We start from the raw sequence: 144,179 nt of genomic DNA on the forward strand, positions 1-144,179 counted from the left end.
GAGTAGAGCTGTGTGTGTGATGTGTGGGGATCAGGATGGATGGAGTAGAGCTATGTGTGTGTGATGTGTGGGGATCAGGATGGATGGAGTAGAGCTGTGTGTGGGATGTGGGGGATCAGGATGGATGGAGTAGAGCTGTGTGTGTGATGTGTGGGGGATCAGAATGGATGGTGTAGAGCCGTGTGTGTGATGTGTGAGGATCAGGATGGATGGAGTAGAGCTGTGTGTGTGATGTGTGGGGATCAGGATGGATGGAGTAGAGCTGCATGTGTGATGTGTGGGGGATCAGGATGGATGGAGTAGAGCTGTGTGTGGGATGTGTGGGGGATCAGGATGGATGGAGTAGAGCTGTGTGTGATGTGTGGGGGATCAGGAGGGATGGAGTAGAGCTGTGTGTGTGATGTGTGGGGGATCAGGATGGATGGAGTAGAGCTGTGTGTGATGTGTGGGGGATCAGGATGGATGGAGTAGAGCTGTGTGTGTGTGATGTGTGGGGATCAGGATCGATGGAGTAGTGCTGTGTGTGTGATGTGTGGGGATCAGGATAGATGGAGTAGAGCTGTGTGTGTGATGTGTGGGGATCAGCATGGATGGAGTAGAGCTGTGTGTGTGATGTGTGGGGATTAGCATGGATGGAGTAGAGCTGTGTGTGTGATGTGTGGGGATCAGGATGGATAGAGTAGAGCTGTGTGTGAGGTGTGGGGGATCAGAATGGATGGAGTAGAGCTGTGTGTGGGATGTGGGGGATCAGGATGGATGGAGTAGAGCTGTGTGTGTGATGTGTGGGGATCAGGATGGATGGAGTAGAGCTGTGTGTGTGATGTGTGGGGGATCAGAATGAATGGCGTAGACCTGTGTGTGATGTGTGGGGGTCAGGATGGATGGACTAGAGCTGTGTGTGTGATGTGTGGGGGATCAGGATGGATGGAGTAGAGCGGTGTGTGTGATGTGTGGGGATCAGGATGGATGGAGTAGAGCTGTGTGTGTGATGTGTGGGGGATCAGGATGGATGGAGTAGAGCTGTGTGTGTGATGTGTGGGGATCAGGATGGATGGAGTAGAGCTGTGTGTGTGATGTGTATGGGATCAGGATGGATGGAGTAGAGCTGTGTGTGATGTGTGGGGATCAGGATGGATGGAGTAGAGCTGTGTGTGTGATGTGTGGGGGTCAGGATGGATGAAGTAGAGCTGTGTGTGATGTGTGGGGATCAGGATGGATGGAGTAGAGCTGTGTGTGATGTGTGGGGGATCGGGATGGATGGAGTAGAGCTGTGTGTGTGATGTGTATGGGATCAGGATGGATGGAGTAGAGCTGTGTGTGTGATGTGTGGGGGATCAGGATGGATGGAGTAGAGCTGTGTGTGATGTGTGGGGGTCAGGATGGATGGAGTAGAGCTGTGTGTGTGATGTGTGGGGATCAGGCTGGATGGAACTCTATTTTATTATAAAATTAGGAAACATAACAGTAATTGTCAAAACAAAAGTATGACTCTCTCCACAGTTTGGAGCATCAAACACAAATTAACACAACATGTGTATTCCAGTCCGCACAATGTCCGCTCAGGAAGCTTGCTTCTTCTGAACAAAACATGAAAATAAGGACCTCCTCATCCTCTCTTGACCTTTCTTGAGCTTCTCTTTTGTTCTTTGCCTCTTCTCCTGCTTTAGTTTTTCTGTCCGTATCTTTCCCTTACTGCCCATGGATTCCTTGGTGCCAGAAGATCCTCGATGCCAGACAAATCAGCAGTGCCAGCATACGTTCCCCAGAAAAAAAACAAATAAACTGGCTTTAGATTTTTTTTTTATTTTTTATTTTTTTTTCCCATTTGAAATGAAATAACAGTACCACCTAGAACATTCCCCTCATAAACCCCCCTACGCTATGCCGGGCCCTTAAGAGATGAAAAGAAGTTAACATGAAATGTTTACATTATTTATACAATTTTCTGTTTCCCTACGTAGTTATACTATAACCTACTTACAAAATTATTATTTTTATATATATATATATATTTTTTTTTTTTTTTTTTTTTTTTCCCCAACACAATAACTAATCTAATATTTACAGCATATTATATACATATATACACAAAATATAATTTATTTATTTATTTATTTATTTATTTATTTTTTTTTTTTTTTTTTTTTCCCCCCCTCAATATAATTTAATTAAATTTTGTTACACACTTAATTCTCTTCACTATAAAGAAAATGACCTTCACCCTCTTACCATCACCGTCTTACCATTGAGTCCTGGTTCAGTCATTTGCAAGCCCTATTTCTCCTTTTGTACTTAAAACAAAACAAAAAGCTATTAGTGTGAGAAAAACCAGCCCACCACCAGGAATCGGAAAGGGAAACAGGCTAGGGCACCGTAAAAGAAAGGCCCCTCCATAACCGAGATGCCTTTGGCGCTCCCAACCTGCTGCCCTCCCAAGAACGTACCTTCCCCAGGTCATCAAGAATGCCCCTACATACTACTTCCACCGGGAGGATTTTCTGACGCGTCGAAACTAGACACCTTGCGTGCCACGTGAAATATCTAACCACTAGGCTGACTAAATATAACGTGCATTTATCCCGGCCACCCAGAACTTTGAAAGCTCCATATGCCCACTCGGAATAGGAGAGTCCAGCCAGCCGGGGCCAGCCGATGGAAATCCCCACCCTTCTATATACCTCTGTATTGAAGGGACATTGAAGTAGGAAATGCTCCATGGTTTCCACCGTAGAGCCACACTCCTCACGGGGGCAATTTCTTTCCTCCGTGCTCCTATACTTCAGATTGTCCCTCACATACAGCTTTCCGTGGAAAGAGCGCCAGGCCAAATCCCAAAACTTCATAGGGACCCTCACTGAATTTAACAAAACCAACCCACCCTCCAGGTCCTGGCCTGGGCAGTCCTTGAGGGCCAATGGCTTTTGGAAACGGGAGGTCAGGACCCTCCTATCAAGGAACCTCCTCGAGAGAGTCTCAACCTCCACAGCCCCCAAGCCCCATCGACGGATAAGCTTCAGAGCCGGAGTAACGTAAGCCGGGAGATGTCCGTGCGGCGTGCGTAGGTCTTTCACTCGCCCTCCTCTCACCCAATCCTGGAGAAAGGGCCGAAACCATGACTTAGAGGAAACTACCCACCAAGGAGCCCTTTCCTCATTGCGGAAGTTGACTAGATTAATCTTCAAGAAGGTGTTGACTAAAAACACCACAGGATTGACCATACCCAATCCCCCTAGTCTCCTTGGGCGGTATGTAACCTCTCGCTTCACTAGGTTCAGCCTGTTGTCCCATAAGAGCTGGAAGAACAGGCTATAGATCCGTGTCCAAGAAGACTCTGGCAAGATGCACACGCTGCCCAGATAGATAAATAAGGGGAGCAGGAAGGTTTTGATGAGGCTCACCTTTTCCCTCAGGGACAAAGACCATCCCTTCCATTGGTCCACCTTTTGACTGGCATCTTTTAGTCTGCCTTCCCAATTTGTCTCGGGATAATTTCCCTGGCCGAAATGGATGCCCAGAATTTTTAATGACTCCTGGGGTCTTGGGAGGGTGTCCGAGAGACTAAAATCAGGGTCTCCTTCTCCCAACCAGAGACTTCCACACTTATCCCAGTTGAGCTGGGATCCAGTTACCTCTGAATACTGCACAACCTCCGACATCACCCATCCCGCCTCCTCGCGAGAAGAGACGAAAATCGTGACATCATCGGCGTAGGCCACCACCCTTAGTGCCGGCCCAGAGTCCCCCAGGCCCACCCCAACCCCCGCCAACGGCCCACAACCCAACCTCCTTAAAAAGGGGTCGATCGCAAACACGTATAGCAGGGGGCTTAAGGGACAGCCCTGACGAACCCCGGATCCCACAAAAAAGGGGCGCCCAGCCCAACCGTTCACCAGCGGGAAACTCTCAGCCCCTTTGTACAAAGTTTTTAACCAATTGACAAACCCTACCGGCAGACCATATTTCAAAAGCACCGACCAGAGGTACTCATGGTTAACCTTATCAAAAGCCTTTGCCTGATCCAAGGACAGCAAGAACCCTCTCCAGTTCCCAGCCCTGCCCTGCTCCACAACCTCCCGGACACTCAGCACAGCACTAAATGTGCTTCGGCCTGGAACAGAACAGTGCTGATCACCCGAAAGCAACTCCGGTGCAAAACGCACCAAACGATTAAACAGCACCTTAGCCAAAATCTTCCGGTCCGTATTGAGCAGCGCTATGGGACGCCAATTCTCAATCCGGGACGGATCCTTACCCTTTGACAAGATGATCAGGGCTGACCTCCTCATTGACTCTGGCAGAGTACCCGAGGAAAGGCACTCATTATATACCTCAGTCAATAGGGGAACCAACTGTTCCTTAAAGGTTTTGTAGAACTCGGATGATAAGCCATCCGGACCTGGCGTTTTCTTGAGCTTAAGCCCTTCAAAGGCCAGTCTCACTTCCTCTTCTCTGATAGCGTCTGTCAAAACGTCAAGCCCAGAGGTCACTCTCTCTTCAGGAATGGTTTCAGCCAGGAAAGTCGACAGCCTGTCTCGATCTTGATCCTTCCCTGCCAGAAGGCCCGAGTAGTAGGATCTGACTACCTCCAGGATCTCTGAACTGGACCTCTTCAGAGACCCTGTACTATCAATCAGTCCTGTAACCATCTTACTATTTACTGACATCCTACAGTTTCTGTAGGGGTCGGGCGAGCGGAATTTCCCGAAATCCCTCTCAAAAACCAAGGATGTGTACCTATCATACTGGCACCTTTTTAACAGGGATTTCACTCTGGAGACTTCCTCACGGTTGCCCCCCGCCGAGACAAGCCTCTCGAGTTTCCTCCTCAGTCCTTGATATAAACGATAACAAGACAAGGATCTGAGGTTAGAGAGCTCACGGAAATACCTCGCTGCCCTTTTCTTGAAAATCTCCCACCACTCTGACTTACTGTTACATAGGCCCATGAGCGGAATCTGGCTCTGAAGGAACTCCTCAAAGGACTGTCTTATCTCAGCTTCTTCCAGGAGGGCCGAATTCAATTTCCATAAACCTCTACCCATCCGAGGGGTATCTGTAACATTCAAAGTAAACATAATTAAACAGTGGTCGGAGAACTCCACCTCCACCACCAATAAAGGTGAGGAGACAGCTTCCTCCTTTAAATAAAACCTGTCTATCCTAGACCTACTACTACCTCTATGGAAGGTGAACACCGTGTTGCCTGGGGCATGCCTGATGTGGATGTCCTCCAGGCGAGCCTCACTGACTATTCTATTCAAAGCGACGCTATCATAATCCAGTCTGTCTTTGGTACCTCCCCTATCGCAGAGCCTCGTGACGTTATTGAAGTCTCCACCAAAGACTACCAACCGGCTTGAAAAAAGATAGGGCTTGATCCTTGTGAAAAGGTCCTTTCGCTCACATTGACTTTGAGGACCGTAGATGTTAATCAGTCGTAGCTCTTGACCTCCCACAAGGACGTCTAGGACCAAACACCTCCCCATTTCCACCTCAATCACCCGTCGGCATGTGACATCTGCGGTTTTAAAAAGAACCGCCACTCCGCTATACTGCTCGGCCGCAAGAGACCAATAGGAGGGCCCGTGAGTCCACTCCCTCTTTGCCTGATATATACTGGCTAAATCTGTTAGCCTGGTCTCCTGCAAAAATAAAATATCAGCTTCAACACGGCTGAAAAAATCAAAGGCCATAAATCTTGCAGTATTTGACTTAATGCTGGCTACATTAATGGTCGCCAGCGTCAACGGACTGAGTGCCGCCATCTAAGGTGATTAAGGTTGGATGACTCTTATCTTATCCCTTCCCCTTTCTTCACCCGAAAACCCACATTCCTCTCCTCCTCTCTTTAATGACGCAGACATATCCATGCCCTCGATTGTTGCCCCTCCTTCAGGGGACGCCAAACTTTTGTCTGGTGGCTTCGGTACCTCCTCCCTCCCCTGGGACTCAGTCTTCCCAAGGACGGGAGGGGGGGTCACATCCTCCGGCCCCTCCCCACCCCTCTCGGGTTCCCCCGTCACCCCCACTAGCAAGGGAGATTCAGGTTCCCCCTCAAGGGATTGAAAACGGTTTGAAAGAGACACCAGAGGGGAGCCGGTTTGTCCTTCCATTAGTCTCTGACCCGGGGCAGGAGAAGATTTCCTTTTACCTGGTTGTTTTTTCTTTTTCACATCCTTTTTCCGCCTCTTTTCCAGCCATTCTCTGCCATCTTCATTTGATGACAGAGCGGCGCCAGAGGCGGACCCCTCTTCCCTCTGCAGTCTCTCGGTCTCCTCCTCCAACTCGCTCTCCCCTGGAGCCTCAGTAGCAGGAGCTTTCTCAAGGGCAGGGGCGCGGACCGTGCCAATGGTTTTCCCAGATGTTTCACCTGCCCTTGCCGCCTTCCTGGCTTCCAGGCGTCTCATCTGACTTGCTGTCTTACTGCCGTTCTTCACTGGACCCTCAGCCCCAGTACCCCCGTCAACACCCTCCCCCACCGGCAGACCCTCACCCTGCGTCTCCTGAGGCCTACCCGTGGGTTCAGGGGCCGTGTTGGCACTAGAACGAGGGCAGCGGCTGTAGGGGTGTCCTAGAACACCACACAGGTGACAGCGTATGTCCCTACACGATGCGGCTGTATGGCCTACCCCTCCACATGAGGAGCACACCTGCTGAGTACAGTCTGCACTAAAATGGGTGGGGTCGCCGCATCGGTGACACACTTTAGGCTGTCCCCGGTAGAAGACCGAGATCCTGTCCCTACCCAGATAGGCCGAGGAGGGGATGTGGGTCACTGAGTTCCCCGCCCGGCTCAGCTGGACCAGAAAAGTCCATGCCCCGGACCAGATACCATATTCATCCCGGTTTTTCACCGGGGCACCCTTAACTTCTCCAAAACGACTTAACCAGGTCATGATATCAAGCGAAGACAGAGACTCATTACGCGTTAACACAGTCACCGTCTTTACATCGTCCTGGCGGGACAGGGGGGAGACCCTGAAATCCCGCCAGCCGGGCCGATTCTTCACCAGCTCGTAATTGGTCCAGAAGAGTTCCAAACCCTCTGGCCTTACGAAACTGATGTCGAACTCCGGGGTACCGAAGGGATGGATCAGAGCAAAGATGTTATGTGCCCTGAAGCCCATCTTCAGCAGTAGTTCAACCACCTCACTCCTCCTAGGGCATGTTTCATCACTTTCCCACCGAAGACGGACTGCATTCCTTCTGGTCCCCCTTGGCCCGCCTGTTGGGAGTGACCAATTTCCCATATTTTCTCGGAAGGCAGAAAGACCAAAACGTTGAACCCAAAAACTTAAATCCACCTGCTCACCATCTATAAGGGCAAACCTCTCGCCCCGTCTCAGAGCGGCCGTGAGTTGCTGTCTTAAATCCCTATCCGTGCCACCAGACAAAACCCTCCTCGCATCACCCTGAACTGCACCAGCGTAGCTCTTTGCCCCAGGGGCCACCGGGGGGTTACTACTGCGGGGAGGGGAGGGCCTAGATGAAGGGCCCGGCATAGCCCCCCTCTCATCTCCACTCATCTCATTATTGCTCCCGCTCCCTTGCTGGGGAGGCTCAATCCCTTTTCCCCCTTCCATAATTTTTCCACTCCAGCATCCTTCACCTGCATTCTCACCTGCACCCACACTCTTCTCCCTCCCCTCACTCTCCCTACTTTCCTCAACCTCCACACCTTTGTTATTCTGCATTTTATTCTGTTTTGTTCTTTCAACACTCCCCTCCTCCCCTCTATCAGTGTTTAGCCCTTCATTTCCCTTATCTATTACAATCTCCTTCTCTCCCTCTGCTTCTACTTGCTTTATTACTTTCACCCCCTCATGCACTCCACCATTCTTTCTTTTATTTCCCTTTTGTCCCTCCTCAGTTCCCCCTCCCCTCTTGTTTTGGGAAACTGCTTGTATCGTCTTCCCTGCTACTTTCTTTACCTTCGGGCTGGCCTGCACCGAAAGGGTCCCCGACGAGCCACTTTGCAGCATGGCATGGGTCCTCCCCAGCCGGCCATCCCGACCACTCTCACTCATTCTTCTTTTACCCTCCTTTATTTCAGCCACACTCTTACAACTCGCAGCTCTTCTCATTTTAACATCTTCCAAAGAGACTGACTTTGGCGCAGTTTCTCTAGCACTCGGGCCTGATGCTGTCTTACTTGCCCCAACTGATTTCCCGGTGGCACCTTCCCTGGGCGCTACTGCTTTTACTTCTATTTTTTTTCCCTGGACTTTTTTAACCCTCTGAGTGCTGAGAACCCCGGACTGCTTTTTACTTTCATTCATCAGCTGCCCCTTTTTAATCACTCCTGCCTTTCCACTCCCCGCTGCTTCAGCTCCCCGCCCCTCCGTCTCCTGTGCACGATCCGCTGCCTTAACCCCTAACTCCCCGCTGGACACTAGCCCCGTGCCTGTACGAGCCGGGAGAGTTTGGGATTCAGGTTTTACATTGCATGTTGCTGGCACTGCTGATTTTACACTGGCATCGCCTCTGCCCTTTCTTGATACATTTAACCCCTGCCCGGTCCCTTTTGTTTTAGTATCTTTTCCTTTGTCCTGGAGAGGAGAGACCACCGGCTGCTGCTGCGTTGCCGCCTGTGCGTTCTCCCCCCCTCCAGGGCACTGCTCCTCTACTATTGGCAAACAATCCATATCATCAGTCCCCTCACCCGGCTCCTGTACCTCCACCACAGTAGCCTGGTCTGAGGAGACCTGCTTAGCTACATGCTCCAACTGTACTTGCTCCACCGAGCCCGCGAAACCATCATTACTATGCCCCTCCCCCTTGCAGTCTGACCCTGCAGCAAGCACCTTGCCAGACTGGACACGGGGGGCTACCAATGGTTCTATTTTCTCTCCCTTTTGACTGGCTCCCGGTGCCACTTCAGACACCGGGCGACCCCCTGCCGCAGGGATTGCATTATCAGGAAGTGGCACATATCTTGAACTTACCACTTCCACTGTAGCCTTCTTCGCCTGGCCTTTTGCGCGGATACGGGTGTCCTCTTCAGGTGTCTCGTTCCCGAAGCACAGCTTGCTCAAATCCGGGGGGGCCTCCATTTTCTGGATCTCGCTGAGTAGATACCCGCCGCTGTCACTTTCCTCTTCCATGGATGAACCTGAGAGGGGCGGGTCGGCTTGTCTTGCCGGGATGCTAGCGTCAGACTCGTGACCCGTCCTCTGCTTTCCTTGGCCGCCTCTGGGGCTCTGTTCATTAACCCCCTGTGATCTAGCAGTGTTTGAATGCTGCTGCAGGCTTGCAGAAAGCTGGGTTTTTCCTCTGCAGCCTTCCTCTGCACTCTCTTCACTGCTGGTATAGAATGGAATATTCCTATTAAAGCGCTCCTGGTGTCTCCAGTTCTCCGACATGCTGCCTCCGTTGGCCTTTATAGCGTCTTTTCTTGCCGTCAGTTTCTTAATTTCTTCCATTATGTTCTTTATTTCGTCCTGATAGTCTTTCTTTTGGTCTCTTGAGCATGTCTCTAGCAGGGCTTTCAGACCCTGCACTTCATGCTGCAGTTTCTTCAATTTGCCGCTTATTGCCTCAAACTCCCGCTTGTACTTATTAAAGCGGGTGGCTAATTGCTCTGCTGTCTCTCCATCCTTTCTTTCACCCCAGGAGTACAGATCTTCCTCCTGGGGCTTACCTTTAATTTCTGCCGCTTGCACTTTCAGTCTCTGCGACCTCCTTAATTCTGTATTGGCTCCTGGAACCGGCTGCCTCTCGCTGCCCCCCGCCGGTCCATCCCGGGAGGCAGTGGATGCCCCAGGCGAGGGCATACTCGCTGGGGAAAAGCAGACCTTCTCCCCCTGGAAGAGGGAGAGGCTGCCTGCACGTCTTCACTCTCCAACAGCTGAGCACACACTGCTGCACTCTGACACGCCCACCGCAGGCTGGATGGAGTAGAGCTGTGTGTGTGTGATGTGTGGGGATCAGGATGGATGGAGTAGAGCTGTGTGTGTGATGTGTGGGGGTCAGGGTGGATGGAGTAGAGCTGTGTGTGTGATGTGTGGGGGATCAGGATGGATGGAGTAGAGCTGTGTGTGATGTGTGGGGATCAGGATGGATGGAGTAGAGCTGTGTGTGTGATGTGTGGGGGATCAGGATGGATGGAGTAGAGCTGTGTGTGATGTGTGGGGATCAGGATGGATGGAGTAGAGCTGTGTGTGTGATGTGTGGGGATCAGGATGGATGAAGTAGAGCTGTGTGTGGGGGATCAGGATGGATGGAGTAGAGCTGTGTGTGTGATGTGTGGGGATCAGGATGGATGGAGTAGAGCTGTGTGTGTGATGTGTGGGGATCAGGATGGATGGAGTAGAGCTGTGTGTGATGTGTGGGGATCAGGATGGATGGAGTAGAGCTGTGTGTGATGTGTGTGGGATCAGGATGGATGGAGTAGAGCTGTGTGTGATGTGTGGGGGATCGGGATGGATGGAGTAGAGCTGTGTGTGTGATGTGTATGGGATCAGGATGGATGGAGTAGAGCTGTGTGTGTGATGTGTGGGGGATCAGGATGGATGGAGTAGAGCTGTGTGTGATGTGTGGGGGTCAGGATGGATGGAATAGAGCTGTGTGTGTGATGTGTGGGGATCAGGCTGGATGGAGTAGAGCTGTGTGTGTGTGATGTGTGGGGATCAGGATGGATGGAGTAGAGCTGTGTGTGTGATGTGTGGGGGTCAGGGTGGATGGAGTAGAGCTGTGTGTGTGATGTGTGGGGGATCAGGATGGATGGAGTAGAGCTGTGTGTGATGTGTGGGGATCAGGATGGATGGAGTAGAGCTGTGTGTGTGATGTGTGGGGGATCAGGATGGATGGAGTAGAGCTGTGTGTGATGTGTGGGGATCAGGATGGATGGAGTAGAGCTGTGTGTGTGATGTGTGGGGATCAGGATGGATGAAGTAGAGCTGTGTGTGGGGGATCAGGATGGATGGAGTAGAGCTGTGTGTGTGATGTGTGGGGATCAGGATGGATGGAGTAGAGCTGTGTGTGTGATGTGTGGGGATCAGGATGGATGGAGTAGAGCTGTGTGTGATGTGTGGGGGATCAGGATGGATGGAGTAGAGCTGTGTGTGTGATGTGTGGGGGTCAGGATGGATGGAGTAGAGCTGTGTGTGTGATGTGTGGGGATCACGATGGATGAAGTAGAGCTGTGTGTGTGATGTGTGGGGATCAGGATGGATGAAGTAGAGCTGTGTGTGGGGGATCAGGATGGATGGAGTAGAACTGTGTGTGTGATGTGTGGGGATCAGGATGGATGGAGTAGAGCTGTGTGTGTGATGTGTGGGGATCAGGATGGATGGAGTAGAGCTGTGTGTGTGATGTGTGGGGGATCAGAATGGATGGAGTAGAGCTGTGTGTGATGTGTGGGGGTCAGAATGGATGGAGTAGAGCTGTGTGTGTGATGTGTGGGGATCAGGATGGATGGAGTAGAGCTGTGTGTGCGATGTGTGGGGATCAGCATGGATGGAGTAGAGCTGTGTGTGTGATGTGTGGGGGATCAGGATGGATGGAGTAGAGCTGTGTGTGATGTGTGGGGGATCAGGATGGATGGAGTAGAGCTGTGTGTGATGTGTGGGGGATCAGGATGGATGGAGTAGAGCTGTGTTTGTGTGATGTGTGGGGATCAGGATGGATGGAGTAGAGCTGTGTGTGTGATGTGTGGGGATCAGGATGGATGTAGTAGAGTTGTGTGTGTGATGTGTGGGGATCAGGATGGATGGAGTAGAGTTGTGTGTGTGATGTGTGGGGATCAGGATGGATGGAGTAGAGCTGTGTGTGTGATGTGTGGGGATCAGGATGGATGGAGTAGAGCTGTGTGTGTGATGTGTGGGGATCAGGATGGATGGAGTAGAGCTGTGTGTGTGATGTGTATGGGATCAGGATGGATGGAGTAGAGCTGTGTGTGTGATGTGTGGGGGTCAGGATGGATGGAGTAGAGCTGTGTGTGATGTGTGGGGATCAGGATGGATGGAGTAGAGCTGTGTGTGATGTGTGTGGGATCAGGATGGATGGAGTAGAGCTGTGTGTGATGTGTGGGGGATCAGGATGGATGGAGTAGAGCTGTGTGTGTGATGTGTATGGGATCAGGATGGATGGAGTAGAGCTGTGTGTGTGATGTGTGGGGGATCAGGATGGATGGAGTAGAGCTGTGTGTGATGTGTGGGGGTCAGGATGGATGGAGTAGAGCTGTGTGTGTGATGTGTGGGGATCAGGCTGGATGGAGTAGAGCTGTGTGTGTGTGATGTGTGGGGATCAGGATGGATGAACTAGAGCTGTGTGTGATGTGTGGGGATCAGGATGGATGGAGTAGAGCTGTGTGTGTGATGTGTGGGGGTCAGGGTGGATGGAGTAGAGCTGTGTGTGTGATGTGTGGGGGATCAGGATGGATGGAGTAGAGCTGTGTGTGATGTGTGGGGATCAGGATGGATGGAGTAGAGCTGTGTGTGTGATGTGTGGGGGATCAGGATGGATGGAGTAGAGCTGTGTGTGATGTGTGGGGATCAGGATGGATGGAGTAGAGCTGTGTGTGTGATGTGTGGGGATCAGGATGGATGGAGTAGTGCTGTGTGTGTGATGTGTGGGGATCAGGATAGATGGAGTAGAGCTGTGTGTGCGATGTGTGGGGATCAGCATGGATGGAGTAGAGCTGTGTGTGTGATGTGTGGGGGATCAGGATGGATGGAGTAGAGCTGTGTGTGTGATGTGTGGGGATCAGGATGGATAGAGTAGAGCTGTGTGTGATGTGTGGGGGATCAGGATGGATGGAGTAGAGCTGTGTGTGGGATGTGTGGGGATCAGGATGGATGGAGTAGAGCTGTGTGTGTGATGTGTGGGGGATCAGAATGGATGGAGTAGAGCTGTGTGTGTGATGTGTGGGGGATCAGAATGGATGGTGTAGAGCCGTGTGTGTGATGTGTGAGGATCAGGATGGATGCAGTAGAGCTGTGTGTGATGTGTGGGGATCAGGATGGATGGAATAGAGCTGTGTGTGATGTGTGGGGGATTAGGATGGATGGAGTAGAGCTGTGTGTGTGATGTGTGGGGATCAGGATGGATGGAGTAGAGCTGTGTGTGTGATGTGTGGGGATCAGGATGGATGAAGTAGAGCTGTGTGTGGGGGATCAGGATGGATGGAGTAGAGCTGTGTGTGTGATGTGTGGGGATCAGGATGGATGGAGTAGAGCTGTGTGTGTGATGTGTGGGGATCAGGATGGATGGAGTAGAGCTGTGTGTGATGTGTGGGGGATCAGGATGGATGGAGTAGAGCTGTGTGTGTGATGTGTGGGGGTCAGGATGGATGGAGTAGAGCTGTGTGTGTGATGTGTGGGGATCAGGATGGATGAAGTAGAGCTGTGTGTGTGATGTGTGGGGATCAGGATGGATGGAGTAGAGCTGTGTGTGATGTGTGTGGGATCAGGATGGATGGAGTAGAGCTGTGTGTGATGTGTGGGGGATCGGGATGGATGGAGTAGAGCTGTGTGTGTGATGTGTATGGGATCAGGATGGATGGAGTAGAGCTGTGTGTGTGATGTGTGGGGGATCAGGATGGATGGAGTAGAGCTGTGTGTGATGTGTGGGGGTCAGGATGGATGGAATAGAGCTGTGTGTGTGATGTGTGGGGATCAGGCTGGATGGAGTACAGCTGTGTGTGTGTGATGTGTGGGGATCAGGATGGATGGAGTAGAGCTGTGTGTGTGATGTGTGGGGGTCAGGGTGGATGGAGTAGAGCTGTGTGTGTGATGTGTGGGGGATCAGGATGGATGGAGTAGAGCTGTGTGTGATGTGTGGGGATCAGGATGGATGGAGTAGAGCTGTGTGTGTGATGTGTGGGGGATCAGGATGGATGGAGTAGAGCTGTGTGTGATGTGTGGGGATCAGGATGGATGGAGTAGAGCTGTGTGTGTGATGTGTGGGGATCAGGATGGATGAAGTAGAGCTGTGTGTGTGATGTGTGGGGATCAGGATGGATGGAGTAGAGCTGTGTGTGATGTGTGGGGATCAGGATGGATGGAGTAGAGCTGTGTGTGTGATGTGTGGGGGATCAGGATGGATGGAGTAGAGCTGTGTGTGATGTGTGGGGATCAGGATGGATGGAGTAGAGCTGTGTGTGTGATGTGTGGGGATCAGGATGGATGGAGTAGTGCTGTGTGTGTGATGTGTGGGGATCAGGATAGATGGAGTAGAGCTGTGTGTGCGATGTGTGGGGATCAGCATGGATGGAGTAGAGCTGTGTGTGTGATGTGTGGGGGATCAGGATGGATGGAGTAGAGCTGTGTGTGTGATGTGTGGGGATCAGGATGGATAGAGTAGAGCTGTGTGTGATGTGTGGGGGATCAGGATGGATGGAGTAGAGCTGTGTGTGGGATGTGTGGGGATCAGGATGGATGGAGTAGAGCTGTGTGTGTGATGTGTGGGGGATCAGAATGGATGGAGTAGAGCTGTGTGTGTGATGTGTGGGGGATCAGAATGGATGGTGTAGAGCCGTGTGTGTGATGTGTGAGGATCAGGATGGATGCAGTAGAGCTGTGTGTGATGTGTGGGGATCAGGATGGATGGAATAGAGCTGTGTGTGATGTGTGGGGGATTAGGATGGATGGAGTAGAGCTGTGTGTGTGATGTGTGGGGATCAGGATGGATGGAGTAGAGCTGTGTGTGTGATGTGGGGATCAGGATGGATGAAGTAGAGCTGTGTGTGGGGGATCAGGATGGATGGAGTAGAGCTGTGTGTGTGATGTGTGGGGATCAGGATGGATGGAGTAGAGCTGTGTGTGTGATGTGTGGGGATCAGGATGGATGGAGTAGAGCTGTGTGTGATGTGTGGGGGATCAGGATGGATGGAGTAGAGCTGTGTGTGTGATGTGTGGGGGTCAGGATGGATGGAGTAGAGCTGTGTGTGTGATGTGTGGGGATCAGGATGGATGAAGTAGAGCTGTGTGTGTGATGTGTGGGGATCAGGATGGATGGAGTAGAGCTGTGTGTGATGTGTGTGGGATCAGGATGGATGGAGTAGAGCTGTGTGTGATGTGTGGGGGATCGGGATGGATGGAGTAGAGCTGTGTGTGTGATGTGTATGGGATCAGGATGGATGGAGTAGAGCTGTGTGTGTGATGTGTGGGGGATCAGGATGGATGGAGTAGAGCTGTGTGTGATGTGTGGGGGTCAGGATGGATGGAGTAGAGCTGTGTGTGTGATGTGTGGGGATCAGGCTGGATGGAGTAGAGCTGTGTGTGTGTGATGTGTGGGGATCAGGATGGATGAACTAGAGCTGTGTGTGATGTGTGGGGATCAGGATGGATGGAGTAGAGCTGTGTGTGTGATGTGTGGGGGTCAGGGTGGATGGAGTAGAGCTGTGTGTGTGATGTGTGGGGGATCAGGATGGATGGAGTAGAGCTGTGTGTGATGTGTGGGGATCAGGATGGATGGAGTAGAGCTGTGTGTGTGATGTGTGGGGGATCAGGATGGATGGAGTAGAGCTGTGTGTGATGTGTGGGGATCAGGATGGATGGAGTAGAGCTGTGTGTGTGATGTGTGGGGATCAGGATGGATGGAGTAGTGCTGTGTGTGTGATGTGTGGGGATCAGGATAGATGGAGTAGAGCTGTGTGTGCGATGTGTGGGGATCAGCATGGATGGAGTAGAGCTGTGTGTGTGATGTGTGGGGGATCAGGATGGATGGAGTAGAGCTGTGTGTGTGATGTGTGGGGATCAGGATGGATAGAGTAGAGCTGTGTGTGATGTGTGGGGGATCAGGATGGATGGAGTAGAGCTGTGTGTGGGATGTGTGGGGATCAGGATGGATGGAGTAGAGCTGTGTGTGTGATGTGTGGGGGATCAGAATGGATGGAGTAGAGCTGTGTGTGTGATGTGTGGGGGATCAGAATGGATGCTGTAGAGCCGTGTGTGTGATGTGTGAGGATCAGGATGGATGGAGTAGAGCTGTGTGTGATGTGTGGGGATCAGGATGGATGGAATAGAGCTGTGTGTGATGTGTGGGGGATTAGGATGGATGGAGTAGAGCTGTGTGTGTGATGTGTGGGGATCAGGATGGATGGAGTAGAGCTGTGTGTGTGATGAGTGGGGATCAGGATGGATGAAGTAGAGCTGTGTGTGGGGGATCAGGATGGATGGAGTAGAGCTGTGTGTGTGATGTGTGGGGATCAGGATGGATGGAGTAGAGCTGTGTGTGTGATGTGTGGGGATCAGGATGGATGGAGTAGAGCTGTGTGTGATGTGTGGGGGATCAGGATGGATGGAGTAGAGCTGTGTGTGTGATGTGTGGGGGTCAGGATGGATGGAGTAGAGCTGTGTGTGTGATGTGTGGGGATCAGGATGGATGAAGTAGAGCTGTGTGTGTGATGTGTGGGGATCAGGATGGATGAAGTAGAGCTGTGTGTGGGGGATCAGGATGGATGGAGTAGAGATGTGTGGGGATCAGGATGGATGGAGTAGAGCTATGTGTTTGTGATGTGTGGGGATCAGGATGGATGGAGTAGAGCTGTGTGTGTGTGTGATGTGTGGGGATCAGGATGGATGGAGTAGAGCTGTGTGTGATGTGTGGGGGATCAGGAGGGATGGAGTAGAGCTGTGTGTGTGATGTGTGGGGGATCAGGATGGATGGAGTAGAGCTGTGTGTGATGTGTGGGGGATCAAGATGTATGGAGTAGAGCTGTGCGTGTGTGATGTGTGGGGATCAGGATAGATGGAGTAGAGCTGTGTGTGTGATGTGTGGGGATCAGCATGGATGGAGTAGAGCTATGTGTGTGATGTGTGGGGGATCAGGATGGATGGAGTAGAGCTGTGTGTGTGATGTGTGGGGATCAGGATGGATAGAGTAGAGCTGTGTGTGATGTGTGGGGGATCAGGATGGATGGAGTAGAGCTGTGTGTGGGATGTGGGGGATCAGGATGGATGGAGTAGAGCTGTGTGTGTGATGTGGGGGGATCAGGATGGGTGGAGTAGAGCTGTGTGTGTGATGTGTGGGGGATCAGAATGGATGGTGTAGAGCCGTGTGTGTGATGTGTGAGGATCAGGATGGATGGAGTAGAGCTGTGTGTGTGATGTGTGGGGATCAGGATGGATGGAGTAGAGCTGTGTGTGTGATGTGTGGGGATCAGGATGGATGGAGTAGAGCTGTGTGTGATGTGTGGGGGATCAGGATGGATGGAGTAGAGCTGTGTGTGTGATGTGTGGGGGTCAGGATGGATGGAGTAGAGCTGTGTGTGTGATGTGTGGGGATCAGGTTGGATGGAGTAGAGCTATGTGTGTGTGATGTGTGGGGATCAGGATGGATGGAGTAGAGCTGTGTGTGGGATGTGGGGGATCAGGATGGATGGAGTAGAGCTGTGTGTGTGATGTGGGGGGGATCAGGATGGATGGAGTAGAGCTGTGTGTGTGATGTGTGGGGGATCAGAATGGATGGTGTAGAGCCGTGTGTGTGATGTGTGAGGATCAGGATGGATGGAGTAGAGCTGCGTGTGTGATGTGTGGGGATCAGGATGGATGGAGTAGAGCTGCATGTGTGATGTGTGGGGGATCAGGATGGATGGAGTAGAGCTGTGTGTGGGATGTGGGGATCAGGCTGGATGGAGTAGAGCTGTGTGTGTGATGTGTGGGGGATCAGGATGGATGGAGTAGAGCTGTGTGTGATGTGTGGGGGATCAGGAGGGATGGAGTAGAGCTGTGTGTGTGATGTGTGGGGGATCAGGATGGATGGAGTAGAGCTGTGTGTGATGTGTGGGGGATCAGGATGGATGGAGTAGAGCTGTGTGTGTGTGATGTGTGGGGATCAGGATCGATGGAGTAGTGCTGTGTGTGTGTGATGTGTGGGGATCAGGATAGATGGAGTAGAGCTGTGTGTGTGATGTGTGGGGATCAGCATGGATGGAGTAGAGCTGTGTGTGTGATGTGTGGGGATCAGGATGGATAGAGTAGAGCTGTGTGTGAGGTGTGGGGGATCAGAATGGATGGAGTAGAGCTGTGTGTGGGATGTGGGGGATCAGGATGGATGGAGTAGAGCTGTGTGTGTGATGTGGGGGGATCAGGATGGATGGAGTAGAGCTGTGTGTGTGATGTGTGGGGGATCAGAATGAATGGCGTAGACCTGTGTGTGATGTGTGGGGGATCAGGATGGATGGAGTAGAGTGGTGTGTGTGATGTGTGGGGATCAGGATGGATGGAGAAGAGCTGTGTGTGTGATGTGTGGGGGATCAGGATGGATGGAGTAGAACTGCGTGTGATGTGTGGGGGATCAGGAAGGATGGAGTAGAGCTGTGTGTGATGTGTGGGGGATCAGGATGGATGGAGTAGAGCTGTGTGTGTGTGATGTGTGGGGGATCAGGATGGATGGAGTAGAGCTGTGTGTGTGTGATGTGTGGGGATCAGGATGGATGGAGTAGAGCTGTGTGTGTGATGTGTGGGGATCAGGATGGATGGAGTAGAGTTGTGTGTGTGATGTGTGGGGATCAGGATGGATGGAGTATAGCTATGTGTGTGATGTGTGGGGGATCAGGATGGATGGAGTAAAGCTATGTGTGTGATGTGTGGGGGATCAGGATGGATGGAGTAGAGCTGTGTGTGTGATGTGTGGGGATCAGGATGGATAGAGTAGAGCTGTGTGTGATGTGTGGGGGATCAGGATGGATGGAGTAGAGCTGTGTGTGGGATGTGGGGGATCAGGATGGATGGAGTAGAGCTGTGTGTGTGATGTGGGGGGATCAGGATGGGTGGAGTAGAGCTGTGTGTGTGATGTGTGGGGGATCAGAATGGATGGTGTAGAGCCGTGTGTGTGATGTGTGAGGATCAGGATGGATGGAGTAGAGCTGTGTGTGTGATGTGTGGGGATCAGGATGGATGGAGTAGAGCTGTGTGTGTGATGTGTGGGGGATCAGAATGGATGGTGTAGAGCCGTGTGTGTGATGTGTGAGGATCAGGATGGATGGAGTAGAACTGTGTGTGTGATGTGTGGGGATCAAGATGGATGGAGTAGAGCTGTGTGTGTGATGTGTGGGGATCAGGATGGATGGAGTAGAGCTGTGTGTGATGTGTGGGGGATCAGGATGGATGGAGTAGAGCTGTGTGTGTGATGTGTGGGGGTCAGGATGGATGGAGTAGAGCTGTGTGTGTGATGTGTGGGGATCAGGATGGATGGAGTAGAGCTATGTGTGTGTGATGTGTGGGGATCAGGATGGATGGAGTAGAGCTGTGTGTGGGATGTGGGGGATCAGGATGGATGGAGTAGAGCTGTGTGTGTGATGTGGGGGGGATCAGGATGGATGGAGCAGAGCTGTGTGTGTGATGTGTGGGGGATCAGAATGGATGGTGTAGAGCCGTGTGTGTGATGTGTGAGGATCAGGATGGATGGAGTAGAGCTGTGTGTGATGTGTGGGGATCAGGATGGATGGAGTAGAGCTGCATGTGTGATGTGTGGGGGATCAGGATGGATGGAGTAGAGCTGTGTGTGGGATGTGGGGATCAGGCTGGATGGAGTAGAGCTGTGTGTGTGATGTGTGGGGGATCAGGATGGATGGAGTAGAGCTGTGTGTGATGTGTGGGGGATCAGGAGGGATGGAGTAGAGCTGTGTGTGTGATGTGTGGGGGATCAGGATGGATGGAGTAGAGCTGTGTGTGATGTGTGGGGGATCAGGATGGATGGAGTAGAGCTGTGTGTGTGTGATGTGTGGGGATCAGGATCGATGGAGTAGTGCTGTGTGTGTGATGTGTGGGGATCAGGATAGATGGAGTAGAGCTGTGTGTGTGATGTGTGGGGATCAGCATGGATGGAGTAGAGCTGTGTGTGTGATGTGTGGGGATCAGGATGGATAGAGTAGAGCTGTGTGTGAGGTGTGGGGGATCAGAATGGATGGAGTAGAGCTGTGTGTGGGATGTGGGGGATCAGGATGGATGGAGTAGAGCTGTGTGTGTGATGTGGGGGGATCAGGATGGATGGAGTAGAGCTGTGTGTGTGATGTGTGGGGGATCAGAATGAATGGCGTAGACCTGTGTGTGATGTGTGGGGGTCAGGATGGATGGACTAGAGCTGCGTGTGTGATGTGTGGGGGATCAGGATGGATGGAGTAGAGCGCTGTGTGTGATGTGTGGGGGATCAGGATGGATAGAGTAGAGCTGTGTGTGGGATGTGTGGGGATCAGGATGGATGGAGTAGAGCTGTGTGTGTGATGTGTGGGGGATCAGAATGGATGGAGTAGAGCTGTGTGTGTGATGTGTGGGGGATCAGAATGGATGGTGTAGAGCCGTGTGTGTGATGTGTGAGGATCAGGATGGATGGAGTAGAGCTGTGTGTGATGTGTGGGGATCAGGATGGATGGAATAGAGCTGTGTGTGATGTGTGGGGGATTAGGATGGATGGAGTAGAGCTGTGTGTGTGATGTGTGGGGATCAGGATGGATGGAGTAGAGCTGTGTGTGTGATGTGTGGGGATCAGGATGGATGAAGTAGAGCTGTGTGTGGGGGATCAGGATGGATGGAGTAGAGCTGTGTGTGTGTGATGTGTGGGGATCAGGATGGATGGAGTAGAGCTGTGTGTGTGTGATGTGTGGGGATCAGGATGGATGGAGTAGAGCTGTGTGTGTGATGTGTGGGGATCAGGATGGATGGAGTAGAGCTGTGTGTGATGTGTGGGGGATCAGGATGGATGGAGTAGAGCTGTGTGTGTGATGTGTGGGGGTCAGGATGGATGGAGTAGAGCTGTGTGTGTGATGTGTGGGGATCAGGATGGATGAAGTAGAGCTGTGTGTGTGATGTGTGGGGATCAGGATGGATGAAGTAGAGCTGTGTGTGGGGGATCAGGATGGATGGAGTAGAGCTGTGTGTGTGATGTGTGGGGATCAGGATGGATGGAGTAGAGCTATGTGTGTGTGATGTGTGGGGATCAGGATGGATGGAGTAGAGCTGTGTGTGTGTGTGATGTGTGGGGATCAGGATGGATGGAGTAGAGCTGTGTGTGATGTGTGGGGGATCAGGAGGGATGGAGTAGAGCTGTGTGTGATGTGTGGGGGATCAAGATGTATGGAGTAGAGCTGTGCGTGTGTGATGTGTGGGGATCAGGATCGATGGAGTAGTGCTGTGTGTGTGATGTGTGGGGATCAGGATAGATGGAGTAGAGCTGTGTGTGTGATGTGTGGGGATCAGCATGGATGGAGTAGAGCTATGTGTGTGATGTGTGGGGGATCAAGATGGATGGAGTAGAGCTGTGTGTGTGATGTGTGGGGATCAGGATGGATAGAGTAGAGCTTTGTGTGATGTGTGGGGGATCAGGATGGATGGAGTAGAGCTGTGTGTGGGATGTGGGGGATCAGGATGGATGGAGTAGAGCTGTGTGTGTGATGTGGGGGGATCAGGATGGGTGGAGTAGAGCTGTGTGTGTGATGTGTGGGGGATCAGAATGGATGGTGTAGAGCCGTGTGTGTGATGTGTGAGGATCAGGATGGATGGAGTAGAGCTGTGTGTGTGATGTGTGGGGATCAGGATGGATGGAGTAGAGCTGTGTGTGTGATGTGTGGGGATCAGGATGGATGGAGTAGAGCTGTGTGTGATGTGTGGGGGATCAGGATGGATGGAGTAGAGCTGTGTGTGTGATGTGTGGGGGTCAGGATGGATGGAGTAGAGCTGTGTGTGTGATGTGTGGGGATCAGGATGGATGGAGTAGAGCTATGTGTGTGTGATGTGTGGGGATCAGGATGGATGGAGTAGAGCTGTGTGTGGGATGTGGGGGATCAGGATGGATGGAGTAGAGCAGTGTGTGTGATGTGGGGGGGATCAGGATGGATGGAGTAGAGCTGTGTGTGTGATGTGTGGGGGATCAGAATGGATGGTGTAGAGCCGTGTGTGTGATGTGTGAGGATCAGGATGGATGGAGTAGAGCTGTGTGTGTGATGTGTGGGGATCAGGATGGATGGAGTAGAGCTGCATGTGTGATGTGTGGGGGATCAGGATGGATGGAGTAGAGCTGTGTGTGGGATGTGGGGATCAGGCTGGATGGAGTAGAGCTGTGTGTGTGATGTGTGGGGGATCAGGATGGATGGAGTAGAGCTGTGTGTGGGATGTGGGGATCAGGCTGGATGGAGTAGAGCTGTGTGTGTGATGTGTGGGGGATCAGGATGGATGGAGTAGAGCTGTGTGTGATGTGTGGGGGATCAGGAGGGATGGAGTAGAGCTGTGTGTGTGATGTGTGGGGGTCAGGATGGATGGAGTAGAGCTGTGTGTGTGATGTGTGGGGATCAGGATGGATGGAGTAGAGCTATGTGTGTGTGATGTGTGGGGATCAGGATGGATGGAGTAGAGCTGTGTGTGGGATGTGGGGGATCAGGATGGATGGAGTAGAGCTGTGTGTGATGTGTGAGGATCAGGATGGATGGAGTAGAGCTGTGTGTGTGATGTGTGGGGATCAGCATGGATGGAGGAGAGCTGTGTGTGTGATGTGTGGGGATCAGGATGGATAGAGTAGAGCTGTGTGTGAGGTGTGGGGGATCAGAATGGATGGAGTAGAGCTGTGTGTGGGATGTGGGGGATCAGGATGGATGGAGTAGAGCTGTGTGTGTGATGTGGGGGGATCAGGATGGATGGAGTAGAGCTGTGTGTGTGATGTGTGGGGGATCAGAATGAATGGCGTAGACCTGTGTGTGATGTGTGGGGGTCAGGATGGATGGACTAGAGCTGTGTGTGTGATGTGTGGGGGATCAGGATGGATGGAGTAGAACGGTGTGTGTGATGTGTGGGGATCAGGATGGATGGAGTAGAGCTGTGTGTGTGATGTGTGGGGGATCAGGATGGATGGAGTAGAACTGTGTGTGATGTGTGGGGGATCAGGATGGATGGAGTAGAGCTGTGTGTGATGTGTGGGGGATCAGGATGGATGGAGTAGAGCTGTGTGTGTGTGATGTGTGGGGGATCAGGATGGATGGAGTAGAGCTGTGTGTGTGTGATGTGTGGGGATCAGGATGGATGGAGTAGAGCTGTGTGTGTGATGTGTGGGGATCAGGATGGATGGAGTAGAGCTGTGTGTGATGTGTGGGGATCAGGATGGATGGAGTAGAGCTGTGTGTGTGATGTGTGGGGATCAGGATGGATGGAGTAGAGCTGTGTGTGTGATGTGTGGGGATCAGGATGGATGGAGTAGAGCTGTGTGTGTGATGTGTGGGGGATCAGAATGGATGGAGTAGAGCTGTGTGTGATGTGTGGGGGTCAGGATGGATGGAGTAGAGCTGTGTGTGTGATGTGTGGGGATCAGGATAGATGGAGTAGAGCTGTGTGTGCGATGTGTGGGGATCAGCATGGATGGAGTAGAGCTGTGTGTGTGATGTGTGGGGGATCAGGATGGATGGAGTAGAGCTGTGTGTGATGTGTGGGGGATCAGGATGGATGGAGTAGAGCTGTGTGTGATGTGTGGGGGATCAGGATAGATGGAGTAGAGCTGTGTGTGTGTGATGTGTGGGGATCAGGATGGATGGAGTAGAGCTGTGTGTGTGATGTGTGGGGATCAGGATGGATGTAGTAGAGTTGTGTGTGTGATGTGTGGGGATCAGGATGGATGGAGTAGAGTTGTGTGTGTGATGTGTGGGGATCAGGATGGATGGAGTAGAGCTGTGTGTGTGATGTGTGGGGATCAGGATGGATGGAGTAGAGCTGTGTGTGTGATGTGTGGGGATCAGGATGGATGGAGTAGAGCTGTGTGTGTGATGTGTATGGGATCAGGATGGATGGAGTAGAGCTGTGTGTGTGATGTGTGGGGGTCAGGATGGATGGAGTAGAGCTGTGTGTGATGTGTGGGGATCAGGATGGATGGAGTAGAGCTGTGTGTGATGTGTGTGGGATCAGGATGGATGGAGTAGAGCTGTGTGTGATGTGTGGGGGATCGGGATGGATGGAGTAGAGCTGTGTGTGTGATGTGTATGGGATCAGGATGGATGGAGTAGAGCTGTGTGTGTGATGTGTGGGGGATCAGGATGGATGGAGTAGAGCTGTGTGTGATGTGTGGGGGTCAGGATGGATGGAGTAGAGCTGTGTGTGTGATGTGTGGGGGTCACGGTGGATGGAGTAGAGCTGTGTGTGTGATGTGTGGGGGATCAGGATGGATGGAGTAGAGCTGTGTGTGATGTGTGGGGATCAGGATGGATGGAGTAGAGCTGTGTGTGTGATGTGTGGGGGATCAGGATGGATGGAGTAGAGCTGTGTGTGATGTGTGGGGATCAGGCTGGATGGAGTAGAGCTGTGTGTGTGTGATGTGTGGGGATCAGGATGGATGAACTAGAGCTGTGTGTGATGTGTGGGGATCAGGATGGATGGAGTAGAGCTGTGTGTGTGATGTGTGGGGGTCAGGGTGGATGGAGTAGAGCTGTGTGTGATGTGTGGGGGATCGGGATGGATGGAGTAGAGCTGTGTGTGTGATGTGTATGGGATCAGGATGGATGGAGTAGAGCTGTGTGTGTGATGTGTGGGGGTCACGGTGGATGGAGTAGAGCTGTGTGTGTGATGTGTGGGGGATCAGGATGGATGGAGTAGAGCTGTGTGTGATGTGTGGGGATCAGGATGGATGGAGTAGAGCTGTGTGTGTGATGTGTGGGGGATCAGGATGGATGGAGTAGAGCTGTGTGTGATGTGTGGGGATCAGGCTGGATGGAGTAGAGCTGTGTGTGTGTGATGTGTGGGGATCAGGATGGATGAACTAGAGCTGTGTGTGATGTGTGGGGATCAGGATGGATGAAGTAGAGCTGTGTGTGTGATGTGTGGGGGTCAGGGTGGATGGAGTAGAGCTGTGTGTGTGATGTGTGGGGGATCAGGATGGATGGAGTAGAGCTGTGTGTGATGTGTGGGGATCAGGATGGATGGAGTAGTGCTGTGTGTGTGATGTGTGGGGGTCAGGGTGGATGGAGTAGAGCTGTGTGTGTGATGTGTGGGGGATCAGGATGGATGGAGTAGAGCTGTGTGTGATGTGTGGGGATCAGCATGGATGGAGTAGAGCTGTGTGTGTGATGTGTGGGGGATCAGGATGGATGGAGTAGAGCTGTGTGTGTGATGTGTGGGGATCAGGATGGATAGAGTAGAGCTGTGTGTGATGTGTGGGGGATCAGGATGGATGGAGTAGAGCTGTGTGTGGGATGTGTGGGGATCAGGATGGATGAACTAGAGCTGTGTGTGATGTGTGGGGATCAGGATGGATGGAGTAGAGCTGTGTGTGATGTGTGGGGGATCAGGATGGATGGAGTAGTGCTGTGTGTGTGATGTGTGGGGGATCAGGATGGATGGAGTAGAGCTGTGTGTGTGATGTGTGGGGATCAGGATGGATGGAGTAGAGCTATGTGTGTGTGATGTGTGGGGATCAGGATGGATGGAGTAGAGCTGTGTGTGTGATGTGTGGGGATCAGGATGGATGAAGTAGAGCTGTGTGTGGGGGATCAGGATGGATGGAGTAGAGCTGCGTGTGTGATGTGTGGGGATCAGGATGGATGGAGTAGAGCTATGTGTGTGTGATGTGTGGGGATCAGGATGGATGGAGTAGAGCTGTGTGTGTGTGTGATGTGTGGGGATCAGGATGGATGGAGTAGAGCTGTGTGTGATGTGTGGGGGATCAGGAGGGATGGAGTAGAGCTGTGTGTGTGATGTGTGGGGGATCAGGATGGATGGAGTAGAGCTGTGTGTGATGTGTGGGGGATCAGGATGGATGGAGTAGAGCTGTGTGTGTGTGATGTGTGGGGATCAGGATCGATGGAGTAGTGCTGTGTGTGTGATGTGTGGGGATCAGGATAGATGGAGTAGAGCTGTGTGTGTGATGTGTGGGGATCAGCATGGATGGAGTAGAGCTATGTGTGTGATGTGTGGGGGATCAGGATGGATGGAGTAGAGCTGTGTGTGTGATGTGTGGGGATCAGGATGGATTGAGTAGAGTTGTGTGTGATGTGTGGGGGATCAGGATGGATGGAGTAAAGCTGTGTGTGGGATGTGGGGGATCAGGATGGATGGAGTAGAGCTGTGTGTGTGATGTGGGGGGATCAGGATGGATGGAGTAGAGCTGTGTGTGTGATGTGTGGGGGATCAGAATGGATGGTGTAGAGCCGTGTGTTTGATGTGTGAGGATCAGGATGGATGGAATAGAGCTGTGTGTGGGATGTGTGGGGGATCAGGATGGATGGAGTGGAGCTGTGTGTGGGATGTGTGGGGATCAGGATGGATGGAGTAGAGCTGTGTGTGTGATGTGTGGGGGATCAGAATGGATGGAGTAGAGCTGTGTGTGTGATGTGTGGGGGATCAGAATGGATGGTGTAGAGCCGTGTGTGTGATGTGTGAGGATCAGGATGGATGGAGTAGAGCTGTGTGTGATGTGTGGGGATCAGGATGGATGGAATAGAGCTGTGTGTGATGTGTGGGGGATCAGGATGGATGGAGTAGAGCTGTGTGTGTGATGTGTGGGGATCAGGATGGATGGAGTAGAGCTGTGTGTGTGATGTGTGGGGATCAGGATGGATGGAGTAGAGCTGTGTGTGGGGGATCAGGATGGATGGAGTAGAGCTGTGTGTGTGATGTGTGGGGATCAGGATGGATGGAGTAGAGCTCTGTGTGTGATGTGTGGGGATCAGGATGGATGGAGTAGAGCTGTGTGTGATGTGTGGGGGATCAGGATGGATGGAGTAGAGCTGTGTGTGTGTTATGTGTGGGGGTCAGGATGGATGGAGTAGAGCTGTGTGTGTGATGTGTGGGGATCAGGATGGATGGAGTAGAGCTATGTGTGTGTGATGTGTGGGGATCAGGATGGATGGAGTAGAGCTGTGTTTGTGTGATGTGTGGGGGATCAGGATGGATGGAGTAGAGCTGTGTGTGTGATGTGTGGGGGATCAGGATGGATAGAGTAGAGCTGTGTGTGATGTGTGGGGGATCAGGATGGATGGAGTAGAGCTGTGTGTGGGATGTGGGGGATCAGGATGGATGGAGTAGAGCTGTGTGTGTGATGTGGGGGGATCAGGATGGATGGAGTAGAGCTGTGTGTGTGATGTGTGGGGGATCAGAATGGATGGTGTAGAGCCGTGTGTGTGATGTGTGAGGATCAGGATGGATGGAGTATTATGTGCATTGTCAGTCTCAAGAACAGTACAAAGCTTTGTTTCTATTTCACTAGCCAAATGACACTGGTCAGCATGATTTTTTTCACAAAAATATTTAAGAGTGATTCTATTAGTATTTCACCTCCTGAATTCAAATATGTTGTTGAATTTTTTCATCAGGCAGTTTTTTTTCTGACACACATTATAAGTTTTATCAAATTAGTCCTATTTCAGTGAAATCCGGTTTACCAAGAAAGTTTTTGATGATTGACGGGAACATTTTGCTTCTGGGATGTCTCTCCTCATGCCCAGCAATTGTCAGCCAGCATACTGGTACTCCACTTGCCTTGATTTTGATCTGCAGCCACTCCACAGGCGTCAAGTGACCAACCTTCATACAGCACCTGCTAGTGGCATATGGCTTCCTGTACTCCGTGATCGCTCTCTGCTGCTGGCTTAGCTTCTGCCACACGTCAGTGGAATCCCACCATTTGGCACATCACAGATGAGGTGGTTTGGTGGTAGCCCGAACAGTCACTACAAGTCTAAAAGAGGAGAATCAACTGGATGTGAATGCCAAAAAGGGGAAAGAAGAAGAGGAGAAGGGGGGTGGGGGTGAAGAGGAGACATACACAGATGGGAACCATGAAACGAGGGCCACCATAGGCTTCATGAAATGAGTGCTTCATGCCCCCCTCCAGGACATTGACACAGTGTTGTCGGGGATATGTAAGTCCCCTAGCCATGCTTGCTGGACCACCTATCTGTGGTCAGGTGCCCCCTGCCTCTGACCACATGTCCCTGGCATTGCAGAATGCTATCACTCATACAGTGTTGCAGGGCAGGGATCACTTTTTAAGCAAAAAAAAAAAACTGCAGCTGGGCATCTAGTATTGTGCGTTAGTATGGAGCAGCACGTTGTGAAAGGCATCTTTATTGACTAGCCTGAAGGGCAACATGTCCATCACCAGCAGCTGTGCAGAGGGGTCAAACAATCCCTACTCTGACCCTATGACTCATGACGTCCTAGCAAAAAAAATGGCAGAGCATTCTGATGAGGGCAATCCCAACAGTAACCTACTAATGTCCACCTGTTGTACCTTATTGTCAAGACCTGGATGAAAAATCTACTTTTTATTTAGGGCCACAATTGTATATATGCCTGTCAGGTGTCTGGCGGTGGGGGTGTTGGGGAGAGTTTCACACTATATATGATATTCCCTAAACACCTGCTAAACAATTTTAGCCCTGGTAGGGGAAGAGGTAACCCATGTCAGTCACCTTTCTTAAACTGTCACCAATAGTGTTCAGCGATTAGTGGAATAAACCAATACAGTTAATAACAAACTCCTGACACATTTTCTAGACTGGAAAGCTCGATGTAACATCATGTTTTCTTGTTGGCCATTAGAAGGTCTCATATCTACAAGATTACTTAGTTTCTCGATGAGAATAATCACTTTTTTCATCCCCTTATGTCTAGACCATTGGGGAAAGGGATTATTAACTTCTTCAGGACCGCTGGTGTAGGAAAACATTAACCTCTTTAGGACGGCTGAGGGAGGGACTTCTATACCGGGAATGATCTTTGAACAAATTATTAAACAGCATGTATGCAAGTACTTGGATGAAAATGGAGTAATTTCCTTCTATAACAGAATCACCGACTGGGTTGATCAGGGAAATGCTGTGGATATAGTATATCTTGACTTTAGTAAAGCATTTGACAAAGTATCTCATACCATACTTATTGAAAAAATGACCAAAATATGGGATTGACAAGACAACTGTTAGGTGGATTCACAACCGGCCGAGTGATCGTACTCAAGGAGTGGTCATAAATGGCTGCACATCCAAGTGGAAGAATGTATCAAGTGGGGTACCACAAGGCTCTGTCCTAGACCTAGTGTTCAACATTTTTATAAATGATCTGGTGGAGGGAATTGATGGGAAACTGATAAAATTTGCAGACGCTATGAGGGATAGGTAACACTAGAGAAGAGAGAGAGGATTCAAAAAGATCTAAAAAAGTTTGCACAGTGGGCAACGACTAACAGAATGGTATTTAACAAGGAGAAATGCAAAGTCCTATATATAGGCAAGGAAAATGAAAAAAGCACATACAGAATGGGAGGAATTGGGCTAAGCAGCAGCACATGTGAAAAAGACATGGGTATACTAATAGATCATAGACTGAACATGAGTCAACAATGTGATGCTGCAGCCAAAAAGGCAAACACAATTCTGGGATGTATTAAGAGAAGCATAGTGTCTAGGTACGTGAGGTAATTATCTCTCTCTACTCTTCTTTGGGGTTCATGCCCACGGCCGTGACAGGCTCCGCAAGCAGAATACTGCAGCATATTTTGTCACGGCACCCCCCCCCCCCAAAGACCCCATACTCACCTCTGAATCCGCTGGTAGGTCCCGCATGACACTGCCAGCGCGCATGCGCAATACAGCGCATGATGCGCCGGCAGTGTCACATGATGCGTCGGCAGTGTCATATGACACATCGGTCGCATCATATGACGTGGCTGGCGAGGGCGAGTATTCACGCTATACTTCCGCTGTGCTACAGCAGAAGTATGGCGTGATGGGTGGCTTCCATTGACTACAATTTGCTGTGCGTTTCCCTGCAGCAAATAGGACATGCCGCGGGTAATTTCACGCAGTTCAATAGAACCTAATAGAATAGAACCTAATAGCTGCGGTGAAACACTGCGGATTTCCACCGCGTTTCACGTGACGGAAATCTGGCCGAGGGCATTAGCCCTTAGTCAGACCTCATCTGGAATGGGCACCTCACTTTAAGAAAAACATAGACAAACTGGAGCAAGTTCAGAGAAGAGTTACCAAGATGGTGAGCAGTCTGCAAATCTTGTCCTATGAGGAACGGTTAAAGGATCTGGGAATATGTAGCTTGCAGAAGAGAAGGCTGAGAGGAGACTTAATAGCGGTCTACAAATATCTGAAGGGCTGTCACAGTGCAGAGGGATCAGCCCTATTCTCATTTGTACAAGGAAAGACTAGAAGCAATGGGATGAAACTGAAAGGGAGGAGACACAAATTAGATATTAGAATAAACTTTCTGACAGTGAGGGTGATCAATGGATGGAACAGGTTACCATGGGAGGTGGTGAGTTCTCCTTCAATGAAAGTGTTCAAACAAAGGCTAGACAAATATCTGTCTGAGATGATTTAGTGAATCCTGCACTGAGCAGGGGGTTGGACCCGATGACCCTGGAGGTCCCTTCCAACTCTACCATTCTATGATTCTATGACTTATTAACGCTTTGAGGACTGGCAGGGTTTGGGCTTAAATATACTAATAGCCAAGTAATATGTACTTTAGTATTCTGGCCTTATTTCTCTGTGAGATGGGGGCTTAGAGAGAGGGACAATCCTATTACACATGGACAAACCCTACTGTAGGAGAAACTAAACCCCCTGGCAGGAGGGTCTGGGACCGGTAGAAAGTGGAATGGCAGATGGAGGTGAGGTCCCTGCAGCATCTCATATGGCTTCATCTATGATAACCAATACTGCTGGATTGTCCTCCTTCCATCGTTATCTCTGCCATCTTCTTCACAAACCTCTTCGTTAGTTCAGGTCTATCCCAGCACTTATCTTCTGTGAGGCTGAGTAGCTCTGGGGGTGCTACTCCCCTTCGTCCCTAAACTACGGCTGCGGGGAAGAAAATGCAGTGTGATGGATGTTCTGCATTGTCATTTGTTGCTACCTGTGAAGTCTGGCAGAAAAGATGGTGGTTTGTCAAGTTTGTGACACCAGTCCGTCTGTAGGCCTACTCCGGACAAAATTATTATAAAAATGGGAAACACAAAATATAAAGGGTTACTATCCCTGACTTCCTGAAGGTTAGTGTGGTACCTCAGTGCAGATGCTGTAGGTGGTGGGAAGGGACTGCAGGATACAGGATTAAATGGTGAAACAATTGGACGTTTTATTGGAATAGAGAGAGATATTTACTTTGAGGCAACAATACAAATTGCATTACATTGGCTTGAGACAGATTATCACAATTGAATATAGGGATTACTTTATCTTAGATTTTAGGAGTTACAGATTAAGATGCACCTTTGTCCACTTTGCTTTACACTCTAGCTTTGCTTTCTGGTGCAGACTATATGGATTGCCTTCACTTTTCCTCTTCTGATTTCTCTACTTTCCTGCTTGTAATTTCCTCTCTTTTACTTTATTTCTCTCTCTTCTGGTGACTTTCTGTCCATTACACATTAACTGGCTTTAGTACTCACACTTTCCACTTCCCATCACACTGGCTTTGCTCCTAATGTTCCTCCTTGCTCTCCTTTCTCCACAACTCTTTTAAGACTTTTCTAGACTCTCACTCTACTAGACTCCTCCCCCTCTCTTTTATCCCATCACTTTAGCCCAACCCACGCGGAGGATTTATCTCCCTATTACAGGCCCTCTTTCTTCCTGCTTCCTGCCTTGTCACTCCCCAGGCTATTGCTAGGTGACCTAAAACCCAATGAAGATGAGGAAGCCTGTCAGTGGTGAATGGAAAAACAGAACATAAATAACACTTTTTATCACTTCATATAATACACACAGTTAACCACAGAAGTGCTGTAGTGACGCTAATCCAGGTCATTGCAATATCACGCTTGTCAGTGCGCATTTTTCACAGCAATGCAAAGCGTTTTTGATTAATAATCGCATCACATGACTTCTGTAAAAAATTGTGATCCTCAGGTGCGCATGCGAGGGCTTTTAATATAGCCCTTATAAAGGGCTTAATATATGACCTAAAAACCTTGCGTTTTTATTCATGTATTATAAACAGTAGTGCAGTTCTTTTCAGTTATTAAATGTGTATGAGTTTTGTGGCATGTGTCAGAGCTTGAATTCAGGTGCTCCAAGCAGCAGCTCTGCCTGCTGCAATATCCAGCCTTCTGGATAGCTCCCCTGCTTTACCTTAGTCTTGTTCCCAGCTACTGCAATTCAGTTCCTGGCTCCATCATGATTGCTAATTGGACATGCTATAAAAACCTATCCATGTCCCTCCCTCAGGGCATGGTTATTGAACTCCCAGTCTGCCATCAATTGCCTCTCTTTCCTGATCCTACATCTTCAAACAATCACTCTGTGTACCAACCCCTGGCTTCTCCCGATGCAACTACCTGCATGCTCCTCTTGTTCTGCACCTGATACTACCTGGATACCCACTACTGGCTTCACTCAGACTCCAGTAGATGCCAGCTCCTCTTGTACTGCGACTGATACTACTTGACTACTGGCTTCACCCGGACTATGCTACCTGCCTACTTCTTTTGTACTGTAGTACTGTAACTGATACAACCTGGATACCGATTCCTGACTTACACTGAGACTCCAACCTAGAACCAGATCATTACAGAATAACCACATCTGAATATGGATTCCATTGTGGCTACTTTGGGGAAACAGATTTCGAAGCTCCAAGAATTTTGTACCACTTACCAGGGAAAGGTTGCTGACCTTCAAAGAGAGATACCGTGTTTCCCCCAAAAATAAGACACCCCCTGAAAATAAGGCACCCCTGAAATTTGTAGAAGTCCCAAATATAAGGCACCCCCGATAGTAAGGCATAGTAAAGTGTGCAGGCAGGTCAAGAGGCCTATCCCCTGCTGCCATCCCTGTTGTCTCCTACCTCCAGATGTATAGGTAGAGCTGCAGACAGTCTGCTGTTTTCCTGTCCCTGCTGTGCTGTACGAGTGTGCTGTTGTGAGCTCCCCTTGCTGGCTGGAAAAGTCCATACTGTACGTTCTGTTCCTGCTGTACATGTCTGCTGTGATGAGCTTCCCCTGGTGGCCGGAAGCTGCAATACCATCCCTGCTTACAAGTGGTACAGGAACTTCTGTCTGCAGACAGGTATGTTACTTTACAGCCCTTATTTTTTTATGGGTCTGTGTGTGAGTCAGGCAACCTGTGTGTGATTCTTAAGGCTGGGTTCTCACAGAGCGTATTTCCAGTGGAAATCTTGCAGTTTGGCCACAGCGATAAAGAGCGAGATTTCCGCCGGGAAAGCGCTGCTTCAAAACCCACGGCACTCAGCCACTTATTTTGAAGCAACCTGGCCGCACGCTTTTCTGTTTCTGTGGCCGGTGAATCCGCACCACAACATTGGCTTCTCCCAGATTTGCCATGACAGATTCGCTGTTCCATGTGGACGAGATTTCTGAGAAATTTCGTCCACAAAGCTGGCCAATTGAGGGATTAGCGGCCACAGACGGATTTGCCGCGGCGAAATAAGACACCCCCTGAAAATAAAACGTAGCGCATATTTGGGAGCAAAAATTAATATAAGACGCGTCTTATTTTCGGCGAAACAGGGTAGATGGTTTACAGGGATAACTTCTGGAGTTACACAATTCAGGTTCTAATGTCCGCATTCCACTACCAGCAAAGTTGGGTGAAGATTGTTGCCAGTAGCGAGGGTTCCTTAACCAGTGCTGTATCCACTTCTAGATGCAACCTACTCCATTTACTAATGACAGAAAGAAGATATTAATTGTCATCACCTTCTCACTGACGAGATGCTTGCATGGACCATGGCACATGTGGAAACAAATTGAAACCTCTTCGACAATGTCCAAGCCTCCACTACCGCTATCAATCAACTCTTTGATGACCTGAATCACTGTGCCACAGCAGAGGGTAGGTTACATAACCTACGACAAGGGCAACACTCTGTTGTCTCAGCAGGGGCACAATCAGCACATACAAGGTTCAGAATAGTGTGGTCAAGGGTGGTTACAACCTGGTCAGAGTTATTATAGTGTCACGAGGGGGTCCTAAATGAATTTATTTTTACTGCATCTTGGGGGACTTATATATAGCCAAGTGTCAGGTGTATATCAATGTGTGTCTTTAACATTGGTGTCTCACTGCCGCTCAATTTGTGATTTCAAGTTCAGGGCTTCTGTAGCGGAAATGCAATACAGGGTGTTGTTACAACAAATGATTACTAGATGGTGATAGGATACAGCAGAGTCCTGTTTATAGAAACTTGCTGTTATGTCTCCACTTCCTCCTCCGCCAGCAGGATCGTGCAGCGCCCTCTCTCTGGGCCACTGGTTGGACTTTAATCAAGTTGGTGAGCAGGAAAAGCAAGATTAAGAGAGGGCGGGAATGGGCAGCTTCATCCATACGTACTGGGGTAATTGTACAGTTAGAAGCACTCTACTGTAGTCATCACTCTTCTTTTTCCCTCTCCTCCATCTTGTCCCTCCATGTTTCCCCTCTCTTATCTTCAGCTTTCCTCAGTTGAGGGGGTGCAGTAGAGGATAAATCTTTCCCAAGATTGCGGCTTCCCGGCAGGTGGAATGTGACAGTGAGTCTCAGGAACAGCCTCAGCTGCTCAGGCTCTTGGGGAGTGTCGGCTCCACTGCACAGGAGTTGCAGAGTAGCAGGGAGCTCGCAGGTTGTAAGGCAAGTGTCTTCTGGAGCTGCCGCCAGCAGGTCTGGTGTCACTCACGTAGCCATGGGTTAATGGGAGCCTGCAGCAGCTTCACCCCCGCAGCAGTCTCTGGTTTGGTCCCCAGTCAAGACCGCTGAGCAGAGATTCTTCAGCCGGGTTCTTCCCGAGCACCAGCACCTGGTACTCAAGCCCAAGAATATCCAGGCACCAGGCCCTAGTGGATCTCTGTCTCCTATGAGACCTTAAAAGGTCTCTAAATGTTCCCCTAGGCTGAGGAGACTTATGCAGGCTGTCCTACAGGGGCAGTATGGTTGTAGATTTCACTTGGTGAGGACGGAGCTCTGCGAAGAAAACCAAGTCACTTGGCTGGTTGCAATTACCATTTATCAATCAAGTTGTGACCCCTTTCCTTTTCCTATATAGGAGCTAAAGAATACTTCTGCCAAATTTCATGTTTCTACGACACCAGGAAGTTAGAGAATTAATGAGGGCTTTCGTCTTGAGTGAGTGCCACCCCTCCCACTCTCCTTACTTTTAACCCTTAAAAAAAATACCCCTTTTATTCAAATTTTACCCCATACTGCAGATTGCAGCCCTTTCTTAGCCTTGAAGGCATGCTTAATCCCTGCAGTCCATGGCCGCTTCCTTATGTACTTTATAGCCTTTCAGAATATGCATATAGAGGTCAAGTTAGATTGTTCTCAGTATATATACACAGAGGTGAGGTAGATTCTCCTTAGTATCTACACAGAAAGGTCTGTTAGATTGTTGTACTAAATTTCATGCTCAAAAAGGTGTGGGAATCCAGACACATGGATAAAATTTTTCCTTTGCTTTATTTCCATATCAGGCTTGCATAGTCAGGTACATGGTTTTACAAGTTACTAAATTTCATGCTTGTATAACACCAGGCAGTTTCATTACATATGGGTTCACTTACTTTTGCACTTAGCATTGACTAATCAAGTTGTGACCCTTTACTTTTCCTATTAAGGACCTAAAGAATGGTCGTGCCAAATTTCACGTTCGTATGACACCGGGAAGTTAGAAAATTAGCGGTGAGTCTACTATATATATAGTAGCACCGCGGGGGTTAAAGAGCACTCCAAACCGTCACTTGTCTTTTCTTTAGGTTTATTTACACAGTCTTTAACAGGCAACAAAAAGTAACTGGGTCTCCAGATCAATAGTAAATGATAGCAACAACACAAAGTCTCTGTTCAGGATTAACCCTCCTTAGGGCTCATGTCCATGGGCAAAATAAGAATTAAAATCCGCAGCGGATTTTAACTCTTCTCCTGCCCGCGGATCCGCACCCCATAGGGATGCATTGACCACCCACGGGGTAGATAAATACCCGCGGATCGTCAATAAAAGGGATTTAAAAAAAAAATGGAGCATGAAAAAATCTGGACCATGCTCCATTTTCGTGCGGGTCTCCCGCGGGGACGGCTCCCGCGGGCTTCTATTGAAGCCTATGGAAGTCGTCCTGATCCGCGGGAGACCTAAAATAGGAATTTAAAAGAATTTACCCATCCGGAGCGGACCGGGAAGGTCTTCTCTTCCTCACGGCCGGATCTTTCTTGCTTCGGCTCGGCGGATGTGCCCGGCGCATGCGCGCGGCACGCCGGCGACGTGCCGAGTTCATCCGCCGGCCGAAAAAGAAGATCCGGCCGTGAGGAAGAGAAGACTTTCCCGAACCGCTCCGGATGGGTAAATTCTTTTAAATTCCTATTTTCGGCGCTCATGTCCGCGGGGCAGGAGGGACCCGCTGCAGATTCTCCATGGAGAATCCGTAGCGGGCCTGATTTTCCCCGTGGACATGAGGCCTTAGTCCGGAGGTAACGCAGGTAAATACCTCAGCTGAGGAAACCATACAAGTCCTTGGAGGTGCACAGACCTGTGGATGTCCAGGGCGCCGCTGGTCCGTATGCCCTCGCTCTCTGTGGCTCTAGCCCAAGGGCAGACGTATCCCCCTCCAGGGGTCCTGCTGCAATCAGGTAGCGCCTCGCCCACAGCGCCACTCTTTGTTCACAGTGGAGGTTACACCAAGCAACTGTAGCCTGTATTTCCCAGACACACACACCTCCTTCTACCTTCCACCTGTCTCCGTAAATGGCCGGCTGGACAGGTGGTAAGATCTGGCCTGGAGTGGAAGAGGACCGGACTACCTCACAGAGGCTAATAACCTCTGTGACACATACCTTCCACTCCAGACAATTCCTCTTACCCTGTTACAATATATATATATGACTGACTTATTTATATTAAGGGAGCAAGAGAGAGAAGGAAAGAGAGAGAACAGATGGTGTTATATATATCTCTCTGTGTATAGTGCTATGGAGCATGCTGGTATAACCTGGGTATCTCCAGTATATATATGTACAGCTAGTATAATTTTTCTTGTTATACATATATAATTATCTACAGCACATATCAAATTACACCACATGGTCCGCTAACAACACAGCCTTCCTCTGCTATTAGTCAGCACCAGCCAAACCAATCAGGCGTCAGTTTACTGATAGCCTGGAGTTGTGACGAAACACAACTGCGAGCTCTCAGTGAGAAGCTTGCATGTCGGGGGAGTCTGCAGCATGCAGAAACCTAATAGTTACACTATGTAATGGGTTTCCCTGCTCTTACTGAGTACTACTCACAGCCAGCCCATACAGTATATGGAGAGTTCACAAGATGTCGGATTGCAATTTTGACCCCTAGCGACATGGTGGTGATCCTGATCCCATACACATCACACACAGCTCTACTCCATCCATCCTGATCCCCACACATCACACACACAGCTCTACTCCATCCATCCTGATCCCCACACACATCACACACAGCTCTACTCCATCCATCCTGATCCCCACACATCACACACAGCTCTACTCCATCTATCCTGATCCCCACATATCACACACACAGCTCTACTCCATCCATCCTGATCCCCCACACATCACACACAGCTCTACTCCATCCATCCTGATCCCCACACATCACACACAGCTCTACTCCATCCATCCTGATCCCCACACACATCACACACAGCTCTACTCCATCCATCCTGATCCCCCACACATCACACACACAGCTCTACTCCATCCATCCTGATCCCCACACATCACACACACAGCTCTACTCCATCCATCCTGATCCCCACACATCACACACACAGCTCTACTCCATCCATCCTGATCCCCACACATCACACACAGCTCTACTCCATCTATCCTGATCCCCACACATCACACACACAGCTCTACTCCATCTATCTTGATCCCCCACACATCACACACACAGCTCTACTCCATCCATCCTGATCCCCACACATCACACACAGCTCTACTCCATCCATCCTGATCCCCACACACATCACACACAGCTCTACTCCATCCATCCTGATCCCCACACATCACACACAGCTCTACTCCATCTATCCTGATCCCCCACACATCACACACACAGCTCTACTCCATCCATCCTGATACCCCACACATCACACACAGCTCTACTCCATCCATCCTGATCCCCCCACACATCACACAAGCTCTACTCCATCCATCCTGATCCCCCACACATCACACACAGCTCTACTCCATCCATCCTGATCCCCCACACATCACACACAGAGCTCTACTCCATCCATCCTGATCCCCACCCATCACACACACAGCTCTACTCCATCCATCCTGATCCCCACACACATCACACACACAGCTCTACTCCATCCATCCTGATCCCCACACACATCACACACACAGCTCTACTCCATCCATCCTGATCCTCACACATCACACACAGCTCTACTCCATCCATCCTGATCCCCACATATCACACACAGCTCTACTCCATCCATCCTGATCCCCACATATCACACACAGCTCTACTCCATCCATCCTGATCCCCACCCATCACACACACAGCTCTACTCCATCCATCCTGATCCCCACACATCACACACACAGCTCTACTCTATCCATCCTGATCCCCACACATCACACACACAGCTCTACTCCATCCATCCTGATCCCCACACATCACACACACAGCTCTACTCCATCCATCCTGATCCCCACACATCACACACAGAATCCCTGACTCCTCCCACATAAGTGATCAAATGATGGTGACATCATCACAGGTCCTGGAAGCACAGGGCTGCTGTCCGGCTTTGCAGACCTCTGTGTCCCTTCATGTCAGGTCAGTGGGGAAGGGGAGGATAAACCTCTATAGGACTTGTTTGGGCCTTATTTACCCGGGTGAGTATAATATTTGCCCCAGAGCCTCGGACCGATGTCCTGTTCTTCAGGCTGCCTTTTTTATGTGATTGTTTTTGTAAGAAAAAATACGTAATATCGCATTACGTGCGGCTATCAGACGCTCCGCGGATGGAGCGAAAGAAAATCGGGAAGAACATTTCCCTCTGAGGCAGCCGTCATGGTGGTCTGAGGACGTGCAGGGGATAATACCACCTGATGGATTTGGGGTTCTTTCGGGTGTATTTTGTGTTGTTTACGCTCTGAGGATCGCAGCGCAGCGGATATATCCGTGTTCCGCCATTGCAGATAGTATTTACCAATATCGGTGAAAGAAGTAGCGCCACAACCGCCACAAGCTGCGCTGTCAGGGGGGCCGGAATATAGACTAGTAGCCGGCCACCGCTCCCCTCCCCGCTATTCATGCCCGCCCTACACCCTCCGCGCTGTGCGATACAATACACGCTGTCCCGCCCACCGATGGTTCCCTCATCCCCTTCGGGATGAAGCCCTGCCGCCATGATGCCCAGCGCTGCTCCTCCTCACCGCTGGCACCAGAGCACCTCTTGGGTGAGGGCCATTTTGCGCGGGACTATCTGCTTGGCGCAGATGCCCGACACGTCACCCCAGCGATAATCGCTGCTGCGCTTTTACCGGAACAATCATCGTTAGCCAATAGAGGCGGAGCCAATGGGGATCGTTCTGTCCTCCAATCACAGCAGGCCGCCATTCAGAAGTGATAACTGCCTGTCTACATGGCCGATCCGCCGGTCAGTTATCTCCACTAACGGACGAACGAGAAGCAAACAAATTATCGTTCGTCTTTCAGTTGGGACGGCGTTCACACTGAGCGATAATCGGACGGATTCCCGCTAGATGCGAAGATCTGAACAATTTATTGGCCGTGTAAAGGGGGCTTCAGGTTACTGCGGCACGTAGACTGTCTGGCAAAATGCAGTATAATGTACTACTGTGTGAACCGTCAAACAATCGTGAGTTCAAGTCCCCTATAGGGAGTTTAAAAAAATGTGAAAATAAGCCAAAAAATGTTTTTCTTAGTAATTAGAAAAAAAGAAGTTTAAAAAAAACTTTTTCCCATTTTAAAAACAAAAGCAAATCTGTTATCGCCGCGCCTGTAAAATTTTGATTTGTCAAAGTAACACAATATTTATAACGTTACCTGAAAAACATAACAGAAGACCAGAATTGCACATTTTTGTTCACATCATCTATATGATTTTTTTTTTTTTTAAGTAGTCCAAAAGTCATAGGAACGTTAAAATAAGCCCTAATTTTTTTCCAAGGATATTTTATTTTTTATAAGTAGTACAGCAAAAGTAAAACTATATAAATTTGGTACCATTATAATCATACTGACCCATAGAATAAAGTTATTGTTTCATATTTGCTCCATTGTGCACACCGTAGAATGAAGACCTCCCTAAATATGGCAGAATTTTGGGTTTTTTCACTTCACTTCTAGTAAATGATATGGTGCAATAGAAAAATACAAGTCGTCGCTAAAAAAACAAGCCCTCATGTAGCCATGTACATATAAAATTTAAAAAGTTATGATTTTATTAGCTATCATGATGGTGAGTGGCCTGCAGACCACCATGTCTTATGAGGAACGGTTAAAGGATCTGGGAATGTTTAGCTTGCAAAAAAGAAGGCTGAGAGGAGACATAATAGCGGTCCACAAATATCTGATGGGCTGTCACAGTGCAGAGGGATCAGCCCTATTCTCATTTGTACAAGGAAAGACAAGAAGCAATGGGATGAGACTGAAAGGGAGGAGACACAGATTAGATATTAGACCGTGAGGGTGATGAATGAGTGGAGCAGGTTGCCAGGGGAGGTGGTGAGTTCTCCTTCAATAGAAGCCCTCAAACAGAGGCAGATAAACATCTATCTGGGATGGTTTAGTGATCCTCTATTGAGCAGGGGGTTGGACCTGATGACCCTGGAGGTCCCTTTCAATTCTACCATTCTATGATTCTATTACAAGAATAGGCCTTGGATTGTGCTGGGTCAGTGGAGGTCAGACAACATATGGACGAGGGTCTGTTTGCTGTACAGTGCAAGTTGCCCCCTAGTTTCTTGGGCACAACTGACATGTGGCCGCGTGGGTCCGGTCTTATACCTGAGCATGTCACTCTTCTGAAATTCCACAGGGAAGTAATGATGGCTCTGACTGCTTTGTGAGCACTCTGCTGATCATTAAGAAATTGGTCAGGAGGGTCTGGACTTTAAAAAATAATTCTTGCTAAAAAAAAGTGTCTTATGGTCTAAAAAATATGGTAGATTTAATGTTCAATCATTTTTTATTGAGAAAGTATAGTATTTTTAACAAACCTAATAAACTATAGTCTTGTTGTGTCCTATGAACGTGCAACCTCAATAACATAAATCAAAGGCACAACTGTGCAAAGAAAACATAACATAAATGGGGGAATTCTCTTCCTATACTCCCCTAGCCCGGGAGGGGGCCCTGCCTGCTTGGCAGACCGACCGCGCTGATAAGTGCGAGCCTGCACTCGTGCCTGGGCCACTGACGCCTCTTATTTCCCCATATATATGACAGCATCTGTTTTTGTAAGCTTTTTATCCAATTTGTGAGACATAATAATCTTAATTTATATAGCGCCAACATATTCCGCAGCGCTTACAAAGCAGAGAACAGATACAAAAACCACCGTTACATGATGTAATCAATTGATGGAAACAATAGGGGTGAGTGTCTTGTTCCAACAAGCTTACATACTGCAAGTAATGGGGTAATACAGTAGGTAGAGGGCTGGAGATGTGCACGGTATGGTGAAGTGGAGAGTGAGGGATGCTATACACATAGACAACAGGCAGACATAAGCCGTGTGGTGGCCGAATCGGTAGGACTGCAGAGGGTGGTGGATTACCGAAGCATATTACCAGGCAGAGTACAGAGGGGTTTGGTTTAGGAGATATGGTATACTCCCCTTAAAGGGGTTGTCCCGCGCCAAAACGGGTTTTTTTTTTATTCAATAGGCCCCCCGTTCGGCGCGAGACAAACCCAATGCATGTGTTAAAAAAAAAAACCGTTTAGTACTTACCCGAATCCCCGCGCTGCGGCGACTTCTTCCTTACCTTACTAAGATGGCCGCCGGGATCTTCACCCACGATGCACCGTGGGTCTTCTCCCATGGTGCACCGTGGGCTCTGTGCGGTCCATTGCCGATTCCAGCCTCCTGATTGGCTGGAATCGGCACACGTGACGGGGCGGAGCTACGAGGACCAGCTCTCCGGCTCGAGCGGCCCCATTCACCAGGGAGAAGACCGGACTGCGCAAGCGCGTCTAATCGGGCGATTAGACGCTGAAATTAGACGGCACCATGGAGACGAGGACGCCAGCAACGGAACAGGTAAGTGAATAACTTCTGTATGGCTCATAATTAATGCACGATGTATATTACAAAGTGCATTAATATGGCCATACAGAAGTGTATAGACCCACTTGCTGCCGCGGGACAACCCCTTTAAGAGGTGCATTTTTAGAGCATATCTGAAGTTTTGTGTGTCCGTGATTCTCCTGATAGTTTTGGGTAGCACATTGCAGAGGACTGGTGCTGCTCTGGAGAAGTCTTTGAGGCGGGCATGAGAGGATTAAATTAAAGGGGCACTTAATCTGATTTTACTAGAGGGCACGGGCTGGGTGGTGGATTGAGATAAGGGAGGCAATGTAGGGCGACGCGGTGCTAGAGGTCTATGGATGAAGGTGGTGAGTTTGAATTGAATTCTATATTTGACAGGCAGCAATTGTAGTGACTGGCACAGGGCAGATGCGTCCAAGTAGTGGTTGGACATGAATTTGAGCCTTGCTGACGGGATCGATTGTAAGGATGAGGGTCTGGCGCAGGGGAGGCCGATCAGCAACGAGTTTCAATAACCAAGCCAAGAGTGGTTGAGGGCAACAGTGAGCATTTTTAGCATGTCCACGGTGAGAAAGGGGTGGATTATTGCGATGTTCTTGATGTGCAGCTGACTTGTTTGGGTAAAGGAGAAATCAGAGTCAAAAATAACCCCAAGACAGCGGGTGTGCTCTCTGGGAGTTATGCTGGTGCCACACATTGGGATGGAGATGTCAGGATGAGGTCGGTTAATAGAGGGCGGTGCGGGAGTCCGGTCACTTTGTGGGGGTAGGGGGCAGGAGTCGGGCGGCCTGTCACTTTGCGGGGGTGGGGGGGCGGTGCGGGTTGTCGGGCAACTTGTCACTTTGTGGGGGGGGGGGGGGGCGGTGCGGGAGTCCGGCGGCCTGTCACTTTGTGGGGGTGGGCGGTGCGGGAGTCGGGCGGCCTGTCACTTTGCGGGGGTGGGGGGGCGGTGCGGGAGTCCGGCGGCCTGTCACTTTGTGGGGATGAGGGGGCGGTGCGGGAGTCGGGCGACCTGTCACTTTGCGGGGGTGGGGGGGCAGTGCGGGAGTCGGGTGACTTGTCACTATGCGGGGGGTGGGGGGCGGTGCGGGAGTCGGGCGGCCTGTCACTTTGCGGGGGGGTGGGGGGGATGCGTGTGCGGTCACATAGACTTCTTGCGGGGTGGGTGTGCGGTCATATAGACTTCTTGCGGGGTGGGTGTGCGGTCACATAGACTTCTTGCGGGGTGGGTGTGCGGTCACATAGACTTCTTGCGGGGTGGGTGTACGGTCACATAGACTTCTTGCGGGGGTGCGGGTGCAGTCACATAGACTTTTTGTAGGGTGCGTGTGCGGTCACATAGACTTGTCGCTGTTGTGTGCTGTCACATAGACTTCTTGCGGGGTGCGTGTGCGGTCACATAGACTTCTTGCGGGGTGCGTGCGCGGTCACATAGACTTCTTGTGGGGTGGGTGTGCGGTCACATAGACTTCTTGTGGGGTGGGTGTGCGGTCACATAGACTTCTAGCGGGGTGAGTGTGCGGTCACATAGACTTCTTGCGGGGTGGGTGTGCGGTCACATAGACTTCTTGCGGGGTGCGTGTGCTGTCACATAGACTTCTTCCGGGGTGCGTGTGCTGTCACATAGACTTTTTGCAGGGTGCGTGTGTGGTCACCTAGACTTCTTGTGGGGTGGGTGTGCGGTTACATAGACTTCTGGCGGAGGTGGATGTGCTTTCGCATAGACTTCTGGCGGAGGTGGATGTGCTTTCGCATACACTTCTGGTGGAGGTGGATGTGCTGTCACATAGACTTCTTGTGGGGTGGGTGTGCGGTCACATAGACTTCTGGCGGAGGTGGATGCAAGAGTGCACTTTGGGGGGGGACTGTGGGAGGGCATTGTGAGGGGGGACTGTGGGAGGGCATTGTGGCGGGTGACACTGGAGGGGGGAACTGTGGTGGGGGCATTGTGGGGGGTGCACTGTGGTGGGGCATGTGTGTGGTGGGGGCACTGAGTGGGTGTACTGTGGAGGGCACTGTGGGGAGGTCATTGTGGGGGGTGCACACGCGATCCTGTGCTTATTGAAAGTGCTGCTACAGATCAGGATCTCCTGCTTACTGCTCTGACAGCTGTAGCAGGAGATTCCTTCATCTCCCCAGCATGTCCCCTCGTCACTGGACACTGGGACACTGTTGCCCCAGTGTCCAGTGATGAGGGGACATGCCGGGGAGATGAAGGAATCTCCTGCTAACAGCTGTCAGAGCAGTAGCAGGAGATTGCACTGCCCTCTCATTGCTTTGAATGGAGCCGGCCGGCTGCCGGCTCTATTCAAAGCAGTGAAGCGTGCGTCTCCATGACGTCGGTCCTCCAGTCATGTGACTGGCATCATCAGGAGCGCGCACGCAGAGGACAGAGAGGCAGCAGTGCATGATGGGAACTACCCAGCGGCAGCCATCTTTAAAAAGTTCTTCAGGCAAACTTTATAAAGGGAAGAAAAGGAATAAAAAGGTGAGGAAAATATAGTTTTTTATGGGAAAGGCTGTTGTGTGTGATGCTTCTCCTCTACAGGGCATTCATGGGGGAAAAAAAATTGTTTGGGGGTCGGGACAACCCCTTTAAGCAAAGCTGAAATGTTATGATTGATTGTAGTTACTATGGGGGATTCCATTCTTATACCCAGATATTGAACTTCGGAGGTGTCCCATGCAAATGGGAACTCTTTTCGTATTTGACTCTGTAGATTAAATGGGACATTTATAGTTAATATTTGAGATTTGCTTGGGTTCACTTTATAGTACAACATTGCTCCAAATGATTTAATTAGGCGGCATGCCATTCTTCAGGACTGTAAGGGAGAGGACAATTTCAGTACCATGTCATCTGAAAAAAGCCTGATCTTGTGTTGCCTCTAAGATAAGGGGATACCCTGAATATTCCCCTCCATCCTCAATGCCTCTGCCAGGGGTTCCTTCATCAAGATGAATAAAAATGAGGAAAGTGGGCATCCCTGCCGAGTACCATTAGAAACGTTGCTCTAGCACACTAGCAGAAGGTGTGCTATACAGAGCTTGTGTTGCTCCCAATATTTCTCTCTGAAAGCCGAATTTTCTTAGAACTGCAAAGGCATACCCCCAGTATCCTATCCAACACCTTCCCTGCGTCCAATGTGAGGAGCAGAGAATGCGTTCAAGAGGCCTCCGTTCCACCAATCAGATCCAGCACCCTCCTTGTCACATCTGAGGTCTGTCCCCCTTTCACAAATCCCGCCTGGTTGCTGTGTAGTAATTTCGGTATAATCTCTAGTAGACGCGATGCTAAGATTTTTGCCTAGAATTTTGTGCCGTTGTTCAGTAATGAAATGGTGGGGGAGGGGGGCGTATTACCCGGTTTCAGTATTGCCACTATTGTCGCTCCGATGGCAGGGAGACACATGTCACCTCCTTATTGAAAACATCTCTTGTGTGCTTTGCTCATTGGTATTTACTGTACATAGTTTATGATATTCATTAGAGAAGCTGTCTGCCCTGAGGCTTTATGTCTTTTGGAATCATTTATAACTTTTAAACTTTCCTGGGATGAAATGGGGGAGTTTATCTTATCCAGCTGTTCTTTTAGTGTTGGGAGCCGCACTGATGAGAGGAACCCATCTATACCCTCTTTATCGGGATGTGAAAGGGACCGGTCCTTTTTGAGGTTATATAGTGTAGCGTAGAATTTCCTGAGGATTTCGTCTATTTCTAAGGGTTGTTTGCTTTGTATCCGGATGTGGGATCTTTCAGACAGAACTTTTGATTTTATTCTTGTTTGTTTAACTCTATTGGCAATAAAATGAGTAAACTTATTGTTGGCTATGTAGTATGTGGCCCTCAGAGATTTCACATTTTTCTCATGTTCACGTACAACAATATTTTTCAACTTTAATCTTGTTTTCAGGAGTTCATTGTCCAGGGAGGTTGTAGGGTGTTCATTGTGTAGGGAGGTTGTTGGGTGTTCATTGTCTAGGGAGGTTGTAGGGTGTTCATTGTGTAGGGAGGTTGTAGGGTGTTCATTGTGTAGAGAGGTTGTAGGGTGTTCATTGCGTAGGGAGGTTGTTGGGTGTTCATTGCGTAGGGAGGTTGTTGGGTGTTCATTGCGTAGGGAGGTTGTTGGGTGTTCATTGCGTAGGGAGGTTGTTGGGTGTTCATTGCGTAGGGAGGTTGTTGGGTGTTCATTGCGTAGGGAGGTTGTTGGGTGTTCATTGCGTAGGGAGGTTGTTGGGTGTTCATTGCGTAGGGAGGTTGTTGGGTGTTCATTGCGTAGGGAGGTTGTAGGGTGTTCATTGTGTAGGGAGGTTGTTGGGTGTTCATTGTGTAGGGAGGTTGTTGGGTGTTCATTGTGTAGGGAGGTTGTTGGGTGTTCATTGTGTAGGGAGGTTGTAGGGTGTTCATTGTGTAGGGAGGTTGTTGGGTGTTCATTGTGTAGGGAGGTTGTAGGGTGTTCATTGTGTAGGGAGGTTGTAGGGTGTTCATTGTGTAGGGAGGTTGTAGGGTGTTCATTGTGTAGGGAGGTTGTTGGGTGTTCATTGTGTAGGGAGGTTGTTGGGTGTTCATTGTGTAGGGAGGTTGTTGGGTGTTCATTGTGTAGGGAGGTTGTTGGGTGTTCATTGTGTAGGGAGGTTGTAGGGTGTTCATTCTGTAGGGAGGTTGTAGGGTGTTCATTGTGAAGGGAGGTTGTAGGGTGTTCATTGTGAAGGGAGGTTGTAGGGTGTTCATTGTGAAGGGAGGTTGTCGGGTGTTCATTGTGTAGGGAGGTTGTCGGGTGTTCATTGTGTAGGGAGGTTGTCGGGTGTTCATTGTGTAGGGAGGTTGTCGGGTGTTCATTGTGTAGGGAGGTTGTCGGGTGTTCATTGTGTAGGGAGGTTGTCGGGTGTTCATTGTGTAGGGAGGTTGTCGGGTGTTCATTGTGTAGGGAGGTTGTAGGGTGTTCATTGTGAAGGGAGGTTGTAGGGTGTTCATTGTGAAGGGAGGTTGTCGGGTGTTCATTGTGTAGGGAGGTTGTCGGGTGTTCATTGTGTAGGGAGGTTGTCGGGTGTTCATTGTGTAGGGAGGTTGTCGGGTGTTCATTGTGTAGGGAGGTTGTCGGGTGTTCATTGTGTAGGGAGGTTGTCGGGTGTTCATTGTGTAGGGAGGTTGTAGGGTGTTCATTGTGTAGGGAGGTTGTAGAGTGTTCATTGTGTAGGGAGGTTGTAGGGTGTTTTTGCATGTTTTTTTAACATTTGTCAGTTCTAGCTTGGTGTTTTTCAAAAGTTTGCTCTCTTCCCATTTTAAATAGAGCTCTGTTGGATTGTAACACCCCTGATTACAGGTTTATGTGCATTCCATAGTGTGAATTGACACATCTCGGAAGAGTCATTGAGATTGAAGTATTCCTCCAGCGCATCACGCACCCTCTTCTGATATTTTGGTAATCTCATCAGGAACGTATTGTTCCTCTAGTCCTTAAAAGCAGGGGACTGAGTCCCCACCTGTATGACCAGAGAGATAGGAACCTGGTCCGACCAAGAGGCCACTGCGATTGTCGCTTCTCGCACTCTGGCCAGCATCTGAAAATCTACCAGACACACATCTATTCTGGAGAAAGATTTGTGACATGTCGCATAAAAAGTGTATTTTTTGGAACCAGCATTTATGCATCTAAAATAGTCAAACATCTCCTCCCTGAGTAACCATGGGGTCAGGGAGGGCATGTTCTTTCTGCTGAAGCTGTTGAACTCCACCTCCCCATCCGAAACCACATTGAAGTCCCCGCACATGATCAGACCACCCTGTTTATGCGGGTCTTTGTATCTAGTCTCTATTCAACTGGCTTAGAGCAGTTTTTTAATGCACTGTGATTCCCAATTTCTTGAGTAGGGAGAGAGCCTCTTCTAGATTCATGAGGACATGTGTGTCTTCCTTATTTAAATAAATCTTAGTCAGAAAGCCCCATCTGTACAGGACTTTATTTTCCTGAGTGCTGCCGTAATTGGGGAGAGCTTTTTTCGAGCTAACATTGTGGCTTATGAGAAATCCTAAAATAATTCTCTATCTTCAAAAGGAGGGGGTAAATTTCTGAGTTTCCTGGAGGCATTCACCAAGGCATCTTTTATGTGGTAAAAATACACCCTTGTGATCACATCCCTGAGTGGGTTCTCTGAAATTGCTTTACGTCTTGGCAGCCTGTCTAGGATATGCTCTTCAGGGTTGGAGTCAGGAAGCAAGGTTTTTGTAAGCCATTGCACATAGTTTTGTAGATCTTTCATTCTCATAGATTGCGCAATCACCCTAAACTTAAGGTTGCTATGTTAGGTTGAAGCGAACCAATGTCCATCTAGTTCAGCCTATTTCCACCCCACCCCCCTGTTTATCCAGAGGAAGGCAAAAAACAACATTGCGGCAGAAGCACATTAGCCCAATTGGGGGCAAAAAGTCCTTCCCAACTCCATAATGGCAGTCAGAATAATTCCTGGATAAACATTCTGATACTTCCTACCTGACTCCAAGACCTGGATCAACAACTCCCATAGTTATTTAATGCCTATATACTGTAATATCATAGCACTCTAAAAATGCTTCTAGTCCCCTTTTAAACTCCTTTCTCGATTTTGCCATCACCACGTCCTCAGGCAGAGTTTCACAATCTCACTGCTCTTACAGTAAAGAACCCACTTCTATGTTGGTGATGAAACCTTCGTTTCTCTATATGTACACGGTGCCCTCTTGTTACTGTATAAACAAATCATGGGAGAGATCCTTGTATTGTTCCCTAATGTATTTATACATAGTTATTTGGTCGCCCCTAAGCCAGTTTTTCCAGGGGGAAGAATCCCAATTTTGATAACCTCTCTGGGTATTCCAGTCGTCCCATTCCATTTATCAATTTAGTTGCCCTTCTTTGAACCCCCTCCAGCACTGTAACATCTTTCCTGAACATCAGTGTCCAGAACTTTACGCAGTATTCCATGTGGAATTCCTGACAAGTGCCTTACATAGTGGGAGAATAATGTTCTCATCTCTTGCCCCTCTTTTAATGCACCAAAGACTTTATTTGCTTTTGCAGCAGCTGACTGTCATTGATTGCTCCAGTTTAGTCTACAGTCGACTAGTACACCCAGATCTTTTTCCATATCACTTTTCCCTAGCAGTACTCTATGTAGTATATATTGGTGACATCCATTTCTCCTGCCCATGTGCATAACCTTACATTTATCAACATTGAACTTCATTTGCCATTTTTCTACCCAAGCCCGCAGCTTATCTAGGTCCATTTGCAGCCGTACATTGTCCTTTGTTGTTTTAATTTCGTATTGTCTGCAAATATTGATATTTTGCTGTGCAGTCCCTCTATCGGGTCATTGATAAATATATTGAACAGAATTGGGCCTAAAACTGAACCCTGTGGCAGTTCACTAGAGACAGTGGCCCAATCAGAGTATGAAACATTTATTACCACCCTCTGCTTTCCATCTCTGAGCCAGTTTTTTTACCCAGCTACACACATTCTTGCCTAGTCCGAACTCTGTCTCATTTTATATATCAACCTATTATGTGACATGGTGTCAAATGCCTTAGAAAAATTTACATATACGAGATCAATAAACTCTCCCAGGTCTAATCTAGAACTTACTTCATTGTAGAAGCTGATCAAATTGGTCTGACGTGATTGACCCCTCATGAACCCATGCTGATGACTTATACCATTGTTTTTCTTGAGGTATTTCAGGATGGCATCTCTCAGAAACCCCTTGAATATTTTTACAATTATTGAAGTTAGACTTACCGGCCTGTAGTTACCAGGCTCTCTTCTTACCCTTTTTTGTATATTGAAACCACATTGGCAATACACCAATCCAGTGGTGCAACCCCGGTCTCGATAGGGTCCCTAAATATAAGAAATAACGGACTATCATGTCACTTAGTTCCCTTTAGAACCGTTCGGTGTATTTTGTTTGGGCCCAGCGATTTTTAATCTTTTTTAACCAGCTCTGTACTACCTCTTGAGTTAGGCAAGTGATATTTTGCATGGGGTTCGTTTTATCCCTTGGTATCTCGTGAGACATTTCTTTATCCTTCGTGAATACACTTAAGAAAAAAATATATAAAAGATTTACCTTCCCCTCACTATCTACTATGATTTCTCCTGCAGTATTTGTTAAAGGGCCAGGGCTTTCAGTGCAAATCCTTTTACTGTTTATATAATTGAAAAATAGTTTAGGGCTATTTTTTGCTCTCTTTGGCAATCAGTCTGTCTCCTCCATGGCAGTTTTTATCTTCCCACGGTCTCTTCTGATGAGATTTTAACCCTTTAAATTCACCGCCCAATCACACTTATCATCAAGCAATGTCATAATTTGCTTCAGACATTCTTACTTCAAGCTCACCCACTTTACTGATCAGACTTCTTGCATTCGTTGCCATACAATTTATCTGGTTGTTATTCTTTATATTAATTTTGCTATTTATGGTTCTATTAGATGTTCTATCAGTTCTATCTGCACTAACCCCACCCAGCACTTGACCCCCATTGCCATCACTTGGTCGCAGGTGACTGTCTATACTGTCTTCCCCCTATTACTCTTTTTACCCTCCCCCCAGTCCCCAGTGTAGGTACTCCTCCAATGTTTTAGCCATCTTCTCCCTCAGCACAGCCTGTAGCTGACAGTAAAGTCAGCCCAGTTCTCCACGATCTCAAAGCCCTCCTTCCTACATCAACTCTGGAGCCACTTGTTTACCTCCCTGAGCTCCTGCTGGCTTTCTGGTGTGGCTCGAGGTACAGGTAGTATTTCTGGAAAAAAAAACTACCTTGGAGGTCCTCACCCTGAGCTTTAATCCTAGGTCCCTGACATAGTTTTTGAGGGTACTCCATTGACCACTATCTTTGTCATTGGTGCCATTGTATACCATGACCACCGAATCCTCACCAGCCCCTCCCAGTAATCTGTCAACCTGATCCGCGATGTATTGAACTCAAGTGCCAGGAAGACAACACACCGTTCGACGATCCTGGTCTTTGTGGCAGATTGCCCTGTTTGTCCCCCTTACAATTGAATCCCCCACCACTAGGACCTGTCTAGTCCGCTCTGCGTTCCCCGTCCCCTTCTTGCTGGAGCAGACATCCCCCCTAGTGGTCAGAGTGCATGTCGTGTTGCAGCGGTGCTGGCTCTGTAATAGCAGCCCCCATATCTGCTAACTTTGCAAACTTGTTGTGGTGTGCCAGTTCAAGACTAGCCTCCCTGGTTCTTTTCTCTCTACCTCTACTTACTATCAGACAGCTAGCTGCTTGCTCTCCCTGTTCTCTCAAACTACCCTCCATTTCCACATCTACCCTAACGAGTGCCTGCTCAGTTAGCAGCAAACTCCTTTCCATTTTGCCAAGGTATCTCAGTGTTGCTAATCACTCATTTAGATCAAGGATTTTGGCTTATGTGCGATGTGCACTCATCTTGCGCAACAGTATGCACCTTCGATTGCATTGCTTTTTAGTTGTTTTACAGTGGTGGTTGAAAGTTTGTGAACCTTTCCAGAATTTGGGGGGGGGAAAGGATGTAATTAGGTTTATCAGACTACTCACAGTGAAAAAGGGTTATGACTCTAATAATGCTGGTTCTGATAGTGATTGCAGTGCTGTTACTTCGTTGATTACAGTCGGTGTTATCACCGAATATTGTAATTCTTTTATCCTTTTCTCCTCTATCTGGGCCCAGACCACCACAATGACTTCTTCCATCCAAAACTAGTTTCTGCTGAATTTGAAACATAGACATTTTTAGTGCTTTCCTTTTCTATCACCCTCCCAACATTTTCCCACCTCTACACAATCCCTAGTGCCCCAGACAGTAATTAGTTGCTATACAGTTAGTGGTGTTTTTATTGTTCCCAACACAGTAATAGTGTCCTGATATATGCCCCAATCAATAATAATATGTTGACGGCCCCCTCAGCAATAATGCCCCCTTTTCCGCCCCCACAAATAACAATGCTGCCTTTATTGCCCACATAAGTAAAATTGCTCCTTTCTGGCTTCATAATTAATAATCCTGTCCTTTCTGCTCTCATAGGTAATACCACCTTTATTGGCCCCATAATTAATATTGCTGCCTTTTCTAAAGCCCCTTTATGGCTCCTACTTTGCTGGTGGAAAAAAGTTGCACACATGCCTGCTTTGCTCCCCAATCCATTCTGGACTGCCGCTTCTTCCTTTCGGGTAGTGCGGGTACATGCTGTCACATGACTGCTCTGACCAATTCCTGGTCTCAGAGTCTGGGATCTGAAAGTGTCCAGCACCGATCGCGTGTATCAGCATGTACACATACCCAGATGTAGGAGGGAGCAGTCTGGAGTGGCTTGGGGAATTGAATAGATGAGTATGTAGATTTCGGTGGTGGGGGGTGTTTACCAACAGAGAGAAAAGGGCTTAACAGCTTCTCACCAATTCTGGCAAACTCATGAGAACCAGTGTTGGGGGCCTTCCTCAGTCCGCCAGAGAACAGGTAGTTAGAGACTCGCCTAAAAAGCCGAGATCATGGGGACATAAACCAGTGCTCCAATTGTTTTAATGATAATCCGGATCTGGTTGTAAAGGTGAAATACAAAGGTGATTACACGGTGGATGGGCTGTCTCTATATTAATTTACTCAATTGTTTCCCCTTATTTTCTCAAGTAAAAGTTATTTTTAGATTGGATTTTACATTTTCTCATCTTCTTTCGATTCTTAATACAGGAACCTCTGTGGGTATTTTCTATATGAAAGAATTATCATAATTGACCCTCCAAGGATGAAGAAGGACAAGAATACGATGGCAGAAAGTACATTAGATCTCACCCTAGAGATACTCTTCCAGCTTACCGGAGAGGTGAGAGATTTTAATGATGTCACATTACATCATTCTGATCTATGGTAATAACAGATGATGTCACTGGAGAGATGATGGACTCTGGAAATGTCTGTAATGATATTTATTAATGTCTCCCCATATACAGGATTACACAGTAGTGAGGAAGACCTCTAGTGATGGATGTCGGGCCCCTGTTTATGATGGATGGGGAAAAACCCTGAGCCCAATCACGGTACCCCCACCTCACCCCATGATACATGAGAACATCAATGTACAGAAGATTCTAGAACTCACCAACAACATGATTGAGCTGCTGACTGGAGAGGTGATGCTGCAGGGAATGCTGGGACATTATGCAGTAACAGCACTGGAGGCTTCTGGGTGATGACTGTATATTGTGTTGCCAGGTCCCTATAAGGTGTCAGGATGTCGCTGTCTATTTCTCCATGGAGGAGTGGCAATACTTAGAAGGTCACAAGGATCTGTACAAGGATGCCATGATGGAGACCCGCCAGCCGCTCCCATCACCAGGTAATAGACAGGACTAAATACACGGGGACTTTATTATCTGTATGTAAAGAATGACTTCAGTGTCTGTCTGTATTTCCTCCAGTTCCATCCAGTAAGAGAAGCCCACCAGAGAGATGTCCCCATCCTCTTCTTCCACAGGACCATCAGGTAGATGGAGATGTCCCTCTGATCTATAGAGGGGCTGTGAAGCTCTTGTCTTTAGTCTTATACTAGAATGACCCGATATTTGCTATGTGAACATGAAAAGCTTGGAAAAGCAGGTATAAATATTTTAAGAACTGTCGAGCTGAGGATTCGGACTTAAACTGCTTGCCATCCACGCCTTAGTTTTCCATGTTTTGTTGATATTCGAAACAGTAAATTATTGCATATTACACCATTCAGAATAGTATATGTTACTGTGGAGCCCCCAGTATATTCAGTGTATCCTGTGGTAATATCTTGTGACTCTGGATTACTCTACAGATTAGTTCTACTGCAAAGAAAGAATACAGTACCACCGGCTCCTCTTCAGCTCAGCACCATCCAGTTCCTTTTAGCACTGCCCGCTCCCTTCAGTACCACCCGCTCCCCTTCAGAACTGCCCGCTCGCTTAGCAACGCTTCAAAGTTCCTAGCCGCAATGCCACTACACTTAACATAGGAACTTTGACCTTGCCTGACAGGTCACTCAATGTAGGAAACTCAAATTTTAGGCTTTTATGGCGATGGTGAGGATGTCACAAAAATCGTCCAACAAAGGTCACGCAAAGGGGTCAAAGTGTGGTGCAAGAAAAAGCCGTAGGCTTCTTTATATTAGATGTCTTCTACTTGTGTGATGAGGCCTGTGTAGATGGCAGGACTACCGCTGACCAGAGACATTACATGTTGTCTGGATCTTCCCCCAGTTTTCTGGCGGTGGAGACTACTGGTGGGAATAAGGAGCCAACAGGTTGGATTTATATCTATCTGCTCCTTTATTTCCCCTGAGACAAACAGCGGATGTGTCTGGTAGACGCTGATCTCCTCCACTGAGACAACATGCAGCGCGTCTAGCCATGCCGAATATACATGTGTGTGAGGTTCCTGGGGATCATTGAGCCGCCATCTAATAGCTATGTCCGGCCTCTAGACCTGCAGCTATGTGGCTCAGATAACTACCCCTGTCCGAACATTTTAGGTCACCTTGATGATTAATGACCTTTTCTGGTCATGTAAAACCTTCCAAATGACTTCTCCAACCGTTTGCTGACTTTTACAATATTTGTCTCACAGCTTTTGTATCAGCATGAAGATCTGACCGAGATTAATACTACAGAGACAAATGTGAGGGGCGATCAGCGGTGTAAAGAAGAGATTCCTACAGGTAACCACCCATGTGAGTAGTAACCACTAAACACAGCAGAGAGGAGTCACAGATTCTTCTCGGTCAGCGGCTGCAGATAGTTCTGTAGATTTATAAGCTCTGGGATCTGTCAGTTTCCGCTGGATGTTCCCCATTCAGCCAAAATACAAACTAAATGTGGATGACATGTGATACCGTTATAGGCAATAGCACACGATGAGCATCTATAATATCGGTGTAATTATGCGCACCACATCGTAATAATGACACAATTTTCTTATGTATTGTATCCATTATTTAGAAGAATAAATGTTTTGAAATAGATAATGAGTGTAAAATCCATCTGTAGTCCGGATATATAATATATATCTATGTGAACGAGGCCGATTTCTTCATTGTTTGCTGCCAGTACTATTGAGCGGAGAGTATCTCCGAATTTTAGATCTAAGAAACCATTAGCTCCTATTTGACGCCTAGAATCCAGACTGTAGAGATCTAGACCCGGATAACAGAAGATTCCTTGGAGGATGGAAGGTTGGTGCTATGAGTGTCAGGAATGCTTCTCTCCAGGGACTAGAAGAAAGAAATCTGGATGCTGGATCATCATCTTATAACAAATCTCAGTGATCCAGAGAACAGCCCAAGGAATGGGCAAGAGGAGTTTCCCTCTCACTGAACCTAAGTTCTTGTGTAAGATCAAGATTGCCCATGTGCGTGAGGAGAGGTAGTCTATCTTCTTCATGAGTAAAGTAGGGGGTACAGATGCAATGGTTACAATTGACGTCAACCAGGCGAAGTAGAAACATGTCTCAGCACTCGTACATATTTAATATCTGAAAAAAACTGCATAAAAATGTAGGGTTCTTAACTCATAATTTGTTCATAACATGAAGCCCATCCTCCAAATCAAGGTGAACCTTATTGGATAGATTGCTAGTTTTTTAAGGCATCTCTCTTTGGGCCAAAAAATCCCTCAAATGACTCTTCAATGTAACCATATTGCCCAGTGTCCTGGTTTCCTCGTATCCTCTGCACTGGATTGTGATAGTGTGTAGCTCTCATGTAGTGTTTGAGACAGACACCACCTAACAGCACTGACTCACAGGAACCTTTAGGCCTCTTTCACATGGGCAACAGCAGCTAGATATTGCCGAGAGTTGCACGACCTTGTAGTGCTCTTTTGCTTGGATTTGTCGGGAGGGCTTGAAATAGAAGAACCAATCGGAGCCAGCGATTTTTTTGGTGGCGGGTTTTTTGAACCCCTGACTAGGAAGCGCTGGCTGAAGACAACAAAAAAGTGTGCTGGGGACCTGCAGAGAAGACGTGCGGCGGAGCGAACAGGGCCTGTTAGGTAATGTATTGTGGTTTTTTAATGTAGCCAGGGCTTATTTTAGGGACAAACAGTAGGACTTCCTACTGTAAAAGTTACATCACACTGCACGAAAACCATATTTTTGTGCAATGTGATGCAATATAAAGGAAGGCTCCCTAGGGAAACATGGGCTACAAAGCATTGCAAATCACAGCTGTATAGAGCATGCTGCGATTTTGTATTCTTGCAATGTAGCAGCCTACAAAACATTGTTAATGGGAAAGAACCCATTGGAAAGCATGGGCTTCATATGCATGCGATTTGTGACACTGTCACATTGTGAAAAAATCATGCAATTTTGTTGCCTGTGTGAAACTGCCTTTATAGTTTTCCACTGAGCAATTACTAGAAGTATGGTGACAGGTACAGTGGCATATGAACCTATGAAGATGGAGGCTTTACCACAGAAGGGGAAAACTGCAAGAGAAGAGCCTGGAGGCCGAACAACATGATCTACTGCTCTGAGGTCTACTGTTAGATTGTGATCTGTTTGCTTATTAATTTCCGGCCCCTGACTAGTGCGAATGCACGAACTGGAGCTTCCAAGCTCCAGAGACTGTGGGGAAACCCCAGCAATCCTCCCTCTGCACTGACTGCTCCCCTCCTCTGTCGCCTCGACCTCACTGCCTACGATGGCCTGCTCTGCACACACCCTGTCTCACCTACTCCATTGCTGAATTGAGCATACTGTGTACCTCAATATGGCTGTTTGACAAAGCAGGAGGCAATCCTACCCTTTAACACTAATAAACTGCATATTAATACCCTCATCCTTGCTATCCTTACTGCCTGCCTATACACCATCCTTCTATGCCCAGCCCCAACACACTCTATCCATATCAGCCCCTCCCTGCTTTCCTCACCCATGCACAGCTCTCACACACTCCTCACCTTCCTCAAATGCCTCTGTACCCCCATAACTGCCAAGATACACTACAACAACCCTTACAAATCCCCCAACCATCTGCTCACCCTTGCTACCCTGTTACTTTTAGCTGTGGGTGAAATCTGCCCTAATCCCGACCCACCCTCTACCACTCCCATCCAATACCCCCCCAAACTACTCCCATACACACCTCCAAACCCGACCTCTAGCCCACATGCACCAACCTTTGCGCCCTTCAAATCCACCCTCTAGAAGTCCCAAGTCTACTCGCCCTCACCGAAATTTGGATACAGCAGTCCGATTCTGCTTCTCCCACTGCATTGTCCTATTATGGCCTGCAGTTCTCCCACACCCCCAGATCAGACAACAGGTGCGGCGGTACATACCCTGCGACTCTTCCGTCCACTCCCTCTATGTGTCACAGTTGTTTACCAGTCCCTGGGCTCCACCTGCTTGTTCTTGGACCATTTCACTGACTGGCTTTACTATTTCCTGTCCTACAAACTCCCAACCCTCATCGTCAGTGACTTCAACATCCCTATTAGCAACCACTTCTCCCCATCTGCCTCCCAACTTCTATCCCCCACCTTCTCCCTCAGACTCCCGACTCCCCCACTCACAGAGACGGTAAAATTCTCGATCTACTCTTCCTCCACCTCTGCTCTGCCTCCTTTTTACTAACTTTCCCCTCTCACTCTTAGACCACAATCTCCTCTTGCTCTCCATTAGGCACCCTAACATCTCCCCAGATCCCCCCATCTATCGCACCTCCAGACTGTCCTCACCCAATAGTTCGCCCAGACCTTACAGTCCTCCCTGTCCCCATCCTTCTCCTCTCATGCCATAACCTGGCTGCCAAAACTACTCCGCCGCCCTCAGATGTGCCTTGGATGAAGCGGCTGCCCCGTGGCAAGAGTTGTAAACCACAGACCACGACAACCCAGGCTCACGCCCCAAACATGCTTCATCTGCCGATGCTCCAGATGTGCTGAATGCTTCTTGCGTAATTCCAAACAGCCTAAGGACAACATCCACTTCAAATTTATGCTTAAAACCTACAACCTCGCTCTCCATGATGCTAAACCTACTTCACCTCCCTCGTCTCCTCACTATCCTACTACCCCAAAAGACTCTTCAACACCTTCTATTCCCTCCTTAGCTCCAAAAAACAGGCCCCCATGATGGACCTCAGAGCTGAAGAGCTAGCCGCATATTTCAAAGAAAATATTGAAATCATCCGTAAAGAATTCCCCAAATACTGCACAGTTAGCCCTGAGCCCAGCTTATTCAGCACTGCACCCACCACTCACTCGCTATGTGTATTCAAACCAATGACTGAGTAAGAAGTCTCTAGACTGTTTCCCGCTGCCCACCCCACCACTTGCGCCAGTGATCCTCTGCCCTCACACCTCCATTCCCTCTCCCCAGCTGTCATCACCCACCTCACTACCATCTTCAACCTCTCCCTATCCTCTAGTATTTACCCCTCCTCTTTTGAACATTTTATCATATCCCCTGTTCTAAAGAAACTGACCCTTGACCCGACTGATGTTGCCAACTACCGACCTATTTCTAACCTCCCTTTTATCTCGAAACTACTTTTATTCCTGATCTACTCCCACCTCATATGCTCTCTAAAAAACTCTCTCCTCGACCCACTCCAGTCCGGTTTTCATCGCTCTACTTCACTGAAACCGCCCTTACAAAAGTGTCTAATAATCTGATAACAGCCAAGTATAGTGGCGACTACTCCCTACTAATGTTCCTTAAAGGGGTTGTCTCGCGGCAGCAAGTGGGGTTATACACTTCTGTATGGCCATATTAATGCACTTTGTAATGTACATCGTGCATTAAATATGAGCCATACAGAAGTTATTCACTTACCTGCTCCGTTGCTAGAGTCCCCGTCGCCATGGATCCGTCTAATTCTGATGTCTTCTGGCGTTTTTAGACGCGCTTGCGCAGTCCGTGCTTCTGGCTGGTGAATGGGGCCGCTCGTGCCAGAGAGCTGGTCACCGTGTCGCCATCGTAGCTCCGCCCCGTCACGTGTGCCGATTCCAGCCAATCAGGAGGCTGGAATCGGCAATGGAACGCACAGAGCCCATGGTGCACCATGGGAGAAGACCCGCGGTGCACCATGGGAGAAAACCGCAGTGCATCCCTGGGAAAGGACCGGCGGCCATCTCAGAGAGAAGATTTTTATAACTCCATATTTCGTCGGATCGGTCAGTAGCAAGCGGTTTAAAAACCGCTTTAAATTGCTATTTTATGCCAGGGGGGTGACAGAGGGAATGGGGTAATGTAAAATTTTGATGTTTGCCGTGAGACAACCCCTTTAACCTGTCCTCTGCATTTGATACTGTGGACCATAACTTCCTCCTTGGTATGCTCCACTGTATCGGCCTAAAGGATCCTGGTTCTCCTCCTATCTCTCTGATGGCTCTTTCAGCGTCTCTTTCGCTGACTCTACCTCCCCTCCACTTCCTTTCACTGTTAGGGTCCCCCATCGGCAGATTTGGCCTCCAACATCACCTCTATACTGATAACACCCAGTTATACACTCCCTCTAGTGATATCTCTGCGCCTTTCATCCAAGACATCTGCCTCCGACTGTCTGTCCGCTGTTTCAAAAACCATATCCTCCTTTTTCTCAAACTTCTCTTCTCAAAAATTGACCTTTTTGTTTTTGCACCCTCTACCAGCTGACCGCCCCCCAACATCTCCACATCAGTAGCTGGCACTACCATAGCCCCCAGACAGCAAGCCCTCTGCTAGGGGTCACATTGGACTCAGAACTCTCCTTCATCCCTCACATCCAATCTCTTTCCCAAACATGCCACCTGCACCTCAGGAACATTGCAAAATCCAGCTGTTCCTGACCACGGGCATGCTAAAGACACTCATTGTTGCCCTCATCCATTCCAGACTCGATTACTGCTACTTGCTGCTCATTGGCCGTCACCATACCAGACTCTTCCCTCTACAAACTATACTAGATGTGGCAGCTAGACTCATTTTCCTGTCTGGCTGCTTCTCAGACACCTCTGGATTATGCCAGTTGCGGCACTAGCTGCCCATGTACTACAGAACTCAATTCAAACTCATCACCCTCACTCACAGAGCTCTCTATGGCACCATGCCCTCCTGTCCGTACATCACCCATCCTGCATGCTCCGTTCTATCAACACAGTCAGACTAGATGTCCCCTTAATACATACCACATATGCGTGCCTCCAGGACTTTACCAGAGCAGCACCGACCCTATGGAATGCTGTACCCCAAGGCATTCGAACAATCCCTGATGCACAGAATTTCAGACATACCCTAAAGACACACCTCTTCAAAGAAGCATACAAACTGTCCTGAATTAGCCCCTGCGCTCAAATTACATCCACCATGTACACTACCAGCCCCATACCTCCTGTACCACCCCGTCCTGTCTTGATTGAGCTCCCCATGCATCAAAAGCGCTGCGGAATAAGTTGGCGCTATACAAATAAAGATTATTATTTATACTGTCTAATTGCATTTTTCTATTTGATTCATAATTTATATAGAAATGTTATGTTCAAGAATAGTAAAATCAGCTTTTTTCTTGGCAGATGGCGATGCCGGGAGCACAAAGGGGCACCTGATATCTGCAGATTTTGAAGCAGATGATAATAGTAGACAAGATAAATATGAAGAACCTGCCATTATCACAGATATCCCCCCAGCACCTCACAGCAAGGATCCATCATCTGATCCTGTTATACAGGTCCCAACTCCTGATCCACCACAGACTGATAAGCAGACAAAAAGTCACAGAAGACGAGAACTTTACAGAGCTCACAGACGAAGGAAGCCGTATTCATGTTCAGAATGTGGGAAATGTTTTAGAGATAATTCACATCTTGTCATACATCAGAGAAGTCACAGAGGGGAGAAACCATTTTCATGTTCAGATTGTGAGAAATGTTTTGCTAGCAAAGCATATCTTGTTGTACATCAGAGAAATCACACAGGGGAGAAGCCATTTTCATGTTCAGATTGTGACAAATGTTTTACTAGCAAAATAAATCTTGCTATACATCAGAGAAGTCACACAGGAGAGCAGCCATTTTCATGTTCAGAATGTGGCAAATTTTGCATGAACAAAGCAAATCTTGTTATACATCAGAGAAGTCACACAGGGGAGAAACCATTTTCATGTTCAGAATGTGAGAAGTGTTTTTCAAAGAAATCAGCTCTTTCTGCACATCAGAGAAGTCACACAGGAGAGAAGCCATTCTCATGTTTAGAATGTGGGAAGTGTTTTGCTGGAAAATCAAGTCTTGTTACACATCAAAGAAGTCACACAGGAGAGAAGCCATTTTCATGCTCCGAATGTGGGAAATGTTTTACTAAGAAAGCAAATCTTGTTGTACATCAAAGAACTCACACTGGGGAGAAGTTATGTTCATGTTCAGAATGTGGGAAATGTTTTACTTTTATACATCATCTAGTTCAACATCAAAGAAGTCACAGAGGGGAGAAGCTATTTTCATGTTCAGAATGTGGGAAATGGTTCAATGTGAAATCACATCTTATCAATCATCAGAGAACTCACGCAGGAGAGAAGCCATTTTCATGTTCAGAATGTGAGAAATGTTTTACTCATAAAACAGATCTTATTACTCATCAGAGAATTCACACAGGAGAGAAACCATTATCATGCCCAGATTGTGGGAAGTTTTTTTCATATAAATCAAATCTTGTTATACATCAGAGAAGTCACACAGGGGAGAAGCCATTTTCATGTTCAGAATGTGGCAAACTTTGTACTAACAAAGCAAATCTTCTTGTACATGAGAGAATCCACACAGGGGAGAAGCCATTTTCTTGTTCAGAATGTGGGAAGTGTTTTTCACATAAATCGAGTCTTGTTACACATCAGCGAATTCACACAGGGGAGAAGCCATTTTCTTGTTCGGAATGTGAGAAGTGTTTTTCAAATAAACGAGATCTTCTTACACATCAGAGAAGTCACACAGGGAAGAAGCCATTTTCATGTTCAGAATGTGGGAAGTGTTTTACTCAGAAATCACAAGTTCTTAACCATTTAAGAACTCACACAGACAAGTAACTATTTTCTTCTTCAAAATACATGCATTTAGCAAATGGTACAAGAAAATAAATACAAAAAGTTGACATCATCTACAGAATTTTTCTTATAAATTGCCACATTACTAATGGCTTTTTCACGGGCATTTTTTGAGATTTTTTTTAGTCAGCCAAAACTGCAATGCTTGGATGTTAACTCAAGGTCATTAAGGAGTTATTAAAGGTGCTGCAACAGTGTCTTTTTTTTGCAATCGCAGCAAGGTGGCTTCTTTATTAGGGCGGCTTCACATTACCGTATTTGCAATTGCTCAATACATGGCCAGATGTTCATTGAAAGCCAGAAGTGAAATCTAAAACTCTGTGCCATGTTTTTCTGTTTGTGATGTTTTATGGACTCTTTGTATATTTTTGGGTTCAGTGTTTTTTGTTTTGCTGTGTTTTTCTCACGCAGGGAGCGCCAGATATTGTGTTTTTTTAGGGATATTCCCGTAAGCTTCTATGATGTAAAGGTGTTAAAAATGTGAGTAACAATAAGTCACCACAAAAAAAAAAAAAAATCGCTTAAAAAAGTACATGAAATTCATGGTGTATTGTACAAGACAAAAACAAACCTGCAAATACCCGTGAGGGAAGCGTTAGGCCTGCGTCACACGAGCACATGGCTGTTTACGCTGCATCTTTACTGTATGAGCATTGTGTTTTTACATGCGCATCGGCAAATTTTACTGTACCTTTTGAACATGCAATTTGAACACAATTGCGTGCGCAAAGAAACGCAACGCTGCTCTCAGCCATTGAAATGGCCAATTAGTAGAATGTTTTCAAGATGTGTTCTTGACTAAATTGCGGACGCCAAAAATACACACGTAAACGAACGCATTGAAAACAATAGATTCCATTTTCTGCATATTGAGCGTGCAGGTTTTTTATGTGCACACATGCGCAGATGTATCCGTCTGGCCTTAGGGGGTGTTACTACATTGTGGAAATTTCTGGCAATTAAAATTCTTGCCAAAATCCGCAGATGTTAATAGTGAATTCCACACATTGTATTGCAGTAAGGGCTTGTTCACACAAACTATATTCTTGCGTGAGTTTTATGTAATGTGCGCAAAACTCGTGCAAATATGAAATCTAAGAATGAAATCTAAGCGCTGCGGAATAAGTCGGCGCTATACAAATAAGGATTATTATTATTCTTTTAAATGGTTTCATTGAAACTAGTGATTCTTTTGCTCACAGCATCGCTGCAAGGTAAGAGATCTCAGCGTGTTCTATCTTTGGTCGTTCCCTCGGAACGCCTCGCCATTGATTTTGATGGGACCTTAAAAGCCATCGCTAGCGCTGTTTAACTGGTGTAATAATGAGTTTTTTTTAATGGCACCATTATTTATAACAGCTTCTGCCATTCACCATGTGACATAAAAAATACATAGCCTTCATTCTGTACCTCACTACAGTTACAACAGTGCCAACTTTTTGCGTTTTATATATGTTTTACTTTTGTACAGTAAAAGCATTTTTTACTTAAAAAACTATTTTACAATAATTTACTAGAACATTTTTATATTTCCATCACTTGAGTGACGGCAAATTGTTTATGGGGCAATATGTATTTTTTATCGCCAGCGTTTCAGGATACATGCAACTTTTTGATGTGTGAATCTTAAGTGTTTTTCTTCACATAGTAAAGCAACATGTGGTGGATTTTTATGTTTCATTTTAACATTCTATTACATTTTTTATATCAGTGGACAATTAAATATATGTAATTAAAACTCAGTCTGTGCACCATGATTTGACATAGAAATGGAGGTCAATACATATAGAAAAATAAAAGAGATATGAAAACCCAAACGCAACGCCTGATGTTGTTATTAAAAGGGAAAAGAAAACCAGAAATGGGCGAAGGAGTCGTAGAGAGTTCAACGTATTGGTTTTTCCTCCAATGGAAGGGCATTTAGCAGACTCGGGTTAGACCCCCTGTAAGGAAAAAAGAAAAGACAAATAACAAGACACAGAAGGGGAAACAAGGATAAAAAAGGAGGGTGGAGCAAAACTCAGTGAGAGCGGTGAAATACTTATGGAGTAAAAAGTGTTTTGAATGATGGAGGTGCTGCAAACCAGATAACGCTCCACCAAGGTGGGCATGAGTATAGCGAAAGAGAATGTGGTAAAATACTGGTGGTGAAGGAGCAACACTCTAAGCTAGTTGAAAGCTAAAGGTCCAAGATGCAATAGGGAAATCACTTCTTTTTTATTTGACAACATAAAGAACCAGCAAGTGAAAACACGTTTTGGCGTCGAGCTCCTCCGTCAGTTCCGCTGCCTTAACCCCTTAATGACGCGGGCATTTTTCTTTTTCCATTTTCGTTTTTTCCTCCCCCCTTTAAAAAAATCATAACTCCTTTATTTATCCATCCACGTCGCTGTATGAGGGCTTGTTTTTTGCGGGACGAGTTGTATTTTTCAATGGTGCTATTTAAAGTACCATATAATGTACTGAAAAACTTCTAAGTGGAGTAAAATGAAAAAAAGACATTTTGCCATCTTTTAGTGCGTCTTGCTTCTACGGCGCACAAATGGCAACAAAAACGACATGATAACTTTATTCTATGGGTCGGTACGATTACTACGATGCCAAACTTGTATAGGTTTTTTTTTACTATACTCCTCTTTTTTTTTTTTAAAGACATAAAATTTTTTTCAATTATTTTCTGCGGTCATTTTGTGCGCGCAATAACTTTTTTATTTTTCCGTCGACGTAGTTGAGCAAGGTTTCATTTTTTGCGGGATGTCCTGTAGTTTCTGATAGTACTGTTTTGGAATACATACGACTTTTTGATCGCTTTTTATTGCGTTTTTTCTGGGAGACAGGGCAACTAAAAAAATGCATTTCTGGTGTTCTTCATTTCTTTTTTCGAACGACGTTCACCGTGCGGGAAAAATTATGTGGTACTTTGATAGTTCGGACTTTTACGGACGCGGTGATACCAAATACATATTTTTAATTTATTATTTAGATTTTTTAATAATAGATATGGCAAAAGGGGGGTGATTTAAACTTTTACAACTTTTTTTTTTTTTCAATTAAAAAAAAACTTTATTAATTTTTTTTTTTACTTTACTTTGAAGTCCCCCTGGGGGACTTTAAGATGCGATGCTTTGATCGCTCCTGCAGTATGACGTAATGCTATAGCATTACGTCATATTGCTTTTTGACAGGCAACCTATGAAGCCACCCCACGGGGACGGCTTGATAGGCAGTCTGCTAAGGCAGCCCTGGGGCCTTTCATTAGGCCCCCGGCTGCCATGACACATGCACGGCTCTCCCGATCTCACCGCGGGGGGGCCGTGCGGGACCCCCGAACATCGTTCGGGGGATTTAAATGCCACTGTCAGAATTGACAGCGGCATTTAAATGGTTAATAGCCGCGATCGGCCGCGCGGCCGCTCGCGGCTATTGCCCGCGGATGTCAGCTGTTATAAACAGCTGATGCCCGCACTGTATGAACAGAGGTTGCATCGCAACCTCTCTTCATACATACCCCGACGCTCCATGACGTACCAGGTACGTCATTGGTCGTTAAGGGGTTAAAGGGGTTGTCCCGCGCCGAAACGTTTTTTTTTTTTTTTCAACAGCCCCCCCGTTCGGCGCGAGACAACCCCGATGCAGGGGTTAAACAAGAACACCGGACAGCGCTTACCTGAATTCCCGCGCTCCGGTGACTTCTTACTTACCCGGTGAAGATGGCCGCTGGGATCTTCTCCCTCGGTGGACCGCAGGGCTTCTGTGCGGTCCATTGCCGATTCCAGCCTCCTGATTGGCTGGAATCGGCACGTGACGGGGCGGAGCTACACGGAGCCCCATTGAGAAAAGAAGAAGACCCGGACTGCGCAAGCGCATCTAATTTGGCGATTAGACGCTGAAAATTAGACGGCTCCATGGAAACGAGGACGCCAGCAACGGAGCAGGTAAGTGAAAAATTTCTTATAACTTCTGTATGGCTCATAATTAATGCACAATGTACATTACAAAGTGCATTAATATGGCCATACAGAAGTGTATAGACCCACTTTGTTTCGCGGGACAACCCCTTTAAATACTGACTGATATGTACAAATAAAGAGTGGAGGAATAATTAACAAAGAAAGGGAAGAAAAAAAGGGGGAGAAAACAAAAATTCATACGCATAATGAAAAATTAGGAATGTATCAATAAATACGATAAATATATAATAAGAATATAAATAGGAATAGTATTAAAATATATAAAAAAAACGGAAATATAAAAGTGAATGTATACATCCGGTATGTATAGAAAGACATACATTTATACAAAGCAAATATCTGTTATAAAATAGGATGAAAACAAACAATGTTGAAAATTACAATACAGCAGATAGACTGAAAATCATGTGGTTGCTTCTGGCTGACCAGAACGACTGCAGAATTAAAATCAATTTACAGCCTATTCGGAAATATAAGATAATTGCTCCACCCTAGAAGATGCACATATAAGTGTGTGTATGTATATGCATAAACATGTGAAAATAGGGATATTACTGCAGATAGTGCGGTGCTCGTTGTACTGCGCTTGTGCACAGTATATGCCTAATGTTGGAAAAACAGGAATTTCCCCTAAAGAGTTACATACTACGTCATTCACATCTGCTAACTTTAATTAACATTGTGGTCAAAAGGTCAAGAATAAACAAGTAACATAACTACCTACATTGTTGTTGTTGTTAGTCGTTCATGACCCTTGGCAACTCCCGCCATGTTTTTTGGTTTTGCAATGCTTCTTTCAGTTGCATGATATCCATGCCAGTGTCAGTTTTGACAGTATCATGTTTTTTGGTGGTCACTGGTCAGGTCTTCTTTTTCCACTGATCTGTCCAAGCATTATAAATTTTTCTAGCAACTCTGCTTGTATTACATGGCCAAAATACGTGAGTCATCTTGCCCTCCAGTGATATATCGAGTCTTATACAATTCAGGACTTCTCTGTTTGTTACTCTCACCTTCCAGGGCATACGCAGCAGCTTTCAGCAGCACCACAGCTCAAACGCATCAATCCAACTTCTATCAGTTTTTTTTTTGGAGTCCAGCTTTCACATCCATACATGGCTATGGGTAAAATGAGGGTTTGACCTCAGAAGGATGAGTCAATCTTGCAGGGATTGAACTTGCAGCCTTCAGGTTGTAGGCAGGAGCTTTCACTCTGCGCCACACAAGGCTTGTATATACTGATATCCAAATTTTGTCCATGATTGGCATTGAGCTTTGCGCCAATGCTATCCTGTTTAATCTCTGGCATAGATTCTCCAGCCTGGTCAATTTTTGAGACAAGGAGGATGAAGTCTTGCACGCATTCTATGACCTTATTGTCGATTTTGATTAGAATTTGCCCATTTTCTGTAGTTGTCATAATTTTAGTCTTCTTTATATTCAGGTAGAGGCCCATTTTTTCACTTTTAGTTTTAATCTTACTAATGGTGAAAAGCTAAGGGTTTTCTTCCAATATGTTACCGATTGCCAAATTAGAGTATCAAGCCGGCTTGGAGAGAGACCAAAACCATACAAGAGGTTGTATGCTCAAATCTTCTCTGATTTTATTACAGACGCATCAATCTTATATACCATATCAAAGAAATGAAGGCGTTCTATGCAAAACAGTGTACGTGTATACTGGACAGTCTGGAATTTCCCATAAAATTTCCATATATTTTTAGATTTTAGAATGACTGAAGTGAAACTTTCTGTACTTGAATTTTAGGGAACCAGATGTTCATCACAAGATACCAGATGTCCACTTATTCACTGTTACAGCATTTAGTATTTTTAGTTTATGCTAAATCATTATGTAAGTGTTAGTTAGAAATCATGTTAGTTATTCATTAACTTTGTATATGAAAAGACAAGATGGAGGTACGTTGGTTCTTATAATCCCTCACACTTACATATCAGCTACTTCAGGTTACGGCCGTTGTCACATACGACCATGCCCAGTTGCAGGCTCAGCGGCGAAAGCCAGAGGTCGGTCTGCTCAGTCAGACCCTGTAACAGCTCGGGGGCCGTGTGCCTCTTGTCACCTAGGCTGAGTAGTTTCAGCACGGCCTGCTGACACTTGCCCACCACTGTGCTGCAGCGCCACACCGACAGCTGGCGACGTGCTGCTCACATTTCCTAATTGAGAGATAGAGGTTGTGTAGGAGGAGGAGGAGGGGGAGGGTTTAGAGGAGGTGGCATAGACCGCTGCAGATACCAGAACTGAGGAAGGACCCGCAATTCTGGGTGTGGGTAGGACGTGAGCGGTCCCAGGCTCTGACTCGGTCCCAGCCTCCACCAAATTCACCCAATGTGCCGTCAGGGAGATATAGTGGCCCTGCCCGCCGGTACTTGTCCACGTGTCTGTGGTTAAGTGGACCTTCCCAGTAACCGCGTTGGTGTGGGCATGAAAGATGTTGCGGGAGACATGCTGGTGTAGGGCTGGGACGGCACACCGGGAAAAATAGTGGCGACGGGGGACCGAGTAGTGTGGGACCGCCGCCGTCATCATGTTTTTGAAAGCCTCTGTTTCCACAAGCCTGTACGGCAGCATCTCCAGGCTGATCAATTTGGCAATGTGCACACTTAATGCTTGAGCGTGCGGGTGTGTGGCGGCGTATTTGCGCTTGCGCTAGTGACAGCTGGATGCTGCGCTGAGAGACATTGCTGGATGGGGCCGAGGACAGCTGAGGTGAGGGTGTGGGTGCAGGCCGGGAGGCGCTCGTGCCTGTGCCCTGAGAGGGGGGTTGGATCTGAGTGGCAGGTTGGGGCACAGGAGGAGACGCAGTGGTGCGACCCATAGGGGGTTAACGGCCTTCGTCCCACCTTGTGGGGTGCTTGACCATCATATCCCTGTGCATGCTGGTGGTGGTGAGGCTGGTACTGGTGGCTCGCCGGTTGATCTTGGCGCGACACACACAAAAAACATCCACACCTTTGAAGACCTAGGCCTCTGCAGGGTGGCTTGGCGCGAGGGGGTGCTTTGGGAAACAGTTGGGGGAGACTTCGCTCTGGCCCTGACTCTACCCCTGCCCAGCCCACTGCCTCTTCCAACCTGTCCTGCTGCTGCACTTGCCTCCCCCTCTGAAGACCTCTCCTCAATTGGCTTAGCGAACCAGCTGGGGTCAGTCACCTCATCGTCCAGCGGCTCTTCCTCCGAATCCTCTGTGTGCTCCTCCCTCGGACTTACTGCCCTTACTACTACCTCACAGATAGACAACTATGTCTCTTCATCATCGACCTCCTCACCCACTGAAAGCTCTTGAGACAGTTGCCGGAAGTCCCCAGCCTCATCACCCGGACCCCAGGAACTTTCCAATGGTTGGGCATCGGTCACTACAAACTCCTCAGGGAGGAGAGGAACCATCTTTTCCCAATCAAGGCAGGGGCCCAAGAACAGTTTCGGGGAGTCTGTCTGCTCATCAGAATGTGTCATTTTCATGGAGTGAGGAGGCTGGGAGGAAGGAGGAGCAGCAGCCAGAGGATTCAGAGTTGCAGCAGTGGACAGCGTAGAAGACTGGGTGGTCGATACATTGCTGGATGCATTTTCTGCCATCCACGACAAGACCTGCTCACACTGCTCATTTGGTAATAAAGGTCTACCACATGGACCCAAAAATTGTGATATGAAGCTGGAGATCCCAGAAACTTGCCTCTCTCCTAATCCCGCATCAGCCGGCTGTGATTCACCTGGACCAGGAACTCGGCCTGTGCCCACACCCTCACTTGGACCTCAGCGTCTTCGCCTGCGTCCACGGCCACGTCCTCTAGGCCTACCCCAACCACTCAGCATGGTGTATTACGAATAGAGCAGACACAGAGCGGTCTGAATAAATATGCAATTAGTGGCGTGCAGTTGGAGGCTGACAGCGATAACGTTACGCACACTGCAGTCTGCAAAAAATTATACGCTACGCTGCAAAAAGGCCTAACTGGCTAATAGTGAGCCACTACAACTCCCAGCGGTCACGCAGTAAAATGCACATGGTCACAGGTAGCCCTAAGAAGGAGGTTTTTTTTCAGATTTTTTTGAAAGAGCCAACAGCCTAGATAGCGTGTATATGTCTTTCCCTCTATCAGCAGCTGTGGCCGTACACTGTGTGTGAAGTAGACGGGACGCTCAGAGCGGTGTAAAAAAATATGCAATTATTGGCCTGCAGTTGGAGGATCACAGCGGTTATGTCACGCACACTGCAGACCGAAAAAATTATATGCTAGGCTGCAAAAAAGGCCTAGCTGGCTAATAGTGAGCCACTACAACTCCCAGCAGCCATGCAGTAAAATGCACACGGTCACAGGTAGCCCTAAAAAGGAGCTTTTTTGGGGTACTTGTTGACAGGATTCTACACTAGCACTGTCCCTGCCTGACCAGTACTGCCCCTATACTCTGTATAATTGACTGCAGACTGAGAACGCAATAGTTTGCACAGCCCAAGATGGATAAAAAAAATTGTGCAAAACTGCTCCCAGCAGCCACAACAGTAATGCACACGGTCAGATGTGGCCCTAAGAAGGACCGTTGGGGTTCTTGCAGACGCAAACAGTAGCCTAACAGTCTCCCTATAGCAGGAACAGCAATCTCCCTAATCTCTGCGAGCGTGTGTCTGAGGCGAGCCGCGGGCGGGACTGCTTTACATACTCGGCGGTCATTTGATCTCGCCAGCCACTCACTGCAGGGGGGTGGGATAGGGCTGGAACGTCACAGGAGGGAGGAAGTTGTAATGCCTTCCCTGCATGTCTATTGGCCAGAAAATGGCGCAAAACATGCAGGGAACGAAATGGAATTGACTCGAGTACCGCGTGGTGCACGTCTCGAGTAACGAGCATCTCGAGTACCCCAATACTCGAGCAAGCATCAAGCTCGGACGAGTACGTTCGCTCATCTCTAATATATATATATACTGTATATATATATATATATATATATATACTGTATATATATATATATATATATATATATATCTCCTATACATTCCACTCAGATAGAGGTATACCTGTATTATGGAAGGACAAAACTATTACATCAGAGAATTCCAGCTGTGAGCCCAGTGGTAATGTACTGTGCATAACTGCATACTTACGCGGGCGATCATGCGCAGTACACCTCTTATTACTAGTTTGTTTATATTTCCCGTGCCATCGCTAACAATTACTTGGGTACCCGCAGCCCGTACACAATGCAACCGTAATTGTGGATATCCACGATAAAATTTAACATGCTATGTTCTGTTTTCTGCAAATAAATTACGTAATTCCGACACGTTAATGTGAACTGTATTGTGTAATCCCATGCATTTCATTGATCTGTATATTACCACAGATCAAACGCATGCGGAATCCACAATTCTTATCCGGTTGTCTGATAAATAAGTAGATCCCTACCTATTTATACCATTGAATAATGGCGATCATGTGACCAAGGACCGCATACTGCAACCCTTAGATAAGAAATTTCATCTCCCGTCATGCATACAATCCATGAATAGAGATTAATCTTTAACTTTTTTACAGTTCAATCAACTCAAAATATACATCCATCCTGATCAAACACACAGCTCTACTCCATCCATCTTGATCCCCACACGTTACACACACAAGTCTATTCTGTCCATCGTGATCCCCACAAATCAAATACACACTGCTTCATTTATCCTGATCCCCCACACATCACAAACACACCTCTACTACTTCCATCCTGATCCCCACACATCTAACATAGCTCTGCTACTTCCATCCCGATCTCCAAACATCACACACAGCTCAACTCCATTCACACCGATCCCCAACATTACACATACAGCTCTAATCTACTCATCATGATCTCCACACATCACACACACACAGCTCTACTCCATCCATCCTGATCCCCCACACATCACACACACGGCTCTACTCCATCCATCCTGATCCCCAACACATCACACACAGCTCTACTCTATCCATCCTGATCCCCCACACATCACACACACAGCTCTACTCAATCCATCCTGATCCCCCACACATCACACACACAGCTCTACTCAATCCATCCTGATCCCCCACACATCACACACAGCTCTACTCCATCCATCCTGACCCCCACACATCACACACACAGCTCTACTCCATCCATCCTGATCCCCACACATCACAAACACAGCTCTACTCCATCCATCCTGATCCCCCACACATCACACACAGCTCTACTCCATTCATTATGACTCCAAAACATCACACACAGCTCTACTCCATCCATCCTGATCCCCCACAGATTATACACAGCTCTACTCCATCTATCCTGATCCCCACACATGACACACAGCTCTACTCCATCCATCTTGATCCCCACACGTTACACACACAAGTCTATTCTGTCCATCGTGATCCCCACAAATCAAATACACACTGCTTCATTTATCCTGATCCCCCACACATCACAAACACACCTCTACTACTTCCATCCTGATCCCCACACATCTAACATAGCTCTGCTACTTCCATCCCGATCTCCAAACATCACACACAGCTCAACTCCATTCATACCGATCCCCAACATTACACATACAGCTCTAATCTACTCATCATGATCTCCACACATCACACACACAGCTCTACTCCATCCATCCTGATCCCCCACACATCACACACACGGCTCTACTCCATCCATCCTGATCCCCCACACATCACACACAGCTCTACTCTATCCATCCTGATCCGCACACATCACACACACAGCTCTACTCAATCCATCCTGATCCCCCACACATCACAAACACAGCTCTACTCCATCCATCCTGACCCCCACACATCACACACACAGCTCTACTCCATCCATCCTGATCCCCACACATCACAAACACAGCTCTACTCCATCCATCCTGATCCCCCACACATCACACACAGCTCTACTCCATTTATTATGACTCCAAAACATCACACACAGCTCTACTCCATCCATCCTGATCCCCCACACATTATACACAGCTCTACTCCATCCATCCTGATCCCCACACATGACACACAGCTCTACTCCATCCATCCTGATCCCCACACATCACAAACACAGCTCTACTCCATCCATCCTGACCCCCACACATCACACACACAGCTCTACTCCATCCATCCTGATCCCCCACACATCACACACAGCTCTACTCCATCTATCCTGATCCCCACACATCACACACACAGCTCTACTCCATCCATCCTGATCCCCACACATCACACACAGCACTACTCCACCCATCCTGATCCCCCACACATCACACACACAGCTCTACTCCATCCATCCTGATCCCCCACACATCACACACAGCTCTACTCCATCCATGCTGATGCCCACACATCAGACACAGCTCTACTCCATCCATCCTGATCCCCACACATCACACACAGCTCTACTCCATCCATCCTGATCCCCCACACATCACACACACGGCTCTACTCCATCCATTCTGATCTCCACATATCCCCCACACAGCTCTTCTCCATCCATCTTCACCCCACACACACAGCTCTACTCCATCCATCCTGATCCCCCACACATAACACACACAGCTCTGCTCTATCCTTCCTGGTCCCCCACATATCACACACTCAGCTCTACTCCACCCATCCTGATCCCCACACATCACACACACAGCTCTACTCCATCCAGATCCCCACACATCACAAACACACAGCTCTACTCCATCCATTCTAATCCCCCACACATCACACACACACAGCTCTACTCCATCCATTCTAATCCCACACACACATTACACACACAGCTCTACTCCATCCATCCTGATCCCCCACACATCACACACACACAGCTCTACTCCATCCATTCTAATCCCCCACACATCACACACACACAGCTCTACTCCATCCATCCTGATCCCCACACATCACACACACAGCTCTACTCCATCCATCCTGATCCCAACACATCACACACACAGCTCTACTCCATCCATCCTGATCCCCCACACATCACACACACACAGCTCTACTCCATCCATTCTAATCCCACACACACATTACACACACAGCTCTACTCTATCCATCCTGATCCCACACACACATTACACACACAGCTCTACTCCATCCATCCTGATCCCCCACACATCACACACACAGCTCTACTCCATCCATCCTGATCCCCACACATCACACACACAGCTCTACTCCATCCATCTTGATCCCCGCACATTACACACACAGCTCTACGCCATCCATCCTGATCCGCGCACATTACACACACAGCTCTACTCCATCCATCCTGATCCCCGCACATCACACACAGCTCTACTCCATCCATCCTGATCCCCGCACATCACACACACAGCTCTACTCCATCCATCCTGATCCCCGCACATCACACACAGCTCTACTCCATCCATCCTGATCCCAGCACATCACACACCCAGCTCTACTCCATCCATCCTCATCCCAGCACATCGCACACACAGCTCTACTCCATTCATCCTGATCCCCGCACACCACACACAGCTCTACTCCATCCATCCTGATCCCCCACACATCACACACACAGCTCTACTCCATCCATCCTGATCCCCACACATCACACACACAGCTCTACTCCATCCATCCTGATCCATCACACACACAGCTCTACTCCATCCATCCTGATCCCCCACACACACAGCTCTACTCCATCCAGATCCCCACACATCACACACAGCTCTACTCCATCCAGATCCCCACACATTACACACACAGCTCTACTCCATCCATCCTGATCCCACACACATTACACACACAGCTCTACTCTATCCATCCTGATCCCCCACACACATTACACACACAGCTCTACTCCATCCATCCTGATCCCCCACACATCACACACACAGCACTACTCCATCCATCCTGATCCCCACACATCACACACACAGCTCTACTCCATCCATCCTGATCCCACACACATTACACACACAGCTCTCTCTACTCCATCCATCCTGATCCCCCACACATCACACACACAGCTCTACTCCATCCATCCTGATCCCCACACATCACACACACAGCTCTATTCCATCCATCCTGATCCGCGCACATCACACACAGCTCTACTCCATCCATCCTGATCCCAGCACATCACACACACAGCTCTACTCCATCCATCCTGGTCCCACAACATCACACACACAGCTCTACTCCATCCATCCTGATCCCCACACATCACACACACAGCTCTACTCCATCCATCCTGATCCCCACACATCACAAACACAGCTCTACTCCATCCATCCTGATCCCCACACATCACACACACAGCTCTACTCCATCCATCCTGATCCCCACACATCACACACATAGCTCTACTCCATCCATCCTGATCCCCACCCATCACACACACAGCTCTACTCCATCCATCCTGATCCCCACACATCACACACACAGCTCTACTCCATCCATCCTGATCCCCACACATCACACACACAGCTCTACTCCATCCATCCTGATCCCCACACATCACACACACAGCTCTACTCCATCCATCCTGATCCCCACACATCACACACACAGCTCTACTCCATCCATCCTGATCCCACACACATTACACACACAGCTCTACTCCATCCATCCTGATCCCCCACACATCACACACACAGCTCTACTCCATCCATCCTGATCCCCACACATCACACACACAGCTCTACTCCATCCATCTTGATCCCCGCACATTACACACACAGCTCTACGCCATCCATCCTGATCCGCGCACATTACACACACAGCTCTACTCCATCCATCCTGATCCCCGCACATCACACACAGCTCTACTCCATCCATCCTGATCCCCGCACATCACACACACAGCTCTACTCCATCCATCCTGATCCCCGCACATCACACACAGCTCTACTCCATCCATCCTGATCCCAGCACATCACACACCCAGCTCTACTCCATCCATCCTCATCCCAGCACATCGCACACACAGCTCTACTCCATTCATCCTGATCCCCGCACACCACACACAGCTCTACTCCATCCATCCTGATCCCCCACACATCACACACACAGCTCTACTCCATCCATCCTGATCCCCACACATCACACACACAGCTCTACTCCATCCATCCTGATCCATCACACACACAGCTCTACTCCATCCATCCTGATCCCCCACACACACAGCTCTACTCCATCCAGATCCCCACACATCACACACAGCTCTACTCCATCCAGATCCCCACACATTACACACACAGCTCTACTCCATCCATCCTGATCCCACACACATTACACACACAGCTCTACTCTATCCATCCTGATCCCCCACACACATTACACACACAGCTCTACTCCATCCATCCTGATCCCCCACACATCACACACACAGCACTACTCCATCCATCCTGATCCCCACACATCACACACACAGCTCTACTCCATCCATCCTGATCCCACACACATTACACACACAGCTCTCTCTACTCCATCCATCCTGATCCCCCACACATCACACACACAGCTCTACTCCATCCATCCTGATCCCCACACATCACACACACAGCTCTATTCCATCCATCCTGATCCGCGCACATCACACACAGCTCTACTCCATCCATCCTGATCCCAGCACATCACACACACAGCTCTACTCCATCCATCCTGGTCCCACAACATCACACACACAGCTCTACTCCATCCATCCTGATCCCCACACATCACACACACAGCTCTACTCCATCCATCCTGATCCCCACACATCACAAACACAGCTCTACTCCATCCATCCTGATCCCCACACATCACACACACAGCTCTACTCCATCCATCCTGATCCCCACACATCACACACATAGCTCTACTCCATCCATCCTGATCCCCACCCATCACACACACAGCTCTACTCCATCCATCCTGATCCCCACACATCACACACACAGCTCTACTCCATCCATCCTGATCCCCACACATCACACACACAGCTCTACTCCATCCATCCTGATCCCCACACATCACACACACAGCTCTACTCCATCCATCCTGATCCCCACACATCACACACACAGCTCTACTCCATCCATCCTGATCCCACACACATTACACACACAGCTCTACTCCATCCATCCTGATCCCCACACATCACACACAGCTCTACTCCATCCTGATCCCCACACATCACACACACAGCTCTACTCTATCCATCCTGATCCCACACACATTACACACACAGCTCTACTCCATCCATCCTGATCCCCACACATCACACACACAGCTCTACTCCATCCATCCTGATCCCCCACACATTACACACACAGCTCTACTCTATCCAACCTGATCCCCCACACATCACACACAGCTCTACCCCATCCATCCTGATCCCCGCACATCACACACACAGCTCTACTCCATCCATCCTGATCCCCGCACATCACACACAGCTCTACTCCATCCATCCTGGTCCCACAACATCACACACACAGCTCTACTCCATCCATCCTGATCCCCACACATCACACACACAGCTCTACTCCATCCATCCTGATCCCCCACACATCACACACACAGCTCTACTCCATCCACCCTGATCCCCACACATCACACACACACAGCTCTACTCCATCCATCCTGATCCCCCACACATCACACACACAGCTCTACTCCATCCATCCTGATCCCCACACATCACACACACAGCTCTACTCCATCCATCCTGATCCCCACACATCACACACACAGCTCTATTCCATCCATCCTGATCCCCCACACATCACACACACAGCTCTATTCCATCCATCCTGATCCCCCACACATCACACACACAACTCTATTCCATCCATCCTGATCCCCCACACATCACACACACAGCTCTATTCCATCCATCCTGATCCCCAACACATCACATACACGGCTCTACTCCATCCATCCTGATCCCCACACATCACACACACAGCTCTACTCCATCCATCCTGATCCCCACATCACACACACAGCTCTACTCCATCCATCCTGATCCCACACACATTACACACACAGCTCTACTCTATCCATCCTGATCCCCCACACACATTACACACACAGCTCTACTCCATCCATCCTGATCCCCCACACATCACACACACAGCTCTACTCCATCCATCCTGATCCCCACACATCATACACACAGCTCTATTCCATCCATCCTGATCCGCGCACATCACACACACAGCTCTACTCCATCCATCCTGATCCCCATACATCACACACACAGCTCTACTCCATCCATCCTGATCCCCACACATCACACACAGCTCTACTCCATCCACCCTGATCCCCCACACATCACACACACACAGCTCTACTCCATCCATCCTGATCCCCACACATCACACACACAGCTGTATTCCATCCATCCTGATCCCACACATCACACACACAGCTCTACTCCATCCATCCTGATCTCCACACATCACACACACAGCTCTATTCCATCCATTCTGATCCCCACACATCACACACACAGCTCTACTCCATCCATCCTGATCCCCACACATCACACACACAGCTCTACTCCATCCATCCTGATCCCCACACATCACACACAGCTCTACTCCATCCACCCTGATACCCCACACATCACACACACACAGCTCTACTCCATCCATCCTGATCCCCACACATCACACACACAGCTCTATTCCATCCATCCTGATCCCCACACATCACACACACAGCTCTACTCCATCCATCCTGATCTCCCCACACATCACATACACAGCTCTACTCCATCTTCCTGATCCCCACACATCACACGCACAGCTCTACTCCATCCATCCTGATCCCCACACATCACACACACAGCTCTACTCCATCCATCCTGATCCCCACACATCACACACACAGCTCTATTCCATCCATCCTGATCCCCACACATCACACACACAGCTCTACCCCATCCATCCTGATCCCCCACACATCACACACAGCTCTACTCCATCTTCCTGATCCCCACACATCACACACAGCTCTACTCCATCCATCCTGATCCCCACACATCACACACACAGCTCTACTCCATCCATCCTGATCCCCACACATCACACACACAGCTCTATTCCATCCATCCTGATCCCCACACATCACACACACAGCTCTACCCCATCCATCCTGATCCCCCACACATCACACACACAGCTCTACTCCATCTTCCTGATCCCCCACACATCACACACACAGCTCTTCTCCATCCATCCTGATCCCCCACACATCACACACACAGCTCTACTCCATCCATCCTGATCCCCCCACACATCACACACACAGCTCTACTCCATCCATCCTGATCCCACACATCACATACAGCTCTACTGCATCCATCCTGATCCCCCACACATCACACACACAGCTCTACTCCATCCATCCTGATCCCCCACACATCACACACAGCTCTACTCCATCCATCCTGATCCCCCACACATCACACACAGCTCTACTCCATCCATCCTGATTCTCCACACATCACACACACAGCTCTACTCCATCCATCCTGATCCCCACACATCACACACAGCTCTACTCCATCCATCCTGATCCCCACACATCACACACACAGCTCTACTCCATCCATCCTGATCCCACACATCACACACACACACAGCTCTACTCCATCCATCCTGATCCCCACACATCACACACAGCTCTACTCCATCCATCCTGATCCCCCACACATCACACACAGAGCTCTACTCCATCCATCCTGATCCCCACACATCACACACAGCTCTACTCCATCCATCCTGATCCCCACACATCACACACACAGCTCTACTCCATCCATCCTGATCCCACACATCACACACACACACAGCTCTACTCCATCCATCCTGATCCCCACACATCACACACAGCTCTACTCCATCCATCCTGATCCCCCACACATCACACACACAGCTCTACTCCATCCATCCTGATCCCCCACACATCACACACACAGCTCTACTCTATCCATCCTGATCCCCCACACATCACACACAGCTCTACTCCATCCATCCTGATCCCGCACACATCACACACAGCTCCACTCCATCCATCCTGATCCCCCACACATCACACACACAGCTCTACTCCATCCATCCTGATCCCCACACATCACACACACAGCTCTACTCCATCCATCCTGATCCCCCACACATCACACACACAGCTCTACTCCATCCATCCTGATCCCCCACACATCACACACACAGCTCTACTCCATCCATCCTGATCCCCCACACATCACACACACAGCTCTACTCCATCCATCCTGATCCCCCACACATCACACATACAGCTCTACTCCATCCATCCTGATCCCCACACATCACACACACAGCTCTACTCCATCCATCCTGATCCCCCCACATCCAGCAGGAATCCCAACCAGCACAGTAAGGCCGCCTGCATGCGGCGGGATTTCCGCCACTGAAAGCCTGCATAGGAGTGCATTACAATACGCACTCCTATGCAGACGGCCGCAGTTCGGCCGGAAATGTCACGCGGCAAACAAACTGTGGCACGGCCTATTCCTGTGTGGGGCTCGCAGAGCTCCGCACAGAAACCTTACTCACCCGGCCTCCGGCTCCAGTCCGCGCATGCGGCCGCTGCCCGGCAGCCGGCACATGAAAGAGCCGGGGCCGCCGGGCGCGGGTGAGTACGCGCTCGTTCCTGCAGGCGCTCGGGTCGGGTCCTGCGGCGAGAATCCTCGCTGCCGGATCCGAACCGCTCGTCTGCAGGCGGCCTAAGTGTCCTGTACACACTGATCACCCTCTGGTCATGTGATCCCTGACTCCTCCCACACAGGTGATCACATGACGGTGACATCATTATAGGTCCTGGAAGCACCATGCTGCTGTATGGCTCTGCAGGCCTTTGTGTCCCCCTATGTCAGGTTAGTGGCGGAGGAAAAGATTGACCCCTTCAGGACCCCTAGGGGAGCTCAGGATTAACCCCTTCTGGAGCCCTAGGGGAGCTCAGGATTAACCCCTTCAGGACCCCTAGGGGAGCTCAGGATTAACCCCTTCAGGACCCCTAGGGGAGCTCAGGATTAACCCCTTCAGGACCCCTAGGGGAGCTCAGGATTAACCCCTTCAGGACCCCTAGGGGAGCTCAGGATTAACCCCTTCAGGACCCCTAGGGGAGCTCAGGATTAACCCCTTCAGGATTTATATCCGTCCCAGAACCTCTGACCAGCGTCCTGTTCTTAAACCTGCTTTTTTACGTGAGTGTGATTGTTTATGTGAATGTAATGCTTCACATCGTGATACGTGCGAAAATGAGAAGTGAACATCATGTTTCAATAGGGTTCATCATCGCAGTCATGTGACCCACGCCGGCATACGAGTACAGCGCGAGGCTTTACTGACACATCGGAAATAACGGAGGAGAGTCTCACCGACCTGCAGAAGTACAGAACGCGCAGCAGTTGTTGTCGCAGCGTCGCTACAAGAGATAAATCGCCGTATAAACGCCGCGCCATAAATAACGGCTTCTGTTTCCGTGTCAGTTCTGTCCTCGTTGAGCGCACATAATCCGCCGTGTAAATCCGCCGGGCGCTGCGGTGATATTAGAGGAACGTCACTTCTCTTACTTGTAGGTTTAGATGTTTTTGTCCCCATAAATATATTTGGCGCAGAACAGGGGGCTTTAACCCCTTAGAGCCCTCTTACACTGAGCGATTATCGTTCAGGCGGTCGCTGGATCGCGGGGATCTGTTCCGTGTAAATGGTGTTGGCGACTGAATGGCGAACGATAGTTAATCATTTAGTTTCTACAGGCAGAAAAATCAGCCGCGTGCGTGATAAGCGACGCCCGTTCACTGGGAATGGAGGCGGGCGGGATGACCACAAGGGCCAAGCTGTCCTTCACTGAGCGATACGTTTACATGAAGCACGATTATCACTGCGACGGCTGTTCACTGGGGGGCCTGAATGTAGACTAGTAGCCGCCCACCGCTCCCCACTATTCATGCCCGCCCTACGCGACCCTGTCCGGCGCCGCACTGTGTGATACAATACATGCTGTCCTGCCTGCCAAGGGTTCCCTCATCCCCTCCGGGTGAAGCCCTGCCATCATGATGCACCGTGCTGCTCCTCCCCACCGCCGGCACCAGAGTGCCTCCTGGGTAAGGGCCATTTTTCACGTCGATAATCGCTGCTGTACTTTCACACCAGAACAATCATCGTTAGTGAATAGAGGCGGAGCCAACGGGATCCAATCACAGCAGGCCGTCGTTCAGAAGTGATAACTGCCTGTCTACATGGGCCGATCCGTCGGTCAGTTATCTCCACACAGAGACTGACGGACGAACAAGAAACGAACAAATTATCCTTCGCCATTCAGTCGGTCGGCGTTTACACTAAGCGATAATCGTACGGATTCCCGCTAGATGCGAGGATCTGAACAATTTATCATCCCTCAGGGTACTGCGGCTCGTAGACTGCCTGGCAAAGTCCTGTATTACATCACACTGTATGAGTGATCAAACGATTGCGAGTTCAAGATCCCCTCGGGGGGCTAAAATAAAATCTAAAAATAAGAAATTTTTTTAATAATTGGAAAAAAATAAAGGAAAAAACCTTAAAAGTATATTTACTATTGCCGTATCTGTAAAAGATCCGATCAATCCGTAATCAAAGAAGCAGGTTATTTATCTCATACAGTGAACGCTGTCAGAAAAAACAATACAGAAGGCCATAATTGCGTATTCTTTTTGTCACGCCTTCTACAAGAAAAAAAATGTATTTAAAAGCCAATCAAACTCTAAAATGGTACCAATAGAAGCTACAAGACGTCTCTCACAACCATGTAGACAGAAAAATAAAACGTTCTGGCGGTCAGAAAAAAAGTTTTTTTTTAATATTTTGCCAAATACTTTTTTATAGGTAGTACAACAAAAGTAAAACTATATAAATTTGGTATCATGGTAATCGTACCGACCCGTAGAATAAAGTTATGTCATATTTGCTGCACTGTGCATGCCGTAAAAACAAAACCTCCCCAAATAATGTGGAATTGGGTTTTGTTTTTCCTATTTCACTCCACTTAGAATTTTTTAAAATTTCCCTGTAAATTATATGGCACATTGATTAGTGCAATTGAGAAAAACAACTCGTCCCCAAAAAACAAGCCTTCATGTGGCCATGTAAGCAAAAAATATAAAAAATTGTTTTTTTTTAAGTGAGGAGGAAAAAATGGAAAAAAAAACTTGTGTCGTGTTCATAAGGGGTTAAAAAAGATATAGACAAACTGAAGCAAGTTCAGAGAAGAGTTACCAAGATGGTGAGCGGTCTGCAAATCATGTCCTATGAGGAACGGTTAAAGGATCTGGGAATGTTTGGCTTGCAAAAAAGAAGGCTGAGAGGAGATTTAATAGCTGTCTACAAATATCTGAGGGGCTGTCACAGTGCAGAGGGATCAGCCCTATTCTCATCTGCACAAGGAAAGACTAGAAGCAATGGGATGAAACTGAAAGGGAGGAGACACAGATTAGATATTAGATAGTGAGGGGGATCAATGAGTGGAACAGGTTACCACAGGAGGTGGTGAGTTCTCCTTCAATGGAAGTGTTCAAACAAAGACCAGACAAATATCTGTCTGTAATGATTTAGTGAATCCTGCACTGAGCAGGGGGTTGGACCCGATGACCCTGGAGGTCCCTTCTAATTCTACAATTCTATCATCCTATTGCAAGACTACGCTATGGAATGTGCTGGGTCAGTGGGGATCAGACAACATATAGACGAGGGTCGTTTGCTGTGCAGTGTAAGTTGCGCCCTATTTTCTTGGGCACAACTGAGATATGGCCGTGTGGATCCTGTCTTACACCTGGGCATGTCACTCTACTGAAATCCCTCAGGGAAGTAATGATGGCTCTGAGCGCTTTGTGAGCACCCTGCTGATCATTAAGGAAGCGGTCAGGAGGGTCTGGGCTTCAACATTTTTTCTTGCTAAAAAAAAGTGTTCAATAATTTGAAAAATATGGTAGTTATTTAAATTAAATTTTGCTCAAAATATAACTTCTTTTCGCATCGTCGCATTCCAAGACCATCATCTTGTCTTATTCCTGGTTTCATGGAGCCGTGTTAGGGCTTGTGTTTTTCCTGAGGACTTATCATTTTCATTAGTCCCGTTTTGGGATACATCAAATTTTTTGATTACTTTTCTTACTGTATTTTGAAAGGTGCATGAAAAGAGACCAGAAGTTCTGGCATTGCTTTCTAGTTGTTTTACAGTGGTGCTTGAAAGTTTGTGAACCCTTCAAAATTTCCATATTTCTGTTTATATTTGACCTAAAACTACATCAGATTTTCACACAAGTCCTAAAAGTAGATAAAGAGAACCTCACTGACTAGACGCCTAAAATCATAAATTTTATTAGATAGTAGCTAAAAAAATGGGGATCATAGAAGAATCGCCCGTCCATGGAGAAACAAAAACAAAAACCAACCAGAAGGAGACCTTGGGAAGATATACAAGGAGACAGAATGGGACAGCTCAGTTGTGCTGACAGCCCACCATCAGGGTTGTTGGTTATTTATTTCTTTCATTATATTTATCTTTTCATTATTTTGGCATCGTCTGACATTCCATTTTTTAACAGCCTTGAGAGCAGTGATCTTGCTAATGCTAGGACACCGAGCTTCTGCTTGGGGAAAAAAGCGTCCTAGCAGGTCTTGAAAGAGAGTGTGGGCTCTGCTCAGATGGTAGTTAGTCCACTTACTATTTAAGGAATGGGTATTAATTGATACCACCTTGCCTGATCGTGGGGTAGGACACCCATCTATATCTGGGACATACCACGATCAGGACATTACTCTAACACTGTATGAAGGTATTTAGGTCCCTTAAGATTATACCTCTATTGAAACGCGTTGGACCGTTTATTTATTGAGGAAACCGATCCAATATCACAGCTCTGCGAGTGGCAAAGTATGTGACCCTTTGCTTTCAGTGTCTAGTGTGACCCCTTTGTGCAGCTATAACTGCTTCTGAATGTTTCCGGTAATTGCTGATTAGTTCCGCACATCAGCCTGGAAGAAGTTTAGCCCATTCCTCTGAACAAAACCGCTTCAACCCAGTTTTGTTGGTGCGTTTCATTCTATGAACTGCGTGCTTTGGATCCTTACATAACATTTCTATAGGATTAAGATCAGGACTTTCGGTCGTTGTTTTGCTGCATGACTCGCGTTCTCTTAAATCCCCCCCCCGCCCCCAAGATAGATGTCCTCATATTATCCTTTAGACTTGGCTGGTATAATTCAGAATTCATTGCTCCATCAATGATGTTGAGTTGTTCTGGCCAAGATGCAACAAAGCAGGCCCAAACCATGATGCTACCAACACCGAGTGTCACAGATGGATGGGGGTTTCTGTTGTAATGTTGTGTTTTTCTTTCTCCAAACATAGTGCTTCTCATTTAATCCAAAAAGCTCTATTTTCATCTCATTTGTCTACAAAACATTGTTCCAATAGCCTCCTGGCTTGTCCTCTTTAGTAAACTGCAGACGGGCAGCAATGTTTCTTTAGAGAGCAGCAGCTTTCGCCTTGCAGTTCTGCCATGCACACCATTGTTGTTCAGTGTCCTACTATTGGTGGACTCATAAACATTAGAAAATGTGAGAAAGGCCTTTAGTTTCTTAGGGGTTACCTTGGGTTCCTTTGTGACCTCATGGACAATTATGTGCCTTGCTCTTGGTATGATCCTTGTTGGTTGACCACTCCTGGGGAGGGTAATCATGGTCTTAAATTTCCTCCATTAGAGATACTTTTCCAGCCTGATGAGCATCAACAACTCTCCTTCTGAGGTTCTCAGAAATCTCATTTGTTCGTCCCATGATACACTTCGATAGATCCCTGTTCTTTAAGGCTGCGTTCACACGTGGCATTTTTTGTTGTCTTTTTCAACCGCAATTAAAAACTGTATTCCTTTTTAAAAGGAAAAACTGCAGGTATTGTGGAAAACTGTATGTTTTATAAAATGCATGAAGTTTTAAAAGAAAAAATGCACACACGGTTTTTGAAAACTGCATGTGGTTTTCTTATGTGCTTTTTAATTGCCATTCAGAACTGCAACAAAAAACAGCATATATGAATGCCACCTAAATAAACTGGGTCGCCCACTCACACCTGAATGTCATCCCATTGATTGAAAACACCTGACTCTACTATCACCTTCAAATTATCTGCTAATCCTAAAGGTTCACATACTTTTACCACTTGCAGACACGTGATAAAAGATAAATCAACAAGTCTAATAATTTTAACCCATATGTTTGATTTGGTTCTCTTTATCTACTTTTAGGACTTGATTGGTAATCCGATGTAGTTTTAGGTCAAATATAAGCCGAAACATGGAAAATCCTGAGAGGTTCACAAACTTTTAAGCACCACTTCGTTTAAAAAAAAAAAAAATTCATCTTGCGGTATAATAGCATAACTTTATTCTGTGGGTCTATATTAGTAGTAATACTGTATACATACTGGTAGTTTATTTTAGGAGATCACAGGCAGTGTCATGGCAATGGGGAGGTATGTGACGAACCCAGCGCCTATGCAAAAATACAATATGCTGCAATACTGAAATACTATACTATATTGCATAAATTATCAAACAATCGCAAGTTCAAGTCTTCTTGGGGACTAAAATAAGTGAAATAAAGTTTTATTGTTCATAAAATATATTCGCATAACAAATCAAAACAAAATTAACATTTATGATCACTGCATCCATAAAATTCCCATTTGTTAAAATATCATGTTATTAATCCCACAGTTTCTGAAAAAATGAGATGCTACATTACTCTGTCAGTCCACTATCAGGGCTGACAGTTTAGCTGTTTGTTATTTTTCATTTCTACTGTGTCAGCCCACCATCAGGGCTGACAGTTGCTTTGTTTCTTACTTTACTTGGGGTATTATCCCTATTTTCTACTAGCTTATCCTTCTTTATCCCTATTGCTCTGTGCTAGTGTTTTAGGTCCTCTTTCGAATAGCCTCTTGACTAGATCTTATTAAGGCTCTCACTTGGGCTTATGAAAATACATAGTATCAGACAAATTCTCTAGCCGGGTTGAGTACATCTTTGTACCAGCTAGGGCTTTCATGTGTGGGTGCAATATACTTAGATTGGATTGAGTCCAGTCATATGTATTGGGTTCCTGATGAATCGGTATCATCCCGAGGAAACGTGTTGAACTTTTCATAGTACATTTTATAGAACTACTGAACTTTAGACATCTGGCGTCTTCAGCCTTTAAATTAACTGTTGTGGTGACCAAACCTTGAGCTTCCATCTTGAGTTTAGCGCACCATACATCCCTCTATTTTCAAAACTATTTAAAAAATTGTTTCTTCTGTGTTAGGCATTGAATAAATTCCATTGTGCGCAATGATCCAGAAGAAGAAATATTTATGTTTATGTATTATGGATGTGGATGTTTCTCTCAGATCCTCCGCTCTCTAACGTTAGCATCACACTTTATATCGCTGGCCCTTTTTGGAGACCGGTCGAGCTGATTTGACATCTTACCCATCATATTCAAGTCGTTTTGCGCTTTACTTTGATTCTGCCTTCACCATCTCAGTCCAATTCTTGCTAAGGCAGTTTTCTTCTAACAGTATGTGCAATCTGACCCTTCTGAGAGAATCCTACTACAGACCCAGTTTTCAGTGCAGACTAAGTTCCATCTCGAGCTAACATCTACAGCTGGGTACTAGACGCATCTCTTCCTCATGTTTTCTAAAACACTCTCCTCTTCGTGACAGCACAAATGTACTTCAGCAGTGGGGAGGGAAAGACAGCTGCAACGCTGGGCTTGAGGGGTCCTGCCATGTGTTCAGCCTCTCTACTGACTGTGTACTTCGGGGGTCTCCTAACACGGTGTTAAAAGATCCATCCACCTTGTAAATGGTAAATGTATATTGTGGATGTGCATATAATATGTGTGTCTATAATGTACACTGACAGGCCAAAAGTCATGGGATAGCACTATATAAATAGATGGTGAAGTGGCGCTGCCTTGAGGGATGGGGGGGTGGGGCTTGGGAACACTGTGTAAGTTGTGGGGTGTTATCTTGTGAGGTTGAACATTGGCCAGCCTGCTCATGCCAAGGCAACATGAATTATCACAGTTCGTACGTGGCATGATAGCGGGTGCAAGACGGATGAGAGATTCCGTACTGAAGTTATGCCGGTATTTAATATTCATCGATCCACAGTGTCATGAGTTCTGGGAAATCATCATAGTTGGCATTACCACCCACCGTGGACAGAGCAGTAGGCGCCCATTGGTGCTTAATGATCGCAACCGGCGGCATCTGGCTAGAATAATCTGTGTGAACAGATAAGTGACTCTGCCAGAAATCACATCCAGCTTCAATGCAAGAGGATAGGCAGGAGGGATATTGGCGCAGAAGACCACCAGAGCGCCTCTACTAAGGGGGGTTTCCCATAAACATAAATGGACTTAAAAATTTCCAATCTAAAAAATGAATACATTTCTAATTGACTTCTTTTACAAATATTGCAGACTCCAGAGTCCAGAGTGTGCAATCTTCATCCCGCTGCTCTCCCCTCCAGTCTGCACAGTTGGCCGCACTCTTCTCACCCGAGCGGTGCTTTCCCAATCTTGGTGCTTACTTGTACAACAGATATCATCTGTTTGCTCCCAAGATGCTCGGCACCTTCCATAAATGTCTGTGGGTTCCATTGTCATCAGTGGAGCCCATATAATATAACATGAAGCTGAGGGTGCGCAGTGAAATGTCTTCCCTGAGATGCGCTCTTACTGCACATGCTCGGCACGTCTATAGACTTCTATGGGCTCACTGACCTTGTGCCAGGTGCCATGGTCCAGTGCATACAAAAAGAGAGAATCCAGGATCTACACTTCAATATCTCCTCATAGCCCAAAGAGCGAGGAGAAGCGCATCCACTGCGTGACGACATCTTTATTTCATCCTCAGAACATTCAGCTCAACAACAACATTTCTCAAGCAAATCAAAATGGATTTGTTGGGAAGGTTCTGTTGTACGGAAACACTGCAAGTCGGGGGCGAGCTAATGACTGCCGACACTAACGAGCAGTTCAGTTATGATTCCCATCAAGACAATTATTGGGCCATGACTTCTTTTTCCCTCTTGGCAAAAGGAATAGAAGAGAAACCCTCGCAGTATGAATAGAGTGCCATTGCAAATTATTTTAGTCCACACCTCTTGTATTCCCTCACAGTATTAGCGGCCCTCAGTGACCCCCTCACAGTATTAGTGGCCCTCAGTGACCCCCTCACAGTATTAGTGGCCCTCAGTGACTCTCTCACAGTATTAGTGCCCCCTTAGTGACTCTCTCACAGTATTAGTGCCCCCTTAGTGACTCTCTCACAGTATTAGTGCCCCTCAGTGACCCCCCTCACAGTATCAGTGCCCCTCAGTGACCCCCCTCACAGTATCAGTGCCCCTCAGTGACCCCCCTCACAGTATCAGTGCCCCTCAGTGACCCCCCTCACAGTATCAGTGCCCCTCAGTGACCCCCCTCACAGTATCAGTGCCCCTCAGTGACCCTCTCACAGTATTACTACCCCTCAGTGACCCTCTCACAGTATTAGCGCCCCTCAGTGACCCTCTCACAGTATTAGCGCCCCTCAGTGACCCCCTCACAGTATTAGCGCCCCTCAGTGACCCCCTCACAGTATTAGTGCCCCTCAGTGACCCCCTCACAGTATTAGTGCCCCTCAGTGACCCCCTCACAGTATTAGTGCCCCTCAGTGACCCCCTCACAGGATTAGTGCCCCTCAGTGACCCCCTCACAGGATTAGTGCCCCCTCAGTGACCCCCTCACAGGATTAGTGCCCCCTCAGTGACCCCCTCACAGGATTAGTGCCCCCTCAGTGACCCCCTCACAGGATTAGTGCCCCCTCACAGGATTAGTGCCCCCTCAGTGACCCCCTCACAGGATTAGTGCCCCCTCAGTGACCCCCTCACAGGATTAGTGCCCCCTCAGTGACCCCCTCACAGGATTAGTGCCTCCCATCAAGACAGGATATGACTCCCATCAAGACAATTATTGGGCCATGACTTCTTTTTCCCTCTTGGCAAAAGGAATAGAAGAGAAACCCTCGCAGTATGAATAGAGTGCCATTGCAAATTATTTTAGTCCACACCTCTTGTATTCCCTCACAGTATTAGTGCCCTTTAGCGACCCCCTCACAGTATTAGTGGCCCTCAGTGACCCCCTCACAGTATTAGTGGCCCTCAGTGACCCCCTCACAGTATTAGTGGCCCTCAGTGACCCCCTCACAGTATTAGTGGCCCTCAGTGACCCCCCTCACAGTATTAGTGGCCCTCAGTGACCCCCTCACAGTATTAGTGGCCCTCAGTGACCCCCTCACAGTATTAGTGGCCCTCAGTGACCCCCTCACAGTATTAGTGGCCCTCAGTGACCCCCTCACAGTATTAGTGGCCCTCAGTGACCCCCTCACAGTATTAGTGGCCCTCAGTGACCCCCTCACAGTATTAGTGGCCCTCAGTGACCCCCTCACAGTATTAGTGGCCCTCAGTGACCCCCTCGCAGTATTAGTGGCCCTCAGTGACCCCCTCACAGTATTAGTGGCCCTCAGTGACCCCCTCACAGTATTAGTGGCCCTCAGTGACCCCCTCACAGTATTAGTGGCCCTCAGTGACCCCCTCACAGTATTAGTGGCCCTCAGTGACCCCCTCACAGTATTAGTGGCCCTCAGTGACCCCCTCACAGTATTAGTGGCCCTCAGTGACCCCCTCACAGTATTAGTGGCCCTCAGTGACCCCCTCACAGTATTAGTGGCCCTCAGTGACCCCCTCACAGTATTAGTGGCCCTCAGTGACCCCCTCACAGTATTAGTGGCCCTCAGTGACCCCCTCACAGTATTAGTGGCCCTCAGTGACCCCCTCACAGTATTAGTGGCCCTCAGTGACCCCCTCACAGTATTAGTGCCCCTCAGTGATCCCCTCACAGTATTAGTGCCCCTCAGTGACCCCCTCACAGGATTAGTGCCCCCTCAGTGACCCCCTCACAGGATTAGTGCCCCCTCAGTGACCCCCTCACAGGATTAGTGCCCCCTCAGTGACCCCCTCACAGGATTAGTGCCCCCTCAGTGACCCCCTCACAGGATTAGTGCCCCCTCACAGGATTAGTGCCCCCTCACAGGATTAGTGCCCCCTCAGTGACCCCCTCACAGGATTAGTGACCCCCTTACAGGATTAGTGACCCCCTCACAGGATTAGTGCCCCCTCAGTGACCCCCTCACAGGATTAGTGCCCCCTCAGTGACCCCCTCACAGGATTAGTGCCCCCTCAGTGACCCCCTCACAGGATTAGTGCCCCCTCAGTGACCCCCTCACAGGATTAGTGCCCCCTCAGTGACCCCCTCACAGGATTAGTGCCCCCTCAGTGACCCCCTCACAGGATTAGTGCCCCTCAGTGACCCCCTCACAGGATTAGTTTATCTCCAAATAATAGATACCAGCTGTACACAGTGATTTAATTTGATGACTCTATTCAGAGTAATTTATTCCTATTGTCAATGTTGCCTGCTCTTGGTTAGCTGTTGTACCTTAAGGGGCATTTAGACTGCGAGATGATCGCTCACAAATCGTTCTAACTACGGTTTGAGTGACAGTTTTGAGCGATCATTTTTGCATAACTCTTAAGTAACTAATTAGCTACTTAAAGTTATAAATGCAGGTGGAGCAGGACAACACTGATTGCAAGAACAAAGCAGCTGCTTTGCTCTAGCAGTTATCAGCGGTGTCCTGCTGAGCTGATATGAGAAACAGCAGGAATGCTGACAGCTCCTTTGTTCTCCGAGTTTTCAGCTGGTATCCTGCTAGGAAATCCCAGTGTGATACCAGCTGAAAAAATGCTATCAGCTATGCTGGCTGAGAAAATCAGTGAGCGGCGCTGATAAGAGTCATTGTTAATTTCTAGCTTAACCCCTTAGTGACCCAGGCTTTTTTGCTTTTTTTCCATTTTTGTTTTTTCCTACTCCCTTTTAAAAAATCGTAGCTCCTATATTTATCCATCGCCGTCGCTGTATGAGGGCTTGTTTTTTGTGGGACGAGTTGTATTTTTCAATGGCACTATTTATTGTACCATATAATGTACTGTAAAACTTTTAAAAAATTCTTAGCGGAGAGAAATGGGAAAAAAACGACATTCCACCATCTCTCGGTGCGTCCTGTTTCTACGGCGCACAAACTGCAACAAAAACGACCTGATATTTTTATTCTATGGGTCAGTACGATTACTACGATACCAAACTTATATAGTTTTTTTTTTGCTGTAGTACTTGTATTTTTTTTTTAAGATATAAAATTTTTTTCAATTATTTTCTGCGGTCATTTTGTGCGCGCAATAACTTTTTTATTTTTCTGTCGACGTAGTTGTGCAAGGGCTCAATTTTTGCGGGATATCCTGTAGTTTCCGATAGTATCAATTTGAAATACATACAGCTTTTTGATCGCTTTTTATTGCATTTTTTCTGGAAGACAGGGTAACTAAAAAAGTGTATTTCTGGCATTCTTCATTTTTTTTTTCGGACGACGTTCACCGTGCAGGAAAAATAATGCACTACTTTGATAGATCGGACTTTTACGGACGCGGCGATACAAAATACATATTTTTATTTTATGATTTAGATTTTTTAGTAATTGATATGGCAAAAGGGGGGTGATTTAAACTTTTATAACTTTTTTTTTTTTTTACAATTTAAAACACTTTATTGATATTTTTTTTTACTTTACTTTGAAGTCCCCCTGGGGGACTTTAACATGCGATGCTTTGATCGCTCCTGCAGTATGACGTAATGCTATAGCATTACGTCATACTGCTTTTTTACAAGAGGTCTATCAAGCCACCCTGTGTGGATGGATGATAGGCAGTCTGCTAAGGCAGCCCTGGGGCCATTCATTAGGCCCCCGGCTGCCATGACACCTGCACGGTTCCCCCGATCTCACCGCGGGGGGGGGGGGGCGTGCGGGACCTCCAAACAGCGTTCCGGGGATTTAAATGCCGCTGTCAGAATTGACAGCGGCATTTAAAGGGTTAATAGCCGCGATCGGCCGAGCGCGGCTATTGCCCGCGGGTGTCAGCTGTAATAAACAGCTGACGCCCGCGCTGTATGGAGGGAAATAGCGGCGTTACCTCCCTCCATACACGTCCTGCAGCTGCAGGATGTAAAAACACTATACGGTGGTCACTAAGGGGTTAATGATGACTCTTGAGCGATAATCCCTTATGTCTAAATGGGCCTTTAGAATCCCAGCTGATAAGGGTAGAGGACGATCCAACCACTGAGTAGATGATCAATACCAGAATTATAACATAGCTTGGAAGCTCAAAGACAGAAATACTTGGGTGACTATTTATGAACCATTGACTAAGTAGACAAGCATACTGAGCAATAAGCCTGTATAATTCAGCACTGCTTGTTCCGATTGTAATGGCCCCTGCACTGGGCCAACTGCTGGGGGGGGGGGTGTTAGCATTAACCCTAAGTGGACAGGCCCAGTACTGCAGCAGCCTCGCAGTTAGATAACACTACTCAGAGTAGCTTGTTCATATTGTCAATGGTGTCTGCTCTTGGATAGCTGCTACAATGAACCTTACTATCCCGGCTGATAAGGTTAGAATAGATCCGTGGTTCTCAACCTTTTTCAGCCCAGCGCCCCCTTTAGGTATTGGGATGGTGGCCAGCGTTAGCAAACGCAATCCTAGACAGACGGCCGCGATTTGTCCGCGTGAAATCTCGCGTGGCAAACAAATCGCGGCATGGCCGAGCCCCGCACAGAAATCTCACTCCCCGGCCGCCGGCTCCAGTCTGCGCATGTGCCGGCTGCCCGGCACCCGGCACATCAGACAGCCGGAGCCGCGGGAGCAGATGAGTGACGCGCTGCTCTCTGCAGGGGCTCGGGTCGGAAATTCCGCGGCGGGATTTCCCATGGAATTTCCGCCCGTGGAAGCTGCCATAGGATTGCATTAGCAGACGCAATCCTAGACAGACGGCCGCGATTTGTCCGTGTGAAATCTCGCATGGCAAGCAAATCGCAGCATGCTCTATTTCGAGCCCCGCACAGAGATCTCACTCCCTGGCCGCCGGCTCCGGTCTGCGCATGCAGGCAGATGAAAGTCGGGCCGCGGGAGAGGTGAGTGCCTGCGCTGCTCTCTCTCTGCAGACGCTCGGGTTGGGTCCCGCTGCGACAATTCTGGCAGCCAGATCCGACCCCGCCGTCTGCAGGCGGCCTAAAACATAACTGTTAATATTATTGTTAACATTTTTTTTATAAAAAATCAAACAAACTAACATCTCCTACTGCTGAGCTATTAAAATCTTAGAATTCTTCTCACTTATATAGTGGCTGATATAGTCGGGATCTAAGTATATGGTTGTGTTTGGTGTCACTGAACCACAAATAATTGTTTTTTTTATATACAGCCACCCCCTTAAGGCTGCGGGAGGTGTAAATCAGATCACTCCCCAAAAGATGAAGAGTAGGGAATAGTACTCTTGACAGTAAATCGGACCTGGTCCGACACATTACACTCAACAAGGAGCTCTTCAGGGACCCCGATATACCTCAATATAATATGTATTGGTGACTTTCCAAAACCAACCGCATATCAGCAATACAATCATTGGTTAAGAAAAGCTCACATGCCGATGTAATGGTGAGGGTGGAATAGTGGATAATACACATATATCCACCAAATAATAAGGGGATATCGTATTATCTTATTCTTGCTAAGGTAAATAATAACAAGACTTACGCTGTGGAGTGAACAGCGTATCTTATTGTCACCCTCACTAGTCTGCTAGGAGCCCTTCCTTCACTGCAATGCTCCAGTGACTTCTGCCCAGTGTTCTCCTGGATGCTACTTTAGATGCCTACATCTCTGGCAGCAATCACTATCTGCCCGCAGCTCAGCTTCCGATTATGATAGTGGAGACTGCTACAGCCAATTGGTTTCCACCCTTCAATTTCTAATACTGTCTTTCAAATATCTACTTTCTATTTGATTGTCTGATACTTCTAGTTTCTTATTCCCTATAGTTGCCTCTTCATTGCAAATAGCTCAGCAGTATCAATAAGAGAAAAGAAATCAAAAGAAGAAAGAAATGGTGGAGCAGCAGACCAACAGCCTTGGTGGTAGGCTAGTGGTATCACGCCCCCAGCATTTAAAAGCCACACTGAATGTGAATAATACGCACTAAATGCCGTTTAGCAGTTTAGCCACCTTAATGTTGAGGGGATGCAGCTATCTGCCCTCTTGTATCAGTAAGTATCTGGCCGTTTTCAGTGATTTGTTTAATTTTATATTTTCCCTTCTGTGATACATTTATATTAGTGTAGGTACTCACAAGACACGAGGAGCCTTGACGATTGGCTTGTGAGCTAAGGTTTTTGGCCAAAATTCAACAAATACCTTGCATGTATTACGTATTATTCACATGCAGTGCGGCTTTTAAATGCTAGGGGGAGCCCATGGTGGCAGTACCAATGTGGTTCACTTTTTGAGGTGCAGAGCAGCCCGCCAAACTATTATGGCATCATTAATAGGTTGCTAGTCTGCATGGTTAGCTACATATATCAGAATGGTCTGGCACTTTGTATCTACTCTGTGCAGGAGTATACACCAAGCAGCCACCCCCTCTAAATTAAGAGGCTGTGTGAGTGGCTGTTTCATCGGTGTCCAGCATAGGTGTAATTGGCTCCCTCATCCGGCAGTTTAGCCACCTGCATGTTGGTACAGATACAGCTATCTGCCCTCCTATATCAGTAAGTATCTGGCCGTTTTCAGTGATTGTTTGATTTTATATTTTCCCTTCTATGATACAGGCAAAAACGCAGAACTGAGAAACACACTTCATACTTGCAGACATAACTGAGAAAGAGACGTAAATCAAAGACTGACAAGCGCTCAAAACACTCAGCTTCATACACATAGCCACATAGAATAACTATAGACTGTACGAGGTATCAGTTTGTATTTTGGCCTAGATGCTTAAGCCCCTGAGCCCACTTCAAGAATCCTCGTTGTCTTGTGGGTCCCTACTCTAACAAGACAACTAACCCCAGGAAACCTGCCTGCATGCGGGGCGATAGTCTTGACACAGACGACCCTGCATTGGAACCTAGGGACCTACCTAATCCTAGATGATAAACGATCACCAGCAAGAAACAGTTCACACCAAACATTCGTAAACCTGCTCAGACATGCAGAAACATGACGCTAATCGAATCATAACACACACTTTCTGTCCACTCAGGTCCCCGCAGTATAGGATCCTCTGTTGTCCTTTACTGCATAAGTGAATATCCCTGATCAACCCATCAAAGATGGAGAAGGACAGGAACAAGATGACAGAGAGTGTATTAAATCTCAGCCTAGAGATAATCTTCCAGCTTACTGGAGAGGTGAGAGATTCTGATGATGTCACATTACATCATTTTTGTCTATGGTAATAACAGATGATGTCACTATAGAGGTGATGGACTCTGGAAATAGCTGTAATCATATTTATTAATGTCTCCCTATATACAGGATTACACGATAGTGAAGAAGACCTCTAGTGATGGCTATCGGGCCCCTATGTGTGATGGATGGGGAAGACCCCTGAGCCCAATCACGTGGCCTCCACCTCACCCCCTGATATATGAGGACATCAATGTACAGAAGATTCTAGAACTCGCCAACAAGATGATTGAGCTGCTGACTGGAGAGGTGATGCTGCAGGGAATGCTGGGACATTATACAGTAACAGCACTGGAGGCTTCTGGGTAATGACTGTATATTGTGTTGTCAGGTTCCTATAAGGTGTCAGGATGTCGCTGTCTATTTCTCCATGGATGAGTGGGAGTGTTTAGAAGGACACAAGGATCTATACAAGGAGGCCATGATGGAGACCCACCAGCCGCTCCCATCACCAGGTAATAGACAGGACTAAATACACGGGGACTTTATTATCTGTATGTAAAGAATGACTTCAGTGTCTATCTGTGTTTCCTCCAGTTCCATCCAGTAAGAGAAGCCCACCAGAGAGATGTCCCCATCCTCTTCTTCCACAGGACCACCAGGTAGATGGAGATGTCCCTCTGATCTGTAGGAGGCTGTGAAGCTCTTGTCTTCAATCTTATTAGATGTCTTCTACTTGTGTGATGAGGCCGGTGGAGATGGCAGGATTACCGTTGACCAGAGACATTACATGTTGTCTGGATCTTCTACCAGTTTTCTGGCGGTGGAGACTGCTGGTGGGAATAAGGAGCCAATAGGTTGGATTTATATCTATCTGCTCCTTTATGTCCCCCGAGACAAACAGCGGATGTGTCTGGTAGACGCTGATCTCCTCCACTGAGACAACGTGCAGCGTGTCTAGTCATGCTGGATATATATGTGTATGAGGTTCCTTAGGGGCGTCATTGAGCCTCCATCTAATATCTATGTGCAGCTTCTAGACCTGCAGCTTTGTGGCTCAGATAACTACTCCTGCCAGCTCATTATTGGTCATCATGATGATTTATTTCACTGAAAGGAACCACTAACTCTAAAATATAGCTTTTATTGATATAAAGATAAAAAAAGAAAAAAAGGACAAACACGTGTATTTCTATTTTCAAGTGAACTATATATTAAAATTGTCACCGTTATTACATAAGCTGTAACTGAATGATGACACTACTATTATGACAGCAGACTCATTCTCATTTCTTACAATATCCTAGTGTCACTTGGGCTATTTAGGGTCCGATCAGGACTTGACGTCCATTCATATCCCTTATTCATTCAGTATAATATGAACAGCACCAATCTCTGATATATCAGACCTCTCATTGTATTCTGGGTATTAACCCATTAAGGACCAGGCACAGTAAATATATGGCGTCTGGTCCTTGGCTTAAAACCCAGCCAATAGTAAAATTACGGCTTCACTTTAAGCCTCCTCCCTCTGCAATCAATAAGAGGCAGGACGCGTTATCAGCTGTTAGTGACAGCTGATAACGAGAAGGAGAAGGCAGAAGGGGTTTTTAACACTTTCTGCCTTCTGCTTCTCCGAGTACACAGCGCTCAATGAGCACTGTGTACTAGAAAGTGAAAGAAAGTGTGTAACTTTCACTAAGGGAGCCTGAGGGGGGGGGGGAGGGGAGGGGCATGTGACCGCTGAGATTCCCTGCTACAGCAGAGCTGGAGGGTAATACTAGACCCTGGCCAGCTCTGCCAGTGACTAATGTCACTACAAGGGTTGTTTCCCCCTGTAACTGGGGCTCCTATGGATGCCCCAGCTATAGTGGGAAAGTGTCAAATAAAGAAAAACATGTGAATGTCCCCCAGAGGTCTTATATGATGTCATGGGGGACACAGATAATAAAAAACATAATTACATACACAAATAACGCAAAATTACAGAAAAAAACAACAATATATACATAAGAAAGAAAATAACACAAAACCGATGCCAACCAAAACCATCGCTATAAGCGCCCTGTAATCCAAAACCATACATATTATATATCAAAACATCCAAAACAAATAGAGGAACCCGTTCCCGAACTTTATTTTAGCATAAACTTATTAATTAAAAAAAATAAACAATAAAAGTTAAAAAAAATATATTTTTTTAGCTTTTTACCCCCAATAAAACTAAAAAATGAAAAAAAAAAGTCAGTCAAAAAGATATTAAAAAAATATCTAGTCCTATATGTCACGGAAAAAAAACTGCAGCAAAAATAATTTTGGTAGCTAAAGGAAAAAAAAATAGGTCCGTAAAACCGCCACATGGGTAAAATCCCTAAAAAGTGTCTGGTCCTTAAGGTACAAAACAGCCTGGTCCTTAAACGGTTAAAAATGTATGCATTCATGAGTCAGTTCCCCTTCTAGTATTCACATACAGGGATAAAGAGCACAGGTATAAAGAATATGTAGTCTGATGACCACATTAATGCATCTCTCAAGATATTCTAGTAATAGTATCCGATGTAACGTAACTCCGTGCCCTACACAGGCTCATATGCATACACTTCGCATGGGCTCATATATAAGCTCCCATGGTCATATAACTAACATCAGCTGTTTACTGAGCTACTCCCTTATGATGGTCATCATCAGCTATTCACTGCAATGGTCTAAAGCTGAACTACTCCCTTATGAATGGTCTGATATAGCTTATCATCGCAACGCCCATGGATAGGCAGCCTGAAGCACCATCACAGCTTGCATTATTGATCTCCCTATTCATTCATCGGTTGCCAGGCTTATGAATATTTAGTTCCAAGTCAATTGTGACTTTTTCCTGCCAAACTTTTTAGGGTACAGGGGAGCTTAAGTTCTCATTCCTTTTACCTCCCCTTCCTTCTTTTTCCCCCATCGACGGGTTTCTACAGTTTGATAATTAATAACTGTTTCCTCAGGACGGGGCACTAATAAGAATTGCTTGAGCAGCCTTTCCGGCTGTGATATACTGGTCAGTAAACTACCTGTGGGTGCTTAAGTATCCATGTCTCCACCAACCCAATGCCTTGGGGAAGCCCCAACTCTACTACACACCTCCCAGACGAACTCTCGCGATGTTCAGAGGTATCGCGCATGCGCATTAGTGCTCACGGACCGATGTGCCATCTGACGCCAACCAGTGGCGTGTAAACACCCGACAATGTCCGAGGGATACGGATCGATGGCAACTAAGCGCCACGCTGTCACTGAGATATAAGCTTCAGTGACAAGGCGCTTAGGAGCAAGGTGTAGCGGAATTCAAGGGACATTGATTACCCAAGCAGGGGTGATATTAAACCGAGTCAGCTTATATATTGGATTGTGTAAATTCACACAGCTTTATTTCCACTCATTGTGGCCACTCCTCAGGTAAGTAGCATCTATATATCAGAATGTCAGCAGTGACTTATGGAAATCAATTCCTCCAACTCCAAATATCATCATCATCACTAGGAACGAGGACTATTCTCAATATAGTGGAGATCATAGGCTCATTATACATACTCCTAATATGATGTTAATTATTAGCACGCTCTCATAAATCACATATTCAGGGAATTAATTGTCCCAACTAATCCTATTAAACCCTCCTCCCCTCCGTATATCTGAATCGAATAAAAGGACCCTTAACAGTGCGTATATCCCTACTGTGTCTGGTAGACGCTGATCTCCTCCACTGAGACAACGTGCAGCGTGTCTAGCCATGCTGAATATACATGTGTATGAGGTTCCTGAGGGGTTATTAAGCCGCCATCTAATATCTATGCCCAGCTTCTAGACCTGCAGCCATGTGGCTCAGATAACTACTCCTGTCAGGTCATATTTGGCTGTAATGATGATTAATGATAATTTCACACGACTTCTCCAACCGTCTGCTGACTTTTACAATATTTGTCTCACAGCTTTTGTATCAGGATGAAGATCTGACGAATATTAATACTACAGAGACAAATGTGAGGAGCGATCAGCGGTGTAAAGAGGAGATTCCTACAGGTAACCGCCCAGGTGAGTAGTAACCATTAAAAACAGCAGAGAAGAGTCACAGATTCTCCTCGGTCAGCGGCTGCTGATAGTTATGTAGATTTATAAGCTCTGGGATCTGTCAGTTTCCGCTGGATGTTCCCCCATTCAGCCGGAGTACAAACTAAATGTGGATGACATGTGATACCGTTATAGCTGATAACACATTATGGGCATTTCTAATAATAGTAATAATCTTTATTTGTATTGCCCCAAAGAATTGTGCAGCACATTACAAGCATGAGGGAACACAAACAATATGACAATTACATATGGTGTACAATACTTTTGGCAACAAACAAGGTGGGGCTGATACCGGAGGTTCAGGGGCAGGAAGTGAGGCAAGGGGGAACACAAGCAGTACAATAATTACATGTGATATTCAGTGATTTGGAAACAACCTGGGAAGGGGTTAGAAGAGGGTAAAAGGGCAGGAGATGTATACGATAGGCAAAGTGGAGAGTGTGGGGAGCCAATAGGGAGGAGCAAGGGGCATGTAGTGGATGTGGGGATTAGATTAAGAAATTTGGTATGCTTCTTTGAATAGGTGTGTTTTTAGGGCACGTCTGAAGTTTTGTGCGTTAGGGATTATCTTGATGTTATGGGGTATTGCATTCCAGAGGACCAGTGCTCCTCTAGAGAAGTCCTAGAGGCCAGCATGTGAGGTTCATGTTAGAGGAGCATTTAGTCTGAGTGTGTTATCAGAATGGAGTGCGTGGGTGGATGATGTATGGAGAGGAGGGAAGTGATATACTGTGGCGCGGCACCATGGAGCGCCTTATAGGAGAGGGTAATGAGTTCGAATTTAGTTCTATAATGGATGGGCAGCCAGTGCAGTGACTCTCATAGCGCAGAGGCATCTGAGAAGCGACTTGATAGGATAATGAGCCTAGCGGCCGCATTTAGTGTTTGTTGGGGAGGGAAGAGTTTGGTGCGGGGAAAACCGATGAGTATTGAGTAGCAGTAGTCAAGTCGGGAATAGATGAGGGTGACAACGAGTATCTTTAGCGTTTCTGTGGTGAGGACTGGACGGATTTTAGCAATATTCCTGAGGTGCAGGTGACGTGTTCAGGCCAGAGATTGGATGTGGGGGGGGGTGAAGGAGAGGTCAGAGTCCAGTGTGACCCCAAGGCAGCAGACGTGCTGTCTGGGGGTTATGATGTGCCAGATACTGATATGGAGATGTTGGGGGAAGGTTGGATAGAAGGCAGAAAGATGAGAGGCTAAGTTTGAGTAAAAGGAAGGACATGGTATTAGGGACAGCGGACAGTCAGTGATATTTTGCAGGATTGGTGCTGAGGAGGTGTATAACTGGGTGTCGTCAGGAGGAGGTCATGGTCAACAAATGCAGTGGAGAGATCAAGGAGGATAAGTAGGGAGTAACCGCCCTAGATTTTGCTGTCATCGGGTCATTTGATACTTTTGCAAGAGTGGTTTTGGTCGGGTGTATCGGGCGGATGTCAGACTTGAGTGGTCGAGGAGACAGTTATCAGAAAGTGTGTGGGTGGGAATAAACCAGGCATTCTAGTAGTTTGGGGATGAAGGGGAGCTTTGAGATGTGTCAATAAATGACAGAGTTAGTTGGGTACAAGGGTCGGTTTTTGTAGCAAGGGGGATATGATGGGAGTATTTGAATGAGGAAGGGAAAATGCCTGAGGTCAGAAAAAGGTTACAGATGGTGGTGAGGTGGATAATGACAGCCGGGGAAAGAGACCGGAGGAGGTGTGAGGGTTGCTAGTGCAGGTGGTGGGGCGAGCAGTGGAGACTTCTTCCTCTGTCATTGGTTCTAGTGTAGATAATGATTAGAGATGAGCGAATATACTCGTTTCGAGTAATTACTCGATCGAGCACCGCGATTTTCGAGTATTTCCGTACTCGGGTGAAAAGATTCAGGGGGCACGAGGGGCGGGGGGAGGCTTGGCGGAGCGGGGGGTAGCAGCGGACAACAGGGGGGAGCTCTCTCTCTCTCCCTCTCCCCCCACTCACCGCTGCAACCCCCCCACCCACCCACGGCGCCCCCTGAATCTTTTCACCCAAGTACGGAAGTACTCAAAAATCGCGGCGCTCGGGTGAAAAAGGGGCGTGTCCAAGTAGGTTTGCTCATCTCTAATAATGAGTGACTGATGGATTCAGTGCTGAAAAGACCAGGGTCGGTGCTGGCCATGCAGTTTTCGGAGATTTCTTTCGGATGTTTTCGGCCCTTTTTTTTTTCCATTTTCGGTTTTTCCTCCCCCCCTTTTAGAAAATGGCGACTCCTATATTTATCCATCGACGTCACTGTATGAGGACTTGTTTTTTGCGGGACAAGTTGTATTTTTTATCGGTACTATTTAGTGTATCATATAATGTACCGAAAAACTTACAGAAAAAAAAATCCTAAGTGGAGTACAATAAAAAAAAAAAAAATTCTGCCATCTTTTAGTGCGTCTTGTTTCTATGGCACACAAAGTGCAACAAAAATGACCTGATAACTTTATTCTATGGGTCAGTTCAATCACTACATTACCAAACTTGCATATTTTTTTTTTTTTTTTGCTGTACTACTTTTATTTTTTTTTCAAAGGTATTTAATTTTTTTAAATTGTCTGCTACCATCTTCTACGTGCAATAACTTTTTATGGGTCCGTCGACATAGTAGTGAGGAGGCTCATTTTTTGCAGAATGTCTTGTAGTTTGCGCTGGTACCATTCCTAAATACTTACAACTTTTTGATCACTTTTTATTGCATTTTTTTTCAGAGAGGGTGAGCAAAAAAAGCGCATTTCTGTCATTCTTTGTTTTTTTTTTTCTGACGATGTTCATCGTGTGGGGTAAATAATGCGTTACTTTGATAGATTGGATTTTTATGGATGCCTCAATACCAAATATGTTTTTTTTTTTTATTATTTAGATTCTTTTATTATAAATATGGTAAAAGGTAAGTGTTTTGAACCTTTATTTCTTTTTTTTTTTTATTATTATTAGTAAAACGTTATTGATCTTATTTTTACTTTTTTTAAACTTGTGATGCTTTGATCGTTCATAGCATTACATCATACTGAGATCTGAGAGGCATTCTATCAAGCATTCTTTCAGAATGCCCCAGGCTGCCATGACACCCGCGTGGCTGCATGCGATCTTATCATGGGGGGGGGGCGTATGGGACTCCTGAACATCGTTTGGGGCATTTAAAGGGTTAACGGCTCCAATCAGCCACATGGATTATCAGAGCTGTTGCCGCCGGGTGTCAGCTGTAAGAAACAGCTGACGCCCCCATTGTATAAAGAGAGATCACTACACAATCTCTCTTTATACATACCCCGATGTTGCAGGATGTAAATGTATGCCCTGCAGCATTAAGAGATTAAATGGGCAGCTAGCTCTCCATCACTGAGATCCGTTATGGGGGCAAGTTCTTTGGGGCTGAGGAAGGAGTGGAATGTGTCAAAAAGTTGTTTGGGGTTGTGGGATAGTGAGGAGACAAGGGAGGTGAAGTAACATGGTATGTTAGGCTGAATGAAGACAATGTCCATCAAGTTCAGCCTGTTTCAACCCCTTACCCCTTGTTGATCCAGAAAAAGGGGAAAAAAAGCCCAATGAGGCAGAAGCCAATTATCCTATTCGGGGAAAAAAAATTCCTTTCTGACTCCATAATAGCAGTCAGAATAATCCCTGGATCAAAGTTTGATAGCTTCTACCTGTCTGTAAGAAACGGATCAACAACCCGCTGGTCACCTAATGCTTATATCCTGTAATATCATAGGGTTCTACAAAAACATCTAGTCCCCTCTTAAACTCCTCTATCGATTTTGCCATCACCACATCCTCAGGCAGAGAGTTCCACAGTCTAACTGCTCTTACGGTGAAGAACCCCCTTCTGTTTTGATGATGAAACCTTGTTCCTCTAGACATAGCGGATGCCCTCTTGTTACCGCCGCAGTCCTGGGTATAAACAGATCCTGGTAAAGATCCTTGTATTGTCCCCTAATGTTTTTCTACATAGTTATTTGGTCGCCCCTTAGCCGTCTTTTTTCCAGGGTAAATAGTCCCAATTTTGATTGCCTCTCTGGGTATTTCAGTCCTCTCATTCTGTTTATTAGTTGAGTTGCCCTTCTTTAAACCCCCTCCAGCACTGCAACATCCTTCCTGAGCACCAATGTCCAGAACTGTACACAGTATCCCATGTGGGGCCTGACAAGTGCCTTTATATAGTGGAAGAATAATGTTTTCGTTCCCCGCCCCTATGTCTCCTTTAATGCACCCCAAGACTTTATTTGCTTTTGCAGCAGCTGACTGATATTGATTGCTTTAGTTAAATCTACAATCCACTAGCACCCCTAGGTCTTTTTCTATATCACTGTTCACTAGCAGTACCCCATTTAGTGTATATTGGTGACATCTGTTTCTCCTGCTCATGTGCAGAACCTTACATTTATTTACAGTAGGTTTTTTTGGCATGGTGGAGGGCGAAGCTGTAGGTTTTGAGCATATATTTGAAGTAGAGAAAATCTGTGGCCTGCTTTGATTTCCTCCACAGCCATTCAGTACACCTGGAATACCACCGGATGAAGCGCATTTTGGGCGTGAGCCAAGGTTGTTGTGGTCTGCGGTGGACGGCTCAGGTCACAGAGGATGCTGCTTCATCGATGGTGCATCTGAGGGTGGTGGGGTAGTGTTTCACAGACAGGGTGGGGCATGACAAGAGAGCAGGGGCGTACCTAAAGCCTAAGGGGCCCAGGTGCAAAAGTTTAGCTGGGCCCCCCTCCATCTGTACCCGTACCTATACCTAAACCGTGCTAATTTACAAACATGATCTAGCCCCTTGGTGTAAGCCTTCTCATTATGACTCCTTTCCTTGACTACGTAAAAACCATTGGTAATGTCTTAGGCCGCTTTCACACGGCCGCACAAATTGCGTGAGATTTGTGTGTTGCAAGATGTACAAATCGCACATGAATATGAACCCCATTGTTTTGAATACAATCATACACAGGAGCGATGCTTTTTTTTTTGTTTTTCTCTGCATCACATGAGAATATGATGATGTGATGCGAGCTGGTTATAACACAACAACCCCTCACATCCGTGGGGACGGCACACGTTGGTGAGTGTGATAGGGGGCAGAGTTTCACGGCCTGATATCTGACTCACTCGTGTGAAATTAGCCTAAGGCCGGCTGTACACGGCTGGATTTGCATTGCGGAATATGGAGCGGGCATCCGCCTATGGTTTCCGCAGCATGTACCGCCCATAGCATGCTATGGAAAAGCGTTTTTTTCTCTACACGAGCGGAAAGCAATTGCGGTTTTCCACTCACGGAGGAAAAAGCATGGCGTGCTGTATTTTAATGCATGTATATAACCAGGTTATACCAGCTATACATATATAATTATATACAGGAGAGGTATAACCTATACCAGCTGTACATATATAATTATATACAGTATATACCCAGGTTATACCAGCTGTACATATATAATTATATAGAAGAGAGGTATAACCTATACCAGCTGCACATATATAATTATATACAGGAGATACACAGGTTACACCAGCATGGTCCATATCACTATATACAGGATGTGTATCCCCCTGTATATAGTGGTATGTGCCATGCTGGTGTTACCTGTGTATCTCCTGTATATAATTATATATATACAGCTGGTATAACTTATACCAGCCATACATATATAATTATAATTCCTTCTCTACTCACCTCTGCAGCAGTCTCTAGGCAGCCTGTAATGGAAAGTCCCCCGTCTTTTGATCACATGACCAGGCTGATCACATGATCAGAGCCTGGTCATGTGATCTGCAGCCACAGGTCCTCTCCCAGGTCCTGTGCATCCAGCACTCCGGAGGTGAGTAGAGCCGCAGTAGCCCCTCCCCCTGGTAATCCCTGGCCGGCAGAGACTGATAGACTGCAGCTGTGACCACTCACAGCTGCAGTCTATCAGTTGGAGGGCCGCGCCGTGGGAGTCTGCAGCCTGTAATTGGCTGCTGGCTCCACGTGTAACAGCCCTCCCCTCTGCTCTTGCCGACTTGTGGCGCTGCCTCCCGTCTCTCTCCTTTCCCTTCTCAGCCATCATGCGGCCGACAGCGCCGATCCCCTGGGCCCCCTCAGCTCAAGGGCCGGGTATATGCACTTAATGTGCATGTGGGTATGGCGGAGGGCAGCCCCGGGGCCCCCTGAGCGCAGGGGCCGGGTCGCCATGGCGACCCCAGCACCCCCTGACGCTACGCCTATGCAAGAGCGAGATGGGGGACAGGGAGAACTATAAGGTCTCGGCAAACTGTCGGGTGCGGACAGTCTAGAGAGGAGGTTGTGATCCAAGAGTGGGAGGTGAGAGTTTGCGTAGTGGGAGGCAGAGCAGAGGTGGAGGAAAATTAGGTTAAGAGTGTTACCATCTCTGTGAGTGGGGGAGTTTGAGAGTTGTGATAGGCCGAAGGGAGGAGGTGAGTGTTAAAAGGTGAGAGGTGGATGGGGAGATGGGGTCAATAGTGAGGATGTTGAAGTTACCGAGGAGGAGGGTTACGATTTCACAGAAAAGGAAGCAGGGGAGCAAGGCAGTGAAGTGATCTAGAAACAGGCAAGTGGGACCTGGTGGCCAGTAAATAACTGTGACGTGCATGGACAGCAGGCGGAAAAGTTGTAGGGTATGGACTTCGAACGATGGAAAGGTGAGCGAGGAAACCGAGGGAATGACCTCGAAGGTGCAATTCTTACTCCTCCACCACGCCCGTCATTCGATTTCGGGGTGTATTATAAGACAATGCAACGAGGGAGTTGGAATCGGTGACGGCAAGTAGGTTGAGACGTTTGGTGGTGAAGAGGTTGTAGATGGTTGGAAGTTTGTTGCATGCCGACTGGGAGTTCCATAGGGCATATTTGAAGGAAACAGAGGGAGGTGTAGCTAGGGTAAGCAGGTGATTGGGGGATTTGTGAGGGTGGCAATGATGTTTCTTGGTGGTATGAGGGGGATGGAGGCGTTTGAGGAAGGTGAGGAGTGCGTGGGAGAGGAAAGGGTTGATGTGAATGTAGTGGATTGGGGTGGGCGTAGGAAAGAGAGTGTTAAGACTGGCAGTGAGAATGGCGATGGAGGCTATAGCAGAAATGAGGTTGTTTAGGTGCAGGGTGTTCGTGTTGGTGGGGTTTACCTGTCTCCTGCTCCATCGAGCGGCCATGTCTACATGCGTGGTTCGCTCAATTGAACAGTTGGACAGATGAGGCAGGGTGTATGTTGAGCAGGCAATTGCAAGTGATGAGGTGTGGGAGGAGGGGAGAAGTCAATGCAGAGAATGGAGCAAAATGTAAGCATGAGCAAAGCAGTGGAGCAGAGATGCAGTCTTTGCAGATGCTAATGATGAGACACATAAAATAGAGTGAGCTTAAACATAGGCAAAGCAGTGAAGTGTAGAAGCCATCTTTGCGGGTTTGTTAGGCGAACGTGATGGATGACGATGAGTGCAGTGAGCAGGTGGAGGTGACTGGAGGTGTCCGCAGGCCTTCGACCAGTGGTAGGGGTCTCAAATCTTGGTTGCAGGGGTCATGTCATCTGTGGCAGGGCACAAGTCAGGTTTATGGAGCTGATGGGCGCTTATCTGGAGTGTAGATAATGAGGAAAATGGAGTGAAGAAACTCTACCCCTCTATAGTGGGTTATTTGACTTCCAGGGGTACTCTATGGCAGTGTGCTAGCGATCCTGAAATCCTCCTAAATCCCCTCTCCTACCGTGTACTCGCTCTCTTTCACTTCCGTCCCACAGCTGTGAGGGAAGATCAGGGATGGCTCTCTTCCCCTGCTGCAGGATGGTGGTGAGCCAGCAGAGGGGAAAGGACCTACAGACGATCCAGAGACTGGAAGAGCTCAAAGCCCAGGGACTTGGGGGATATTTGCCCTGCTACAATGGGGGTTGGGACAGCGGGAGCCTGCTGGCTGGGGTCTGCAATTTAAGGGGAACCTTATGAGATGGATTCTTAATTCTTATAGATAACCATATCGCCCAGTGTCCTGGTTTCTTCCTCCCCTCTACTTTGCTTTGTGATAAAATGCATATAGTTCTCAGGTAGAGTGTGAAACGGACACCATCTAATAGCACTGACTCATAGAAACCTTTTAAGTTGCATCTACTAGTATTATGGTGACAGGAATACTGATATATGAAGCTATGAAGATGGAGGCTTCACTACAGAAGCGGAAAACTGCAAAAGAACAGTCTCGTGGCCGAACAATATGATCTACTAGTCCTTGTCTGAGGTCTATTGTTAGATTGTGATTTGTTTGATTTATACTGTCAAATTATGAGTTGCATAAAAAAATGCAATTAATGTAGAAATGTTCTAGAATATCATTATCATTTTTACTTATGTTCAATTATCATTCATTATCCCAGATATACCCTCAGCACCTCACAGCAAGGATCCATCATCTGATCCTCTTAAACAGGTCCCATATACCGATTCATCAGTAACTGATAAGCGGAAGAAAAGTCACAGAAAACGAGAACATCAAAGAACTCACAGAGGAGAGAAGCCATATTTCTGTTCAGAATGTGGGAAATGTTTTTCTAAGAAAGCAAATCTTGTTAGACATCAGAGAAGTCACACAGGGGAGAAACCATTTTCATGTTTAGATTGTGGCAAGTGTTTTACGCAGAAATCAAATCTTGTTATACATCAGAGAAGTCACACAGGGGAGAAGCCATTTTCATGTTCAGAATGTGGGAAGTGTTTTTCAATTAAATCAGATCTGCGAACACATCAGGTAATTCACACAGGAAAGAAGCCATTTTCATGTTCAGATTGTGGGAAGTGTTTTTTAATTAAATCAAAACTTGTTATACACCAGAGAATTCACACAGGAGTGAAGCCATTTTCATGTTTAGAATGTGGAAAATGTTTTATTGTTAAACATCATCTTGTTAAACATCAGAGAACTCACACAGGGGAGAAGCCATTTTCATGCCCAGATTGTGGGAAGATTTTTTCATCTAAATCAAATCTTGTTCAGCATCAGAAAATTCACACAGGAGAGAAGCCATTTTCATGTTCAGAATGTGGGAAGTGGTTTTCATATAAATCACATCTTGTTATTCATCAGAGAACTCACACAGGAGAGAGGCCATTTTCATGTTCAGAATGTGGGAAGTGTTTTTCATATAAACCACGTCTTGTTACTCATCAGAGAATTCACACTGGGGAGAAGCCATTTTCATGTTCAGAATGTGGGGAGTGTTTTTCAAAGAAATCAGATATTCTAACACATCAGATAATTCACACAGGAAAGAAGCCATTCTCATGTTCAGAATGTGGGAAATATTTTAATAGAAAAGCAAATCTTGTTAAACATCAAAGAACTCACACAGGCGAGAAGCCATTTTTATGTTCAGATTGTGGGAAGTGTTTTTCAATTAAATCAAAACTTGTTATACACCAGAGAAGTCACACAGGAGTGAAGCCATTTTCATGTTTAGAATGTGGAAAATGTTTTACTGTTAAACATCATCTTGTTATTCATCAGAGAACTCACACAGGAGAGAAGCCATTTTCATGTTAAGAATGTGGGAAGTGTATTTCATATAAACCACATCTTGTTACTCATCAGAGAATTCACACTGGGGAGAAGCCATTTTCATGTTGAGAATGTGGGAAGTATTTTACCAAAAGTTCTTAACCATCTAAGACTAACATAGACAAGTAACTATTTTCTTTTTTTTAAACCTGAGTATTTAGCAAATGGTACAAGATCATCATGGTTGGTGTGATATATAGGTTCCTGTTGAAGTGTGTATAATCAACACAGAAACGTGTCGAACCACGAGATATTCAAGAACCAATATAGGTTCTATTATCACACACTGAACTATCAATTATTCAAAAGTTCAATCACCGTGTTTTAAACAAGGACCAGGAGATCCTTGCTATACCCCTCTACAACTTTACGATGAATATCGTAAATTCATTAGCAATCTGTAGCTTTCTCTATATGTCAATTTACACAATAGATTATTGGCTCTTACAGCACTTGCTAAAGTGGAGTGGGATTATGTACCGCCTTCAAAACGGATGTATCTGTGCATACTCAAATCCATCTTGGCAGCCTATCAAACAGCAAGTCAATTTGACATATCCTGCTTTGGACTGAGCAAAACTGATTGTTCTCAGCACAGTGAAAGTGGAGAGGTTTCTGTTGTTTGTAGTCTGTCCTTGTCAGCCCCGTTCAAGAATAATTTTAATTGGGTTTAATAAAAGTTATTGATTTTAGTCGTTGATTTTATTACTGTGAAGGGCTGCTTTAAGAAGTGGCTTTAATTTTTGCAATCACAGCAGGGTGTAGCATTTTGCAATGCTTATTCTAGCATTTTTCTAATGGCTTCTTTGTTAGGGCGGCTTCACGTGACCATATTTGCATGTGCAAAATTTGTGCATCCAATAAGCAGATGAAAGAACCCATGGACTTTTTAAACTCGTTTTATTGAATAGTATGCATTTTGTACAATAAATGAATAAATATCTTTGGTTACATCTCAGGCTCATTGTGGTAATATAGTCAAGTCTTAAATACATTACATTAACATACAAAGGCAGTAAACATATTGTTTCTGTGTATCCGCCCATGACGCCATTGGGAAAGGTTAATATTCATACTGTTTACAGATTAGGTCTAGGTAAAGCTTCTCTTAACAGGTTTTGGAACAGATCTTGCGCAAAAACTGTGTTTGTTGACCCACACCACCTTCCCCACACCTTGTCAAATTTTTCGGAGCATTTTCTGTTTTTTTTAGACTATTTTCTCGTATGGCAGTATGAAGTTAATAATGTTTTGCCATTTTGAGAATGTCGGGGGGCGCCTGTCCATCCAACGCAGGGCTATTGCCTTGCAGGCGTAGAACAATACTTTAGTGAGAAATATCCTGTCATGGTATTGCCATTGTTCCCCGTCTAAGATACCCAGTAGGCATATTGCTGGCTCAGGTGGTACCGGTACCCCTATTAGTTGGGTTAAGTACTCTGTAACTTCATCCCAGTACTTATGAATATCTGGGCAAGACCATATCAGGTGATTAAAGTTTGCATTGGCCACTTGGCAACGGTGACACTGACCAGTGGCCGTCCTTTTCATTTTGTGGAGTCTGATCGGTGTTAAGTAACACTGGTGCAGAATGTATAATTGGGTTAGTTTATTATTTGCGGCTGGTGATACCATAGTGTATACTGACATTGCAGTTTCCCAATCTTCGTTAGTGAGAGAGGGGATAAGTTCTTTCCATATTTCCATTACTTTCATTGGTGCATCAGGAATCTTGGATTGTAGGAGATGGGTGTATAGCACAGATACCAGGCGTTTGGGTCCTTGAGTGCGCAATATGCCTATTATTGGATATAGGAAAAAGGGTTGTCTAGGCTCCGGGAACTGTGCTGCCAGGGCGTGTCTGAGTTGCAGATATCTAAAAAAGCCTGCTCTTGGGACTTGGTATAGTTGTTGTAGTTGTTCAAAAGAAGCCAGTACTCCGTCAATATATAGGTGCTCTTGTGTGGTTATTCCCAGATTTATCCAGAATTGTCTATCTGGTATGTTCATCAGGTGTGGTAGTGTTCTGTTGTCCCACAGAGGAGTTCCCTCCTGCCTAGTCAACTGCCTACATGCCTGCCATACATTCACTGAAAGTCTATGGATGGGTAACATCCGCTTTGTCAGCAGCCCCGGTTTTTCCAGGAGAATCCAGAGCGATGCTTCTGAGAGAAAGGTGGTGCTCGGAGTTCGGGAGAGAAGAACCTGACAGCCAGTGACGAATATATCTAACCTGACCTGCCAGGTAGTAGAGTTTAAGGTCTGGTAGTGCCATTCCCGCCATTTCTTTAGGTCGCTGTAAAGTAGCCATGCGGAGTTTGGCTCTGGAGTTCCCCCAGACAAATGATATTATTAACGAATTAGTTTTTTTAAAGAATTTCGAACCCATTGACTTTAGTGGGTTCACCCTTACCAGTTTTTTGTGCATGCACAAAAAAACCCAAAAAAACAGCATGCTCGATTTTTGCGCACATTTGCATACCAGAGATCCCATAAAAGTCTTATGATAGGTGCACAAATATGCAATCAATACTTGCGGAATTGCTCAATACGCTGCCAGATATTCGCTGAAAGCCATTAGTGAAATCTAAAACTCTGCACAAACATTGCTTTTCGATTCGTTGTGTATTTTGTACTCGTTTTACATTTATGAGCTCCGTGTTTTTGTTTTTCCATGTTTTTTCTCATGCGGTGTGTGCCAGAGATGATGGTTTCACATACAAGTAGAAGTCAATATGTATAGAAAAATGAAAAATATATGAAAACCCAAACTCCAAGCCTGATGTAGTTATTAAATGGGAAAAGAAAACCAGAAACGGGAGGACAGGTTATAGGAATAAACAACTCAATCTTTTCCTTGAAATTATTATTTTTTCTCCAGTAGAAGGACATTTAGCAGACTCGGGTTAGACAGCTTAAAAAGAAAAGACAAATGACAAACATAGAAGGAGACAGGGTAAAGGCAATAAGCAAATCAGAGTAGACTTGGGAGAGTGATAAGAACAGGATGATCTCAGAGTAGATAAATTATTACCCACTGAGACAAGGTCATCCTTCAGGATCATCTTAGGCCTCTCACACGCATGCGCTCAGAAAACGTAGCTCAAAATTACGTGCATTTTACCACATTTTCGAGCAGCTATTTTGAATACATATCAGAGCATTAGACAGCTTTTTTTTAATGCACCCCATCATTGTGATGCGTGATAAGGTGCATTAAAAAACGTGAAAACGCACAAAAATAGAACAGACACCACTCGAAAATAGCAGCATTAAAAACGCTGTGTTCGAGTGCAGGTCTGTGAGGCCCCACTGAAATCAATGGCGGCACTGTACCGCTCGTTGTACTGCGCTTGTTTCCTAGAATATACATAATGTTGGAAAAACAGGAATTTTCACTATTAGTTACATACTACGTCATTCACATCTGCTAACTTTAATCAACATTGTGGTCAAATGGTCAAGAATAAACAACATAACTACCTATATATGAGTAAATCTAAATCGGAGTTAGAGGTTACTCAAAAAAGGACGGTCAGGACAGGCAGGCCATGTGCTCCGCAGAATAATCCATGCATGGAGACACTACTAGTCCCAGCATTCTGGCACAGCAGGATGAGGAAGCTGATGATGACAGCTGCAGAAGTAATGGAAAAGGGGTTTTAATAATGCAGCAAATTCGGGTGCTGGAGTCCCCTGAAAGGATGTATAGCCTCGGCTTTGCAGATGAGCTACCCCTGGAAACAACAGCAGGGAAGAAAAGAAATAAGAAAACCTTTATACAGGAAAAATACTTTTTATGTTACTAAGCACCCTGATCTGGCTGCAAAGTCAGGTCTGGATGCTGACCCTTGCATATTCCTAGCCTCTCGCTCTATAGTGGGTCTAGTGAAAGGTACTGGGGTAGAAATGGTTAATATGGCCCAACACTGGAGGTGGAGAAGGTATGAGCAAGTAGAAAGAGTAAAATTAGGAGTTGTAGCTAGAGATGAGCGAGCACACTCAGATAAGGCAGTTACTCGAACACGCATCGCTCTTCTCAAGTAACTGCATTCTCGTCTGAGCAGGCTTTGGGGGTAGCAGGGGGGAGAGAGAGAGATCTCTCTCACTCTCCCCCCTGCGGCCCCCCCCTCCCCCGAGCCTGTTCTGTTGAGAATGCAGTTACTCGAGAAGAGCGATGCTCGCTCAAGTAACTGCCTTATTCGAGCATGCTCGCTCATCTCTAGTTGTGGCCAATCACAATCAGGAGGCTAGGTGGTGGACATGCTCAAAAAAAATGGGATTACACGCTATAGCAGTGGGTAAGAACAGTGTTGCAGGTGGCGGGGGCGTCAGGGGTAACAACAGTCTACATGGCACATCACAGCCGACAGGGCAGCGGGGGGGCCAGAGGCAACAACAGTCTACATGGCACATCACAGCCAACAGGGCAGCGGGGAATAGCCAATCGGAAAAGGGGGAAGTCAACACAGCTGAAATATGTCTCCACCCCTAACTTCCGGTGGCGACATAATACAATGCTGATCCCCCAAACAGCTCTACTCCATCCATCCTGATCCCCCACACATCACACACACAGCTCTACTCCATCCATCCTGATCCCCACACATCACACACAGCTCTACTCCATCCATCCTGATCCCCACACATCACACACAGCTCTACTCCATCCATCCTGATCCCCCACACATCACACACAGCTCTACTCCATCCATCTTGATCCCCCGCACATCACGCAGAGCTCTACTCCATCCATCCTGATCCCACACATCACACAGCTCTTTTCCATCCATCCTGATCCCCCGCACATCACACGCAGCTCTACTCCATCCATCCTGATCCCCCACACATCACACACACAGCTCTACTCCATCCATCCTGATCCCCACACATCACACACAGCTCTACTCCATCCATCCTGATCCCCACACATCACACACAGCTCTACTCCATCCATCCTGATCCCCCACACATCACACACAGCTCTACTCCATCCATCTTGATCCCCCGCACATCACGCAGTGCTCTACTCCATCCATCCTGATCCCACACATCACACAGCTCTTTTCCATCCATCCTGATCCCCCGCACATCACACGCAGCTCTACTCCATCCATCCTGATCTCACACATCACACAGCTCTTTTCCATCCATCCTGATCCACACACATCACACACACAGCTCTACTCCATCCATCCTGATCCTCCCACACATCACACACACAGCTCTACTCCATCCATCCTGACCCCCACACATCACACACACAGCTCTACTCCATCCATCCTGCGGTGGGCGTGTCAGAGTGCAGCAGTGTGTGCTCAGCTGTTGGAGAGTGAAGACGTGCAGGCAGCCTCTCCCTCTTCCAGGGGGAGAAGGTCTGCTTTTCCCCAGCGAGTATGCCCTCGCCTGGGGCATCCACTGCCTCCCGGAATGGACCGGCGGGGGGCAGCGAGAGGCAGCCGGTTCCAAGAGCCAATACGGAATTGAGGAGGTCGCAGAGACTGAGAGTACAAGTGGCAGAAACTAAAGGTAAGCCCCAGGAGGAAGATCTGTACTCCTGGGGTGAAAGAAAGGACGGAGAGACAGCAGAGCAATTAGCCACCCGCTTTAATAAGTACAAGCGGGAGTATGAGACAATAAGCGGCAAATTAAAGAAACTGCAGCATGAAGTGCAGGGTCTGAAAGCCCTGCTAGAGACATGCTCAAGAGACCAAAAGAAAGACTATCAGGACGAAATAAAGAACATAGTGGAAGAAATTAAGAAACTGACAGCAAGAAAAGACGCTATAAGGGCAAACGGAGGCAGCATGTCGGAGAACTGGAGACACCAGGAGCGCTTTAATAGGAACATTCCATCCTATACCATCAGTGAAGAGAGTGCAGAGGAAGGCTGCAGAGGGAAAACCCAGCTTTCTGCAAGCCTGCAGCAGCATTCAAACACTGCTAGATCGCAGGGGGTTAATGAACAGATCCCCAGGGGCAGCCAAGGAAGGCAGAAGACGGGTCACGAGTCTGACGCTAGCATCCCGGCAAGACAAGCCGACCTGCCCCTCTCAGGTTCATCCATGTAAGAGGAAAGTGACAGCGGCGGGTATCTACTCAGCGAGATCCAGAAAATGGAGGCCCCCCCGGATTTGAGCAAGCTGTGCTTTGGGGACGAGACACCTGAAGATGACACCCGTATCCGTGCAAAAGGCCAGGCGAAGAAGGCTACAGTGGAAGTGGTAAGTTCAAGATATGTGCCACTTCCTGATAATGCAATCCCTGCGGCAGGGGGTCACCCGGTGTCTGAAGTGGCATCGGGAGCCAGTCAAAAGGGAGAGAAAATAGAACCATTGGTAGCCCCCCGTGTCCAGTCTGGCAAGGTGCTTGCTGCAGGGTCAGACTACAAGGGGGCGGGGCATAGTAATGATGGTTTCGCGGGCTCGGTGGAGCAAGTACAGTTGGAGCATGTAATTATGCAGGTCTCCTCAGACCAGGCTACTGTGGTGGAGGTACAGAAGCCGGGTGAGGGGACAGATGATGCCAATGAAGATATGGATTGTATACCAACCGTAGATGAGCAGTGCCCTGGAGGGGGGGAGAACGCACAGGCGGCAACGCAGCAGCGGCCGGTGGTCTCTCCTCTCCAGGACAAAGGAAGAGATACTAAAACAAAAGGGACCGGGCAGGGGTTAAATACATCAAGAAAGGCCAGTGTAAAATCAGCAGTGCCAGTAACATGCAATGTAAAACCTGAATCCCAAACTCTCCGGGCTCGTACAGGCACGGGGCTAGTGTCCAGCGGGGAGTTAGGAGTTAAGGCAGCGGATCGTGCACAGGAGACGGAGCGGCGGGGAGCTGAAGCAGCGGGGACTGGAAAGGCAGGAGTGATTAAAAAGGGGCAGCTGAGGAATGAAAGTAAAAAGCAGTCTGGGGTTCTCAGCACTCAGAGGGTTAAAAATGTCCAGGGAAAAAAAATAGATGTAAAAGCAGTAGCGCCCAGGGAAGGTGCTAGCGGGAAATCAGTTGGGGCAATTAAGACAGCGCCAGGTCCGAGTGCTAGAGAAACCGCGCCAAAGTCAGTCTCTCTGGAAGATGGTAAAATGAGAAGAGCTGCGAGTTGTAAGAGTGTGGCTGAAATAAAGGAGGGGAAAAGAAGAATGAGTGAGAGTGGTCGGGATGGCCGGCTGGGGGGGACCCAGGCCATGCTGCAAAGTGGCTAGTCGGGGACCCTTTTGGTGCAGGCCAGCCCGAAGGTAAAGAAAGCAGCAGGGAAGACAGTACAAGCAGTTTCCCAAAACAAGAGGGGAGGGGGAACTGAGGAGGGAGAAAAGGGAAATAAAAGAAAGAATGGTGGAGTGCATGAGGGGGTGAAAGTCATAAAGCAAGTAGAAGCAGAGGGAGAGAAGGAGATTATAATAGATAAGGGAAATGAAGGGCTAAACACTGATAAAGGGGAGGAGGGGAGTGTTGAAAGAACAAAACAGAATAAAATGCAGAATAACAAAGGTGTGGAGGTTGAGGAAAGTAGGGAGAGTGAGGGGAGAGAGAAGAGTGTGGGTGCAGGTGAGCATGCAGGTGAAGGATGTAGGAGTGCAAAAATTATGGAAGGGGGAAAAAGGGTTGAGCCTCCCCAGCAAGGGAGCAGGAGTAATAATGAGATGAGTGGAGATGAGAGGGGGGCTAGGCCGGGCCCTTCATCTAGGCCCTCCCCTCCCCGCAGTAGTAACCCCCCGGTGGCCCCTGGGGCAAAGAGCTACGCTGGTGCAGTTCAGGGTGATGCGAGGAGGGTTTTGTCTGGTGGCACGGATAGGGATTTAAGACAGCAACTCACGGCCGCTCTGAGACGGGGCGAGAGGTCTGCCCTTATAGATGGTGAGCAGGTGGATTTAAGTTTTTGGGTTCAACGTTTTGGTCTTTCTGCCTTCCGAGAAAATACGGGAAATTGGTCACTCCCAACAGGCGGGCCAAGGGGGACCAGAAGGAATGCAGTCCGTCTTCGGTGGGAAAGTGATAAAACATGCCCTAGGAGGAGTGAGGTGGTTGAACTACTGCTGAAGATGGGCTTCAGGGCACATAACATCTTTGCTCTAATCCATCCCTTCGGTACCCCGGAGTTCGACATCAGTTTCGTAAGGCCAGAGGGTTTGGAACTCTTCTGGACCAATTACGAGCTGGTGAAGAATCGGCCTGGCTGGCGGGATTTCAGGGTCTCCCCCCTGTCCCGCCAGGACGATGTAAAGACGGTGACTGTGTTAACGCGTAATGAGTCTCTGTCTTCGCTTGATATCATGACCTGGTTAAGTCGTTTTGGAGAAGTTAAGGGTGCCCCGGTGAAAAACCGGGATGAATATGGTATCTGGTCCGGGGCATGGACTTTTCTGGTCCAGCTGAGCCGGGCGGGGAACTCAGTGACCCACATCCCCTCCTCGGCCTATCTGGGTAGGGACAGGATCTCGGTCTTCTACCGGGGACAGCCAAAAGTGTGTCACCGATGTGGCGACCCCACCCATTTTAGTGCAGACTGCACTCAGCAGGTGTGCTTCTCATGTGGAGGGGTAGGCCATACAGCCGCATCGTGTAGGGACATACGCTGTCACCTGTGTGGTGTTCTAGGACACCCCTACAGCCGCTGCCCTCGTTCTAATGCCAACACGGCCCCTGAACCCACGGGTAGGCCTCAGGAGACGCAGGGTGAGGGTCTGCCGGTGGGGGAGGGTGTTGACGGGGGTACTGGGGCTGAGGGTCCAGTGAAGAACGGCAGTAAGACAGCAAGTCAGATGAGACGCCTGGAAGCCAGGAAGGCGGCAAGGGCAGGTGAAACATCTGGGAAAACCGTTGGTACGGTCCGCGCCCCTGCCCTTGAGAAAGCTCCTGCTACTGAGGCTCCAGGGGAGAGCGAGTTGGAGGAGGAGGCCGAGAGACTGCAGAAGGAAGAGGGGTCCGCCTCTCGCGCCGCTCTGTCATCAAATGAAAATGGCAGAGAATGGCTGGAAAAGAGGCGGAAAAAGGATGTGAAAAAGAAAAACAACCAGGTAAAAGGAAATCTTCTTCTGCCCCGGGTCAGAGACTAACGGAAGGACAAACCGGCTCCCCTCTGGTGTCTCTTTCAAACCGTTTTCAATCCCTTGAGGGGGAACCTGAATCTCCCTTGCTGGTGGGGGTGACGGGGGAACCCGAGAGGGGTGGGAAGGGGCAGGAGGATGTGACCCCCCCTCCTGTCCTTGGGATGACTGAGTCCCAGGGGAGGGAGGAGGTACCGAAGCCACCAGACAAAAGTTTGGCGTCCCCTGAAGAAGGAGGGGCAACAATCGAGGGCATAGATATGTCTGCGTCATTAAAGAGAGGAGAAGAGGAATGTGGGTTTTCGGGTGAAGAAAGGGGAAGGGATAAGATAAGAGTCATCCAACCTTAATCACCTTAGATGGCGGCACTCAGTCCGTTGACGCTGGCGACCATTAATGTAGCCAGCATTAAGTCAAATACTGCAAGATTTATGGCCTTTGATTTTTTCAGCCGTGTTGAAGCTGATATTTTATTTTTGCAGGAGACCAGGCTAACAGATTTAGCCAGTATATATCAGGCAAAGAGGGAGTGGACTCACGGGCCCTCCTATTGGTCTCTTGCGGCCGAGCAGTATAGCGGAGTGGCGGTTCTTTTTAAAACCGCAGATGTCACATGCCGACGGGTGATTGAGGTGGAAATGGGGAGGTGTTTGGTCCTAGGCGTCCTTGTGGGAGGTCAAGAGCTATGACTGATTAACATCTACGGTCCTCAAAGTCAATGTGAGCGAAAGGACCTTTTCACAAGGATCAAGCCCTATCTTTTTTCAAGCCGGTTGGTAGTCTTTGGTGGAGACTTCAATAACGTCACGAGGCTCTGCGATAGGGGAGGTACCAAAGACAGACTGGATTATGATAGCGTCGCTTTGAATAGAATAGTCAGTGAGGCTCGCCTGGAGGACATCCACATCAGGCATGCCCCAGGCAACACGGTGTTCACCTTCCATCGAGGTTGTAGTAGGTCTAGGATAGACAGGTTTTATTTAAAGGAGGAAGCTGTCTCCTCACCTTTATTGGTGGTGGAGGTGGAGTTCTCCGACCACTGTTTAATTATGTTTACTTTGAATGTTACAGATACCCCTCGGATGGGTAGAGGTTTATGGAAATTGAATTCGGCCCTCCTGGAAGAAGCGGAGATAAGACAGTCCTTTGAGGAGTTCTTTCAGAGCCAGATTCCGCTCATGGGCCTATGTAACAGTAAGTCAGAGTGGTGGGAGATTTTCAAGAAAAGGGCAGCGAGGTATTTCCGTGAGCTCTCTAACCTCAGATCCTTGTCTTGTTATCGTTTATATCAAGGACTGAGGAGGAAACTCGAGAGGCTTGTCTCGGCGGGGGGCAACCGTGAGGAAGTCTCCAGAGTGAAATCCCTGTTAAAAAGGTGCCAGTATGATAGGTACACATCCTTGGTTTTTGAGAGGGATTTCGGGAAATTCCGCTCGCCCGACCCCTACAGAAACTGTAGGATGTCAGTAAATAGTAAGATGGTTACAGGACTGATTGATAGTACAGGGTCTCTGAAGAGGTCCAGTTCAGAGATCCTGGAGGTAGTCAGATCCTACTACTCGGGCCTTCTGGCAGGGAAGGATCAAGATCGAGACAGGCTGTCGGCTTTCCTGGCTGAAACCATTCCTGAAGAGAGAGTGATCTCTGGGCTTGACGTTTTGACAGACGCTATCAGAGAAGAGGAAGTGAGACTGGCCTTTGATGGGCTTAAGCTCAAGAAAACGCCAGGTCCGGATGGCTTATCATCCGAGTTCTACAAAACCTTTAAGGAACAGTTGGTTCCCCTATTGACTGAGGTATATAATGAGTGCCTTTCCTCGGGTACTCTGCCAGAGTCAATAAGGAGGTCAGCCCTGATCATCTTGTCAAAGGGTAAGGATCCGTCCCGGATTGAGAATTGGCGTCCCATAGCGCTGCTCAATACGGACCGGAAGATTTTGGCTAAGGTGCTGTTTAATCGTTTGGTGCGTTTTGCACCGGAGCTGCTTTCGGGTGATCAGCACTGTTCTGTTCCAGGCCGAAGCACGTTTAGTGCTGTGCTGAGTGTCCGGGAGGTTGTGGAGCAGGGCAGGGCTTGGAACTGGAGAGGGTTCTTGCTGTCCTTGGATCAGGCAAAGGCTTTTGATAAGGTTAACCATGAGTACCTCTGGTCAGTGCTTTTGAAATATGGTCTGCCGGTAGGGTTTGTCAATTGGTTAAAAACTTTGTACAAAGGGGCTGAGAGTTTCCCGCTGATGAACGGTTGGGCTGGGCGCCCCTTTTTTGTGGGATCCGGGGTTCGTCAGGGCTGTCCCTTAAGCCCCCTGCTATACGTGTTTGCGATCGACCCCTTTTTAAGGAGGTTGGGTTGTGGGCCGTTGGCGGGGGTTGGGGTGGGCCTGGGGGACTCTGGGCCGGCACTAAAGGTGGTGGCCTACGCCGATGATGTCACGATTTTCGTCTCTTCTTGCGAGGAGGCGGGATGGGTGATGTCGGAGGTTGTGGAGTATTCAGAAGTAACTGGATCCCAGCTCAACTGGGATAAGTGTGGAAGTCTCTGGTTGGGAGAAGGAGATCCTGATTTTAGTCTCTCGGACACCCTCCCAAGACCCCAGGAGTCATTAAAAATTCCGGGCATCCATTTTGGCCAGGGAAATTATCCCGAGACAAATTGGGAAGGCAGACTAAAAGATGCTAGTCAAAAGGTGGACCAATGGAAGGGATGGTCTTTGTCCCTGAGGGAAAAGGTGAGCCTCATCAAAACCTTCCTGCTCCCCTTATTTATCTATCTAGGCAGCGTGTGCATCTTGCCAGAGTCTTCTTGGACATGGATCTATAGCCTGTTCTTCCAGCTGTTATGGGACAACAGGCTGAACCTAGTGAAGCGAGAGGTTACATACCGCCCAAGGAGACTAGGGGGATTGGGTATGGTCAATCCCGTGGTGTTTTTAGTCAACACCTTCTTGAAGATTAATCTAGTCAACTTCCGCAATGAGGAAAGGGCTCCTTGGTGGGTAGTTTCCTCTAAGTCATGGTTTCGGCCCTTTCTCCAGGATTGGGTGAGAGGAGGGCGAGTGAAAGACCTACGCACGCCGCACGGACATCTCCCGGCTTACGTTACTCCGGCTCTGAAGCTTATCCGTCGATGGGGCTTGGGGGATGTGGAGGTTGAGACTCTCTCGAGGAGGTTCCTTGATAGGAGGGTCCTGACCTCCCGTTTCCAAAAGCCATTGGCCCTCAAGGACTGCCCAGGCCAGGACCTGGAGGGTGGGTTGGTTTTGTTAAATTCAGTGAGGATCCCTATGAAGTTTTGGGATTTGGCCTGGCGCTCTTTCCACGGAAAGCTGTATGTGAGGGACAATCTGAAGTATAGGAGCACGGAGGAAAGAAATTGCCCCCGTGAGGACTGTGGCTCTACGGTGGAAACCATGGAGCATTTCCTACTTCAATGTCCCTTCAATACAGAGGTATACAGAAGGGTGGGGATTTCCATCGGCTGGCCCCGGCTGGCTGGACTCTCCTATTCCGAGTGGGCATATGGAGCTTTCAGAGTTCTGGGTGGCCGGGATAAATGCACGTTATATTTAGTCAGCCTAGTGGTTAGATATTTCACGTGGCACGCAAGGTGTCTAGTTTCGACGCGTCAGAAAATCCTCCTGGTGGAAGTAGTATGTAGGGGCATTCTTGATGACCTGGCGAAGGTACGTTCTTGGGAGGGCAGCAGGTTGGGAGCGCCAAAGGCATCTCGGTTATGGAGGGGCCTTTCTTTTGCGGTGCCCTAGCCTGTTTCCCTTTCCGATTCCTGGTGGTGGGCTGGTTCTTCTCACACTAATAACTTTTTGTTTTGTTTTAAATACAAAAGGAGAAATAGGGCTTGCAAATGACTGAACCAGGACTCAATGGTAAGACGGTGATGGTAAGAGGGTGAAGGGAATTTTCTTTATATTGAAGAGAATTGAGTGTGTAACAAGAATTTATTTAAATTATATTGGGGAAAAAAAAAATATATAAAAAAAAAAAAAAAATTATAATTTGTGTATATATGTATATAATATGCTGTAAATATTAGATTACAGTTATTGCGTAGGAAAAAAATAAAAAAAATATATATATACACATATATATATATATATATATATATATATATATATATATATATATATATATATATATATAAAAGAAAACCCCCCCAAAAAACATTAATCTGTAAGTAGGTTATAGTATAACTTTGTAGGGAAACAGAAAATTGTATAAATAATGTAAATATTTCATGTTATCTTCTCTTCATGTCTTCAGGGCCCGGCATAGCGTAGGGGGGTTTATGAGGGGAATGCTCTAGTTGGTACTTTTATTTCATTTCAAATGGGAGAAGAAAAAAAAAAAAAAAAACTAAAGCCAGTTTATTTGTGTTTTTTTTTCTGGGGAACGTATACTGGCATTGCTGATTTGTCTGGCGTCGAGGATCTTCTGGAACCAGAGAGTCCATGGGCAGTAAGGGAAGATACGGACAGAAAAACTAAAGCAAAAGAGGCAAAGAACAAAAAAAAGAAGCTCAAAAAAAAAAAAAGGGTCAAGAGAGGATGAGGAGGTCCTTATTTTTCTGCTTTGTTCGGAAGAAGCAATCTTCCTGAGCGGACATTGTACGGACTGGAATACACATGTGGTGTTAATTTGTGTTTGATTCTCCAAACTGTGGAGAGAGTCATACTTTTGTTTTGACAATTACTGTTATGTTTCCTAATTTTATAATAAAATAGAGTTCCATCCATCCTGATCCCCACACATCACACACACAGCTCTACTCCATCCATCCTGATCCCCCACACATCACACACACAGCTCTACTCCATCCATCCTGATCCCCACACATCACACACACAGCTCTAATCCATCCATCCTGATCGCCACACATCACACACACAGCTCTACTCTATCCATCCTGATCCCCCACACATCACACACACAGCTCTACTCCATCCATCCTGATCCCCCACACATCACACACACAGCTCTACTCCATCCATCCTGATCCCCACACATCACACACACAGCTCTACTCCATTCATCCTGATCCCCACACATCACACACACAGCTCTACTCCATTCATCCTGATCCCCACACATCACACACAGCTCTACTCCATCCATCCTGATCCCCACACATCACACACACAGCTCTACTCCATCCGTCCTGATCCCCCACACATCACACACAGCTCTACTCCATCCATCCTGATCCCCACACATCACACACACAGCTCTACTCCATTCATCCTGATCCCCACACATCACACACAGCTCTACTCCATCCATCCTGATCCCCACACATCACACACAGCTCTACTCCATCCATCCTGATCCCCACACATCACACACACAGCTCTACTCCATTCATCCTGATCCCCACACATCACACACAGCTCTACTCCATCCATCCTGATCCCCACACATCACACACAGCTCTACTCCATCCATCCTGATCCCCACACATCACACACACAGCTCTACTCCATCCATCCTGATCCCCACACATCACACACACAGCTCTACTCCATCCATCCTGATCCCCACACATCACACACACAGCTCTACTCCATCCATCATGATCCCCCACACATCACACACACAGCTCTACTTCATCCATCCTGATCCCCACACATCACACACACAGCTCTACTCCATCCATCCTGATCCCCACACATCACACACAGCTCTACCCCATCCATCCTGATCCCCACACATCACACACAGCTCTACTCCATCCATCCTGATCCCCACACATCACACACAGCTCTACTCCATCCATCCTGATCCCCACACATCACACACACAGCACTACTCCATCCATCCTGATCCCCACACATCACACACACAGGGCTACTCCATCCATCCTGATCCCCACACATCACACACAGCTCTACTCCATCCATCCTGATCCCCACACATCACACACAGCTCTACTCCATCCATCCTGATCCCCACACATCACACACACAGCTCTACTCCATCCATCCTGATCCCCACACATCACACACACAGCTCTACTCCATCCATCCTGATCCCCACACATCACACACAGCTCTACTCCATCCATCCTGATCCCCACACATCACACACACAGCTCTACTCCATTCATCCTGATCCCCACACATCACACACACAGCGCTACTCCATCCATCCTGATCCCCACACATCACAAACACAGCTCTACTCCATTCATCCTGATCCCCACACATCACACACACAGCTCTACTCCATCCATCCTGATCCCCACACATCACACACACAGCTCTACTCCATCCATCCTGATCCCCACACATCACACACACAGCTCTACTCCATTCATCCTGATCCCCCACACATCACACACACAGCTCTACTCCATTCATCCTGATCCCCCACACATCACACACACAGCTCGACTCCATTCATCCTTATTCCCACACATCACACACACAGCTCTACTCCATTCATCCTGATCCCCACACATCACACATAGCTCTACTACATCCATCCTGATCCCCACACATCACACACAGCTCTACTCCATCCATCCTGATCCCCACACATCACACACACAGCTCTACTCCATCCATCCTGATCCCCACACATCACACACACAGCTCTACTCCATCCATCCTGATCCCCACACATCACACACAGCTCTACTCCATCCATCCTGATCCCCACACATCACACACACAGCTCTACTCCATTCATCCTGATCCCCACACATCACACACACAGCTCTACTCCATTCATCCTGATCCCCACACATCACACATAGCTCTGCTCCATCCATCCTGATCCCCCACACAGCTCTACTCCATCCATCCTGATCCCCACACATCACACACACAGCTCTACTCCATCCATCCTGATCCCCACACATCACACACACAGCTGTACTCCATCCATCCTGATCCCCACACATCACACACAGCTCTACTCCATCCATCCTGATCCCCACACATCACACACACAGCTCTACTCCATTCATCCTGATCCCCACACATCACACACACAGCTCTACTCCATCCATCCTGATCCCCACACATCACACACAGCTCTACTCCATTCATCCTGATCCCCACACATCACACACACAGCTCTACTCCATCCATCCTGATCTCCACACATCACACACACAGCTCTACTCCATTCATCCTGATCCCCCACACATCACACACACAGCTCTACTCCATTCATCCTGATCCCCCACACATCACACACACAGCTCGACTCCATTCATCCTTATTCCCACACATCACACACAGCTCTACTCCATTCATCCTGATCCCCACACATCACACATAGCTCTACTACATCCATCCTGATCCCCCACACAGCTCTATTCCATTCATCCTGATCCCCACTCATCACACATAGCTCTACTACATCCATCCTGATCCCCCACACAGCTCTACTCCATCCACCCTGATCCCCTACACATCACACACAGCTCTACTCCATCCATCCTGATCCCCACACATCACACACAGCTCTACTCCATCCATCCTGATCCCCACACATCACACACACAGCTCTACTCCATCCATCCTGATCCCCACACATCACACACATAGCTCTACTCCATCCATCCTGATCCCGTCAGCTCCTACAGCAGGTACCAGAAGCAGCATAGCAGCAGAGACCTGCATACACTCATCACCGCCTGGTCATGTGATTCTGGACTCCTCCCACACAGGTGACTCATCACATGATGGTGACATTAGCACAGGTCCTGGAATCACAGGGCTGGATTTGTGTCCTCTCATGTCAGGTCAGTTGGTGAGGGGATCATTAACCCCTTCAAGACTACTGGGGGAGGGGAGGATTAACCCATGCAGGTCTGACAGATTGAGCCTAATAATTATAATAGCCAATTAATCTACATTTTAGTATTCAGACCTTCTTGCTGTTTCGGGGAGACAATCCAATTGTCCTGACTTGGGCCGGGCACACATGACTATCGTAATACATACTGTACTATTCGCAGCGTGTAAGTATACATGCGTATGCTTGTATGTGTTACACACGCAGTAATAAACCCAAGCAAGAAATGATGGAGTAAGTTGGCCAACTCCTCCGGAAACCCCTTTTAGCGCTGACATGACCGCGCAGGCGCCATTGTCTCATGCTTTCCTGTGTTAGTGAGAGGCGGCGCTCTGAGAACCATGTCTACACTAGAGGATGGCGCTCTCGGCTCGACTTGTGATTTCCACTTTTGCGCAGCCACGCCCAATGCATCAGAGCAATAAGTCTGCCTATGACGTAAGTGGCCATGGGATGTATATAATGACCCGCAATATCCACGGCAACAGCTTGGACGGGTCGGTGGTCCCCGGAGGCTCCTCCATCGTCTGCTACAACTTCCAGGTATCTTTTGTAGCGTGCGTAAAGAATGTCACAATTACACAAAGCAATTACGTATGCATTGTGTTTGGAATGCATAGAGGACATCACGGCTCTAACATACGTGATCTACACAAAGATGGAACGCGCTGCGAGCCTTTTCATGTGCATAACATAATCGTCTATATATATAAAGGTGAAAGCCCTCACTGACTGACTGACTGACTCGTCACTAATTCTCTAACTTCCCAATGTTGTACAAACATGAAATTTGGCATGACCATTCTTTAGGTCCTAAAAAGGAAAAGGTATTTGTGTCATAACCCGATTATTCAATGCTAATTGCAAAAATAAGTGCACACCTATGTAATGTAGCTTCCTGCTGTTGTACAAGCGTGAAATTTAGCGCAAGCATTCTTTAGGTCCTAAGTGAGGAGAGCGGAAGGGGTGCCACATTCTGCAGAGAGACATTGGTACATGCAGCATGAGGAGAATCTAACGCTCCTCCATGTGTATACATATTTTATTCCTTGGTTCCTCTAAAATAACCTTGACTTCAAAGACTTTCCATGCAAACAACACGTAAACACCTGTAGCAAGATAACTTGGGCAAAGCCAGGTATAACAGCTAGTTGAATTCTATGAATGTACCACACGCTGCCTGTGATTGGCTGAGCGCTGTGACCAATCACAGGCAGTGCTCATGTGTCACTCAAGGAATGGCTGAGGGCTGCTTGTGATTGGCTGAGTGTTCAGCCAATCAGAGACAGAGCTTATAGCCGGCGGGGATTTTTAAATCACCGCCGGCTGAAAGATCTTCAGTGCAGAGTCGGGGAGACACGCGGAAAGACCTGCCGGACCCCGACAGCGGCGGACAGGTGAGTGTGTGTGTATATAATATATATATATTGTAGGGGTGCGCTACAGAGGATGGACTGTAGGGGGCAACAGACAGTCAGTCTGGTGCCTCAGGCAATAGGAATAACACCCACAGGTGTGGTCATTAGGATAAAAAGGTGTGTTCCTGCTGCAGTGGAGAGAGTGTGTGGCTGAGAGAGCCAGAAAGACAGCTCAGTTGAGCTGGGAGGGCTGCTAGCCCAGGGTCTGGTGCAGACCAAGAAGGCCAGAGGTTGACAGGGTGATGCCCCTAACCTCAACACCTGGGAGAGGTGTGTGTGTATCTGGGAGAGCCAGACTGCAATTAAAAAGGAACTCCTATTATACGCAGAGAGAGACGCTGTGGGAAAAGGAACTCCTGTTGTATGCAGAGAGAGAGAGAGATGCTGTGGACTCACGGAGCTACGTGGTTCCAGCAGGACCCTTGGGGAACGCTTGCCCTCGGACTGGGGTCCGGAGATACTAAGGACTTAAGGACCAGCTGTGCTCTGGACAACCACAGGTCTGTGAAAACCAATGGACTTATTGCTGTTTCCTTCAGCCCTGTGGAGGATTATAGTGAAGGGACTTTAAGAAGGACTTTGTGTTGCAAAAGTTATTATTCTGGAGACCCAATCGGTTATGTTTCTGCTAACGCTTATGTGTGAATAAATGAGAAGTAAAGAAGTAAAAGTGACCATTTGGCGTTTTATTTAACCCCCGTGTTGTCACAATATATATATATTTTTTTTTTTTTTCTTTTTTCTTTTTACAGACTTTGGTGATGATTTTCAGGGAAGAGCTTATATTTCAAGCCCTTCCCCCACGAAAATCACCACCGTGGGGTGTCCTCTCCTCAGTGAACACTGTGACAGCACTGTCACAGTGTTCAGTAATGAGGGGACTGCAGCGAGGATAAAGGAATCCTCTGCCACTGCTGGATAACGATCACCGCCCATTGATTTCAATAGGCCTGAGCCACTCTCGCGCGTCGTCAGGCATTCGTTGGAGACAAATTTAAAACTTATTACCCGAACACACCCCTGACGGCGGAGTCAGGGAAGGGGTTGAAGTAGGGTGCCCAGAGGGGGCGTGGCCTGGCCAAGTGAAGAGATGGCGGCGTAGACCCGCAGCTCCGTGCTGGAAGCACTTTACAGTGACTACAAAACAGCCTTGGGACCCTTACAACCTCTAAGAGCTCCTTTACTTACTCTGCCGACAGTGATGTCTCGCCGCCGCGCCTCCCAATCCCAGCCGCGGCACCTGGCGGAGGTCCTGCGTGCCCTAGCGGAGAACACCCCGCCCACCTCTGCTATGCTGTCAGAAGAAGGGTAGAGCGAAGCAGCTGCTTCTCACTCACCTACAGGATCTTCCCCGGAGTAGAGACTAAACAGAGCGGTGAGTGCTAAATCCATCTATCCCCAACACACAGGCATTCTATGAGAAAACGCTTGAGTCCCCACTCACACACTGAAAACAAGATGCGCGCCGTCTTCTTCCCTCAGGGAATGGCAAGCCTCTCCTTGTCGGCTAGCCCGCTCAAACAAAAACCCAGAAATGAGGATAGTAACTAGAGATGAGCGAGCACCAAAACGCTCATGTGCTCGTTACTCGAGTTGAACTTTTCGCGATGCTCGAGGGTTCGTTTCGAGTAACGAACCCCCATTGAAGTCAATGGGCGACTCGAGCATTTTTCTATATCGCCGATGCTCACTAAGGTTTTCATTTGTGAAAATCTGTAAAATTCAAGAAAGTGATGGGAACGACACAGAAACGGATAGGGCAGGCGAGGGGCAACATGTTGGGCTGCATCTCAAGTTCAGAGGTCCCACTATTAAGCCACAATAGCGACAAGAGTGGGCCCCCCCCTCCCAACAATTTTTACTTCTGAAAAACCCTCATTAGCAAGGCATAGCTTAGCTAAGCACCACACTACCTCCAACAAAGCACAATCACTGCCTGCATGACACTCCGCTGCCACTTCTCCTGGGTTACATGCTGCCCAACCCCCCCCCCCCCCCGCACGACCCAGTGTCCACAGCACACACCAAAGTGTCCCTGCGCAGCCTTCAGCTGCCCTCATGCCACACGCTGGCCTCATGGCCACACCACCCTCATGTCTATTTATAAGTGCGTCTGCCATGAGGAGGAACCGCAGGCACACACTGCAGAGGGGTGGCAGGGCCAGGCAGCAACCCTCTTTAAAAGGGGCGGGGCGATAGCCCACAATGCTGTACAGAAGCAATGAGAACTCCAATCCTGTGCCACCTCCATCAGGAGCTGCAAACGTGGGCATAGCAATGGGGAATCCATGTGCCACACAGTATTCATTCTGTCAAGGTGTCTGCATGCCCCAGTCAGACCGGGGTTTTTTATAAATAGTCACAGGCAGGTACAACTCCGCAATGGGAATTCCGTGTGCACCCACAGCATGGGTGGCTCCCTGGAACCACCGGCTGTACATAAATGTATCCCATTGCAGTGCCCTGGACAGCAGAGCTAACGTCAGATTAAATGCAGGTGGGCTTCGGCCCACACTGCATGTCCCAGTCAGACTGGGGGTTTTTATAAGTAGACACAGGCAGGTACAACTCCCTATTGTGAAGTCCGTGTGGACCGACAGCATGGGTGGCTCCCTGGAACCCACCGGCGGTACATAAATATATCCCATTGCAGTGCCCAGCACAGCTGAGGTATCGTCAGGTTTAATGCAGGTGGGCTTCGGCCCACACTGCATGCCCCAGTCAGACTGGGGTTCTTTATAAGTAGACACATGCAGTTACAACTCTGTGTGGACCGACAGCATGGGTGGGTCCCAGGAAGCCACCGGCGGTACATAAATATATCCCATTGCAGTGCCCTGGACAGCAAAGCTAACGTCAGATTGCATGCAGGTGGGCTTCGGCCAACACTGTATGCCCCAACCTGACCGGGGTTTTTAATTCATAGACACAGGAAGGTACAAATCCCCAATGTGAAGTCCCTGTGGACCCACAGCATGGGTGGCTCCCTGGAACCCACCGGCGGTACATAAATAAATCCCATTGCAGTGCCCAGCACAGCTGAGGTAACGTCAGGTTTAATGCAGGTGGGCTTCGGCCCACACTGCATGCCCCAGTCAGACTGGGGTTCTTTAAAAGTAGACACATGCAGTTACAACTCCGTGTGGACCGACAGCATGGGTGGGTCCCAGGAAGCCACCGGCGGTACATAAATATATCCCATTGCAGTGACCTGAACAGCAAAGCTAACGTCAGATTACATGCAGGTGGGCTTCGGCCCACACTGTATGCCCCAACCTGACCGGGGTTTTTAATTCATAGACACAGGAAGGTACAAATCCCCAATGTGAAGTCCCTGTGGACCCACAGCATGGGTGGCTCCCTGGAACCCACCGGCGGTACATAAATAAATCCCATAGCAGTGTCCAGCACAGCTGAGGTAACGTCAGATTTAATGCAGGTGGGCTTCGGCCCACACTGCATGCCCCAGTCAGACTGGGGTTCTTTAGAAGTAGACACATGCAGTTACAACTCCGTGTGGACCGACAGCATGGGTGGGTCCCAGGAAGCCACCGGCGGTACATAAATAAATCCCATTGCAGTGCCCAGCACAGCTGAGGTAACGTCAGGTTTAATGCAGGTGGGCTTCGGCCCACACTGCATGCCCCAGTCAGACTGGGGTTCTTTATAAGTAGACACATGCAGTTACAACTCTGTGTGGACCGACAGCATAGGTGGGTCCCAGGAAGCCACCGGCGGTACATAAATATATCCCATTGCATTGCCCAGCACAGCTGAGGTAACGTCCGATTAAATGCAGGTGGTCTTCGGCCCACACTGCATGCCCCAGTCTGACCGGTGTTTTTAATACATAGACACTGGCAGGTAAAAATCCCTAATGTGAAGTCCCTGTGGACCCACAGCATGGGTGGCTCCCTGGAACCCATCGGCGGTACATAAATAATAATAATAATAAACTTTATTTGTATAGCGCCAACATATTCCGCAGCGCTTACATAGACAGGGGATACAGAAAGACAAAAGTACAAACATTACAGAACCACAGTTACATAGTAATCAATTGATGGAAACAATAGGGGTGCGGGTCCTGCTCCAACGAGCTTACATACTACAAGTAATGGGGTGATACAGAAGGTAAAGGGGCTGGAGATGTGCACTGTATGGCGAGGTGGAGAGTGAGGGGTGATATACACATAGACAATGGTCAGACATTTAGCCGTGTGACGGCAGAAACAGTATGACTGCAGGAGCGGTTTATGATGGCTAGCAGGGATTGCAGTCAGTAGGTCAGGGAGCATGTTATCAGGCGGAGTACAAAGGGGTTTGTTTAGGGAATTCGGTATGCCTCCCTGAAGAGGTGCGTTTTTAGAGCACGCCTGAAGTTCTGCGAGTCCTGGATTGCTCGGGTAGCCTTTGGTAGTGCGTTCCAGAGGACTGGTGCTGCTCTGGAGAAGTCTTGGAGGCGGGAATGAGAAGTTCGAATTAAAGGGGCGCTCAATCTGGTTTCGTTAGCAGAGCGGAGAGCCCGGGCTGGTTGATGGATTGAGATGAGGGAGGCGATGTAGGGGGGCGCTGCACTGTGGAGGGCTTTGTGGATGAAGGTGGCGAGTTTAAATTGAATTCTGTATTTAACGGGCAGCCAGTGCAGTGACCGGCACAGGGCAGAGGCGTCCGAGTAGCGGCTGGACAGGAAGATGAGCCTGCCTGCCGCATTCAGGATGGATTCGAGAGGGTAGAGTCTGGTGCACGGGAGGCCAATCAGCAACGAGTTGCAATAATCGAGCCGGGAGTGGATGAGGGCAACAGTAAGCGTTTTTAGCGTGTCCACAGTGAGAAAAGAGCGGATTCTTGCGATGTTCTTGAGGTGCAGCTGACATGTTCGGGCCAGAGATTGGATGTAGGGGGTAAAAGAGAGATCAGAATCAAATATGACTCCAAGGCAGCGGGCATGTTGTCTAGGAGTTATGTTGGCGCCACACACTGAGATGGAGATGTCAGGAGGAGGTCGGTTAGTGGAGGGTGGAAATACCAGCAGGTCAGTTTTAGAGAGGTTTAGTTTTAGGTAGAGAGAGGACATGGTGTTAGAGACAGCGGACAGACAGTTAGCGATGTTTTGGAGTAAAGGTGCAGAGATGTCACGGGAAGAGGTGTATAGCTGGGTGTCATCAGCATACAGGTGGTATTGGAGGCCAAATCTCCTGATGGTTTGTCCAATAGGGGCTGTGTAGATAGAGAAAAGAAGGGGGCCGAGGACAGAGCCCTGGGGGACCCCAACAGCAAGGGGAAGAGGAGGGGAGGTAGAGCCAGCAAAGGAGACACTGAAAGAGCGGTCAGATAGGTAGGAAGAGAACCAGGAGAGGGCAGTGTCCTTTAGGCCAATGGAGCGTAGCAAACTGAGGAGGAGCTTGTGGTCAACAGTGTCAAATGCTGCGGAGAGGTCGAGGAGGATCAGTAGGGAGTAATCCCCCCCTCGATTTGGCTGTCAGTAGGTCATTGGATACCCTTGTAAGGGCAGTTTCTGTCGAGTGTTGAGGTCGAAAGCCAGACTGTAGGGGGTCTAGGAGAGAGTGCTCTGATAGGTAGCTTACAAGGCGGGAGTAAACCAGCCGTTGTAGTAGTTTGGAGATGAAGGGGAGGTTTGAGATGGGTCGGTAGTTGGCAGCATCAGTCGCGTCCAGAGTCGGCTTCTTTAGCAGTGGGGATATGATGGCGTGTTTGAAAGAAGAGGGAAAGATGCCAGAGGTCAGAGAGAGGTTGAATATAGTGGTGAGATGGGAGATGACCACTGGGGAGAGGGAACGGAGGAGGTGTGAGGGGAGGCGGTCGCTAGCGCAGGTGGTGGGGCGAGCAGAGAAGAGCAATTTGGAGACTTCTTCCTCTGTCGCTGGTCTGAGTACAGACAGTGAGCAGGAGCTAGATGCAGTGCTGACAAGACTAGGGTTAGGGCTAGTCTGGGATTGGGAAGTTATTTCCTGACGGATGTCATCAATTTTCTTTTTGAAGTAAGCAGCCAGCTCTTCGGCACTGAGATCCGTCACCGGGGGCTGTGGTTTAGGGCTGAGAAGGGAGTAAAAAGTATCAAAGAGCCGTTTAGAGTTGTGGGATAGTGAGGAGACTAGAGAGGTGAAATAGACTTGTTTGGCATGGTGGAGGGCAAGGTTGTAGGTTCTGAGCATGAATTTGTAGTGGAGGAAGTCTGCGGACGTTTGCAATTTCCTCCACAGCCGTTCAGCACTTCTAGAGCACCGCCGGATGAAGCGCGTTTGAGGCGTGAGCCAGGGTTGCTGTGGTCTACATCGGATGGCTCGGGTCCTGGGGGGCGCCGCTTCATCCAGGGCATGTTTGAGAGCGGTGTTGTAGTGAGCGGCAGCCAGGTTGGGGCAGGTGAGGAGAGAGATGGGGGACAGAGAGGACTGTAGGGATTCAGCAAAGTTCTGGGTGTGAATGGCCTTAAGGTTCCTGTAGGTACTGTAGGTAGGTGGGTCTGGAGAGATGTTAGGGAGCGTGACAGAAAAAGAGAGGAGGTTATAATCCGAGAGCGGGAGAGGGGAGTTAGTGAAGTTGGAAGCAGAGCAGAGCCGGAGGAAGACCAGATCCAGGGTGTTTCCATCCCTGTGAGTGGGAGAGGCTGTGAGTTGAGAGAGACCAAGGGAGGAGGTGAGCGAAAGAAGCTGAGAGGCAGATGGGGAGTTGGGGTCATTAGTGGGGATGTTAAAATCACCTACGTTGAGGGTTGGAATTTCACAGGATAGGAAGTGGGGGAGCCAGGCGGCAAAGTGGTCCAAAAACAGGCGAGCAGCACCTGGGGGGCGATAGATAACTGCTACTCGCATGGACAGCGGGCGGAAAAGCCGTAGCGTATGTACCTCAAATGATGGAAAAGTGAGTGAGGGTACAGGGGGGATGACCTGGTAGGTGCATTTCGGGGAGAGAAGAGCACCTACTCCTCCGCCACGCCTGTCATCTGGTCTCGGGGTATGGGAGAACTGCAGGCCATTGTAGGACAGTGCAGCAGGGGAGGCCGTGTCAGACTGCTGTATCCACGTTTCTGTGAGAGCTAGCAGGTTTAGAGATTTAGCAGTAAAAAAGTCGTGGATAGTGGGGAGTTTATTACATGCTGACTGGCAGTTCCAGAATGCACATTTAAAGGAGTCAGGGGAGGGTATGCATGGGCTAGCAGTTGGGCTTGGGGATTTTATTAGTGAGCCCGGTAGGGGGTAATAGCTAGGAGCAGTGGAGGGCGGGCCAGGATTGGGAGAGATATCCCCAGCAGCTAGTAACAGCAGAATAGTGAGGGTTAGCAGATGGTTAGGAGATTTATGAGGAGGACTGTTATTTTTGTTAGTGACACTAGGGGGTTTGAGGCTAAGCAAGAAGGTAAAGAGTGCATGCGAGCTGTGCATAGGTGAGGACAGTAGAGAGGGGCTAATATGAATAGTGTGCCCCAGAGGTTGGCACTTGAAATAAGTTCTGAAACTGAGAGCAAGAATGAGAACAGAAGTGACAACATTAGCTTTTAAGTGTAAAGCATTAAGGCAGAGTTTGTGGCCTACCTGTCGCCTACCCTGTCCAACTGCCATGATGGAGCTGTATCATACTTTCTCAGCTCATACTTTAATACAGCTCATTCGCGTGGCAGCCACCGGCATGCAAGCTTACACTGATATTATAGTGAAAGTTTAGGTACGACTAGGAAACAGCTGGGAGTGGCTAATCAGGTTCCAATTGACTAGCCAGCTGACTTTAGCATTGCAAACCTAATGACCAAAAGGGAAGGGGGGGGGGGGAAGTGAAATTTATTGCTCTCCTTAGATAAGGAAAGCATCTCTGCAAGGATGGGTGAAAGATGCCATTTGGGGAGGTGGATGGCAGAGGTGACTAAAAGTAAAGTTTCATTTACCGATGCAAACAGATGAAATGCAAAATACACAATTCACAGCAAGCAAGCAGCACAGAGGATTTAAGCAGAGGGAGATAGTTGGAGTTCAGCTTGGAGTGGGATGGTGCAGAAATGAACGTACCGATGCAAACACATGAAATGCAAAATACACAATTCACAGCAAGCAAGCAGCACAGAGGATTTAAGCAGAGGGAGATAGTTGGAGTTCAGCTTGGAGTGGGATGGTGCAGAAATGAACGTACCGATGCAAACAGATGAAATGCAAAATACACAATTCACAGCAAGCAAGCAGCACAGAGGATTTAAGCAGAGGGAGAGAGTTGGAGTTCAGCTTGGAGTGGGATGGTGCAGAAATGAACGTACCGATGCAAACAGATGAAATGCAATGTATCCCATTGCAGTGCCCTGCTCAGCAGAGCTAACGTCACATACAACACAGGTGGGCTTCGGCCCACAGTGCATGCCCCAGTCAGAGTGGTAATATGTACCTTAACAGTAACCGCGTTGGTGGGAATGTGGTGGCGACTGCGGACCTAGTAGCGCGGTTTTATTTACTTGGTTTTCAGAATTTGGCCAGGATTAAGTGGGCCGTGGCGGGGGGTTCTCTTGTTGTGTCAGTAAAGGTGAAATTCTTGGACTGCCACCAGACGGACCAATGCAAAGGTATTTGCCAAGAATGTTTTCATTGTTGGAGGAGGGGGATGTTTTTGAGGCACTACGTGTCCTCTCCACGTGTCCGTGGTTATATGCACCTTAACAGTAACCGCGTTGGTGGGAAATGGCCTCGCCACCATCATGTCTTTGGGAAGCCTCCGTTTCCACACCCCAGTGACATAGCATTAGCAGCGGTATAGGCAGAGCCCAGAATTAGTAACATTTCAGTGGTAGCATTAGGGACAGGCCCCAGTAACATATCACTATCAGCATTATAGGGGGAGCACAGTATTAGTTCCATTTCAGTAGTAGTAGCAGTCCCGACAGGCCCCAGTAACATATCACTAGCAGCAGTATAGGGGGAGCACAGTCTTAGTTCCATTTCAGTAATAGTAGCACTGAAGACAGGCCCCAGTAACAATTACGAAGCAGCAGTATAGGGGGAGCACAGTATTAGTTCCATTTCAGTAGTAGTAGCAGTCAAGACAGGCCACAGTAACATTCCCGATGCAGCAGTTTAGGGAGATAACAGACTCTTTCACATTTCAGTAGTTGCAGTATAGACAAGGCCCCAGTTACATTTATGTAGCAAAAGTGTAGGCCAACCCCACACACCTTGCTGTACCATGAGTGCAGGCGAAGCCCTTAAAAATTACAAGGATTACACTGTAGGCGAGGGCCCAAAAAAATTGGTGTACCAACAGTACAAATGTACCTCAGAAAAATTGCCCATGCCCAACCAAGAGGGCAGGTGAAACCCATTAATCGCTTTGGTTACTGTGGCTTATTTTGTAACTAGGCCTGGAGGCAGCCCAGTTAAAATAAAAATTGGTTCAGGTGCAAGTTTCAACGCTTTAATGAGAATTGAAACGTACAAACATTGTTTATAAAAGTAATATGACTGAGCCTTGTGGGCCTAAGAAAAATTGCCCGTTCGGCGTGATTACGTGAGGTTTCAGGAGGAGGAGGATGAATATAATACACAGATTGATGAAGCTAAAAGGTCCCCGTTTTTTATGGTGATAGAGAACGATACTTCCATCCGCAGGTGCAGCCTACGTATTGTTTAGGTACCGATGCTGTCCGCTGGTGGAGAAGAGAAGTCTGGGGAAATCCAGGCTTTGTTCATCTTTATGAGTATAAGCCTGTCGGCACTGTCAGTTGACAGGCGGGTACGCTTATCCGTGATGATTCCCCCAGCCACACTAAACACCCTCTCTGACAAGACGCTAGCCGCAGGACAAGCAAGCACCTCCAGGGCATACAGCGCGTGTTCAGGCCACGTGTCCAGCTTCGACACCCAGTAGTTGTAGGGAGCAGAGGCGTCACGGAGGACGGTCGTGCGATCGGCTACGTACTCCCTCACCATCCTTTTACAGTGCTCCCGCCGACTCAGCCTTGACTGGGGAGCGGTGACACAGTCTTGCTGGGGAGCCATAAAGCTGGCAAAGGCCTTGGAGAGTGTTCCCCTGCCTGCGCTGTACATGCTGCCTGATCTCCACGCCTCCCCTGCTACCTGGCCCTCGGAACTGCGCCTTCTGCCACTAGCGCTGTCGGATGGGAATTTTACCATCAGTTTGTCCGCCAGGGTCCTGTGGTATAGCATCACTCTCGAACCCCTTTCCTCTTCGGGTATGAGAGTGGAAAGGTTCTCCTTATACCATGGGTCGAGCAGTGTGTACACCCAGTAATCCGTAGTGGCCAGAATGCGTGTAACGCGAGGGTCACGAGAAAGGCATCCTAACATGAAGTCAGCCATGTGTGCCAGGGTACCTGTACGTAACACATGGCTGTCCTCACTAGGAAGATCACTTTCAGGATCCTCCTCCTCCTCCTCAGGCCATACACGCTGAAAGGATGACAGACAAGCAGCATGGGTACCCTCAGCAGTGGGCCAAGCTGTCTCTTCCCCCTCCTCCTCATGCTCCTCCTCCTCCTCGTCAACGCGCTGAGATATAGACATGAGGGTGCTCTGACTATCAAGCGACATACTGTCTTCCGCCGCCTCCGTTTCCGAGCGCAAAGCGTCTGCCTTTATGCTTTGCAGGGAACTTCTCAAGAGGCATAGCAGAGGAATGGTGACGCTAATGATTGCAGCATCGCCGCTCACCATCTGGGTAGACTCCTCAAAGTTTCCAAGGACCTGGCAGATGTCTGCCAACCAGGCCCACTCTTCTGTAAAGAATTGAGGAGGCTGACTCCCACTACGCCGCCCATGTTGGAGTTGGTATTCCACTATAGCTCTACGCTGCTCATAGAGCCTGGCCAACATGTGGAGCGTAGAGTTCCACCATGTGGGCACGTCGCACAGCAGTCGGTGCACTGGCAGATTAAACCGATGTTGCAGGGTCCGCAGGGTGGCAGCGTCCGTCTTGGACTTGCGGAAATGTGCGCTGAGCCAGCGCACCTTTCCAAGCAGGTCTGACAAGCGTGGGTAGCTTTTCAGAAAGCGCTGAACCACCAAATTAAAGACGTGGGCCAGGCATAGCACATGCGTGAGGCTGCTGAGCTGCAGAGCCGCCACCAGGTTACGGCCGTTGTCACACACGACCATGCCCGGTTGGAGGCTCAGCGGAGAAAGCCAGCGGTCGGTCTGCTCTGTCAGACCCTGCAGCAGTTCGTGGGCCGTGTGCCTCTTCTCTCCTAAGCGAAGTAGTTTCAGCACGGCCTGCTGACGCTTGCCCACCGCTGTGCTGCCACGCCGCGCGACACCGACTGCTGGCGACGTGCTGCTGCTGACACATCTTGATTGCGAGACAGAGGTTGCGTAGGAGGAGGAGGAGGGTGGTTTAGTGGAGGAAGCATACACCGCCGCAGATACCAGCACCAAGCTGGGGCCCGCAATTCTGGGGGTGGGTAGGACGTGAGCGGTCCCAGGCTCTGACTCGGTCCCAGCCTCCACTAAGTTCACCCAATGTGCCGTCAGGGAGATATAGTGGCCCTGCCCGCCTGTGCTTGTCCACGTGTCCGTTGTTAAGTGGACCTTGGCAGTAACCGCGTTGGTGAGGGCGCGTACAATGTTGCGGGAGACGTGGTCGTGCAGGGCTGGGACGGCACATCGGGAAAAGTAGTGGCGACTGGGAACCGAGTAGCGCGGGGCCGCCGCCATCATGTTTTTGAAAGCCTCCGTTTCCACAAGCCTTTTACGGCAGCATCTCCAGGCTGATCAATTTGGCTATGTGCACATTTAACGCTTGAGCGTGCGGGTGCGTGGCGGCGTACTTGCGCTTGCGCTCAAACAGTTGCGCTAGCGACGGCTGGACGCTGCACTGAGAGACATTGCTGGATGGGGCAGTGGTGGAGAGGCAGTGGTGCAAACCGGAGGCGGTGAACGGCCTTCGCCCCACCTTGTGGGGTGCTTGGCCATCATATGTCTGCGCATGCTGGTGGTGGTGGCTCCACGGCTGATCTTGGCGCGACAAACCTTGCACACCACAGTTCGTCGGTCGTCTGCACTCTCAGTGAAAAACTGCCACACCTTTGAGCACCTCGGCCTCTGCAGGGTGGCATGGCGTGAGGGGGCGCTTTGGGAAACAGTTGGTGGATTATTCAGTCTGGCCCTGCCTCTACCCCTGGCCACCGCACTGCCTCTTCCAACCTGCCCTGCTGCTGCACTTGCCTCCCCCTCTGAAGACCTGTCCTCAGTAGGCTTAGCAAACCAGGTGGGGTCAGTCACCTCATCGTCCAGCGTCTCTTCCTCCGAATCCGCTGTGTGCTCCTCCCTTGGACTTACTGCCCTTACTACTACCTCACTGATAGACAACTGTGTCTCATCGTCATCGTCCTCCTCACCCACTGAAAGCTCTTGAGACAGTTGCCGGAAGTCCCCAGCCTCATCCCCCGGACCCCGGGAACTTTCCAAAGGTTGGGCATCAGTCACGACAAACTCCTACGGTGGGAGAGGAACCATTGCTGCCCAACCTGGGCAGGGGCCCGAGAACAGTTCCTGGGAGTCTGCCTGCTCCTCAGAATGTGTCATTTTTTAGTTTCAAAAGAATTTTATTGAGTTTTTAAAGTATTTTGAATTGTTACGCAAAATTGTTCCCCACGCAGGGGGCATACATATACATTGTTTATTTATCAAACAGTTAACATATTAAACATATGATGATGAAAATAGTGAAAGTGATGTTCCACACGCATATTAGTTTCTACTTGAGAGCCTGTATTTATAGGGTATTTTCTGTCTAGTTCTCCTCCCCGTCTTGCGGGTATTTGTTATTTTATTTTCTTAGCTATTGTTTGTTTTGTACTTATTTTTATGTTTCTGCTGATGTCTTATTTTTTCTTTATTAGTGTATTTTACTGGAGTTTCTTCTCCGTTTGGTGTTTTAAGCACTAAGTGGCCTATTTAGGCCCGGTATAGCTAGGTATTCTGCCCATGGCCCCCACGTCTTGAGAAAAAGGTCCATGTTGTCTTCCCTCATGGCTGACAGTTTTTCGTAGAGCATCATTCTAGATAGACTGGCCTTAATTGGTTCTAAAGAAAGGTTGGGTGAAAGCCACTGTGAAGCTATGTATATTTTGGTTGCCATACAGATCTGTTGTGACAATTTGTGCTGCTGGTTGTTGTACCCTATGGGTTTGTCAGCCAGGAGACAGACAGATGGTGAGACGGGAAAGGCCTTTTTCAGGACCCCTGCTATCAGTTTTGTTACTTCTCTCCATAATCTGGTGACCAAGGGGCAGGTCCACCATGTATGCGCTATTGTTCCTAGACTGTCACACCCTCTGAAGCAGTTTGGGGAGGTGGCTGGGGAGTATTTGTGGATTGTTATGGGAACTAGATATGCTCTATGTAGGATTTTTATTGCCGATTCTGCAAGGGTCACTTGATGGCTTCCTTTTGCTATGAATGTACAGCAGTGGTGCCAGCGAGGCAAGGACATGGAGATACCCAGGTCTGATTCCCAGCGCTGCATAAATGGTAGTTTTGTTTCTGTAAGGGGTTTATTCATGCTTGAGTACAGCGCAGAGATTATGCCTGGTTGGAGTGGGGACCGGAGGCAAACTCTTTCGAGAGGTGTGAGGGTTGTCTGAGGACTAGTCTTGTTTTGTAAGGAGTGTATGAAGCTGTGTATTTGGTGTAGCTCAAGCCATAAGTCTTTTGGTATCGAGTATTTTTCAGTCAATTGTTGTGGGGTGAGAATTTTGTTGTGAGCTGTAAAGTGGTGGAGGAGTGTAATGTGGTTGACTCGCCACCACTTAAAGTTTTCTTCCTGGAGACTTAGTGGGAATGCATGGTTGGGGATCACTGGAGTCAGCGGTGAAATAGGAGACATTAATTTGAATTTGAATCTGTTTTTTCTCTATATCAGGAATTGGTGGTGCGTTAGTGGGGCTTTATGTGCTATATTTATGGGTTTCCAATTTCTGTCCCAGAAGATGGTTCTCAGGTCCAGTGGTCTGATGAGAGAGGCTTCTATGTCTACCCATAGGGGGTTTTTTGAGCCCGCCATCATAGAGGGAATTTGTGTTAATTGGGCTGCTAGGTAGTACTTCTTTAGATTAGGTACCGATAGTCCTCCTATTCTTTTATGGTAGTGCATTACTTTCTGTTTGATTCTAGGTTTTTTGTTTCCCCAGATGAAATGAAATATGGCACTTTGCATATCCTTTAGTTCTTTTGGGGGGATATTTATAGGTAGGCACCTAAATGGATATAGGAGTCGCGGCAGTATATTCATTTTAACCGAGTTGATGCGGCCTATCCATGAAATTGTAGGTTGGCTCCACTTCTTCAGGTTAGCTTTTAGGGAGATGAATAAGGGGGGATAATTCCATTTGTATAATGCGTCTATATTTGAGGCTAATTTGACACCTAAGTAGGTGATGTAGTGCGGACTTGCTTTGAATCCAAAGTTTAGTTCTAGGAGTTTCTGGAGGTGTGTTAGGGGTATTGTGAAGTAGAGCTTCTGTTTTGTCCATATTAACTACCAATCCTGAAACTTCTGCAAAGGAGTCCAGGATTTTTATCAAGTTTGGTAATGAGGTGAGTGGTTTGGTTAGAGTGAGCAAAATATCATCCGCGAAGAGGGTGACTTTATATTCTTTGTCTCCTGCCCTCACCCCAGATATATTTGGGCTCTCTCTAATCATCTGGGCCAGGGGTTCCATCGCCATTGCAAAAAGGGCTGGTGATAATGGTCAGCCCTGTCTCGTTCCCCTCTGCACCTTTATTTTGTTTGGTGTGGAAGAGGGTAGTTTTATTTCGGCAGAGGGGGTCGAGTAAAGGGCATGGAGTGCTGTAATGAAGTTCCCCTTTATCCCTGCTTTATCCAACACTGCAAATAGGTAGTCCCATGAGAGGCTATCAAAGGCCTTTTCAATGTCCAGGGCCAGTGTTACTTGTGGGTTTTTGTGTGACTTTGAGATATGTATTAAGTTAAGGACCTTTCTAATATTATCCGGTGCTTGTCGGGACGGTATAAAACCTACCTGGTCTTTTTTTAATTAAAGCGGGGAGGAAGGCGTTTAAACGTTTGGCTAATATGCTGGTTAGGATTTTATAGTCTAAGTTTAAGAAAGATATGGGCCTGAAATTCTTAGTGGAGGTATGGTCCTTATTGGGCTTGGGAATAACTGTTATATGTGCTTTTAAGAATTCTTCAGGGATTGATTCTCCTAGTATGATATTATTGTAGAAGCGTGTTAATGGGAGGGAGAGGGTGTGAGTGAACTTTTTATAGTATAAGGCCGTTAGGCCGTCCGGGCCCGGCGCTTTTCCTGGTTTTAGGGTCTTGATAGTATCTTCTACTTCTTCCACCGTTATATGTTGGTTGAGGTGTTCATTTTGGTGTTCTGCGATCTGTGGGAGCTGTATGTTTTCTAGGTATTTCTGGGGGCGGGAGGGGATTTCTGGGGCTTGTATTTGTATAGTTTATTGTAGAAGTCGGAGAATGTGCCGGCAATTTTGTTGGGGTTCGACGTGCAGGTCCCACTTTCTGTTCTGATAGAGTGTACTATATTAATTCTTTCCTTTGCTCTGAGGCGGGCTGCCAGTAATTTATCTGGTTTGTTTGTTAACTTGAAATAGGTCGCTTGTGTCCAATGAAGCGCTTTTTCTGCCT

The 144,179-nt window shown here is 47.9% G+C and overlaps 1 protein-coding gene and 1 pseudogene across 3 annotated transcripts; one reads left to right on the forward strand and one right to left on the reverse strand.

Moving 5' to 3' along the window:
* Window positions 1-1,422: 1,422 nt before the first annotated feature.
* On the reverse strand, window positions 1,423-9,846 carry LOC136629202 (uncharacterized). 3 transcript variants are annotated; one of them, XM_066605375.1, is made up of 2 exons: window positions 8,946-9,846; window positions 1,423-1,723 (listed from the first exon to the last, which is right to left on the reverse strand). In XM_066605375.1, the coding sequence occupies exons 1-2, from the start codon at window positions 9,771-9,773 to the stop codon at window positions 1,664-1,666; spliced, it is 888 nt and encodes a 295-aa protein (XP_066461472.1). In that variant the 5' UTR covers window positions 9,774-9,846; the 3' UTR covers window positions 1,423-1,663. The 3 variants fall into 3 exon arrangements, with proteins under 3 accessions (XP_066461472.1, XP_066461474.1, XP_066461473.1); XM_066605377.1 differs by lacking the exon at window positions 1,423-1,723 and adding an exon at window positions 2,155-2,291; XM_066605376.1 differs by lacking the exon at window positions 1,423-1,723 and adding an exon at window positions 4,949-5,053.
* A 28,810-nt stretch (window positions 9,847-38,656) lies between these two features.
* LOC136628733 (zinc finger protein 585A-like) lies at window positions 38,657-110,344 on the forward strand (annotated as a pseudogene).
* The last annotated feature ends 33,835 nt before the right edge of the window (window positions 110,345-144,179 follow it).

Source organism: Eleutherodactylus coqui, chromosome 5, assembly GCF_035609145.1.
Source record: "Eleutherodactylus coqui strain aEleCoq1 chromosome 5, aEleCoq1.hap1, whole genome shotgun sequence".
NCBI classification, from domain to species: Eukaryota; Metazoa; Chordata; class Amphibia; order Anura; family Eleutherodactylidae; genus Eleutherodactylus; species Eleutherodactylus coqui.

Coding starts and splice junctions, on each gene's coding strand:
- LOC136629202 (XM_066605375.1), bottom strand. CDS start 9,773: ATGCCCTCGCCTGGGGCATCCACTGCCTCCCGGGATGGACCGGCGGGG. Junction 1,724..8,945: donor AGAAGGCTACAGTGGAAGTG/GTAAGTTCAAGA, acceptor TCTGGCATCGAG/GATCTTCTGGCACCAAGGAA.